The sequence below is a fragment of the Pholcus phalangioides genome, unplaced genomic scaffold, assembly GCF_987345545.1.
Source record: "Pholcus phalangioides strain wild (caught in Gottingen) unplaced genomic scaffold, Ppha-v1.0 ptg000003l_1, whole genome shotgun sequence".
NCBI classification, from domain to species: domain Eukaryota; kingdom Metazoa; phylum Arthropoda; class Arachnida; order Araneae; family Pholcidae; genus Pholcus; species Pholcus phalangioides.
In genome coordinates, this window is record NW_028301596.1 from 12,553,869 (window position 1) to 12,658,985 (window position 105,117).

A 105,117-nucleotide genomic window follows, 5' to 3' on the forward strand; every position below is an offset into this window, starting at 1 on the left:
TCACAATGGAGATCACATTCCAATACAAAAAACTTGGTGTTGACATTTATATTTTCGAAATTTTCTCACTGTAACCGTAACTGTTAGAGTGACACTGTTGTTTTCCATATCATTCTTGAGCGCATACTTCAAAATACCTTATGCCAAAATTTCATTCAGTTTCTGTGAATGGTATGCCCATATGTCGGGATAGTTTTTTTATAATCACCCTGTGTGTGTGTGTGTGTGTGTGTGTGTGTGTGTGTGAGAGAGAGAGAGAGAGAGAGATATATATATATATATATTTATTTATTTATTTATTTATTATTTAAAACTGCTTATAATTTTGTAGCTAGGGAACTGAAATTGAAAATCATAAACACTAAAAACGAATATTATAGAAAACAATTTATTAAATGCAATACAAACCATCAGAAATGGAAATTCATTAATAATACCATCAATCATAAAAATCAAAGTCCAATTTTTTCTAACAGCTTGGAACTAGCAAATCGATTCAACGCCCATTTTAAAGATATCAACAATGGTAATCTAGCCTTTAACGATATTAATGAATTCAAAAATTATTTATATCCAACTGTAAATTCTTTTGTTTTGTTTGATGTAGATAACACTGAGGTCCTAAATAATCTAAACAGCTTCTTATATATCTTATTAAAGAATTTGCACGAAATAATGTTGAATTTCTAACAAAATTTATTAATACTTCTTTTTATTCAGCCACATTTCCTGAGTCCTTAAAGCGAGCAACTATCACTCCGATCCACAAATCAGGAGAGAAGAATTCCCTTCTCAATAACAGACCTATATCGATTCTCCCAATTTTTTCCAGAGTTATAGAAAAATTTTTATCATCTACAATTTATAAATTCCTTAACCTAACAAATTTCTTTGCTGAAAATCAATATGGTTACATAAAAAGACGTGGTACCAAAAACGCTATATTAATCTTCTCTAAATTTGTTTATGACAGTATTGACAGCTGCAAATTTACCCTGACCATATTTTCGGACATCTCAAAAGCTTATGACAATGTAAACCACTCAATTCTGCTGGAATCAGAGGTAATACATTGAACTGGTTCACTTCATACCAAACCAATCGTAAACAAAGAGTTAAAATTAAAAACACTTTAAGTGACTATATCACTATACAGAGAGGAGTCCCCCAGGGATCAAATTTAGCCCCCTTACTTTTTATAATATTAATAAACGACTTATGTAAGCTAAATATTCATGGTACCATGATTACTTACGCCGATGATTCAGTTCTTATACGTTCTTCTAACGATTTTAATACACTAACTAAAATAAATCAAGACCTGTGCTTAATCAGAAAATGGTTTCTAGCTAATGATTTAACCCTTAATATTTCAAAAACTAAAGTCTTTCATTTCAACTTAATTTATTCCGAAATTGATTTTAATCTAAAATCCCATAGTCCAATATGTCTGATGAACCTCGACTGTTCCTACCAAAAAATTCAACAGGTGCAAAATATCAAATATCTTGGACTAAATAATAGCAGCAATTTAAAATGGAAACTTCATGCACTAGTAATATCTAAAAAACTATGTTTTATCGTATATAAATCCTATTATCTGAAACAAAAGGTAACGGCAGAATTTCTGAGAGAAATTCGCTATGCGTGGTTTTATTCGATTGTCAATTATGGTATCATCATCTGGGGAGGCGATTACAAGACAAATCTACAACCTATTTGTTCTATTCAAAACAGATGTTTCAAAACTATTTACAGTGCTCGCTCTCAAATCTCAATTCATAGAAATTTAAATCTACTTCCCATAAGACATAACGCCGTCTACCGAATCATAATACTCTAAATATATCGTAATAAATCAATATGCATGCACTCAAAGAGAGTTCATATCACTGAGAAGACCAAACGAAATTTACTGCATACCCTCATTTAGAAAAAAAATATTTCGCAAACATTTTTACTACCTTGCTCATAAACTATTTAATGCTTTACCGTACGTTATACAGAATTTATCTACGTTTGCATCATTTAAAAAACCACTTTTTGAATTTCTAATAGCAATAGACGACATACCATTTTTTATTGTATCAAGTGCTACTGTTTTGGGTAAAGTATTTTCAATATTAATTGTTACAAAAATTTATCCAAAATGATTTATTATTTTTTATTATAACTTCTGTGTTATATATATATATATAGATATAAAAACTATTGTCGTAGCAGTTTTACAATCTCCTCAAAAAATATCGTTATAGACGACGAGATATAGGGCAACGAGATAGCGGTGTCGAACGCACGGTTTTTTTCTTAGCTCCCGCCATTTAATGGTTCTATTCCCCCCCCCCCCCCCATTTTTTTTTTTTTTTTTTTTTTTTTTTTTGCTGTTTTTAATTTTTCTTGTGTTTTCGGGCCCGCAAGATCCCTCGACACATAATGTTAGTACCATGTTTTGTATTGCTTTTTTGTGTTACTACAATGCTAATAGTGAGAAACGATCGATCAATGCAAAAAACGTATTTCTCGAACTTAAATCAATCGTGTGTTGATCAGTGTCTAGTCTCCTTTCATCTTTCGATGCGTGGTTCTGGGTTGCGGCATTCATCTGGATATATGATCGTGAGAAATGTGATGAAAAATTCGTTTATACGGAGATGTGGTTCACTACCTGGAGGTCTCATTTTCCTACTACTGCTTATTGGTGGAGTCGAACAAAATCCAGGACCACCAAAGAAGGTCATGAATCAAAGTTCGATTGAAAATTATACCCAAGTTTTTTCACCGAAATCTTCACTCCAGCGCTCACCGATCGAGCAACCTACAGATAATTTGAAACGGGCAAGACAATACTCGCCTGAGGTGACAGATTTGGAATCTTACGAGGTGGCGGAAGCAATGGAATACGCTGCTGACCCTGAGGGTGATGTGAAAGATGGAATCAATTTATTGATCAAATTGCATGTTTCAACCACACAAAAACTGGAGCGAAATTTATCTCTGCTCACAGAGAGAATGGAAAAATTCGATGCATGGGCCGAAAATATTGATAAGAAAATTACTGAGTTCGATGAAAGGCTCTCTGCATTCGAACGTCTGGAGCATTCTGGAATAATTGAATCAACGGCTCACCCCACACCTAATGTATACAATGACTTAATATTAAAAATTGATGAATTAGAAAATCGTAATAGACGTAATAATCTATTATTCTTTGGAGTCCCTGAAGCTGATGAGACATCATGGAGTGATACCGAACATACACTCACAGAATTTTGTAAAAAATATCTACTTCTTGAAAACATACTTTTCGAACGTGTGCATAGACTGGGAGGAGTACGTGCGGATCGCCCAAGGCCAATTATCTGTCGTATCCTGAACTTCAAGGATAAGGAAATTGTAAAAAAATCTGCTTCGAAGCTGAAAGGATCCGGATTTTCGATATCAGATGACTTTAGTGTCCGTGTGCGTACAATAAGAAAAAAACTTTGGGCTTTCGGACAAGAAATTAAATTACCTGGACAGAAACCACGCCTCTACTTCGACAAACTTAAAGTGAATGGCAAAACATTTGTATATGTCGCAAACTCCGATTCAATCGAGGAACTGAAAATTGAAAGTTCGAATTTAAACTGAAATCGGTCCCCGTGGGCGGCAATATTCTCCCACCGATGACACCCTCAAGATCTGATGAAACAGTAAGTTATCTAGGAATTTTATTTTACAATGTCGCGGGTATTTTTAGTAAATTTTTATTTCCCGATTTTTCGAGACTTTTATTATCGCATGATATATTCTGTCTTGCTGAAACTTGGAGTATAAATCATTTCCTTCTCCCTAATGTATTATCCGCATATTCAACCGTTCAAGTTGATGGTGTCAAAACTTCAAACACAGGCAGGGCGAGCGGAGGAATCATATTGGGTTATAGAGCCGATAAAATCAAAAATTTAAAAATTGTAGCGAAAACTAGATTTTCTATTATTGCCGAATTTTCTTTGACAAGTGATCTAAAATGTTTAACGGTTTTTGGCTATTTCCCTCCTGGCAAAGAATATACCACTAATTTTAGACAGTTTTTATCAGACCTGTCTGAACTGATTTGTAACTTCGATAATGTTATAATTGCTGGGGACTTTAACGCTAGATTAGGTGATAAGACATATTTTCCTATTATGCATGATGAAAGTGATACTGTTACTAGAGCTTCAATGGATAGGATAAATAACGAGCGAGGTCGTTGCTTATATGATTTTTTCTTAACTAATAACTTGATCTTATTGAATGGGTATTCAAGGGGAGATACACATGGCGCGTTCACATATTATTCCTACAATGGTGCTAGCACGGTTGATTTATTTGCTATCTCATATGATTTATACATACAATTTTTTCATGACTTTGAAATTTTGGATGATTGTTTCTCCGATCATTTTCCAATTAGTGCTAAATTTGTCTCAGCTACTGTCCCTCAAAACAAAAGATTTTTAACAAGCTATAAAAAATCATTCTGGAATACTGATTGCTCAGATGAGTTTGACACGAAAGTTAATCATTCCTTCTCTGGGATTCCCGATTTAGAAATAACTCCAAACATATTCGTTGAGACTCTCTTTAATGTTGCTACTGAATTGAATCTTATTCGTACCGTACACAATCGCGACTTTTCCCATAACAGATCAACATGGTTTGTTGAGGACTGCCGTAATTTTAAAAAAAATATTCATAGAACTCTTCGTTCTCTCAGAAAATCTCACTCTCAAGAAGTTTTTTTAACTTTTCGAGCTCTAAAATTAAGGTATAAAAAACTTTGTAAAACGAAAAAAAATGATTTTTTTTTCAAACCAAAATAGATTGTTGATTTCTGCGATAAATTCTTCTGAATTTTGGAAAATAATTAATAATTTTAAACCTAGACGTTCGAATCTCAATAATGTTCCTACAGCAACATGGTACCAGTTTTATTCAAATCTGTTTTCCCCGACTGATAACAATCAAGTACACATTTTTCCCTTCAGTTTTGAGCCTGCTCTTGCACATACGGATCCTATTTTGGACAACCCGTTTTCTTTGGAAGAACTTTTGTTTGCCCTCAAGAATATGAAAAGTGGAAAGGCTCATGGAGGTGATCTCATAAAACCTGAATATTTAAAGAGTTTGAGACCTCAGAATCTTTCAAGGCTTCTAAAAATCTTCAATGATATCTTTGAAAAATCATGTTTTCCAGTTTCCTGGATCGAGGTACAAGTCAATCCTATGTATAAAAAAGGTGACCCCACCCAACCCGAGAACTACAGACCCATTTCTTTGATCTCAGTCGCGACCAAGTTATTTACCTCCATCTTGAATAATCGATTAAATACCTGGCTAAATGAGAAAGACATTATTCCAAGGGAACAGGCTGGATTTCGTTCTAATTTTTCAACCACTGATCAAATTTTTGTTTTGAATAATCTCATACAGAAGTATAGTTTTAAACCTAGGGGTAAACTCTATGCTGTTTTTATCGATTTCAAGAAGGCTTTCGATAGTGTTGACCATTCCCTACTCTGGCGTGTTCTGAGATCCATAGGTATCAGTGATAAATTTATCAAGATACTCTCTGACATGTATGCTAAAGCAAAAGTGAGAATTAGAACTCGCGATGGGCTAACTGCTGCAATAAATATTACTAAAGGGGTTTTGCAGGGTGAAGTTTTATCTCCCTCACTTTTCTCTATTTTTATTAAAGAACTCACAGACCGTCTAAATTCCTCTAGTATTTCACCAGTTTTTATAAATCATGCCACTGGTATACATGCACTTCTGTACGCGGATGATGCCGTAATTTTATCAGATTCCCCAAAAAACCTGCAAAGAAAAATAGATATTCTCCAGGGTTTTTGTGACGACTTTTTGATTGACCTTAATATTAATAAAACCCAAGTTATTGTATTCAAAAAATCAGGTAAATTGTCAAAATATGATAAATGGTACTTTAGTGGTCAACAATTATCTACCACTTCGACTTACATGTACTTGGGGGTCCCTTTTTCAAGTTCAGGCAAATTTTATACAGCATACTTACACTTTTTGGCAAAGTCCAAAACAGCTATACTACCAGTAATAAATATACTTAGAGGAGCTCATAATAATTCCTTGGTCACTGCTTTAAAACTTTTTGATTCCCTCTTGCTTTCAACAGCCTCATATGCATCTCCCATTTGGGTGTTACAATTTATTGATAAAATGGATCAAATATTTAGTATTTTCGCTAAGAGGCTATTGATAGTTTCTAGAAATACCCCTGGGTACGCTCTGAGAGCTGAACTTGGCCGCCCAAGCCTCAGTGTTTCGTTTAAAAAATATATTTTAAAATTCTGGATACGTTTGCTTGAAATGAAACAATCTCGTTTGACAAGAATAAGTTATGACCAACTATTTCAATCTTGTAATTTGTCCATTAATAATAAAAATAATTGGGCATTTCACGTTAAAAATATTCTTGACAATGCTGGCTTCGGTTTTATTTGGGTTCAACAAAATCCAAGTCTTGTAAAAGCTTATCTTCCACTGATTATCGAGAGCATAAAAAACCAGAGTATCCAAAATGATTTCTCCCGTATTGTAAATAGTAAAAATTTTTCTCACTATAAAGATATAAAAACAACTTTCCTGATGGAAGACTATTTTTTCCTCCCTTTTCATATCTCAGTCAAAAGGGTTTTTGCCCAACTCAGATTTAATCAGACATCAATTTTTGTTAATGGTAAAAACTTTTCTATAGATCCCATCAGCAATTGTACGTATTGCAACCTTTTGGTATTTGAGGATTGGAATCATGTAATTTTTCACTGCCCATTTTACTCTAACCCCAGATCCAAATATATAAATCTCTCTTCAGGTCCCGCTAATATTGCTCAATTACTTTCGATCACTGATAACTTATACTCAATATATCTATTTATCTTATCATGTATTCGCCTACGCTCGCTCTGTTTGGACTGAAGTCCATATTTTTCTATTGTTATTAATTTACTTTTTCTTTTATTACTTGCTTTTTGTCCGCTCTGTATGTATATTACCTATTATTATTTGTCGGTATATTATAATGTTTATTCTGTGTCTGCTTATCATTCATTCATTATTTCCCCTTACCTTATATTAACTGTTCTGACACCAACATATGTGCTCCATTATATTCCCAATGTATGGTATATTTTGTAAATATGACTGTAAAATGTGGCAACAATGAATTGCCACTCATTGAAGGACCTACTGGTCAAATCAATAAATTTATTATTATTATTATTATATATATATATATATATATATATATATATTTTTTTTTTTTTTTTTTGTTTCTTTCGTCTTTACTTTTTGATTAGTTGTTCTGTACAGGCTTAGGCCTCTAGACGAGAAACATCGAGATTTGACTGTTTTATGTGTTACTTAACTTTGGAACCAAATAAATAAAATTTGAATTTGAAAAAAAAAATTGTCTTGTGCTTCATTCGAACACATTAATTTAGGCAAAACCTTGGCCTTTAGCCAAAGCGCAAATTCAGCCGCGTGCAGCGCTCTTTTTTGCGGCCAACGGAAATCAAAAGGACAGCGCAAATTGAGACACGAGGTGACACTACGCTAATCGCGTTTACGCGCGCACTCGTAGGCGCTGCTAGACCAGACCAGAATTGAATTTTGAGCCGATTCCCAGCCCGTGAGGGCCAACTGCCGGCATAAAAACTGGCCAAGAGGGCCTGTGAAGAAGAAAATGTGTCCATGTTTGTAGATAGATATGTGTTTGCATGAATGTGTAGTGTATGTAAAAAGAACTGGTCAAATTGGTTAAAAGTCATGATCTGGCTATAAACAGGCAAATGCCACCACAGTTCACAGAAGCAGGTCACACAATCTGCAGTTAGCAACATCTATTCGAAGTTGAATGGGGGAAAAAGCATCACATGGGAGTCGTGACCCCCCAGCAATAACACCAAAAATGCAATACAGGTAACAAAGTTCTGTTTCAACTCAGTGCATCAGAAATTAATGGGGATTTACTATTGACAAATTTTATGTAAGCAAAACAATCCAAAGTTCAAAAACAGTCTTCTCGCTCTCTCTTTCTTTCTCTTTTTTTTTTTTTTTTACAGCTTTTTCACATGTACATCATATGCAGGTCAAAGTTCAATTGGGGAAATATGTGTATATACAAAATTCAATAATGAGAAGATACAGAGTATGTAAGTAATGTGAGATTATACAATTGAATGAGAGAATTTATGTATTAAAATACATAATAAGAAAATACATAAAAATAGTATAAAATGCATAATACATATCAGAAATTAATGGGGATTTACTATTGATAAATTTTATGTAAGCAAAACAATCCAAAGTTCAAAAAGTTCGTAGTCGCTGCTGTTGAGCCGCAGAATTTCGTGTTGCATGTGCACGATTCTTTGTATTCGGTAGGGGCTTTTTAAAAATTAAACCGTTATTTTGATAGAGTTCGTATTCTCTTATGAAAAATGTTTAATATCAAAGTTATTTACATAAACACGGTATTATCAATTGTTTCTTTAATTGATTCCTGAATTATTTAATTTCTTTCTGAATTTTTATTAAATATTATTGTTCTTTCCAAGGCTTTGAATTTCTCCAGTAGGTCTAAATTGATTGATTGATTAATTAATTAAATTGATTAAGTTAGCTGATTGATTGATTGATTGGTTGATTGATTGATTTGGCTTTAATTCTGAATATTCATTAATTGTGATATTTGACGTGTAATTATGACGTGCAGTATTTGGCCCGTGAGCCGGAGGTTGTGTATCCTTGATTTACACGAATGTATCTACCATGCAGCATAAGAATTTTGAAGTGAGCATTCACGTGATCAGGTGATCGAATTGCGTCACAGACATCGATCGATAGAGGAATAATTTTTCATTGGATATGAAATTTAATTATTAATTTCACTAATTCTGGTGTTTCATTAGCCTAGTTGTTTTTCATTAAATATGAATTTTCTGCAGTTATAGAATTATTTATTAATTTTAAATTGTGATCAATCCTTTCATTTGTTTTAACATTTCACAAGTTCCAAATTTTCATTCATTATGGGATTAATATCGGAAATTAATTTTGGGAAAATTCCATTAATTTCGGAATTTATATTCATTCCAATTTCTGTTAATTATATAATAATCTTAATTTAATTTTATTAATTGTGTGATTCATTCTAAATTTTGAATTTTCTTACATTCTAAATTTTTATGTATGTGAATCCTGAATTTTCATTAATTTTTATCCATCCTAAATTTGCGTTAATTTTTATCCATTTTCAATTTTGATTAATTTATGTAAATAAATTAACGACTAGAAGGGTGGGTCGCAATGAATTTCTTGAAAGATAAATTTTGAGTTCTTACCCTTTAAATAGCATTGAAATTAACAGAAATCCATTATAATAACATATGAAGGCATTTTCTTGCGAAATTTTAATTTCTTTTTAATGTTTTTACATCTAAAAAAAAAAAAAATTCGTCTGGGGGGGGGGGGAGGCGCACGAGCTTCCCATGCCTCCCCCCTCCCGCGTACATTTCTGATCCCACCAATATGTGTTAGGAGGTAGGGGGCAGTGCTGACGAAATTTTGCTGATAAGGGGGGTCAGAGTTTAGCTTACTTTTGCTGACGGGGGGGTGAGGGTCAAAAATGGCTAAAAATTTGCTGACGTAATACTTGAACGGCCCCTTATGTGTTACTTTAACCAATTTCTGTTAATTCTGATGCTTTTTGAAGGGTGATAACTCAAAATTTCTCGCGAAGACAATTTTTGTACCATTTTTTCGTGAAAAGGTCGATCCTGCGTACGCCCCTGATTAAGAGGTGGTGAGGAAGTCCTCTTTCAATTTGCCCTGGAGCCATGAGGCTGTTGAGACGGCAGAAAGGATAAATTTTTTTTGGAAAAATATTGAAAAATTTGTTCTGTAGAACAGCCTCGTTATGACCAGTACCTGATTTCAACGATAGGGTACTTTAAAAGTTCGTCAGAGCTGGGCAGATGCCCGAAATGGGCATAAAACTGCCGGGAAACAATGGTTTCTCGGCCTCAACAATGACTTCGGGATGTTTACTTTGGTTGCCATGGTTCCCAAACAATATCTTTCACACGTGGGTATGTCTTTACAATGGTTTGTCACTTCTTCAATTTTGCCAAGTATGTAGAGAAAACCCGGACACACACAGCGCAGGATATTATAGCAGTCTCTCATATACTTTTTTTTTGTGAATTACAGTTTTGCCAATACAAATCATTCATCATTGAATACATCATTCTCCGCTGTTGACGATTTTCAGCAATTTTAGAGATAGTTATCAACTTGCATTTGATAATTTTTTGGCTGCAATTGGCAACTTTACTTGCATTTAATAATTTTTTGACTTGGAATGGCAACTTCCCCTGCCTTGATTAGGCGATATCCCGTATTTCTTGAAATAAATATAGTCAGCTTAGGCATGGTATTTATCATGTTGTGTGTAAGTATTGATACTTTTCAACCGGAACAACTTTCACGGGCCGGATGAAACCCCCTTGACGTGCAGTATTTGGCCCGTGAGCCGGAGGTTGTGTATCCTTGATTTACACGAATGTATCTACCATGCAGCATAAGAATTTTGAAGTGAGCATTCACGTGATCAGGTGATCGAATTGCGTCACAGACATTTCAATTTCAGAGATAACACAATAAAGATTTGGAAATACATTAAAAATGACTCTATAACGCCTTGGCTTTTTAAAAGATTTCAAAGATAAATTTTTCTTTTAGATTTTGTAGGGTAAAAAGTCCCTTTAATCAAGTTATAACCAAAATTCTTATACCACAAAAACTTTCGAACTCTCCACGTAAAAATTTTCGGGGATCCGATTTCCGCTAAATTAAAATTAAGTTATGGTAAAATTATTCAAATTAAGTTAAGTATTAACCTTTTTATAATTCTATTAATGTATTAATAGGTCCCTCAAGTGCCGTGAAATGATGCGAAGGGGGATTTCGTGTATCTTGAACTTTTTCGCATTCAGACAAGTTTGTGCTGTAACACCAGAGAAGAAGGAAATCGACGACGAATACGCCAAGGTATGTTATATATTGCTTATTTTTTTTTTCAAAGAAACTACAATGAAAGTTTTATGTGATTGACGTGTTTGTAAGATTCTCCGATTGAATTGCTGATTTCGGCGCGGTGTGCCATGGTGGCCATCTTCTAGTTGGACCATTGCGAACTTTTATGATTCAGCTTAGGCCAATGTCGATTGATTGTAATATGTGTCATTTTTATAGTGATCGTCGCTCTGCATTTCTGTTTATAACTTAATTTACGAAAATCGGGTTGATTAATCTCATATCTGTACGAAATTCTGCCATTACTCGAATTTCGATTTATATAGTGCAAATCAGGGCCTCCTCGTCATTGGAGCCATATTATTATTAATCAAAAGGCCTCCTCTTATCCTAAGAGTTCCATTTAACGGCTTTGAAGGCTCGAGCTAGAAAGCTTCGAGTATTGCTTACGGCCTCTTCATTGCATATGTGCCTCAGCCTTGGAGTAATAAATCAAGAATAAGATATCTTTATATTGGCTTGAAACGCAAGAGCCTATTGAAATATTATTTATTATTGAATCGATTTTCTTAAATCAAAGTCAAATCCAGTCATATATTCAGGAATGAGCTGCAAGGGACCAGCGAAACCTAATAAGGCATTATGGCATACAGTGCTGGACTAATGCATTCGTGACATGTGTGGTATCAGTGATGCGTTTTAGCAAATTCCGTAAAATAATGCAAGGCAAAGTGATGAGGACAGCGGACAAAATACCACTTTATGATCAAACCTCTAACCGTCGAGTTAATGCAATCGACCCATCCCGGCCACAAGAAGACGCCAGAGGCTAAAGGAACGCCGATTCAGCGCCAAAAGAAGCTGGACTCGCAGCGAGAAGATGTTCAGAAATACAAGGAACTGTTCTACAAATCAAACCATACGAATAAACACCGCCGTCCTGTCCCCAGTGGGCATAGAACATACAGTGAGGTATAGATGGCTTTTTTCCTCAGCCAGAGATATCAAGGAAACATTTATTTTCCGGATATTATGCTGAGGTGAGCTCGGAAAGAAAAGTCATCACGTCTCCGCCGGGACTCGAACCCAGGCCCTCTTGCATACCGGGCAAGCATGCTACCATCTACACCACTGGAGACACATGAATCTGCCTTCCTAATTTCACGCACTGTGTCGTGAGGCGCTGAAGTAGAGGCATTAGTAGCCTCTCTTAACTTCAGGAAATGGCCCCCGGGTGGGACGGTTTAGAGAGATATAGATGGCTTTTTACATTTATGTTTCCTTGATATCTCTGGCTGAGAAAAAAGCCATCTATATCTCTCTAAACCGTCCCATCCCCTAGATGCGGTCCTGTAGACCCCCGAAGGCAAGGGGGTCTGATGCCCTGAACGCTGGGCCAGGAACGACGTCAAGTTTATTCTTTTTTTCCGTTTTCCGTTCAAAATCACGGAGAGGGGTACGCCAAAATGAATACTGTGCCCCCCCCCCTTTCCTACGAAGTTAATTTTTGTTTTCCAGTTGCGGCACTGACTGAATATGACTGCTTCCTCTCCATTCATAGCTGAAGGTGCCTGCCTTCCCTCAGGCGCGGATCCAGAGGAGGGGAGCGATCGCCCCTCTTTGTCTAGAGTAATTTAATAATATGGAAACAATTTGTCTGTCCTGTAAAATGCGGGAAGAAGGTACATACCTAAGTCCAACTAACAAAAAGTCGCCCCTCCCGACACATCACCCTGGATCTGTTCCAGGTCAACTAATGCATTGAGGGAATAAGGTATCCTAATTGAAGGTGACTTTTTAGAGAGGTTTTACTGTATTTAACTTAAGCATTACAAACGGATGGTTCGTAAATCAGAGTGGGGGGGGGGGCGAACTTCCCTTGAATCTTGCCGATTTAAGCACAGTGATAACAATTGAAAAATTAATCTGATATGAATCATATTTCTTCTCATTTCCAAACCAGAACCAGGAGACAGACTCAACAGACGCACAATCACCTTTGGCTGTGGCAAATGAATTCCCATCTTCCACTGTGGCCACCGAACCTCCATCAGCCAATGTGACATCTGAACAGCAGCAAACACGACTAGATGGCTCGGATCAGCTGAACTGCAACAACAAGTTATATGTGAGTATTGAATATTCATGTTATTATGCTTTTCCGTATATATTTCTAAATATTGCTCCACTCGTTTTTATCTTTTTCTTTTTGTAGTTTGTTGTACTTGTGTTTTTGTATTTCTCTTCTCTTGTCCATCTCTGTAATTGGGCAATCCTTGCCTGTTGAGACGTAAAGGATCTACCTAAAATGAAAAGTAATCTCGATGACGTCTTGAATGAATTTAGGTTTTGCTATGCCATCTTTCCATCTTGACATATCTAGGGGTGACCAGATTTCAATCAGTCGAAACCGGACTTTTAGTAAATTCTGGTCAATTAGTGTGTATTTACAATGTGAGTCCCCGTTAAAAAGTCTCACAACAGAGAGCAACAGTCCTTACAACGGTATAAATATTCAATCATCACACTTCAGTCATGGTTCGAAACATAGATCAAGACAGCAGTTGTATATATAACACGCATTCCACAGAAGCAAACTTCACGTTAGTTTGACAACATGGACGTGCACATTCCAACATATACGTACCAATTCGTTAGAAGTTCCACAGAAAAATATGGACGAGGTGCATGTATGGCAGTTTGTGTTAGTGTGTATTTAAAATTTTTAAATGCGACCAATTCACAGGATTTGCATCAAGGGTTCTCAAATTTTCCATAAGATACTCGCCTAATATACCAAAGGATGTTACAGGTGTCGCGAGTTCGATACCCGGTTCGTTCTTGTCAGAAACTTTACTGGCACATGGGCATAACAGAAACGGCGACGTGACCACCGAAAAAAATTGCTACCGCAGGGAGTCTCACATAGAGGGGTTAGCGCACCAACCTCTCAGTGAGTATAAAAAAGGCTGCCTCTCGGAATCGGCAATATATTGCAGGTCCCGGTATAATTAGTCCTTGTATGCAGAAAATGACCCTGGTACGACAAAAATGATCAATCAGTGATTAAAAGAGTGACCTAGAGGTGTGTGTGAACATGGGAATAGCCAAAAGTGTTGTCTACCCGAACAGAAAGCTCTCAATTTCTTTCTTCTAGCCTATAGAAGAGCACCTCGGGTTTCTACTGGGTATAGTCCAGCATCCTTATTTTTGAAAAGGGAATTGCACACGAAATTGGACTTATCACGGCCTGACATAGAGAAATAGAGGCAAAGACCAGAAAGAGAGTTGCATTTCTTGATCATGTTTACGAGGTGGGACAAAAAGCGGCTGTAAGAGACTACAGATCTCCATATAAAAAGTGGGTTTTTGGTGCTATTGTTTCCAGACACTGGGAACTACAGTATACTGTATCGTGTTATATCGAACCACTGGAAGAATATATATATATATATGTAATTATCTAGATTAACCCAGGCTCCTAGTGGTCCAATATACATTTAGAATAAAACGATGACTCATGAAAGAAAGAATCAGTTAAATTTCAATAGCAATTAATATTTAATCAAATGATCATATGAAAAGAACGAGTTATATTTACACAAATAAAAAGTCAATAAAAAAAAACCATTTCCACGATACCAAATTCTGCATAATACATAGACAGAATACTATATGTTCAATTATAATAATTTTAACTTGATGTTGGAATAACTCTCTTTTAATCACTCTTTACACCTAATTTCGCCATCTGCCCCCTGTTAATTCCTCATAATTTAGGTTTTAATTAAACCTCCTTAATTTACAAAAAAATGTGGTAAGAATTTCTTTCCTGCCTTTCCTCCATCCCTTTTGTCACGGATGATCGCCGCTCCTGATCGAATTTGTGTCTAAAAACAAAAATCTAACTACATCTTTTTCTCAACTTGATTTCTAGCTTGCACTAATCAATCTACTTCAATTTTTTCAAAGATTCCAAAAAGTAAAGTTTTGAGGGGTACCAACCCCCTATTTCTAATTGGTAGTCCGGTTTCAAAGAAAGATCCTTCCATTGGGTGATGAGGATTACGTAGATACAAATTAGTATTAATATTGACATCATTGGTCAAGGTTCACCCCTTACGATCTTTCGAAGCATATGGGAGGAAGACGTTTTCTGTGGGGGGGGGGGGGGGGCCGTGTACAAAAAAAGAAGGAAAAGAAAAGTAGAGAGGAGGCAAAGAAAGTCAGCCAAAGTCAATTGCCTGCAGGTGGTCAAGAGGCTTCACCATTCTGGTGAGCCAGAATGGTGGCCATGGCCAGCCAATGGTCAAGAGGCTTCATGGTATATAGGGGAGAGAGAGAGAAAAGAAGAATGCGGAGCGGCTATTACGCAAACTTTGAAGGGGCCCTTTAGACGATCCTTGAACATTTGAAGGAAAAAAAATTATATAAAGCCCTGACCATGGCCTCCACATCCTATAGCGGGGCCCTTAGGCTAAAACCTCTAGTGGGTTCCCAGACCAGACTTTTCACGGGCCCCTTTATCATTAATTTATAGCTTAAAACAACAAAAAAGATGATGAGAATCGTCCCCGGCCCTGTCAGCTAAACCCTTGGGAGCATGAACTTGACGCACAACAACAAAGTAGTTATCAAATAAATAGGTACTACGCACACACAATGACAGCCCCCTTACTCGTAACGGGTCGTACTGAGCTTGTTTGAGCGCTCAAACTTTAAATTACTGCATGCTTTAAGATAAAAAGCTGAACCTATGCGGCGCAGCTTTTGTCCTCTCATATGTAAGGTCCGTGATAAGGCAGTTTCCGTTTCAGTATAAAACAGGGTAGATGTTTTCCCTTTTCAGACTTTGAATGCCGGTGATGGGATCGGCCAAATGAGCTTTGTTTACATCAGTTATTCCAGGTGACCCTCTGTGGTCTGTCTCGTTCGATAGAGAATTCTATCTATTTGCCGGCAGATCCATGTGGGGCCCTCAATTGGCTCTGCTTGTCTCGTACTAATTCATATCAGCTCAGTACTCCCCACTCGGCACTGGACCCGACCAAAGGGACTTTGTTTCCATCCGTGGGGTCCCTAAGATGGTCCCTCTTGTTTCGCTCAATACCTTGTTTAGTATTTACTCATGATCTGCTTGGCGTATGCACTGAAAAGGTTCGGAACCACTGCTGGAAACTCAAGCATCCAAAGCCGAGATACGCTCACTACAGCAACTTTTCGTGTTCACGTATACGCTTCGAGGACTTGGCGATTGGTATAGGGAACATTAAGCAGTCTTCTTTCAGTTACTCATGTTCTAGACAGTTAATTTGTCTTCCTGTGAACAATTTTATAGCACACCGAACTTGTATCCTCTTTTAAAATGAAAATAAGTACTACACACAGTAAAACACCCATTTATGACATGTCTGTATTTACAAATAATACCTTTAACTTCCTCATTTACCTCTTATAATTTTCAAACGAGACGACAAAATTAAAAAAATTACAAATTTCCAGCTTTGTATACCCGATTTATGAAAATTTTTTGCGTCTGAAACCCATCTTTGTCTTCAAATAAAGTTTCCCATACTACTACGTATAGAGTCAGACTTTCAATAATCTCTCCAGTAATCCGTTGTTTTTAGGCCGGTTTTCTCCGAGCATAGAAGAGGAAAACATAGAGCGCACATGTTTATGAGCAGAAATTTGTTATTTAAATGGACTTTTTCAATCAATTTGCAGTAATTCGGCGATTTCGTTAACCCAGTACACCCTGGTGTGATATGTGCCAGATTATCGAGTCTACTGTACTAATAATTTATATCTCTATTAGTTCTAAAAAAATTCAGTTCCATCAGCCTTTTTTTTTTTTTTTTGCTGGTAATTTTTCAGTTTTTCCCCTCAATGTTTTTTTGCAACTGATTTTAACCATCCTCATGCCCCGCTACTGAAGACAATGCCTTATTTACAGGAGAACTATGTGGGCTATAGCCCAAGGCGGCAAGTTCAGAAGGTCGGCAAATTTGAGGATTGAGTAGCCAAGAAAATTAGCAAAATGGGAGAAGGGCGGTGAAATTTTTATAACCCTCAAATAAACCCACCTCTGCCCAGACAGCAAGTGCCGGGTCAATGAGTGACCTAGAGAGTTTGCGAGCACGTGAATGAGCAAAAGCGTGACCTAGAGCGTGAGTAAGAATGTGAATGAACAAATGAGTGAGATAAAGAGTGAGGGACCAGTTCAGTGAGTGGCCTAGAGTCAGCCGTCAGAAGCGTATACTGGGCCCTCCGAAAAAGTAATTTTTTTCTGAGCCCCCTACCTGGCGAGATATGTTTACTTTTAAAATTTTAAACCAGAGGCCTCTCTGCATTTGAGGCCCCCGCCCGCGGAGAATGCGTTAAGACAGTATTGTCTAGAGCGCGTGCAAGTAACGAAAAAATTACCAAAACCAGCGTCAAACACGTGTGTGACCAAAACAGGGTGCAAACATGTAAATGACTAAAAGGTCCGTCCCACGAGAGAGCTGGGTAAGATAATTAAAGTTAATAAAAGTCTAAAGATAATAAAAGTCTTTGTTGGACCTGCAAAAACCACAGCCGGCGTGAAGTAATCCGTACTTGTTCGGTCATTCACAAAGGAAGACGCTTGTTCCTCTGCCTTTGTATTGAAAACCATAAAAATTATTGCTTCCCCGAGGCCCGAGACGACCGCGGATCCTGACAAAGACTTTTATTATCTTTAACTTTAATTATCTTACCCAACGTTCCCTAGCAAACTCTCGTGGGACGGACCTTTAAAAGAGTGACTTTAACACAGGTGTACTTGCAGGAGTGGGAGGGGGGCTATAACATGGGATAGAAAATTCGTGGATAGAGTAGTCAAGAAAATTAGACTAGAGTGGAAGAAGGGCGGTGAAATTTGTGTAGCCTACAGGCGGCAAAACCGTAAATGCGCTTCTGACTGAACATCAAAATTATTTTCAATCTCCTAACCTGAATCTCTGGTTCGGTTTCAAATAAACAACTCATAAAGGATGAAAACTTTAATTTGGAACCACCTTAGCACGAGTTTCAGAGAATTACTAATCAGGAAATATAAAATCTTGGAAACACAAATACACGAAATACTAAATGGTAAACCTTGCTTATTCGAATAGGACGTCAAGATAAAATATGAAAATGTTTTTAAATATGAAAATATAGCATTGAAAAGTTATTGAAACAAGTATGGACTGTTTTCGATAACAAGAAATAATGGACGCATATTTCAATAAAATATGTGGGTACTAATTTGTCTGCATAATTAAGAAAAATTTAAGAGTATATTTAGTGTCAAAAACCTATTCAAAAACAGTTTTTCGCTACAGATACGTTAAATAGCAAAAGCTTATTTTCATGCTAATTGGAATGATTTTCATTAATATTTAATTATGATTATCAAGTGCACAATATTAATTTTCAGATTTTTTGTCTGAAATTTAAATTTCAGAGATTTAGATTTTTTGTGGTCAAATTTAATTCCCACAGAACATCCGACACCACACAATCAATTTTATGTAGTGGATTCTACTTATTCGTACGTTGTTACACGTTCCTCAAGGCCGAAACTTGGGAAGAGGAGGTAGGTATGGTGCCCCGGGTGCTGGACCAGAGGGGGGGGGGCGAATTTCAACCTTTTACCTGCCTTTTAACATTACAAAGGACACCAAGATGCTGACCAAGCATCAGGTTGCGGCACTGCTCTAAGAACCTTTTCCCGCTTAGTGCGATTCATTTTCGTGGTCCCATCTTCGACTTTTCGGTCCCGACTTTTATGGCGGATTTTGGAAAAGCGTTATACGCAGGATCCACTTATAACGTTTAATCCAGGTACTTATTTCAAATTATAAAGGTTTTAACTATTAGATGGGGCCGAGGCCTATATTTTCATAGATATTATAGAGAAGCTATGTGTGTGTGTTCAAATGCTCACCTTCTGCAGCAGGGCTTTTGAGCTACGTTTTTGAGGGTGGGGGGAGGGGCTTTGCTGAGATTTTTCGTACTTTCAGGCCCCAGTATAATGAATTTGTAGAGTGAAAATCAAAAAATGATGAGAATCGTCCTGAGCCTTGTTAGCCTAACCCTGTGGGGAACTCCCCGTTAATGTCATTATCAGTGAATCCGTAAGCGAATGTATCTTCATTCTCTGGGGAAAATCCCAGATGTGCTACAAAAGTAATAGAATTAATTTTCTTAGCACCCATTTATTTTAAAATTTTTACATACCGAAAACAGTTTTTTTTCGAAGATATGGCCATTTTTTGATCCACGTCAAGCTTGCGTGTTTCAGGACTGAATTTAAGAAAAAAAGATAACAAGGGCTAGAAAACGATGATTCATCTTATTGGATGGCTTGTGCCGGATGGCGTTACCAAGAAAACTGAAGGGTATACATTTTTTAGCCTCTCTGCACGAGCCCTTAGATGCTAGGGGTATGTTGCAGCGAAAAGGCAGCGTGACGGCCGAATCGCATGGAATCCCTGTAGAATCTTGGTGGGAATACAATTGACCCTCCTCCAGCTATGACTTCTTTATTTTTTCGACCTTACCAGCAGAAGAAATCTCAAGGTGGAACTTCTTCGAGTGCACAAATTTTAGGGAAAGGAACTTTGAGGAAAAAAAAGGAAATTAATTTAAAAAATTAAGGGTTAATAAAGAAAAAAAGTGAGGTAACTGGAGTTATGTTTGCTTGAAGGCTCTTGGGAGGGGCGATCGCCCCTTCACCTATTGTTTAAAGGCTCTTGGGGGGGGGAAGATCGCCCCCCCCCCGGATCCGCCACTTACTCCGCCGATAATACCAACATCACACACCATCACATGAGGGAGGGGGGGGATCGCGCCCCCCCCCGGATCCGCCACTGACTCCGCCGATAATATCAACATCACACACCATCACATGAGGGAACTCCTGAACCAGTGCAATCACTTCAAGACACTGATGTTCCATCACCAGAGGTGGAAAGTTCAACCACGACACAACCAACTCCTGTTAAAGGACATGATCCTGTGTTGAAGTCCCCAGACACACCATTAGCTTTGCGACGAACCCGAAGAAGTATAAAACCTCCAGATAGGCTCAATTTGTAAAGGGGGGAGGAATATGATATATCTCTATTATGATATATCGATTATGTAGTTCATCATCATTATTATTTACTATTATTTAATTTCAAGTGTGTGGCAACACAATGTTTTGTTTACATTTGGTAGAGTAAAGATGTTCAGTTGGAAAGCCAAAAACCCTGCTAAAACAGAACCCTTGATTGATCAGTTGGAGAAACGGCCGCGCGGCATGTCTTGAGTCTGTCTCATTGCCTCATGCCCCCCCCCCCACAAGGCGGGGGGCTGACATGGCTCTAGCCCTGGGGCCCGGGATAGTTCTCATCATGTTTTTTCACGCTATAAATTAACTACAGAAGGGGGGGTCATGCATTGCCCATATATTTGTCATTATTCTTTGTTTCCAAATCCAAATATACCACAGCCGGCCTACTCAAGGACTATGATTCATCAGCCCTTTCGGTCATGCACCGTCAACCTTTTTCGGTCGGGAGTTCACAGTCACTTTCTTGTTCCCGGATTCACCGACCAGCTCAAGGACAATGTTTTCTCCCGTTTGACTTCGTTCCCAAAGACCATCTCCAAGACGGTCGTCCCCTTCTCTCATAACCGCAAGTGTTTAAAAACAAAAATCATTTGTTTAATGTTTTTAAACCCCCCACCTAAATTAGGACATGAATTTTGATCAAAACTCTTTGTCTCTCGGAAGTAATGCTTTCAGTTTGCCGTACACTGTTCTAATTTCATTGTTCCTTTGTTAATTCGTGTAATATTTGTAATGGAATATTTTTTGATTTTGTTTCTCTTTCTTAAGTGGGGGGGGGGGGGGCTTTAAGATTGCTGAAAAATTAAGTCTGGATCTATGATAACAAAAAATGGAATGTCTAGCTTGGTTCTCTGTCTTGTTTATTTGTTGAAAATGTTTGTCTTTTCAGGAATGGTAAGTTCAAACCTGGGTTTATGTGATAGTATAAGTGTAAATGGTATTTGATAGTAATGGAAAATCCACTTCTCTTCAAGGCTGTCCCTAGTCAAATTCTTAAATTCCTAAAATGTTTAAACTTTAATAGTTAATCAAAATAAACAACATAACACCAAGCAAAAACACAGAAATAACTTTTACCCATGTATAAAGAAAAAGGGTTTTTTTTGCAGTGTTATCATTAAGTGACAAGAATGACAATAAATAAATTGCACTTTGAAATCTAGAAAAGGTGAAACTGTCTTAGAACTTCTTTTGTTCAATTGTGATTCTAGGTCAGAGTTTCTGTCCTGCAAGCAGAGAAAAAAGCTCTGGGAAATCAGCAAGCTGATCAATTGCCCATCAAGGAATCGAGGTCAATAGCAGCGGGTCCGTGTGAGTTCATCGAATATCACACCGAGAATAAATGCTTGCCCAATTGCCTTTACGACACAGATGATAGCAAAAATTTGTCATTATTGAAATCAAGGAGCTCAGAAGAAATTGCCACAGTTCGTCTAAGTGACCCTCAGCTGGTATCACTCGTACTGCAAACCCAAATTAGCAAAGACTCGAAAGCGAAAGATTTTCAATGGCGAATGAGTCAAGACGTAACAACGAACACAGAGAATCCATGCTTCCAGAGAATGCATAATGTCACGACGAATATCCAATGCAAAAACAACGATCACAACCCTGGTGACAACAGATTTTCTTTTACAGATGATGAGTTTTCAGGTATTGCAGACAAGCTACAAAAATGTTGCCTGAAAGGGAAGTCACTGGTAAGGTAAGTGAACCTAAATAGAATGCTTTCTCATTATTTTCTTTAAGAATAAAAAGTTTTATATTTTATTAAGTAAATGTTCAAGTATTTTAAAGGGGGTGACTTGGGTGCAGATTTTGGAATTTTTTTTCTATTATCTCACTTGTTTGAATCAACATTTTCTTGCTAAAAGTTTCACCACTTGTGTGTGTGTGGAAGTCTAAGTAATTTGTGTATGCAAGGATAATTGTGTTTTGTAACTAATTACAATGGAGAAAAATTGAATGTAAAGTTGTACCCAAGTCATTTCGAGCATTGCCACCCCAACAGACCAGACATGACCCGGGCTCTGTCCCACCCGGGATATAAGCCTTTTACCTGTGTGGGTTGGATCATATTGCCACCCCCCCCCCCAGTGTCAATGCCGACTGAACTAATGCATAGGCATATATATATATATATATATGAATTATCATCATCATCATGACTCCCCCACCCTTTAATGTCTATCACCTCTTAGGGACCAGGGCTGCAACTACACTGCTCAAAACAATTAGGGAAGCACATGGTTTTAACAAAATTACGCAAAGATGTATACCGATAAGTAACATAAAATGAATCATCCATAATTTAAAGCCTAGCAAGAAACGGAAGAAGAAAACTTCATATGCAAATCAAAGTTCATGACATCAAAAACCAGAAAAAGGAGATAAGGGCAGAAATCGGGATGTTGCAGAAACGTCTGTTTTACTGCAGTAACTGTGAAATTCGATTGCGCAGTATTTTTTTTTGAGACAAGGTGACTTGAGGATGTCTCAACAACGTGATTTACCGGAATCCATGGCATGGCGTGTTATAGGCAGACTGGAATCTGGGCAAACACAACGTAGTGTCGCGGACGCTGTTGGAGTCGCCAGAAGTGTTGTTGCAAGGCTGTGAAATCGATTCCAAGAAACAGGAAATGTTAGACGTCGACCAGGGCAAGGTCGGCCACACGCCACTACAGCAACTGATGACCTGTATATACGGTTAACAGCCTGTCGAAACAGAACAGGGAATGCTACGCAGCTGCAAAGACAGTTGCTCTTGGCAACAGGACGAAGGGTGTCCAGCCAAACAGTACGTAATCGGCTTCATGAGGGAGGGCTCTATGCACGTAGGCCAATGGTCTGCATTCCATTGACCCCACGCCACCGTGCGGCCCGAAGAAGATGGGCTGCTGAACATCGAGATCGGGAGCAACATGATTGGAGCCAAGTGCTGTTTACAGACGAGTCCCGATTCAGTCTGGAGTGTGAAACCCGACGTGTTCTGGTATGGAAGGACAGGGGCACTCGAAATAACCCTGCATTCGTTCGTGAAAGGTCACAATACAGACGAGCTGGTTGGATGGTATGGGGTGGAATCAGCATAGGCGAACGTACGGACCTGCATATCATTCGGAATGGCACTTTTACGGCCTGAAGGTACGCAGACGAGATACTGCGACCTCATGTCATCCCTTACGCTGGAGCCATTGGAGATTCCTTTGTTTTCCAGGATGATAATGCCTGACCGCATAGAGCTCGTCTGGTGGAGAACATGCTTGAAGCTGAAACAATACAGCGTATGGAATGGCCAGCGCGCTATCCTGACCTGAATCCAATCGAGCATGTTCTCGGACGACGCATTGCTGCGCAACCAAGGCCGCCTGTTACTGTCCGAGACTTGCAGATTGCACTTCTTGAGGAGTGGAACAGTATTCCCCAAAGTCTGATCGATAACCTCATCGCATCCATGGCAAACAGGTGTGCAGTAGTCTTAGCTGTTCGAGGAGACCACACGCCCTATTAAAACTCATGCATCATGTCTAAACAGTACTTTTTATCGTTTACATGTAACCAAATTGTTGCCCTAAATCATCTTTTCATGTTTTTTCCATATTTTCAAAGAATTAAAGCTTAATTCCAAATTTTTTTACGGCTTTTTTCTGTATTGCGCATTGATACGCGTGTACTATCCATTGTATGCCAATACGTGGCTGTCTCGCACGGTTTTCTTCACTTTTTTGCTTGCTCCCCTACTTGTTTTGAGCAGTGTAGATACTTTGTAGGCTGGTGCAAGCACACATTTTGGCACCCCGTTTAATGTAGAAGAAGCAGTTAAAGGGTGAATTTGGCACCCCATCTGGTTCAGCACCCGGGGCATCAGATCCGCCTGGTTTCCCCCCCCCCCCCAGTCACAGCGCCGAGGGTGACTACTGCCTTGGTATTTTACTTTTCGAAGTGTGTATTTTCATCTCACACACATGGAAATAATTAGGGACAAATAAAAAATTATATATTTTGTTTTAATACAAATATAAACACATGGAATTATTATTTAATGTCTACAACCTAAATCTGTCTAGTCAAAGGTGCAGTTTCAGTGTTAATCTCTTAAATTAATTAAAAAGTTAATTTAATCTGTGTAATTTTGATAGGGCCGTGAGTCTAACATTTTCTTATATGTTCGTGATATCTGTACAACTGTGTATGCCTGTGTGAAACAACCAGTATTTGACAAACTGATTTAATTATATCAGTTACCCTCCACACTTAAAACAATAAATATACTTCCTAAAGCAAACTTCTATCAAGACTGTAAGATGTAAGCACTAAACACTGCAAACAAAGTTTTGCAATGTTTTCATACAATCTTAAAAATACAAACACAGGTTACGATAAAAATAGGCGGGATAATTATAAGAAATTTGTGCACCATTTTTGATCATAGAGATCCTAGAGACTCACTCTGGTGGCTAGAGTTGGAATCGAATCTATTTCATTTACAGTTGCTGTGGCAACTGTGTCATCTAAAATAAGAAATTACAGTATGTACCAAATTCACTTCAGTTTACAGTACGTATATCATGCCATCTATGTACTTTGTCGTTTTAAAAAAATCATGATTCATACAATTTTTTGCAGACGGAGCAAAACCATGACAAGTTTGGTAGAATATCCAAATGAAAGAAGCCACTCACATGCTAAAGAAAAAGTTCACGAAAGGAGCAGAATGACAGAAAGACCAAACTCTGGTTCCTCTCCTTCCACCAGACCCAAATTACCCTGCAGTTATGAAGACAAGCTGCCATCAACCACTAAGACAAGAGTCAGCAGAAACCAAAAACTCTCATCTGTGAGAATCCATGATCCAAACAACAGCAGTAGCTCTGATGTATCATTTGATAACTATGCGATGACACAGAAACTGCTATCATATGCACATGATTCAAACGGAAAGCTCAAAACTAAGAAACAAAAAAATAAGGTTGCTCCAGTCATAAGTTCGTCTGAATTCTTTCACCAGCTGGCGGAAGTCGTAAAAAAACTGCACATGGATGAAACAAAAGGCAGAACTGAATCACGAGCCAAATACAAGTAAGATGGTTTGTTTCGCTGATCGCGAAAGATAAATTCTTATTCGATAAGCCTATTGCTCTAAATCTGAACTTGAACACCGCATTTCTCTAATTGAATACCGTAATTACAAAAAAAAAACATCAATCATTTTTAGACACTGTTATAATAATTGTCATTTTAATTCATTATGCATGCGTCGTCTTTACGAAATTTTACTGACGAAATGTACTGTACTTCCCTGCATTAGCTGGCACTCCATGATACTCGAGTGCCACTGGTTTTTGATTTGGGGGAGTTTGCTCCTTGTTCCCGGCATGCTAGGGAAAAAAACAGGTTTAATGAGGATCACAGTATGCATTCAGTAAATTCAATGGATTTTTAGAATAGACGTATTAAAGAATCTGACTCTGCATGTTGGGTCTCCCTTGCTGTTTTTCAGATTGCTAATTAATGCTGGGAATACAATATTTTTATTGAATGCAATATTATGGTTTAAAACTGGAAGAAAAATATATTTCACTACTATATGCTTTTAGTTGCTTGACATTTATTTTGGACATAAGATTTTAAAAAAATTCAGCCGACTACCACTGTTTGTCAGCGGGGTTCAAACCTGGATCCTCAAGTTGAGAGTCCAGCACGATGCCCACATGACCGCACAGTGGCAGTCTACAGAGACTAAGTGTAAATGATAAATAGCAAGCATTGCAAAAAAAAGGTAAATTTCAATACTAAAATAAATTAATGCATTGAAAGATTGAGTTCATATTACATGTGAAAAATAAAATGAAACTGAAAGAAGGATTGAAAAAAAAGTTAAACATACATTTGTGGTTCGATTCTTACTGTTCTTGATTCCAAAGATAATGAATATAATTGCTTGAAAAAAAGCAAAACCATAAAGTGCTGCCAAACCGTCCTTGCACATTTCCATTGGATCCATTGTAAAAGTTTATCCTTGTGATGCAATTTTTTTTTCTTCAAGTATATCAGTTTATTCATAATATGACTTCATCCTCTTAGATATGTCAGTGAAGAATTCCAAACTTCATGCAAAACTGTGATCATATATTTGCTGAACTTGAATAAGCTTCGAGATGATACTTTGGTGAGTTTCATTTCCTCATATGAATAAAGTTAAACTGATATTAGTATCCAATTTTTTTATGTTTTTAACCTTTGATTCTTTCCATTGTCTTACTGCTCTTAATTCTAGAGTAATTATGGAAGTAATGTAGTAATATTACATTGCTTAAAACAGAGGAAAAATAACAAGTCATCCGATTTTAAATTTCTTGTAACCAGGGTGCTTCTTGCTCACTGGAGCAGTACTAAGAGCGATGCAACGAGCAACTCAACACAGATTGGCTATACAACCTGAAATTCAGGTTTTTTTTTATCAATCCGTGTCGAGTTACAGGTTGCATCACTTATCAGTGAAATGCATCTTACAGTTGTTTTTTGTAGCAAGTTTCTTAAGCACAAGTGAAGAAAACTGACAAATATACGGTTCCATAAAAAGAATTTGAAATAATATTGCGTTCATACAGTCAGGGCCACAATTGGGGGACGGGATCGGTGCAAAGGCACTGGATCAGGAAGGATGCTAAATTTACAGTTTTTTTTTCATTCACAATTACAGGAAGGGGGTGCCAAAACGAACACTGGCTCCCAGATTATAAAGTAAATTTTAATTTCTGGTCGTCGCTTTGCTTACAATGAATCAGTGGCAGTGTCGAAAGTTTCAAACAATACAAATTCAAAAAAACAATAAAAACATTGAAGTTAAAAATCGAAGATAAATTTTATGAAACACTGGGAGATATCAAAATATGGGACAATCCTGTATGTATAATATGCCTGGCAACACTTGATGAGAGAGATAAATGAGTGGCACACATAAAATTTTTTATGATAGGGAGTGGAACAGACTAGAAAAAAGTTGACCACCACTGCTTGAGGTGCAGAAAATGACTATAGCATGATCTAGAACATGAATGAATGAACGCCAGAACTTTGCCACTGGACTTATCCCCTTGTATAGATCTCTTCCAGCCCAGCTTCGTGGCAGAGTCTGGAACACTTTATTTTGTGTCAAAAAATAGAACTTTTTTACAACATATTTTCGCTGGACAATTGGGTACTGTCGCGATTAACAAATTTTGTGGTGATTACAGACAAGATGGGATTAGGAGTTGGAGAAGTTTCGGGGTTTAGTTAAGATGAATGTACACATATTAGGATGGAGGTATGTTTTAAAAGCAATTGAGCGCCCCCCCCCCCCATGCCATCTCATCTGTTATCTTACACTTGCCATATTATATACACAGGATACAAAAAGAAAAAGAAATGAGAATGTTATTGTGAAGTAATATATATATATATATATATATATATATATATATATATATAATCCATCGGAGCGAGTCATCTCGCTTAACACCTTATTGGTGAGCAAATGGGTTTGATAACTTGCGACTAGGAGCCAGCATCAGTTCATGATCTAGAACAGGGTGTCCCACAACTCTACCACCAAAATAAGAGGGGTGATATTCATGTCCAAACAAACAATTTTTTCGGGGGGACCTAGGGTCGGAAATGCCTTTTATTACAATATTTTCCCCTATTCTTAACTGTCTGTGGCTGGAAGGAAGGATTCCCCTCGCACCGTGCATGCAATTTCTATGTTGCTCTTTGAGATAAGAGCAAAGTTGTCATATTTTGGCAACTTCTGAGTTGGATCATCACCCGTATCTCCTGAATAAATAGATTTTGATCCTGGAGTCCATTGCAAAAATTGACGTATACTATCACCCTCTCATTTTAGCAGTAGAGTTGTGGAACACTATTAACAGAGGAAGATTTAAAAAAAAATTTCTATATGGAATTTTTTTCATACAACAAATATAATTTAATATTCATCACTTTTCACAATTAGTTCATTTAATAATGATGTGATAGAATAATGATAAGCCGAGTAGGTAAATGATCAAACAACAGTTCACAAGTTTGAATTATACAATTACAGTATTTAAGATAGAACACAAACTATTTGCATTTATTTTATCAAACATAGAAAAAATCTGCACGAGAAATGAAACAGAGGTGGTTTGATTTTTTCAAAGAGATGTCGCCAAAGATGACCAGATGGATTATCAACAGTATCGATGATAGTGTAAGTCTGAAGTAATTCTGTATTTTTTGGTAATATGCTTTTCAGCATGGTAAAAAAATGTTTACTAACACAGTGAAATCTGATTTTGTTGAATCTGAAAAGTTCTGATTTTCACATGGAAGTACTTTGATAAAAAGTGAAATACGCATGCTATACCATTTATCATGATATTCAGTGCCTCCAAAATTGGGATAGAGTGCAATCTTTCTACAACAAAACTCGATATAACAATAAATCCCTCTAGAACAAGAAAAAATATCATAATAAAGAGATTATCGTTGCATCAAGAAGCAGCAGTTTAACATTAGACTATAGGTATTTCTAAATAAGATGTGAAAAAATATTTTTGTAGAGGGATTTATCATTATATTGAGTTTTGTTGTAGCAAGATTTCACTGTATCCCAATTTTGGAAGAACTGAACATCATGATGAATGGTATAGCATGTGCATATCAAAGTACTTCCATGTGAAAATCAGAAAGACATTTCGATATGGAAAAAAATATCATGTAAAAGGCAGCAAAGGTGATGGACAATGCAACCGCAGTTTTCTGCATTGCAGAATTCTGAACTATGGTTGAAAAATCTACATTTTTTCTGTATGAAGTTCTTTTAAATCAATAAACTAGTGAATCTCATCATCTATCAATTGAATTACAGAAGTAGGCAGACCTTCAACAAGGCCCGCAACTAGGCTGGGGCAACAGGAGTGTACTGCCCCCCCCCCCCACAAAATGTACACTTATTTTTCATAATAATAACCCTTCCAAGGGGCCCCCAAGAAAAAGTCTACCCTGTGGTCCTGAGAAAGCACACTATGGCCCTGCCTTTAACATGAACTTATATAACATGAAAATTCATAACAAAAAGCATTTACCATCTTCACTTCAAAATATGGAAGACATATGGCAGTACAGCAAAACAGCAGCTATGTGTTCATGTGGGTATTGTCATGGACTCGCATCACAAGAATCCCTGGTTCAAACCTCACTGACAGCTTAGTGGTGGTTGGCTGAAGTAGGTTTACTGTGATTTTCCAACTTTGAGGTGTGAATGTGAGACAATCTCCCATTTTAAAAAGTCTCCACAGAGAGCAATAAGGCCTACAACATAAAAAAAAATTCACGTATGACACAAGCCAATTTGTCTGCTTCTGAATTTAGAAGGCAGGTGGCAGCGTTCAACAAGCAACACATAACAACTACTCTACAGAAAAAAAAAAAACTTGCTTTAGGTTCACAACACACACATATTCTAACATGTACCCATTCATTAGACAGTTCTGTAGCAGAATATGAACTAGACGTTTGGGCGGTTTAGTAGTAGCACAGCAGGAACATGAAACGAGCACAATTCCAGCAGCATTAAAAAAATGTTGGGGGGGCCCATAAATTACTGCTTTTACCAATTCATTAGACGTTCTTCCACAGAGATGTGTACAAGGTGCATTCACGGGTAAGTAGTTGAATGATAGAATTGAATTAACAGATGGGCCAAGAAAAGTTATTTATCTCAGGCATTCACTTCAGATAACTTCCGAAGTTTTCATGAAAGTTATTATGGATATCACAATCAATTCAACAATTTATTCAATGTCATCAGTTGGAGGCATTAAAATGTCTGGAATTCAAGCTTGCAAAAATTGGATACTATTTGAATACTATATGTATTTCATTATGCTGAATATTTTTAAATTAATGTACACTGCTGGCCACCGTAAATGCAACACCCTGAAGGAAGCATGCAAATAATATGAAATTTACAACATGCATTAGCGGAGGTGAGATATGCAAATGATTAGAATTTCAGCGCAGACGCACATCACGCTCGCCTGTGGCGCCACTTCAAAGCGCTATTTAAGGCTTGGAGATTTCGACGATTTGAAGTACGGCAATTGTGTTTTTCTTGTGGTTTTTTCAAAAAAACGATCAATTATGCCTCGTAGAAAACAGCGATCATCTTTTGATCAAGTATCCGAGTTCGACAGAGGAAGGATAGTGGCCTACCGAGATTGTGGATTATCTTTCAGGGAAATCTGTAGTCATGTTGGACGAAACCAAACAACTGTAATGCGGATATGTGATCGTTGGATGCAGGAGTGTACGACGGACCGATGCGTTCGATCGCATCCACCTCAGTGCACCACTTCACGTGATGACAGGCGTATTGTGCGTATGGCAGTGACGGATCGCTCAGCCATATCACGAACCATAGCACAGCACATTCAGTCTGTACCGCATCATCCAGTGTCTGCTCGTACCATTCGACGCCGTTTACAGCAGAGTGGTCTGTCCGCAAGACGTCCATTGCTTCGTCTACCCTTGACGCAGAACCTCAGACGTCTCCGCCGCCAATGGTGCGATGAAAGAAGGATGTGGACGGCACAATAGAATGAAATTGTCTTTACTGACGAGTCACGCTTCTGTCTGCAACACCACGATGGTCGGATTCGAGTCTGGAGACACCGTCGAGAGAGGATGCTGAACAGCTGCGTTATGCACCGCCACACTGGTCCTGCACCGGGTATTATGGTATGGGGCGGTATTGGATATCACTCTCACACTCCTCTAGTACGCATTGCCGGTACTTTAAAAAGCCAGCGCTACATCTCCGAGGTGTTGGAGCCAGTTGTTCTTCCTTACCTTCAGGGCTTGCCCACAGCCATATTTCAACAGAATAATGCGCGACCACACGTGGCACGCATTGTCCAAAGGTTCTTCGTCAATCGCCAAATTGAATTGCTTCTCTGGCCAGCTCGCTCTCCGGATCTTTCGCCGATAGAAAACATGTGGGTCCATGGTTGCTCAACGATTGACCCAGATTGCATCCCCAGCTGCCACACCAGATCAACTTTGGCAACGCGTGGAAGCTGCTTGGTCTGCTGTACCCCAAGAACACATCCAAAGTCTCTTTGAATCAATGCCGAGGCATGTGGCAGCGGTGATCTCCAAAAATGGCGGCTACTCTGGCTACTGATTTTGGCAGGAACCACACTTCACAGAAGTCTATAAATTTAATCATTTGATGCTTGGTCAACATGTTATCTACAAAATAAATATTGTTGCGATATCTCTTGTCTTTCTTGGTGTTGCAATTTGGGTGGCCAGCAGTGTATATGAAAAAGTTGAATAAGTTTTGAATCCTGAGTCATTTTCTCTTTGTAATATATATATATATGTATTTTCTCTTGAAAGGCAAACACAGTTCTAAACTTTGCTCTGACGAATAATCTCATCATTGTTTCGGTTATTTTAGACACTGGTGCCTACGATCTCAATTGGCCAAATAAGGTAACGAAAGCTTTCAAGTATTTTTCGAGAATCGCACTGTTTTTCATTAGCTAAACCTGCTCAGTTTAATTGTATAAATATCATAAGTTCAGTTTAAAGAAATCTATCATGAATTTCGTATAATCAGAAACATAAAACAAAAAAACCATGTGTTACTAATCTCTAAGTGATTGAAGGGCTTGCAGCAAGAAAAGAGGTCAGCTCCATTTTTCTTCCATCAGGCCTAAAAGGAGTCTGCCCTTTTCTTTTTTCACTTCTTTCTTGCCCCAGTGTTACTATAGCTATATATATGTATATAGCTATAGTAGACATATAGTAGTATATATCTATTAAGACACACAGGAACTAGCTGCTGGAGTTACCTTCACCCAGCACCAAATGAAGGAAATTTAATTTTTTAACAAGAAAGAGTAGGTTCACTCAAAATTGCCGAAAATGGAGCCAACAATTTTTTGCTGCAAACCCTTTAATTTTTGTTATATTTGACGAAGTAAGAGTAGTATTTAATTTACAACAAAATTTTTGTTTTCTTATTAAAATATTTCAACAGGCTGGATACACAACTCTCCACCTTTGCTCAATGGTCTCTGTGATTTCAGAAGAACACAACACGATTAAAAAATTGATTTCGAATGGAAGTGTGAATACATCTTTGAAGGTGAATATCATATTGCTGAATGTTGCGACTAAATTTTGAACATTCTGTAATAGTTATGTTAGTTACACCTATATATTTTTCATTTGAGTAAAATTTATTAACATTAGAGGGCTGGATATAAAAATTTCATCTATGTTATTGACTTAGTAATTGAAGAGCTTGCAGCAGGGGGGGGGGGGGGGGGTCAGCTTCATTTTTCTTCCAATAGGGCCCTAAAGGGCATGAGTATAAAAAGTATCATAGATGTTATTTACTGATCACATAATTTTTATCAATCAATTTTATTAGAATCAGTGGAAATACACGAAAAAAAATTCTTAGAATTTCACAAGTTATTCAGTTCTGTTCATCCCCCTCTTTTATAAGCCAATGATTATGACATAATCGAGAGGGTGTTTACTGATATTGGGAGTGTCTTTGATTTTAAATATAGAGAAGGAAAATCTAGAGGAAGCTAGAGTTAGCTAACTAGAACTGGCTTGCCCATGGCGATAGATCAGAGTTGTGCTTGGTTTGGAAGAAAAACCAAGTGAACTGGCAGCACCTTACTACATGATATAGAAAGTTTTCTGCTACTGAAAATTCAGTTTAGTTTGTACCGTGAAATGACGTACGATAGAAAACTTATTGCTCTTTCTGAAGAGAAATACTCACATTCAAAAATCTAAGAAGTTGAAAGAAACATGTTTCATAATTTTGCCGCATAAAATGAGCAATATAATTAATTTATTACAAAAATACTCATGCTGGGGTAAAAAAAAAAACACCAAATGAAGTACATGACATAATATGATATGTATAATATCAATGTCCAATATCAAACAATATCTTTGTCATTTTCAATCGCATCCTCTTATATAGGCCCCAGGGCCAATAATATTGTACAAATAAATAAATAATATAACATAACATAATTTTACTAATATTTCTAAAGTGCTGCCTCTCAATGGTTAAAAACTTCAAAGAACTATCACAAAATCTTTGCTCATATCTGCATAAACTGTGGGTATAATAAATGTGTATTTTTCATCGCCTTTTTTAAAAATAAAAATTTTGGAACCATTTTTTAAAGTAAACTTAGCTGTAGGCTTGCCTGTGTGTGTGTGTGTGTGTATTTTCAAAAACGGGTGTTTGGAAAGTACTTATATTTTTCAGTTTAGCAGTGAATGAATAGCAATAAGGAGCAGGTTAACAATGACTAGGACAAGGCAACCTTAAGTAAAAAAAGTTAGAGAGCCACTGGCTTTTTCTGAATTTTACATAAATACACACTTGTAAAATTATACTTCTGTTTATAAATTTGTTTCGCATGATCCAATTTATATCTAGCACTGGTGACCTACATTGTTCATATTTTTTATGATTCTATACAGTCTTCATTGTCAAAAATTTGTGTCAGTTCTCCATGGAAATGTTTGAAATGACTTATGCCCCACCCTGTTACAGTAAACCTAAAATTCAAAAAGCTTCGCAAAGTGTCTAGTGTCCAAGTCTGAATGATATGTAAAATAGCTGACCACTTTGCAGAGTGACTAGCACCTATACTTCTGGTGGGCACCTTTCCAAAATCAAATTATTTTGGGAGATAAAAAAATAAATAAGTTCAGTACATCTTTTTCTCTCACTTACATGACTACAGTACGGGCAAACTCCTCTCATGATGGCAGTCAGCTATGGGAATATCGATGTAGTCCGCCTCCTGATAGAAGCTTGTGCAGATGTGAACATCCATGATAATGATAGATCAACTACTCTTGTGTGTGCTGCTACACAAAGCCATAAAGATTGCGCAAAATATCTCCTGGAAGAAACCAATTGCGATGCAACGATTAGAGACAAGGTAATATGATGCATTTCAAGCAAAATGTATGAAAATTGTATGAAATAATGTTGAAAAATTATTTTTTAAACATTGAGTATTTTTGAATAGTTACTACAAATAGTGGAAATAACGATACTGAAATAACTATGACCTTTGAGAAACTAATTACAGAAATATAATGCAGCTGCCAGTCTCAGTTATACTTTTTCCTTACATATGGTCCATTGCAGGTGAATCAAATTTGTGTTGTCTTATTAAGGCATTATAAAAAAAAATGGACAGGTCCACTATAAAATACAGAACGTTAATTTTATATATATGTTATGTTAATTGAGATAAATTTGGTTATAATGCATATCTGGTTACTATGCATGATCACCAACACTTTCGGTAATTTTGATCACTTTACCTTAGCTTATAACTTTTACTAGCAATTATGCATAATACCCAAGTGTTATTGCTAAAATAAAGCATACTAAATTTATCTCATTTTTGCCAGCTACGCATAATTGCATTTTGTATTGGTAAATATGATGAATTAGCCCCCATTGCTGTGATAAGATTTGTTATTTAGATGGCCATGTTTGTGAGCCTGAGTCTGAACCGCATATAAGGAACTCTTGATTTAGCAAATTTTTTTGAACATCCCCAAAATAACTCATATAATTAACTCCAATTTGGCAAGTTCTAAAATCAGACCTTGATGTAACAAACTCCTATTTGAACTCCTGATATAATGAACGCTCATTTAGCAATCTTAACTACAACAGCTATTGTCAATGAAATGATGCATGGGTAGTAGAGAAAATCACCGGTTAACGTGATAATTTTCTTAGTATTTATCAAATTTCCTAACTATGCTTGGGGGGGGGGGATATTATGCGTAGATGCTGGTAAAAAGGGATAAATGTATTAAAATTATCATGGTGTTTATACATTGTATCTATTTATACATGAAAGTAGAATCTGTACTCATTCGAAGTATGAAAGCCTGAATAACCAAGCAGAGATCAAGATGTATTTCGGAAAGAAAATTCACATTCCTCTGTGGGGAATTGAACCAACAATTTCTCACTGTCCAAGCGAGTGTTCTAACCATTGAACTACAGAGGACAGACATTTTCATTCCTTAGAGCATATGTATGAATGCTGAACGGGACTGTGCATGGACAGCCTCCTAGCTCAACTAATAGCTCTTACTACGTTAGCCCCCAGATGGCGACATATAGAGAGAAACGATGTCACTCTCCATTGTTCATATGAAGTACAAAAGCCTGGATAACCAAGCGAGATCGAGATGTAGTTCGGAAAGAAAATTCACATTCCTCTGTGGAGAATCGAACCACTGATCTCTCCATCTGGGGGCTAACGTCGTTTGAGCTATTAGTTGAGCTAGGAGGCTGTCCATGCACAGTCCCATTCAGCATTCATACTTGTGCATATGCTCTAAGGAAAGAAAATGTCTGTCCTGTGTAGTTCAATGGTTAGAACACTCGCCCAGACAGTGAAAGATTGGTGGTTCGATTCCCCACAGAGGAATGTGAATTTTCTTTCCGAACCACATCTCGATCTCCGCTTGGTGTTATCCAGGCTTTCATACTTCATATGAACAGCAGACCTGCCAACTCTCCAGATTGGGTCTGGCAATGCCAGATATTTTAAACGGTTACAGGGTTTTTGGATTTTAATTACGTATTGCTGGAATTGATGAAGAGGGGAAAAATTGAAGAAAAATAAAAATAAAATTATTTTTTGTGTTAAATCGAAATTCTTATTAAATAATCAAAATATTTTTCGATAAACAGATCTGCAAACGCGGTTGTTTTTTTTTTCCACAAGAATCTTCATTATTCGAACTTCAATTCCAATACCAGAATAGGGGTGCTCACAAAATGTCATACAATCCATACTCTAGGGTTAGCTATGCTCCAGGGTACCTACTAAAGCTTTATTTTAAATACAGCTTTGGTACCTTCATGGTGATATTTTTCTGTATGATGATAAAATTTTGAAGTGTGGTCAAAGCCGTTCAAACCTTCTAACATAAACAGCATGCCTTAGAAGCGTGCAGTCAATAGCCCTGGATAACTCAATTACAATTGTTTTTTGGTTTTTTTTATGTGTGAAGCCTGGTTTTCCTAGGAATAGGTTTTTTGCACCACATTGAATTGGACCATTCTGCGTTGGCAGAAACGTGTTGCATAATCATGCTACACGTTTGTGTTTTCCCTAGCTCGGCGCATCAGCTCAGTGGGGCTATATAGTATATGGCCCTGGTATCGGCTACTCTGTTGTCTGCATGCTCCGGTTTGAGGGGGAAGGAAAACACAACGAAAATGAAGAGACAAGATTCATTGAAAGACTGGTTATTTGTGGAGATGAAGATTATGAGGAATGGTCCATGCACGGAGCCTTTCAACATATATATACACTCCAAGGTTGAAATATTCTATCTGCTTCCGTAGCTTAGATGGTAGAGCAGTCATCCAGCAAGCGAGAGACTGGGGTTCGAGTCCCCGTGGGGGCAGTGATGAATTTTCTTCCTCTCATCACACATCACATTGCGCGCGGCTCCTAGGTAAACCCGGCTTTAGAGCTCACAATGATTGTCGAAAATATCAGTGCATTTTAAAGAAATGTTTCACGGTAGATTATCCTTGCATAATCAAATGAAGGAAGACCAGTAGTTTGCCCTCTGCTCCATTTGTAGATGCGATTTTTCTATAGCACACCAAGGCGAAGCAGATGTCGTATAAAACGCATTCATACACAGAAGCACGTGGACTGGGGTAAGATCACAGAAAGTAACAAAAAATTAAATTTGCTCAAAGCAGTTCCGCTTCTGATGCTGTTATAAATGCAGAGTGTTTATTTACTTTATTTATTGTGGAACATAACTTATCGTTACCTTGTGCGGAACATGCCAATGTGCTTTTTAAAAAAATGTTTCCAGACAGTGAAATTGCCAAAAAATATGCATGTTCAAGAACGGAAGTACATAGCTGCAATAAGTTGCACATTGTCATTTCGCTACTTTAAAGTATTGAAAAATTAGAATAAAAAAATGTCCTGTAATCTGCTGAGTAAATTTTATTCCCCCTTTAGTGAAATCTTGAGAAATTCAGGGAAAGTGTTTGTGATTTTGAGAGAAAATGTTGTTTCTACCAAATGTTGCATCCATACAGTCTGTTATTTTATAAAAACATATATACATATTTTTTGCTAAGTTTACATTTAATTCTTTATTTTGACTTGTACTCCATGGATTATGCTCAGGAAATTATACGGCAGGCTTGCAAGATTTTTGGGAAAAATTGCGGGATTTTTTGCAGGAAATTGCAGGATTTTTCTAAGAAAATTACAAGAATGTTGTGTTTTCAAGATTGGCAGGTCTGGAACAGCGGAGAGTGACATCACTTCTCTCTATCTGTACTCATTGTTTGACCTAGGACTGCACTTACAATTGACGCATCGAGTGGAGCATGAGAATCTTTCCTTTGAACTCCATTTTGCATTCAATGGCATTGGTCATAAATTGTTTTGTTACAATGTGGCTCGAGCTGTACAGTTGAAAATTAGCCAATGTTTTAGCAAAGTGTCATGGAACAAATCACAATGTTTTGAGAACATAATCTGTTACTAAAGTGGTGATGATCATAGGCATGGGCGCACACATTTTCAGTCTGCGGTCAACTTTGGCTCAGAAATAAATTTGCTGGCTTTATGAGAGAATGAATTATGCTTCATTTTAACATGGCTCAAGCTGTACTGTTAAAAATTAGCCAATGTTTTAGCTATATGACATAGAAATCACGATTTTTTTTGTTAACGTAATCTATTAATCAAAGTGGTATTTGCCTCTGAGGCATGGGTACACGATTTTGACTCAGAAATACTTCTGCTTTCTTCATGAGCTGAATTACTCCTTTATAGGCCAAATATAGAATTGGAAACATCAATGGAGTCAAATTAAACATATTTGCATAGATTAGTGCAAAGATCATTGTGTTAATCAATATTTGTAGTTTTTTCTAATTCAATTTCGTTTTTACTGTACAGTCGAATTCTATTATAATGAACCTCCAGAGACTGATGAAATCAATTTGTTATAACGGAATTTCGGTATAAAAGAATTCCAGGTGTCTGCAGTGTTCCTATGTTAACTTATCAGGGGGATTAGAAAAGTGTTCATTAAAATGAGATTTTCACACTATAACAGTATTCGTTAAAACGAGGTTCGACTGTATATAACTTCATATTATACCTCATATTTTGTAATACCGAAACATTTCTTGAATTGCTTTGTGGGCCAGATCAGCCCACGGACCAGAGTTCATACACCCATGCTTTCAGGCAAATATAGTCAATCACTGTGTTATGTTGAATTGTCAAAATTCATCATAACATTGCATTAACTTAATCTTAAAATAGTTTTAATTGTAGAGAAAAGAAAAGATTATTATATTGAATAGATTTTGCCTTATGTTGTATTTGTACAGTGGAATCTTACATAATTAATCATTTGATTATACCTATATTTAATTGTATATATTATGGTACATATAATAATAATAATAGTTGAAAGCAAAATCTATTCTATAGAAAGTTTAGGCCTTAAGATACAGTTGTACACGGTACTGCTGCTTTGGGGCCCCAGATGAGAAACACGGGTCGAATTACAAAGGGTTGTAAGAGAGTGAAAGAGATGGTCATCGAGCCATATAAGGTAATGTTTGTTTTTCAGGGGGTGTGATTAAGGGTCCTTGGCGAGAAGAATTTCTCCGAAGGTCTTAACAGTCCCCTTAAGATTTCCCCCTTTCTCTGCTGTACCTCAATTCCCCCTCTCTCTCCCTTCTTCGCCAACGGTAAATTAAAACACCGAATAGTTCCCTTCAGGACCTGTACTCAGTACAATTTCATATAGTTTTGGATCGCCAAGGGGCCTTTTTAACATACCCTCTGGGAAAATTCGCTGGCAGTCTGAGGAGATAATTTTTCAACGCGACTGTCGGAGGAGAGTTTTTGCTCTCGCTTGTAATTGAAGCTTGCGCGAGTTATATATGTTCGCTCGCTGGTGATTTGAATTTACTATGTGCCTCGTTGAAAATAATTACGCTACCCGAAATGTAGCATTCACGCTCCTGTGTTCTCGAGTAAATCGCGTGCGTCTACCGCTATGTGATTAATAACGATGGCACGAAAGAGCAGAAATCATATGGATGGAGGGTCTGGATCAATGGTCATTCCAGCAATTACTATGATAGAGGAAAAAGAACGGCTTCGCCTTCCAAAAGGCCGATAGTAGCCAGCTAGCGATAGTAGCCAGTCGGTGAGTGCCCCTACCAACCTGTTCCTGAGAGGTGCTCTTAACAACAGGAGTGCTCCTACGAACCTGCTCCTGAAAGGTGTTCCTAACAACAGGAAGGATTCCTAGTCGCCAGTGACCTGCAGAATATGCGGGAAAATAAATTCCGTCTTCATTATGGACAAACCTCCATGTTCAACTTTTCGAGCGTCAACCGTAGTTTGCATAAATAAGACAGAACGATAATATGTAAGTTTTTTTTATTTAAATCATTGTAAAGCGATGTTGTTTTTTTTTGTCTCGGAAAATCTAATCTTCATTTGGTAGATGTTTGCATTTATCTGTATAACCTTTTTAATTGTTAAAAGGTAGCTACCTACACCATTATTTTCTATTGTTAAAAATTAAATATCTTCTTTTCCTTAAAATTTGACTCTGATTTACTTGCTCATGAAAGTGTTGTGTTGTTTTCTTTCATCTTATGGATTGCTAAACCCCTTGTCTTGATCCTACAATATTTATTCGAACCTGGGTGAATGGATTCCAATTTTGAATCAAAGAAAAATATAAATTAAAGAAAAAAGGATCAAGACAACTGTTTCCAGATTGTATATGTTACGGTAAAAGCCCAAAGACTGGTAAGACCTGGGTTTTACCAAAGCGAGTTGGCAAAATCCTGAAAAACATTTGTTAACGTTTAAATTTCAGACTTTTACTAAGCACTTCAGTAAATGCTGACAAAATGTGATTTTTTGAATTTTCTCAAGTTTGAAAACTTGTCATTTATTAATCACAACAATCCTGATGCTTAATAAATAATACATATCTGACAAACTGTCAAAATATCACCAACTTTGCTTGCACCAGACATATTTAGAGAAAGATTATCAATTTCAAAAATGTTAATCATAATATATTCATTTTAAATTAATATACAATGACAATAAACATTCTATTTATCTAAATAATGTACTAGTTTAACGCATAACAAAACAAAAAAAGCTTTAGAGGAAATGAAATTGTGCTAATCCTCTATCAGTGGGACACTTCGGGGGAACAAAATATCCAATTAATAAATATTAATACAAAAAAGGAAAAGAAATTTAACTCACCTGTGAAAGGTAATCTTGTCTCCTTTAATAAATGATACATTGTGCAACCAAAAGCACAGCAACATTTCAGCATATCCATCGATTTCTAGGGCCGGACTTAGAGGGGTGTGAAAGGTGTGGCCACAAAATTTCAGGGGCCGCAATTCTTCCAAAAGAAACCCTTTTCTTTCTCAGCAAATATTTTGGAAATTTTTAATTAAAATTTAATTTTCCCCCCATCAAACTATTATTGATTGTGAAAGAATGCTTTCAGTTAGAAGCCCCTATAATATCATTTTTAGTGTTATTGTTATTAGGTATGGCATTAGCTTATTTCAAACAGGAAAATAGTGTATGCAGATGGTTCATTCTTTACTCCTGAAAAAGTCTGGCTTTTCTTTCTGTCATTAAAGATATAACGGCTCATCAACCAAAAAAAAACATGCTTGGGGCATCAAACAAAAAGGACACCACAAAAGAAATCTAGTAATTTTTTCCCATGACAACCTCCCCCTCTCCTTGGAGTTAACATCTGGTCTGAAGGTACCAATAGTGCACACAATGTGTAGTTTCATCAGGTGGTGCTTCCATTAGCCATAGTAGCCTGTGGTATGGACATTTCTAGATGACAATTGCCCCGGAGTGAGACAACTTTGACTCTCTCTCGAAGTTGCATACCTTCCTGGCAGGGTTGGGTTTTTGACGTCAAAAACTGGTTTAAACTGTCAAAAACTGGTTTAAACCATCAAAAACTGTCAAAAACCGAAATGAATGCTTTGGGATGTTTCGAATAGAATAGGTATATAACTTAATGATGAGGCATTTTGATATTACAATGTTTCATTTTCAAACACTAATTTATTTAAATTGAAACAAAATATTAATTATAATTTGTGATTTTGAATTTGAGGTACAAAATGTCTAGAATAGATATATAATTAATAGTACGGTTCATTTTTACCACGTAGCATCCAATAACATGTAACTAATTTTGCGCATTTTTCTACACCTAAACGATTTCTAAGTTTTGAATGGACAAATCCAAAGTTAGAAAATACTCTTTCAATGGAGGCTGAGCTGGCGGGACTGGACAGCAAAAGCATTGCTAGTTTTATGAGTTCAGATGCAGGCTCAGCTGAAAAAGCATTACATTTAGAAAGTCCTTTCCACCAAATCACAGGGTTTGTCATTCTTCCTGCTGCACTGAAATAAGAAGGTGGAAAAGGAGTTTCTTCCGCTTCATATGAAATTAGCAATGGCAGACAACCGTTAATTTTCTCTGTTGCTCATGTGCGAGCCAAATCACTTTGCACATCAGTCAGTCCTTCACCTTTATATTTTGGGTGCAAATTATATGCCAAATAATGAAATGGTCTCAGAATCTAGTTCATCCTGTTTTGTATCTTTTCAATGTGAGGCTGAAGAGCACTTTCTTTGAGAAGGCTTAGTCAAACACGGCATGAGTCAGCTATTGTAGCTGTATCTGTTTGAAGAATATCCAATGCAACACTTATTGGCTTGAGTTGGAATGAAAGATCTGAACACTGTTTGTATAAATTATAATTGTTGATTAAAATAACAATTCCTTTGTCAATGTCATTTTCGTGATCTACTATTTTCTGAAAAAATGGCCTATTGTGTAAAAATGTTTCAAGACAAGTAAGTGTACTCTTCCATCGAGTATCACCAGGTAATTGGGGTTTTATTGACCCCATATGTTCATTAAGCCATCCCGAAGGCAAATAATGGTTTCTAAAGTATTTTTGTATTTCAACCACCTGTTTGAGCACAGCTTCAGGTGTTAGATCTTGTCCGAGTAAATTGAGTCAATGAGAAGAGCATTACCCATATGCTATCAAATTTTGGTCAATCTCATTAAGCAAAAATTGCCTGGCTTTCTCCATTACTTTCGCATTATCAGTTACAACTGCCTTTACTTCACAAGAATATTTATCGTGGGCCAAACGTATGGAATTGTCAATTATTTGCTTGTGGTAATCTGCATTTTTCATAATAGCACCACACTCAACAGCTTCAAGAAAATAGGATTTACCTTCAGAATGTATATATACATGTAGCTATGACTGGATCGTTATGAATATTGCTCCATCCATCTTCAATTAAAGTTACAGCTTTTCCACTGAGATTGTCTTTTGCAGTTTTCTCAACCTCTCTTGTAACTTCATCAATCAATGACTGAGCCAAAGCTTTTCTACTTGGGGTATTATAACCAGGTCCCAAAGCAGAAACTAGATCTTTGAAACTTGAATGTTCAACAACACTGAATGAGATATTATTGGCATAAAAAAACTTTACCACTAATAAATCAATTTTTTTAGTTGTAGCAGAATTTGATTTCACAATGAAGTCATCAGTTTTTTGCTTCTTTTTTTGAGTGAAAATTTCGGGTTCTGTTGATTCCAACGAAATAATAGGCTGTGAAGCAGGGAACTCTGTAGATGTTGATGTAGTTGCTTTTTGTACATCAGGTATTTCTTCAACATCATTGCCCCTTCCAATACACTGAGCTATATGGCTCTTCATCCTGTCCACACGATTACATCGCATAACTTTACAGTTAATGCATTTTGCATATATCTTTCCATTTTTCTCTACTTTATCAAAATTTTGCCAGGCTATATGCTGTGGCCTTCCACCACGATTCATTATATTTTAAACTAATAATAGACTAAATATTTATGATTTCTTAGAAATTGGTTTCACTAAACATAAAAAAATATCAAATGAAATTTCTGAAATTGGTTTCCATATTAATCCTCACTACTTTACAATTCAAACAATAAATAGCAAAGTTGGACTTTTCTCTAGTACACTGGTCTTTGTCCTCTAAGGGCAGCTGGTGTCTTTATTGGATTATAAGACCATCTGCCCCTAGCATGATAATGCAGTCACTACTGTTGCTGCTTCTTGGTGAAGGAAAAAGAAAAACAAAACCCTGTGAGATATATAATATACCACTATATTTAGATCTGTGATGTAATCCCCATTCATGAATTTTCTAAAAATAGAACGTCAGAATGCATAGCCCAAGGTTAGAAAATGTACGAATTAGCAATTTTGATATTGTAATATAACTTAACCTTTTAACGGCCAATGTTCCCAATTGGGAACATACTTTTGATTAATTCAAAAAAAATATTTCTCTTTAACGAAAATAGCTGATTTTTTTTCCCTGAACATATAAGGTTCTGAACTTAATTTAGAAAAGAAAAAAGTTATTCGATTCAGCTCTTATCATATCAATTTATTATTCTAAAATCACCCATTTTCAAGGGAAATTATCTGTAAGTTTATGTTTTAATTATTAAAATAGTTTTTGTAAACATACATGCATCTCAATTTTTTTTTAATTGTAGAATATTGCCAAGAATGATAAGAAATGCTCAATGAGAGAGAAAAAAAATTTGTTTGAGTTCCAGGGAACTTTTCCTACGATTGTTCCCAATTGGGAACATTGGCCACTACTGACTATTCTAAAGTGCAATGCAGAGGAGTGGCATTCCGAAAAAACAATTTATTGCTTTTTCCCTTCTCTCTGGTGTGTCTCAAAAGGAAGGAAAAGTATCAAATTTCACATTCCGATGTTTACATGCAGCACCCCCTTTTTTATGTGACTCACTTTGCCCCCCCCCCCCTCTTCAACCTTCCCTCTACGTTTTGAGTAATTTTGTTGGTACGTTGGTCTTTCAGCTTTCAGTTCTCAGTTGATATCTGGTCTTGTGACTTTCTACACTTCTTTTTCCCATCTTTTTTGTTATACTAGTAGCTTATTAGACTGAGTTTGAGAGATTCTGATATATCACATCTCTCCGATGAAGAATTCGAAATGTGCCAGCTACTGCCTGATGAAAATGAGCGGGCTACAGATGAGGAAGATATCGATGACAACATACTTGGCCGGTCGTTCCTGCAGATGTTTGTGGATATCTGTGTTTTAAGATCACCACGTAGTTCATTTGTGGGTGAATTTGTAGATCCTATCAACATGCCTTCTACTTCAAAATTGCCTTTCAGAGATCAGATAATTACCCAGTCAAAAAATAAGAAAACATCATGTGTCAAGTGCCAAAAGACTAAAATTCATGCAACCAAAGTGGAAAAAAAGTACTACATTCGACAAAAATATAAGTGAACCTACTGAAACAATCAGTCATAAGTTTGCTGAGCTAAGTGCAAGCCGACTCGATTGATATTTTTTTCAAATTTTTACCGCAAGAGTACCTCAGTTACTTGGCTGAGATGACAAATATTTATGTCGCACAACATGGATCGAATTTGAAAATTGAGTGGAAAAAAATCGCAAAGTTTTTTGGATTGGTTTTGCTAAGTGGGTATCACAGAATACCAAGTGAAAATGATTACTGGGGTACTTTCAGTAGACACAGCAGTACCGATTGTCCCCACTGTTATGCTGAGAAATAACTTTAGAGACATAAAAAATAACTTCCATTTGATGGATAACTCTTTCTTACAACCCGGTGATAAGTTGGCTATCTATGATGAATTAAATGAAAAATTTACACACATTCGGTTTGGGTTGTTCCATGATAAACTAAGCATCGATGAATCAATAGTACCGTATTACGCTCATCATTCAAGTAAGATGTTTATATGGGGAAAACCGATTCGCTTTGGATTTAAAATTTGGATGATTTGCTCAAACAATGTGGTTTCCCATATAAAATGGAAGTATATTCTAGTAAGCAGTCATCGGATCCTGTGCCTTTAGGTACCAGAGTTGTAAATAATATTTTCTCTCTCTTTATATTTTTAAATAATATCTTTTAACTTACCAAGGGATCCATACAAAAACCTAAACCCATATGTATGTATTCTTTTGTGAATTTTAGACCAGCATTTCAGCTCATCATAAGCTCTTTATTATAATCCAGATATACATGTCTTTTGAGTGTATTCGAGAGAAATTAATTTCCATCATTTTTAAAATTCTATATGTATATTCTTTAATTTTTAAAATAAATTTATTAAATTATGACGAATTTTGTATCATCCTGTAAGATGGCTTCACTGCGAAAATTATGTTTAGTCAGATCCGGCCAATGTTCCCAATTGGGAACATTCAAGAAAACGCATAGGGAAATTTTTTTTCTTCAATTTCTCGATTGATATCTCTTAACTAAAAAATCAGAAGGAGAAATTAACAAAAAAAAATAATGAAAATCACTTGGAATCTGAATTCGGCCGGTAAAAGGTTAAGTAACTAAGATACTTTATGTAAAAAATATGTATATTCAGGCTACTTTTATAAGGTCTTTTTGAAGGGAAAAAAACACTTATCATTTAAAAATATACCACCAAATGTAACCCAAGAATAGAAACTGTGGTAACAATGAAAAATTTTGACTAATAATGAACTAATTTTCTAGGGTTTAGAGGATTTACTATTGAGGAATTAACTATTTTTCAGGGGAAAAATTATTTTAGGATAATTTAGTATTTTGATTGCTGGATATATATATTCTAATGTTATGCACAATAAGAATATTGTTTTAAATATCTGGGATTGTCTAGATAATATAATAACAGAAATCAACATTATATATAGCAAGCATGAAAGAACTTTTTAAACATGTATCTGTTGTAAAAAAAAAAGTAGAGCAGATGTTGATATGCAAATATATATATATATATATTCATATATAAATAAACAGTTGAAGAAATTTTAGAAGGTTGAAACTATCTTGAAGACATTACATATCCTTCCGTAGTTTTATGCTATGCTCTACTCAAATTCTATATTTTACAAGTATATATACATGTATATAATTGTCCAAAATAATTATGTGGGGGGGGGGGGGAAGATTATTTTAAAATCGCACATTATGTATTGCAGCATAGTCACTTTAAGCATTACTTGCAATCACTGTGCGTATTTTCAGTGGGAATTTATATGTTGAAAAGCAGTATTTGAGGTTTTTGACGGAGGGTTTTTGACATGAAAGTTTAAACCGTCAAAAACTGACATGTGTCAAAAAACCTGCCTACCCTGCTTCCTGGGAACTGTCATGTTTCCCTAAGGAGCCTGACCGTAGTGTGCCTTTCCGGGCAGACCTCTCCTTGGAGCCCTTCTTGAAAGGGTTTCTGTTGAGCCAAAAAGTGTAAATTTTTTGGATTCCCTCCTCACCCATATTCTGCAGTGCCCAGTGCCGACTTAACATATGGGTCCACCTGGACACTGCCCAAGGGCTTCACGAGGAGAAGGGACTCAGAAAGATGGGAAGTAAAATTTTTCAAGAATTTCTAAGGTGGGGCCTTAGAAAAATCACTTGGCCCGGAGCCTATGTTACTCTTAAGATGACCCTGGCAGTGCCCTGGTTGCCCCAGGCCCTACTAGGGAGACTATGGGTGTTAGATGGCACAACCATCTGAGACTCATTCTCTTGTACATTTCGGAAGACAAATATTCAATGTATGAATTCTAAATTTTTACAATTTTTAGAACTGAACATTTGAAAAAAAAAGTAAGATATCTCTGATTTTTTTTCTTAATCTAATTACTCATTTATTGCAGTGTCGACATTAAAGATATTTTGTTTCATTAACATAGAGTTCATGCATAAAAATATTTAAGAGCACAAAGGTCCGAAAATTTAGGATGTAGGCTATGTTGCTTGCAGCCTGATAGTTCATTCTCTGATAAGAAAATGTGTTTACTAACTATTAAATAAATTATATCTGAAGTGTAGACTGATTGCAGCTAGTATTACTAATATTCGACAACCTATACAAGAACATCTTTTTGAATTTCAAGTTTGAATATTCAAATATTGAGATTAGAATCCTGGAAATTATTTGTGGCAAGAAACTCTTGGTTTTAAACTATAACACTGGAGTGCTCATGTATAATGAATCCCACTTAAAGAGTTTTTCAAAAACTTGTCATGGAAACGATGTAGGCGGGAAAATGCTTTAAGCTGGAAATTTCAAGTGTTAATAAAAATTAAAATTACGAAAATAAGTTGTACTCAACAAGAACTTACCAAGTGGGAACATTAAATGGAATATATTTTATTTTTGTGAATCCCAGTGCTTGATTCCTTTACTACTATTATTTACATTAGTTGAGCAAAAACAAATATAAGATTTAAAAAATGATCAAAGTTATCGAATTATAAGATATCTTTGATAAAAGATGATGAAACACTTTAAAAGTATGTCAAAAATGTATGTCTGTTCAATATGATTTGAGCCACGATGAAGTGTAAGCAGGTAGACCATGTTTTATTATTATTCATTTATAAATTTGTCAAATTAAAGCGCAATTTCTTCTCAATATATCGTGTTTGATTATGATCTCAACCATCAACGCATTCCTGAAACAATGAAATGGGAAAAAAAAAATTTAATAAAATGGGTTCCTCTTGAAAAAAACTTGGAGGGGCTGCAAAATTTTTTCTTGCACCAAGCCGCAAAATTCCTAAGCCCAACCCTGTCGATTTCTTAAACACTCACGGTACCCACCCAAGGAGTGGCCATTGGAGTAACAAGGAATTTCTTCTTAGGGGTCATTCGAGTATTACGTCAGCATCGATGGAACGGGGAGTTCTGATTCGCTGACTTTTGATGACAAGAGGGGTTCAGATGATGCTTACATCATCAACCACCCTCTTTAAAAATATGGAATATTCTTAACGGCATCATACTCGTACTCGGTGCACCAAAACCAAGAATACCTTTCACTAGTTTGTCTAATAAACTATTATTAAACTGTCTATTAAGTCTATTAAGAAGTCGCCAACGAATAAGGCAAATACACGAGAAATACAAAAACGCCTAATGCATTTCGACACACAGTGGGTGTTGTCTTCAGAGGAAAAAAATATTTAACACGCTGACCGAGGATCCCACTTGGGTTGAATACCAAATCTTAACTCTCGGTTGTTCGGCGGAAAAAGTATATCTGTCACTTCAAACGTCATGGTCAGAATGAAGCTAAGAGACTGCATGTGTTACTCATTAGAGTACCACTTTGCGATTCGTGATGCAAAAGATTTTTCTCAAGACAATGACATACTTACCATCTTGTCATGTTCATTATATTTTCTAGGTCAATGAAAGGGAGCCAAATATGGTCCAGAACTTTGACAAAATACGACAGGATTGCCTAAGGAAAGGAGTAATGTATGAAGATTCAGAGTTCAATGTTAACCAATCATTGCATTATTCCACCCAGTCATCACCCTCGTTGATCGAGTGGAAGCGACCAAGAGTAAGTAATATACGATACAACTTAAACTATAAAAGATACGTTTACACAAGGGTCCCGATAATCTAAAGCCTAAATCAGACAGGTGATAACAAAAACAGATTTAATGTTTAGCTGCCTGTGAGCTAGACGAATTTTGCCACTCTTTCACTAGTCTAATTATCTGGTCATTCCATTTCAAATCACCCGGCAAAATGCCAAAATGACACCCATAGTCTCAGATTTCAATGATTTTTTTTTTATTTGTTGCATTTACCATCCTTATTAACCGTGTGAAATATTATTTGCATATCTCTAAAACTTTTTGAGAAAAAAAATGTTGAAATTTATCAAAAGCTGATGCAGATGACTTTTCCGAGGCTCAATTTTTAAGCGGCATTGTTTGAGAAAATAAATCATAACTTTTTCAATTTTCAATATATTCAAGTGAAATTTTCACTAAAGTGTTCACAAAAGCATACAGAATACGAATAAAAATAATTCATACACTTACATTTGAAATTTACATGCAAAAAAATTATGTAAACTTTGTTTTTGTGGAATTTTTCGTTAGAAAAAATATAATTTTTCAAACGTAACCAGAGGTAGAGTATTAGATTAGTATTAGAGTATTAGACCAGAGGTACAGCAGTTACCAAAACAACTTTTATTTTAAATTTCTCCTAAATATATGAAGTAAAATACTGGAGAAAAAAAATAATGGTTTTTTGACCGTTAATATGTTTATTCTGGCTCGCAACGCAAAATTCATCGAAATAAGACTGGATCGTTCCGATTTCAAATCATTCAACTAGATACTGAAATGCAACCCATCATCCCGGATTCCAATTATTATTTTTTATTAATTGCTTCTACCATGCTTGTTGACCATGCAAAGTTTCATGTACATATCTCAAAAACTTTTTGAGAAAAAAAATGTTTTCTAACCTCACGAATGACGTCTCTTAGGCTAACCCCATTCAAGCAATATTATTTGTGAAAATATATCATAACTTTGCAGATTTTCAATATATTCAAATGAAATTTCCACTAAAATGCTCACAAAAAATGTAGATTATGACTAGGAAAGAAAATTTAAACCTTTGCATTAAAAAATTAGATTGCAAAAAAATCGGTGAAATTTAATTTTTGATTCTTTTTATAATAAAAACACAATGGCTCCCCTTTGCTTTTTCATTTACAAAAGCTCTCCTGCACAGCATATTCAGTGACATTGAACTCTTCAGATTTTTTTCCTTGTTCCACTTTCTTAAAGCAAGGGCCAGAGTTAAAATTTACAGTTTTCCCCTTGTTGTGATGGTTAAATTGAATCTTATTTCTAATTAACTTTATCAAAATAATCATATTTGCTTTCTGTTTCATATCTTCATTAAGTGTGCTTTGAGATTCATTTTCTGGTAATTCTTCAAAAACTTTACAAACATTTGATTTTAATGTGTTGCAAACAGATTCAACTTTTCTTTTGGCATTGTTTGACTGGCACTGTGGAGCTACTCTATGAAGTTTAATTGGTGACTCTGCTATGTTCTGTAGAGATGAATTTATTTCTTCAAGTGCTTCTTGTTTAATAATTGGCCTTTTTTCAAGTTACTTCTCTACATTACTATTACAGTTCATCTCTTCACAGTATTCAGTTTCTTCACCTAATTTATTGTTGTTTATATTCACTGTTCCTACAGGCATGGCATATTTTTAGCCCTGGAATTATTGATTTTGTACAACCATTTATTTCATTTATACATGAAAAATACAAGTTTACTATCCTTAAACCTTTTGTTATTTTTTTCTTATGACATTTTAAAGGATTAAAGCATGCTTTCAGATATATTTCATACTTTGAGAAAAAAGCTCTGACACACAGTAGATAAATGTTCAGAACTTGCTCCACTCCTCAATATTGATGTCTGATGGGTCCAATGATGTAATGGGTAACAGATTTTACACTTTTGCATAACACTTTTTATGACAGTCAGATCCAGTTTTTTTCTCAACACTATAAATTTCAGTGTCTTTTCTGACATTTTACTTTGAATTCCAAAATATTTAGCTCAAATGGAAATTGTGTTATCATAAGAAAAATTTGCTAACCCTGGAGTAGGCTACTTTATGAAGCACATTTTCTGTCTTCAGCAAGATCATAATTGACACTTGCATCATTTGATCCAGGGGGGGGGGCAGGCAGTTTAGTTCTAACACTTTTGTTTTAGTCTTCCCAATGAAACAGCAGCAATTACTCTATCACCTGATGCTGGGATGATAAAGTCTTATAATTAAATAAGACACCAGCTGCCCTCTGAAGGACAAAAACCAGTGTGCCATAGTTTATATCTTCACAGAAGCTATTATTATTTTTTACAATCGTCATCACAACAAGAAACATCACATCTTATACATCACCACCAGGCATTACATACATTAGGTTTTCAATTCTACTCTCTTCCATCTGCCTCAACTTCCATCTTCCATCTACTCTCTTCCAACAATTAGGTTGTAGCTGATAATTATTTCATTCTTTGTGATTTAATGCCTCGTATTCTGGCTTTTTATCAGCAATTTTAAATTATTTCTTGGGAAAAATATATATAGACTTGTGTTAAATATTATAATGTAGATTTTTTTTTCTTACAAGTATAACCATTTCATATTTATCATATACATTAAATATATGTTTATTAAAATATCTGCTGTAAAAATCAAAGTAATTAAAAAAAATTTAACACTGTTGTGGTGAAATAACTTTATAATTAAGCATGTTGAAAAACTTCAAAAATACATCTATGTATATATATATATGATTAATATTATCTGGGTTTATCAAATACAAAATAATTCTTTATGCAAAAATATATCAGATTGCAAAAGTTTGTCTTTGTTGCATCATAAGAAATATTTATACATCAATTAAAAGTGAAATTAATTATTTGGAATTTGAACACTTCTAAGAATCTGAACATGAAGGTTTAATTTGAAAAATTATTTTATTCACCCAAAACCTTTTTTTTTCACCAACTCCCATTTGACACATTACATTAACATTTCTAATTATTTCATGAATTCATTTAATCCTAGAATTTTAAAATTTATTAATTGTTTTGAATTATTGCATTAACTACTCATGAAACTTAATTTAGTGAATACTGTAATAAATGTATAAGCGTACATGAAAAATAAAATATAAATTTCTTTTTACTAAGCATGAATCATATTAAGTCAAAATGTACAAATATAATTAATATAGGCATATAAGTACATTGTGTTTTGTTACTCAAATGTATTAACTGTCAAAATAATGTTTACTTTTCTACAGTCTTCTTAATATATTAATAGGATTAAATTTAAAAAAAAATTGAAAATTCATGCTGTGCATCCAAAAAAAGTGTTTAAAAAATTGTGTTAAAAATAAAAAAAATAATAAAAATGACTTTTTATAAATTTAAATGACTTTTTTCCTCTAAGGTTTACATTTTGTCTATTCATAATCTGCATTTTTTGTGAGCATTTTAGTGGAAATTTCATTTGAATATATTGAAAATCTGCAAAGTTATGATATATTTTCACAAATAATATTGCTTGAATGGGGTTAGCCTAAGAGACGTCATTCGTGAGGTTAGAAAACATTTTTTTTCTCAAAAAGTTTTTGAGATATGTACATGAAACTTTGCATGGTCAACAAGCATGGTAGAAGCAATTAATAAAAAATAATAATTGGAATCCGGGATGATGGGTTGCATTTCAGTATCTAGTTGAATGATTTGAAATCGGAACGATCCAGTCTTATTTCGACTATGGGTGTCATGGCTGGGTGATTTGACATGGAATGACCCTATCTTGACCATTCATTCCACAAATTTCCCGGCCTGCTTAACTCCTGCCCCTGTAAAATTTCTTCCCTGCCCCTGTTTCTAAGTCACTCTCATAGTTGCATACTTTCTTGGTCATTCTTTTCATCTTTGATCTCTAGTCACCTTGTTCTCTAGGTAACTCTTTTGGCCATTCACATGCTTGCACACACTAAGTTTCTCCCAAACTCACACACTCTCTAGGTCGCTGTTTTGGTGACACCTAGACCCTCGCTCTCTAGGTCAGTTTTTTTTGTCATTCCCATGCTTATAGCCATTGTTTTGGTCACACACCAGCTTAATCCTTGGCTCTCCGAGTCACTCCTACTCTCACACACTCTTTGGGTCACTCTTTATGTTACTCACATGCTCTATCCAGGTTACTGTTTTAGTCGCTTACCGACCTAGTCCTTCGTTCTCTAGATCTCTCTTCTAGTCACATGCCTGCACACTCTCTAGGTGATTCTTTTTGCTATTTACATGCTTGTAAACTCTCAAAGTCCCTCTTTTAGTCACTTACTCCTTGTTTAGTCGACCTAGTCCCTTGTTTTCCAGGTTTGCACTCTGCTGTTGATGTTATTTTTGCAATTTTTTAAGAACAAATGTGACAGATGAATGTGAACAAATGAACAGATGCAAATGTTACTTAAATGTTTGGAATAATACTGTGTTTCCCCGAAAATAATCCCTAGCTAAAATTGTCAATGAGACCCATTTAGTATGCCGTTGCAACACATGACGGATATATTGAACTACATAAAATGGTATAATGGTATATTATTTATTATCAAATAAAAATATAAATAAATGATATCATTGAAATTTATTGAAATAAGTTCTAATGTAAACAAAAATTAAATTTTTATTAACGCCCATTCAGGCAGGTCCTTGGACAAGAGGTGAATGCTGACGTAAACAGATAAATTTGAGACTGACTTTTATCAAAGAAAATGAAGAAAAAATTTCTACTCGCAGCATTTCTAGTAAAAATAAAAAACAGCATATATTACCAGCATCACACACACTATGAAGTATTTAGAAAAATTCTTTCATAAAACTTCAACATTCAACCAATAAGTTATTAAGTTATATTCGAGCAGATGTAACAGAATAGGCATATGGGTTGTTTTCAAGTTTTATAAAAGAACTTTTCTAAAACATATATATAGTGTAATCCTGGCCTATGGCACATTCCAGCTACCCATTGAATGCTGTTGCCATAGGCCGGGATTGCACTGTAAAAGTTTTGTAAAGCTCTCTGAGATAAAACTTGAAAATGCAATCAATAAGTGTATTGGTTACGTTCAAGCCAAATGACAAATAGGCTTATTGATTGTTTTTGTTTTCAAGTTTTACTAAAGATCTTTTACTAAACTTTTATAGTGTAATCCCGGCCATAAGTAAACAACCGGTACCATTTGATGCTGAGGACTGAATGAAGAGACGAGACGAGTATTTCTGGAGGATGAACACATCGCCTCGTTTAGTCCCGAAAATCTAAACAGAACTTCCTAAACAAACAGCGACACCCAAAAGGAATGTGTTATGAAGTTGGAATTTTCTGTTCATTTTTGTGTAACCATCATTCAAAAATGCCTTCAGTAAGATAGGTTTATTCTACCAAAAGATGAGAATGCATGATTTTTCAGGATGCTCCTAATATAAGCCCTACCCCGAAAATAAGCGCTAATGCATTTTTTGAAACAAAAATTAATATAAGACCAGGTCTTATTTTCGGGGAAACACAGTAAAAGTATTAATATTGATTAAAAATATTTTTTTTATTAGCTTTATGTTCACCTTAGCTGTATATTTTCACAGGAACTAAGTTGACTTTGGAGAGTTGATTATGTCATGTTAGTAATTAACTTAGAAAAAAACACATAATTTATCCTACATTCCTTACTTAGCTGACTTTGTTCAGTAATGCCCCGACACGTGGGGCAATTCCAAACAGTGTAAGCTCTTACACAAAAAACATTTCTATGAAAATTTGAACTATAAAGTCAAATGTGTGTTTTGTGGTTTTTTAGTAGGTAATGAGAGCCGCTGTGCGGTCGTCGTGCTGGACTCTTGTCCTGAGGATCCAGATTCGAACCCTGTTGATGGCACAGTGGTGGTCAGCCGAAGTTGGTTTTCTGTGGTTTTCCAGCTTAGAGGTGTGAATGCAAGTCGGTCTCCCATTTGAAAAAGTCTCTCCGGAGAGAGCAATCAGACCTACAACACGATACTGACATAACATGAAAACACAAGCATTTCCATCTTTACTTCAGAAAATGGAAGACAGATGGCAGCATGAATGATAAACAAGCGCAACTCGACAACATAAATATGTTAGGGGCCAAACAAATACTCAAAACACACATTCCAGCATGTGCAGATTTGTTCGAAATTCCACAGAGGAATGTGTATGACGTGTATGTACAGTTTAGTAGTGTTAGGCAGAGATGCCATTGATGCTCTATAATGCATCAAATACCTGAAATTTCGGGAAAGGACGCATAAAAATTTGGTCCACGCATCCTTCACGATTAAAAACGAGTAGAGAGAGAGAACACCCCCCCCCCCCAATATTTTCCCCTTTTTTTTTCTTTTCAGTCTTCTCACGATCGCTCGCGACCTTGAAAAAGTGGTTTTACAACTTTGTATACTGTATTATATTGATATACACGCGGGTTGTTGAAGATATTTAGTTTCCAATGAGGGCCATATACAGAATTTTCAAAAAGAATTTTGGAGTTTTTACTCCCCTACAGATTTTATCCCCTTCGGTCGGTTACATATTGGAAATTATGCTACTTTCGCGGCTATCTGCCAGCATTCAAAGACAGCGTTCTATATGGCGTAAATTCGCCTTGTTCTTACAAAATTGTGAATGCACATTTTTTAAAAATCGTTAAGGATTTGGAACGCCTGTTCAAAGTGGGCAACATTTTCCGAGATCGTTAAAAAAAACGAATTTGTAAAACTCTACCTTGAATATTCAGTTTTTTCGTCTAGCTGCTATGTAATAGTTGCCGTTTCACATCGCAAAAACAAAACCTGGTGTGTATGCAGAATCGGGTTTAGGAGGGGCAGAAGGATTTCTTCCACAGATTACTTGTGAATCATTAACGCTCAAAAAGAATTTTAAATTAGCGTAGTAAAAAATACTGTATTTTTCCAATATTTTAATTTTGTACAGAAATATTTTTCATTTACCATACCCTCCCCTAGATTTTGCCTTTGGTGAAAATCCGGGTCTTGAACCCATGATTGCGTGGTGGTAATTGGTTAAAAATACGCTTTTCTAAGGTTTCTAATTTTGAGTTAGCTATTCCTTTGAAAAAACCTCTGGTCGCCACGAAAATCACAGAAAACACACAAAAAAATTCATAGAGATACCAGTGAATTATGGGGAAGGGCGTACTTTTTTCCAAGATAATTTTTTTCGAAAGGAACCCAGAATTTTTGAATACCCTGGGTCCCGTGACCCAGGTAAATGAAAGTACAGTGGCATCTCTGGGTAGGTAATTAGAGAGAGACAAACAGACAGGGATATCTACTTACAGTAAATGTATTAATGAACTATTACAAATAATGGAGTACTTAGAAATTTCCTTTAAGTGTTCGGTGTTTCTGACCTCAGCCACTCACTGAACTGGTTCTCTAGAACACTTTTTTTGGTGTCTCTCACACACTCTGCAGATCACTGTTTTGGCGACTTACTAACGTGGTCTCTCACTCTCTAGGTCACCCTTTTGGTTATTCACATGCTTGTACACTTTCATGGTCCTTTTAGTCACTTGCTCACCTGATTAATCACGCTCTCTAGGTCACTCACTTGGTCTCTAGAGGATCTGGTTCCTTGCTCTTTAAGTTGCTCTTTCCAACATTCACTAACTTGCTACCTTGCTTTTCAGGTTACTATAATTTTTCATTTAGTCATTCACATGCTTGTAAATTTTCTAGGGCACTCACGTGCTTGGCATTCCCAAAGGCACTTTTTTTTTTCCTTGTTCACTGACCTGGTACCTTGCTGTATAGGTCCCTCTTTTGGTCCTGTATAGGTCCCTCTTTTGGTCCATCGCATGCTTTTGAAACTCTCTAGGTCCTTCTTTTGGTCACTCGCATGCTTGCAATATCTCTAGTTTGGTCATTGACTGACCTAGTCCCTCTTTTTATGGTTTTACCTCCCGTAGGCTATGAAAATTCTGCCTCCCTTCTCCCATTCTAGTCTTATTTTCCTGCCCACTCATTCCTCAAATTTGATGCTCCTTGAAACTTCCCAAGCGTGGGAAATTTATCCACTCTGTAGCTCACTAATGACAATTCCCCCTCCTCCGTAAATACGTCTCTAGATGATAAATGTATGATAATAGTGTTTCTCTCGTGCAACACTAAAAATGAATTTTTATCTAGGAAATCTGTGAAGATCCAAGGCTAATCATGGAAGAAGCCACTCGATTCGATGTCGTGCAAGGAGAGCTCGGTGAGTAAATTTTGCACGTGTCACTTTATGTACAAAGCGGCAGCTAGAAATGTACAGGGTGTCCTGCAAGTGCTAGCACAGCCTTTATCCCATCAACCTCCAGTTGTAGAGGTATGATCCTGATTTAAAAAATGCTCAACAGGCATTCAAAAAGTACCCTGTGCCAGTTTTAAGAGTGAAAATATAGTGTTTATCAAAATGAAAAATCTAAATTTTTTGCATGGTTCCCCAATGCCTTAACTTTCAATTAGAAAGTTGTGGCCCTGCATCTCCTGATGCCAACAAAAAAAATTCCATGTTTCCAAGTGCAATATTCGCAGCGATATTCGAATTTGAAAAATGGAGGAAATTTGATAAAGAATAGCGTTAAATGTGAAAAAACCATTTTACCCACATTTAACGCTGGATACAGAGTAATTTTTGAATGCCTGTTTAACAAATACCATTATAAGGAAAATCTCATTTTAATGAACCTTTTCTAATCTCCCATATAGGTTTACATAAGAATAATGCAAATACCTAGAATTCCTTTGTAACAAAATTCTGTTATAACAAAATGATTTCTCTGGTCTGTTGGGGTTTGTTATAACAGGATTCGACTGAACTAGTTTTCCTATGCAGTGCCGTCTTAACGCATGGGCCCACCCAGTCATGGCTCGGGGGCCTCACAAAAATTAGATTTGGTTGAAATTTTTTAGAATTTACTTGATAGGGTCTAAAAAACCACTTGGCCCGGGGGTCCATGATGCTCTTAAGATGGTCCTGTCCCTATGTTTGCAATGTATACCTTAGAATTTAGTCACACGAAAATAGCAACAATAAAATACGAAGAAAACACCATCACAAATATAATGAGCATAGATACAAATAAAAAATGCAGAAATAAATGATGAAACAACCACTTTTTTAAATTTGCTCACCAATAATAATGCTGCAATTTTTTCTTTTGATGAACTTTCTATGTAGATTTTGTTATCTCTTCTACCCAAAAGTTAAGTTCACCACAGGAAAAATTTGCGCCGTTATCATTGGTAAGCAAATTTAAAAGTGGTTGTTTCATTTATTTCTGGATTTTTTATTTGTATCTTACAAAGTGTTCGTTAAAACGAGATTTTCACTATAACGGTATTTGTTAAAACAAGACTCGACTGAACTTTCGTTTAGGCTTAAAGCCAAAGTTCTATCAGAAACGTTTGCAAATTTCGGCCAGTCTCTACAACATAAATACGTTAGGGCCACACGTTCACTCAGAACACACATTCCGGCATGTGCCGATTCATTAGAAATTCCGTAAAGGAATGTGTACGAGGTGCATGTACGGTTAAGTAGTAGTCTCTACCCAGAGATGGCTTTGTCAATATTCAAGTCGTCAATTTATTTTCATTTTGAAATTTTCATCTTGGAATTTCAATTTCTGTTGACTTCTCTCAACATAAAGCTAAGTTGATTTTTTGAATTTATTCCATGGATTATATACAGGGTGCATAGCAAATAAGGAGTATGACATTTTACTGGTGAACCGCTGATCCTAGAAGCATACTTCCAGTTAGAAAAAGCTTCCAAATAACTTTAGGTACTCAGCTATGGCATTCATGTTGCAAGGGATTGTGTTGTTATTAAAATAGAAAAATTAAATTTTCGTACTGAAACTGTGCTCAAGAATGAATTTAGACTTAGACTTAAGGGTGGGGGGGTTTCATATAACCTAGCACTGCGACCAGAGGTCTATTGTACTATCCCCAAAAGAAAAAGTCTTTAATAGAGACCTGTAGCTGAAGCAAAGTTCAGCTAATATCTAATAGGAATGTCTTGAAGCTCCCATCATTCAATCAAATGATGACCCAAGTGCTCAAACCTGTGTGCAGAGTACATTTCACATTCACAAAAAAAGTGAGCAGCTGTCTTCCTTATATAAATCTCTGCAGGTTGAGTCACTACTAACTCCTATGACATTAAGATGCCTTTTAAGAGTACAGTGGCCAGTAAGTAGACCAACAGCTCTACGAATACCATTTTTGCTGAGCTTTATCAGTTCCTTTTGCCTAAAACTAGGGCAGTCACAATTTATCTCTTTTGCCTGTCACTGACAGTCAGTGTTCAGCCAATCTTGGTACTGTTTTCTCCTGAATGAGTTGAAAACAGTATTTCTGATCAATTCCCGTGAAATGCCTAAAGCTAGCTCAGGACCAATAAATGTAGTCCCAGAACCCCTTCTAGCCAGCTTGTCAGCCAATTCATTACCTGAGCTCCCTGAATGACCTGGTACCCAGCAAAGCTTGACTCTGTTGTTGTTAGATAAATTACAGAGTGCAGTGTAACACTCCCAGACCACATGAGAGGTGATTTCAGATTTCTGAAGAGCCATCAGTGCAGCCTGACTATCAGAACATATAAAAATTCTTCTTCTACTAAAACCTCTATCTATGCAAATTTTACAACACATGAGAATTGCAAATATTTCATCCTGAAAAACAGTGGTGTAGCCACCTAAAGGATATGATAACTGTGTACGATCTCCAGGAGAGCCTACTCCAGCTCCAGTACTGTTTCCAAGCTTAGAGCGATCAGTATAAGATTTTGATCACTGTGAGTGGGAGCAATGCCCCAGTCTTCCCTAGAAGGGAACTGAGCCATATAATGCTTATTAAATGCAAATTTGGAAAACTTGCCATCACTTGGCATGTTGAGATAGGGACGTTGTGTAACATTTACATCAAGACCACCCTATGAGAAGTACTGTGAGTACTGTTTCCAATGACCCAAATTCTTGAATCTTTTCATACAGATGATTGCTTCAGCCTCTATGTGCATGTGTAGAGGATACATCCCGAGTAAAAGTGTGAGTGCTTCAGTAGGAGAGGTTTTCATACTGCCAGAGATGGCCATGCAAACCATTCTTTGTAGATTAGCCAAGTCTGACTTAACCGTATTGTACCTTGTTCTGGACCATCAGACAACAGAACCGTAAGTAATAGTAGGAGATATGACCATTGAGTAGATCCAGTGGATGACTCTGGGATTTAATCCCCATGTCCTTCCAATAGCATTTCTGCAGGCCCAAAAAACTCTCTTAGCTTTGTTCAGACAAAACTCTAGGTGCTTCTTCCAGGTCAGTTTCTAATCTAGGTACACACCTAGAAATTTAACCTCACTGGCATATTCAAGAGTTTGACCAAAGAACTTGATGTTCTTCAAAGAAAGGTCTTTTTTCCGGTAAAAGAGACCATGGTAGTCTTTTTTAAGTTAAAAGAAAGTCCTTCACTGTCCCACCACTTTTCAATTTTCCTAAGGGCATCAGACATAATACTAGCTACAGTATCAATGTACTTGCCCTTAGCGACAATTACATCATCAGCATAGCCCCCAATGCAAGCCATTCCAGATTTATCCATTTTCTCCAGAAGAGAGTCCACCTCCCTGCGGGCATCCAGCTTGTGCATGAATTGTCATGTTATCTCCACATAGAGATGCATTTATGCACCTGAAGGATAACAAATTATTGATCCAGTAATAATTGTCTTATTAACACTTCTGTCAAAGAATGAAATTTATACATTCGTTACCCTGTCTCTCCTGATGCGGAAAAAAAATCAGCATTTCTAATTCACTGAGATATTCGAATTCAAAAACGGAGGGAAGTTATGGGGGAGCATTAAATGTGGGCAAAATGGTTTATCCGCATTTAAAGCTTTTTTTCCTAACTTCCCTCCTCTTTCGAATTCGAATATCTCAGTGAGTGAGAGCAACTTAGAACAATAATTGCACTTTGAAACGTGGAATTCCTACTGTTGGCATCAGGAGAGACAGGGCAACAACTTTGTAATTGGGTTCTTAAGCACAGTTTCTGTACAATTTTTTTTTATTTTAATAACTATACAACCCCTTGCGACATGAATGACATATTTGAGTGCTACACATACTCGTAATTTGGATGCTTTTTTCTAATTGGAAGTAGGCCTCTAGGATCAACGGTTTGCCATCAGAATACCATACACTGTATACCCTGTTACCTATACACCCTGTATATATAGATTATAGATGTTTTGAAGCATTTGCGAATCCCGGGTGATGCGCTTGAAGGAGTCCTTGATCGGAGTGGCTGTTGTGCCACCGCTCCGCCAAAGGAGTGTCAAATCCGAGTGGAAAATGTGAAAAGTTATTGTTGACCAAAAAAAAAAAACATGGGCAGGGTTTTGTCAAAAATATACCTGCAGAGTAGGGATTTATTTCTGAGTTGCCTGCCCCCCCCCCCCCCCCCCCGATTGTGTAGGTTCGTAGAATCATTCTACATTTTACGGAACAGATAGATTCCCCCCCCCCCATAGTATCCAGTTTTTGAGAGGGGGCGATCAGCCTATCGCCTCACTCTGGATCCGCGAGTGTTTTTTAGTGGTTTATATATATAGTGATTCTTTACACTGTTCTGGGGAATTCCCGGAACCAAACAGCATGACTGCTGCTAGTGACAAAAGTTTAAGAATCACTGCATGTATGGAGTGGAATTTGTATAAAGCTGACATTGCTAATACGGTCATGCAGCCTGGACATTTCTCTGTGGGTTTGCCGTATAGACAATGTTTAATTTGTTTTCTCCTAGGTGACTGCTGGATGCTAGCAGCTTTAGCTAGCTTGACCATGCAAAAGAGACTATTCAATCACGTTGTACCAAATGATCAATCATTCAAGCATAAGTATGCCGGTATCTTCCACTTCCGCTTCTGGCAATATAATCACTGGACGGACGTAGTGATCGACGACCGGTTGCCGACCCGCGATGGACGTCTCCTTTACGCACACGCAAGCAATCCAAATGTTTTCTGGAGCGCCCTGCTCGAAAAGGCCTATGCGAAGTGAGTTTCTCTAATACTCTTTCCCCCCCCCCTCTTTTTTGGTTATATATGCTTGCACACCCTTCTATAACACTCTTGTAGTCACTCATTGACTTGGCCTCTCTTTTGGGGGTTGCTCACATACTTTCACACCCTTAGGCCACTCTTTTCGTTCCTCACTCACTAAATCTCTCCTATGCTTACACACTCTCTGGGTCACTCCTATGTTTATATACTCCCAAGGTAAATATTTTTGTTACTGACCTGGTTTCTGTTTGGCCACTCAAATGCTTACACACTGTTTTGGTCACTCACATACTTGCTTGCACACCCTCCAGGTCACTGTTTTGGCTGCTTACTGACCTGATCCCTCACTTTCTAGGCATGTTTTCTACCTCCCTTCTTACATGTTACTCTAATTTTCTTGGCCCATTCATTAATGAGGTTGGCCACGCGTATAAAGTTTCTGCCCTTGACTATAGTCCACTTGCTCCCCCTGTAAATACGCCTCTGATTATGGCAATTTTGTATTCTAAATAATACAATAATTTTGTATTCTAAATAATACAATAATTTTGTATTCTAAATAATACAATAATTTTGTATTCTAAATAATACAATAATTTTGTATTCTAAATAATACAATAATTTTGTATTCTAAATAATACAATAATTTTGTATTCTAAATAATACAATAATTTTGTATTCTAAATAATACAATAATTTTGTATTCTAAATAATACAATAATTTTGTATTCTAAATAATACAATAATTTTGTATTCTAAATAATACAATAATTTTGTATTCTAAATAATACAATAATTTTGTATTCTAAATAATACAATAATTTTGTATTCTAAATAATACAATAATTTTGTATTCTAAATAAGTGAATAGTATAATTGTGTTGTATTTTGTCTCTGTGAAGGCTGAAAGGCTCGTACAAATTATTGAACGGAGGAAACCCGTCAAAGGCTATGGAGGACATGACGGGAGGCCTTGCACAATTATTTGAAGTCAAAGGTGCTTCCAGAAATTTTGATCAAATCATTCAGGAAGCAAATGGAAAATCATTAATAACCTGCTCTTTCGAGGTAACATGCCATTCAGTTTAATAATATTGTGTATCACAGCCAATGACCAAAGTACTCATATTCTATGTCACACAGAAGCGACTAATTGTGTTGGTCAGGGGTTCTCAAACCTTTTCCACCCACTGCATCCCTTTCCCTAATCAACACTTATCCGCTACTCCCCAGAGCAGTTTAACACAAAAAAACCTCTTAAAAAACATTTGTCAAGGAGGCAAATGTTGGAGGGGCACCAGGGGGTCGCGAGTGACAATTTGAGAATCCATGGTGTGGGTGCATTGGATCATCCCTTATTTTATGGTACAGACAAATTTTCCCTTTATAAAATGCCACTTGTGGGGGGGGGCAATCATTCCCTCCTAGATTCATGCCTTTTTTCTGTATCAAGGAGAAGTACCCGTACTTGTTCCAATATGAGAACTCACCCTACCATAGAGTACGAAGTAATAGTACGTTATACTTCATAACTAGTACTTCATCTTTAATAGTGCCTTAACCATTAAAGCAACAATTAGAAATCATTTAACCCCTTCCCCAAAAGGCCCTATCTTTTTTTTTAATAAAGTAGATTTTATTAAGATTTTCAGCTGGTGCAGACTAAGGAATACAGGGAAAAGTTTTCCATTGAGAAATCAACTGACTGTAAAAAATACTTTGGCTTGTTAATGCTAAAATAAGAGGCTTTTATGGAGGCCTACAGGAAATATCATGTGAATGTGTGTGCCGCTTAAAGAGTTGAAGTCTTTTAATAGTGATGCATGACTTATATGAGTACTATAGGAAAAAATATTTTTCTAATATCCCGATCAATGATAATATACATTCCTTTCTAACATACAGACATAAAAAATACCACCAAATCGTAAACTTTCTCCTGTTTATCCTAAAACTAAGAAATTTCATTTTAGAAGAGAGCGAGGTCATATATATAGATGTTCTGAAGGATTCCCGATAAAAGTAGAGTCAATGAACACTTTCTGCTATTTTCTTCTCCCTCCCCCCCCCCATCCCACTTTCTATTGTTGATTTTTCCCCCTTGAATAAATTTGTTTGCTTTTTTTAGCGTTGAAGGAGAAATCTGAGAATAAAATCTGCACCCCCCCCCCCCCCGGTCCAGGGCATGAGGCCCGCCTGCTCCCTTCTGGTTGCGGCCCTGTGTACATATATACAAGGGGTGATCAAATGAAAAAGTACGAAACGACACGGTGGGTACAAATGTCGACTTTATTCAAAATATACACCATAGGCCTGAGCACAATGATACCACTGATGAAAAAGCTGCAGGATTCCTTGTTCCCAGAATTCCTGTGGCCGTGACGAGCCTGCGATTTCCATGTGTTTGGTCCACTGAAGAAACACCTGAAAGGGAAGCGCTTCAACTCGGACGACGTACTCAAGGACGCTGTGAAGGACTGGGTCTCATCACGGCCACAGGAATTCTGGGAACAAGGAATCCTGCGGCTTGTTCATCAGTGGGATCGTTGTGCTCAGGCCTATGGTGTATATTTTGAATAAAGTCTACATTTGTACCCACCGTGTCGTTTCGTACCTTTTCATTTGATCACCCCTTATGTGTGTGTGTGTGTGTGTGTATTCATTTATATGCACAACTTTCCATTTCTGACTTGTGTATTGTTTCTTTCTAATCTTTAATATATATTTCTTTTAATTTAGTCGAATGTATAATCATGCATGCTTCTCACCTGTTTATCATTTTATTTTATTTTTCTTTTTGTTTGCATGTGTGGGTGTGTGTGTATATATATATATAAAATTAAAGATAGAATGAGAAGACAAAAAATTAGAAGAAATTGAAAATTGGAAAAATATGGATCAATGAGGAAGTTGTTCTCAAGGGGGAAACCCCCCACATTGCTCCAAACTGTAAAAATTTTTCTAATGATGATAAGCCTTATAGGCATAATTTTACCATCAGTTCCTCCGACATTTTTGCGATAAACAACTTTTGGAAGAATATGAGAGAATACACAATTATAACCAAAAAAAACCACGAAAATCACATGAGTAACACAGTATAAAAATATATTTACACAAAGGTGTGTTTAAAAATTGAAAAATATAAAAATTTAAAATATAAAATTGAAGAATGAAGTAAAACATACCAAGAATTTTTGACTTTGTAAAACATGGGGAGGTTTGAAACCCATAAAAGAAGATGGACAACCGTTGCCACTCAAGATATTTAAAAATTCAGAATATGCTTCTAAAAAATCCTTAGCATTATTACAAGTTTTTTTAATTCTTGATAGTTGTCCAAAAAATTTACTTCATTCTTCAATTTTATATTTTCAATTTTTAAACACACTTTTGTGTAAATATCTTTTTATACTGTGCTACTCACACGATTTTGTAGTGTTTTGTTTTTTTTTTTGGTTATATTTGTGTATTCTTTTATATTTGCTTTTTGACTTCCAAAGCTTGTTTATCGCAAAAATGTCGGGGGAACTGATGGTAAATTTATGCCTATTAGGCTTACCATCATTAAAAACATTTTTGCAGTTTGGAGCAATGTGGGGGGGGGGGGAAGTCGCCCCTGGAGAAAGACCTCCTCATTGATCCATATTTTTCCAATTTTTCAATTTCTTCTAATTTTTCGTCTTCTCATTTTATCTCTGATTTTATAATTTCGATCTGGTAATCGATATGGTTTTATAATTTCGATCTGGTAATCGATATGGTTTTATAATTTAAATCTGGTTTGTCAGTTGCTCTTTTAATGCATGCTATATATATATTTTCCATGCATGTATTTCATATAAAACAAAAATTTAACTGTTCACCTTGTTTCCTTGTAACGGAGCAATTGGCCCAAAACAATAAAGATTATTATTAATAGTGATGCATTATAAATGCATGTATGTGTATTTATTGTAATTACGATACACATCATAGTTATTGTCTTTTTCGCTCTCTTCCAGCAAAATGCAGATTTTGGCAGGAGTGGATTGTATAGTCACCATACCTATACGATAACTGAAATAAAGACGGTGAGCATTCATGTGCATCTCTCTCACAGAAATAGGCAAATGAAATATGTTCACATTTGAATATTTACATGATTTGAAAAAAAGTTATCCTAGTCAGTTGAACTTGGTTGTAACGCCATCTTGGTTACAACGTCAATAATAGTTATTCTTACTTATTCCCATAGAGAATAATGTTACCAAACCTTGCTTATAAGGTCAATGAAATATGGCAAAATCAAAATTCCGTTTTACTGTATTACAAATTTTGTAAATGCGGATTTGCTCTAATAAACCCCATTCGGTGCTGAATTTTGTACAGGTAGAAATTTCAACACCGGGAGAGACTAAGAAGATCACACTATTGAGGATCCGGAACCCATGGGGGAATGAAAGGAAATGGAACGGGCCGTGGAGTGACGGGTATCATAATTATTATGTTTTTCGAGAGTGTGAATTCATTTTATTAAGCAGTGGAACATTATCATATAAAATCCTGTTATTATTAAATATTAAGTAAAATATTGTTGTTATTAAAGGTCTCCGGAGTGGAGCTTTATTACCAAGAAGGATCGTGAGATTGTCCAAAAGAAGTTCAATGCAAATGGAGAATTTTGGTGAGTTTTTGAAGGGGTCTAAACTGCATCCTACCCATATATTTTCACACTTTATGTTTTTGCTCAATTTTAAAATTTATTTAAAAAATAATAATAAAGATATCAAGTTATATTTGAAATGAAAAATCACACTTCATATCTTATGAAATGTGATTACCAAGTTTCAGATATATTGGTTGTTAAATAATATTTCAATGTAATTTCTAATAAAGCATACTTTTGGGGTAAAATTGCCATGTTAAAGGGTATAAGACCCCTTAAATTATCCAGTCCTTACACAGGGAGGTAGAATTATACAGAATATCTCTCCAAAAACTGACGGGCCTATTTGAGAAATGAATTAAAAAAAAACAAAACGGAAAGCAATAGAAATGCACTGCTTGCTGCATTGCAATTGGGAAAAGCGGTCAATTTTCATTCAGACAGAATTTCGAAATTTTTTATAAATTTTTGCAATATTGGAGAAAATGAAATAAAAGATTGTTTCAAAATAACTTCCACTTGAAGCAACAACCAGTGTAGTCTCAAAGCAAAATTTGCAAAAACCGGTGCAAATGTCTCGGCCAGGAATTTTGAAAATAGCATGTTATAGTTTTCAGACTATGGCCAACATTTTGAAAACACCATATTTATATTATTTCTTAAGATTTTTGTTTCATTGTTGAAGCATTTCGCACATTCTGCAGAATTTTTAACAAATCAATGTATGCCGGAATGTGTGTTCTGAGAGCACGTGTGGTCTCACACGTATTCATGTTGTCCGAATTGCGATTATTTCCTGCTCTGCTGATGCCATCTTTTTCCCATATTTTAAAGTGAAGATTTGAATATTTGAAATTCGGTTTTTCAGATTGCAGCGCCATCTGTTAATGAACTCTCATTTCGAAATTTGCCTGTATTCAATTCAGGCCTTCCCAGCTGAAAACGTTTGCACCATTGTTTTTTTTTTCTGCAAATTTTGTTCTGAGACTACATTATATTGTTGCTGCAAATGGTGGATATTTTAAAGATATCGTATTTTGATTTTTTCAGAGACCACGATGCCATCTGCTGCAAAAAATTTATAACTAATTTTAAAATTCTGTCTTCCTGAAAATTTGTTTTTCTTAAGCACAATGTATTTTATATTCTTTTATTAATCATTTCTCAAATGTGTGTGTCAATTTTAGGACAACATGTATGATCATATTTTCTGAGAGAATAAAAAAAAGCACACACACACACACACCCAGGGCCGCAACTAGCAGAAAAAACTAGAGTTTTCGTATCTAGTTGTGGCCTAGCGCACACCTCAAGTTTCTGTTATACATAGCAATGTACAAGTGTATATGTTACTGACAAAGCCCAAAGTTGGCCAATTTGCAACGGGCCAGCTCAATTGACCCTGCCAATGTCCAAAATTCATGCTTTCGCAAGACTTTGGTCAGCAATTATATATCGATCCCCATATATGGATCACTATCTTATCGATATTCAGATTCCTTTGCTCATTAGGGTTGCCATAGCTAACCATAATCATTATGGTTAACTAGGGGTAATTAGAAATGGCCATAATCATCACAAAAAAATATGCCCCAGGGGCAATGACCCCGAATCATAGCAACCTATATAGGGATTGGCCAAAGCCTGAATTTCGGGCATTGGCCGAGTCAACTGGGCTGGCCCCGTCATGAATTGGCCAACTTCAGGCTTTGGCAGTGACATATGTTCTCATTACTTGTATCTGACCAGGGTTGGTAAAAAACCTGTCTTTTTGGTTTAAACCGGTTTTTTGGTTTAAATAGCATTAACACATTACATTAAATAGCATTAACACATTACATTAAATAGCATTAACACATTACATTAAATAGCATTAACACATTACATTAAATAGCATTAACACATTAAAAACAATAAAATTTCTGAAAAATCATTCAGACTTCTAATAATTAATTAAAATAAAATGTTTATTAATGCAATTAACCTATTCCCATATTAATTAATCTATAAATATTTCCTACATTTTAACAAAAATCCACTTTTGCAATTTAGTTATTTTTTCCTTAACTCTATGAATTACTTTGTGTTTGAAAATTCATAATGTTATTATTAACCGTATAATATAAATGTTTTTCTCCAGTTACTTTCAGTATGCTTAATTAAGAAGCTATTTTGCAAAAACTCCTATAAAAATTATTTGAATATAATGTATTTAATGAAGCATAAATAATGCAGATTAATTGGAGATGATTTACGATATACTATTAGGTTATAACTAAAGTTCTGATTTCAAAGCACTTTAAAAAAAGAATCATCGTCAGAATGACTTCAAAATTTACATGAATATTCATGAAGCAATGGAATTTTAAATGGCAAAGGGGAAAAATTTTTAAAAATTTTAAATTAACGACACTGTACTCATTCAACACATGGGAAATTTGCTCACAGAATGGAAATGATAGCCAGTCAGGGCAAAATGATAACTTAATTAGTATTGCACGATTTCATAATTCATGGAAATATTACAAAAATGAAGTAATTGAACAAATAAAACTACAACTTAAAAAAAGGTTAAATATGTTGTCCACAGTGTTCTGGCTATGAGGTGAAAGCACAAAAATGCTTGTTTAACAACAGATAAGAGTATGCCATGGTCATGATCTGGATGTGCTTGCAATTCACCAGAGTTTGCATTCGACCACTGTTCATAACATTTTGAGGTACCCCCTTCCCCCCACAGCCAGAAGTTGCAAGGATTAAGGTCAATTGCAGGTGTCGTGGCATGCTGTTATTGTCAAAATGGTTCTTCAGCCGCTGCTTTGCTGGCATAGGCGGATATAGACTTGGAAGTCTGGGAAGGGGGGGGCACGATGATGATGTCAATCCATCTATACATATATGCATTAGATCAGTCGACTTCACCTTTGATGCTGGGAGGGCAATGCCCCTCACATTACCCGTTTCTCCGCCCATGTTTGCTGGTATTGCAATGTGCATCTTGATAAAAGTTGTACTATCCACACACTGATGTTGCTGAAGTGCCGAAATGATGTGGTTACACAAAATGGTATTATCCTGCTGGCCAAGTACAGCATCATCTACTTGCACATTTTGCACTTCTTTTCTTTTGCCAAAGAAATTTTCATTGCTTCAGGAGTATCCATGCAAATTTTCAAGTCATTCTGACCAGTAGTTCTTATTGTACAGTTTTGGAATCAAAACTTTAATTATAATCACCTTGTATATAGCTGATTATTTTTCAAAAATCTGTTACTACTATACAGTAGAACCTTGATTAACTGGGCTTAACAGTGAAGGTATTAAAAAAAACAAATATTGAATATTAAGACTGGGAGATGTACTACTTATGGGAAAGAAAATGAAAATGTCTGTGAGGTAATGTAGCTACTAGTACACTGGTCTTTGTCCTTTAGGGACAGCTGCCCCCAGCATGATGGTGTCACTACTGTTGCTACTTCTTTGTGAAGGAAAAACAAAAAAAAAAACCAGTGTGAGATAATACACCATTACATTTAGATGTGTGAGGCAATCCTTATATGAATTTGCAAAAGATATAGAGCTACAGAATGTAGCCAAAAGTTAGAAAATGTGGTAAGAATGAGAAATTTTGGCTTCTGTATATAACTAAATGTTAAAGATAACTAAGATACTTTTTATGAAAAAAATATGTAAATTCAGGCCACTTTTATAAGACTTTTTGGGAAAAAAAACCACTTATACCACCTAAAGATATAGCATCAGAATGTCCCGAAGAACATAAAATGTGTTAAGAATGAAAATTTTTTTTTGGGTAATAATGTGTGAACCAATGTGATATTTTTCAAAGAAAAAAATTATATTTAGACCACTTCTGTTTGATTTTTGAAAAAAACCACTTGGTTAAAACCAAACAACCCTGTATTGTATCTGACCATACATGAATTTTGTAAACATCAATCTGGGGAATTTTTAACAAACCGGTACTCACAGGAACGTTTTGTGTGTGTATATACATGCACTTGCATGACCACAAATTATTTGTTACCAGAGTTATATGCTTGTTTCGTATTATACGGGTGCTTCCATTTTCCTTCCACATTTTAAGTTATGGCAAATGCCTGGATTTTTGTTTCATAATTATCGTGTTGGTGGTTTGTCTATTCAGTGCTGTCTGGATTTTTTCCGCCACCCCGTTGGGCATTTTGCCTGTTCTAGCTTTTGTATTCGTATTTAATGCATGGGCCTGGCCCGGGGTCCTCTAGTGAAGGGGGGATTAAGTTTTTCAATATTTTGCTTGTAACTTAGTAAGCAGGCATTTCTAGTTGGGCATAGAGCCTCAGATAAATCATATTTGCCCATGATGCTTTTGAGACGGCCCTGTGCCTACTCTCTGCAGAAAGACTTTGGATACTGACTTTGAGACACTATGTACTACTACAGTGAAACCTCTTTTTTTTTTTCTCAGGATGAAGTATGATGACTTCGTAAAGGAGTTTTCTCGCTTGGAAGTCTGCCATGTCCAGAAGAAGGAGGAGAGGGGCGAACGCAACGGCAACGCCACTAGATCGAAAAACATCATGGGTGAGTTCTGTATATGTCACTATAGTTCGCCAGAGCAATAAGTGCTCTGAAACTGTGCCGCGTGTCACTCAAGTCACGTGGTAATATGATGTGGACTGCTTGAGTGGTTTTAAATTGTGCTGTTGGTAACTTGATTGATGTGGAATTGTGCCAGAGGCTGATTAAATGCTCTGGAACTGTACCACATGTCACTTAAGTGATCTGTAAATATCTGGCGGGAAACTTAATAGATCTTTATATGTGCCGCAGGCCACTTAAGAGGTGTGGAACTGTACCACAAGCGACTTAAATGCTCTGAAACTGCATCACGGGTCACTCAGTGATCTGTAAATATGTATGTTGTGGGTATCTTAAGTGATCTGCGTGCATGCCGTGGGCCACTTAAGTGACCTGTAAATATGCCGCGAGCCATTTGAGTGATGTGAAACTGCACCAAATCCACTCAAGTGCTTTTAAACAGTGTTGCATGTCACTCTAATGTACCGCGGGTTACTTAAGTGATCAATAAATGTGAACAGGCACTTGTGGGAGTGACCTTCAAATCTGCCGCTTATTTAAGTTCATTTTTACAATACCCCTAAGCCCCCCCCCCTAATGGGAGATGGAATGGTCCGGGAGGGGAACAATAAAAGCTACGGATTTAACAAAGGATTCTATGGGTTCACTTGAGTTGGGAGGCGATGAGAGAAAATATTTTCAGATGGAGGGGCGAGGAAACGATAAGTTTGGGAAACTATGGATTAGAAGGTGAAATTTGCTCCCCATTTGGTCACCCGCCGACCCCCTCCCGGTTGAGGCCTTAGTTGTACCATGATGCTTTTTTTTATATCTGAGATATTCTGCAATCGATGTGTTTCTGATTCCAATAACTACCCTCATTGTTTTCAGATATGGTGCCGGTGCCAACAATGCTTGATCGACTCAAGGAAGATCTCCTTGAATACCACCGGCACCCAGTTGCCGATGTGTCCGTGTGCCCAGATCCTAGTGATGTGCGGATTCTGTAAGACATTTCCTTCAATTTCATTCTTTAATCAGTATTTGAATGTCTTTCCAGAAGGTTGCGAAACTTCCTGATCTTATAGCAATCCTAATGAATTTCATAAATGGGTACTTTTTGATGCGTTTTTTCCCTGCCACATGCTTACTATGTTTGATACAAGTAAACAGCATGGATTGACCAATCCCAAGTACCATGGCGACCCAAAAATTGATACCAGGACCTAAAATTTAAAAAATGAACGATGAAATATCAGCTTGGCTGACATCTATTTTTTTTCGACTTGTCATTCGAGCATATTTGTTCTCACAAATTAGATAAACTTGTTGGAAAAACTAGTGCATAGATATACAGGGTGCATAGCAAGCAAGGTGTATGAAATTTCACTGGCGGACCGTTGATCATAAAGCCATACTTCCAATTAGAAAAAGTTTCCAAATAACGTGTAGTACTCGCATGTGCCATTCATGTTGCAAGGGACTGTGTGATTATTAAAATGAAAATGGTAACTTTTATACAGACACGTGTGCTCAAGAACCCAGTTACAAAGTTGTTGCTCTGTCTCTTTGAATGCAACGAAAAAAATCCCTGTTTCTTAGTGCAATATCCACTGAGATATTCAAATTCGAAAAAAGGAGGACACTAGTGAAAAAAACTGTTAAATACGAGTAAAACTATGTTTCTGCATTTAGTGCTCCCCCCCCCCCTCAACTTTTCTCTGTTTTTTGAATTTGAATATCTCAGCGAATATCGCAGTTAAAAACATGGAATTTCATCAGTTGGCATCAGGAGAGACAGAGCAACCACTTTCTAATCAGATTTTGGGGCACACAGGGACTATATAAAAAGTTAATTTTTATATTTCAGTAATTATATAGCTCCTTGCAACATGGGGGCATGACATATCTCAGTGCTACACATTATTTCGATACTTTTTCTAATTGGAAGTATGCCTCTAAGATCAACAGTTTGCCAGTGAAATGCTGTTAGCCATGCACACTGTATATTTGCTATAGAGAGAAAGAAGTCTGAAAATTCCTGGCTTGGGGAAGGAGAGCTTGCCGAAATATCCTAGCCTTTACATCGGGCATCTTAAACCTGTTGCTCGCGAGCACCCAGATTGTTTGATGCTTGTGTCCGGTTTCGTGCTCACGAGCATTTTATCAACGTCCCAATTAAATTCCTTGTACAAATTTAATTAAGGAATTAAAATTATTTTTTCATGTATATGTATGTCAATGTTGCCGTAAGGGTGCTCTTCTTTTGGTGAAGGGTACATGCAGTGCTCACAACTAGAAAAAAATGGAAGACCTGTGCTTTAGATCCATTTGCAGGATGTGAGTACTGTACTTTACTTACCTTTGACAACTTTTATATGACAACTTTACTTGCTTCTGACAATTTTCCACAATTCCGTGTAACTCTATGACTTGCTTGGGCACTGATAATGGTTTGGGAATTTGAATATACACCACTGTGTTCATGAACATATTTTAGTGTTCAACTCCACAAACCCTAAGAATTAATATCTTCTGATGTTTGAGGGTTAAATGCATGAACCATGAAATAATCAAATTAAATACAGTAAAAACCCCTGTTAGTCCAACCCCTCCCCCCTTTTTATGGCCAAATAATAATTTCCCCTTGTATACTAAATGTAAGCTTTCAAACAGTCAACGGTCACACCTCTTTTATGGATGAATTTTTTCCATCCCACCAGTGTGCGAAAAAAGAGAGGCTTTTCTGTATTTTCTTGTAGGCATAATCGAACACACTTGCGTGTGACCATACATTCTTTTCATCAGTTGTTCGTCTATTTCTTTTCAGATACTTCATCCTTAAAGGCACTAAGAAAACTCCATATGAAGGTGAGAAACAAAAAAGTAGCTATTTGTCTCGTATTCTATGTATGTATATTGCAGGTTTCACGCTGTGGCAATCAGGGTTGTCAAAAATTTGCTCTCCGGGTAGATACCCATTTTCCCCTAAAAACCCCGGGTTTTATAAGTTTTATACAGGTACATCAGACTTTCATAACTGAAATATCAAGAAACAAAAATAGCGTTATCTCATAAGAAAAAGAAAATAACATTGTGGGATTCTTGAATTGTACATTGGTAACAAACATTTTCAAGTGAAACAGAACAAAAAGTTTTCTTACGAAAATAACACCTTGTGGCGGAGTTTTGCCAACGCTTGGCGTTAAAAGTGACTACGCAGATTACACGCGCCAAGCGAGCAGAAGAAACAAAGATATACAGTTGTTGCATGTCAGTGTAAATAACATGTTGATTTTTTTTTTTGTGTGTGAATTTTTGTGAATAAATTAATTTGGTGATTGTTGACAAGTCGTCTTATAATCAGATCAGAGTGGAGTCAGATGTGCGTTATTAAATTAACTCGATCGACTTTCCAAACCTGGTGACGCAGTGTGGAATTACGCAAGAACATTAATTGGCACGTGGCTGAATAAAGGTAGGCCATATTCTTATGTTCACTTATTTGTGTGTCCTCTGGGGTGTTGACAGTGCAATTCCGTTCGTATTGGTATTGAAGCTAACACGCTCATAATGATGGATCCGAAACCTGGAAATTCAGGAGATGAGAAAGTTGAGTAACAATGTGGTCGTGTGTCTGTCAAAGTACCAAATTTATGGCCAAACAATGTGAAACTATTTTTTGTTCAACTAGAGTCCAGTTTCAGGGTGTCTGGTATTACTGTTGAGCAGACAAAATTCGACACATTAGTTGCTTCGTTAGACCCTGAAACACTGTCATGTGTTACTGCGTAGTTTGTGACCCCCCCCCCCCCCCCCCTTCAGATCGGCCTTATCCTCAGCTACAAGCCCGCTTGCTTTCAGAATTTGAAATTTCTCACACGAAAAAAATTCAAACATTACTTGAGGATGTTGATGTGCAATTATTATGTGACTTGTGTCACTCTTAGTGTGATAATTCGTGAGTCCATCGTGATCGTTGGCACCCAGGTTCAAGTAGGGCTAAAAGGAAAGCTGCTACAAAGAAATATTAAGGGACTCAAAAACAATGAATGGCCGAAAGACAGGCAGATTAAATTTTTTTTAAAAATTTGAATGTTTAATTCATTATAACTTAAGTTGCTGTTGACAAATCAAAGATCATTTTTTATACTTAGAATTAGGTATAGTCTGTCATTCACATATCTTGTATATAAATGTGAAAGTATGTATGTATGTATGTTCTTTATACAAATCTACAGTTTTAGACCGATCGTCGCCAGATTTTGCATATATACCAAACAGGTCCGGGATTGAACCATAGGCTACTTTGAAAGTTCGTCAGAGCTGGGCAAATGCCCGAAATGGGCAAAAAATCTGTCGGGCAACAATTGTATTGAGGCCTCAACAATTACTTTCGGAACGTTTACTTTGGTTACCGTGGTTTCTAACAATGCGTTTCAGACGTGAATATATACCTTTACAATGGTTTGTCACACCTTTAATTCTGTTATTATAACAGTTTATTCCTTTATAACGGTTTGTCACTTTTCCAATCCTCCCAGTAATTGAAGAAAACCCGGGAAGCGCCGGGTATTTCTGCTAACCTATATACACGGTGTCCTGTAAGTGATAATGCGACCTTTATCTCATCAATCGCCCATTGTATAGGTATAGTTTAAATTTAAAAAATGCTCAAAAGGCGTTTGAATAATATTCTCTGCACAAGTTGGACGTATGATGTCGCTAACAACCATAGGCGTACGCAGAATTTTTTCGAGGAGGTTTCAGATTTTTTTTCCATCTGTGGGGGGGGGGGGGTATGTTTTTTCCTGCAAAACAACACTGTAATCTTGGTTCAAGGGGGGAGGGAGTTAGAGCCCCCCGCCGTACGGCTATGCTAGCAACAGAGAACAACAACTACGACGACAAAACTAAGAATAAAAATGTTCAATGCCAGCTGATGAACTCAATGCTTGCCTCAAATCAAAACACTCTGGCACGAAGTTAAAAAATTTTCATTATCCACGAACATGCGAGTTCAACTGCAAAATGACTCAGCACTGCTATCATTTTCACGTCAATTGATCAAACTTGGCAATGGAAGAATTCCCGTAGAGACCCAAGCACTGGACTCATTACGTACCCAAATAGATTTTGCGAATTGTTAAACTCAGTTCCAGAACTTGCAGACAATGTCTTCCCAAACATTCAACAAAATCACCGAAACCATGAGTGGCTTTGTGAGAGCGATTCTGGCACCGAAAAATGACAGTGTGAACAAGATCAACGAAAAAATCCTAAAAATTATTCCGGGACATCTTACAAATCGGTTGACACTTTGACAGACACAACGCAGACAGTTCTGTATCCTGCGGAATTTCTGAACTCTTTGGATATTACGGGTGTGCCACCACACAACTTGACCCCCAAAGTCAGAGCACCAGTAATTCTTTTAAGGAATTTGGAGACACAGAGACTCTGCAATGGCAGCAGACTCTACGTGAAGAAATTGCACGAAGCACCGATTCTAACTGGATGTGCCAAAGGAGAGACGTCTTCATTCCACGTAAATCCCAATTATCACTGAAGAAATGCCATTCACTTTCAAGTGATTACAGTTTCCGATTCATTTAGCTTTTGCCATGACAATCAACAAAGCGCAAGACCAGTTATTAGCACTGGCAGGTATCAACCTACTTGAGCCCTGTTTTTCACACGGACAGCTTTACGTCGCGTGTTGGTAATCCCAAAAATTTGGCATCTACACACCAGATGGAAAAACAAGAAATATTGTGTATTCACAAGCGACTGCCTGAAGTTTTTAATTAAAATATCTTAAAATAAACGTAATTTTTTCTTACTTGATGCAGAATTTTTTTTGATTAAGAAATAATTAATAAGCTATACATATATACATTTTTTTTACGGGGCAGGCAACGTCGCCGGGTATCAGCTAGTCAAAATATAAACCTGAAACATTAGGTGCACCTTTAGATAATTTTTAAAATGTATGATCATTTAAAATTTTACTTTTTTTTTTTTTTTTATACTGTTGGGACCCCCAACCAAAAAAAAAAACAATCCAAAGTTTTGAACTTATCTAGCTGCCGCTGAATTCATGAGGCTGGCATTGACTCTGAAGTGGCCTTGGTGTTCATACTCGCCATGAGAAAAGTTTAGTCCATACTTGTAGAGGGGAAGAGGTGAGGAGTTGGTCTATCTTTCTTGCGATGTAGTCCATTTCTTTCCTGAAGTGAAGTTTCGATCTTGCCTTTTTTTTTTGTGAGAAGAATTCGGGTGATGATGATGCGGGCGCACATAGGAGAATCACCTATTCCATCGCATGTTGAGCCGCCATGAACATCTTCGGACCCTCCCGGAGCAACCACCGGAAACATTTTTTGTACGTCTTATCAGATTGAAATCACATCTCTCTTTTCAAAACTCAGTATCTTTCAGTATTCTGTCTTGCTAGCACATGGCTCGGGACCTGTGATTGGCTGAACGTAGCGGATCACGCGCTCTCTCCCCCAGTATCTGCTGTACATTATCACGTGTCCGGTTTAGAAGCGTCAGCTAGATGATGGCACATTCTTCCCACGTTTGAAATTTCATGATTGTGCATGTCGAGAATTCTGCACATACCGGATGCACAACGGGGTGTGTGTGGTACTAATCAATACCATAATATTTTCAATTTCGTTTATTTTTTACAATTAATTTCAGCAGATATTATTGATGTTTCAATTCTTAAACAAAATATTACAATTTTAATTCAACACACATTAAAATCTTCAAATATATACATTTCAATTTTTATGACCTGTGTGTGAGCCGCCCCGCGGTACTGCACATTGAGTTAGGGGATCGCTCACCCTTAATGTTGTTAAGGCAAATAAGAGATCTCAGCGAAGGTCACGTTGATGATAATTTTTTGAGAAATTTCTGGTTAGATTGCCGATCACAGTGCAAACCGTCCTGGCCATTAGTTCTGAAAATGGCACAGATGGCAGATAAAATTTGCAAATGCACTGCTGTCTCGGTTGCTTCCGTAAATGCCTCTCATTTGATTGCTGGTAGGAATCAATTGCTGGTAGGAATCAATTGCTGGTAGGATTGCTGAATGTAAAAGTAGGAATCAGCTTCTTAAAGAAAACTTGGGTAGATAGAATTAGGCCCCAAATTTCTTGCCACTGTGGTGGTCGAGTGGTCATAATACGGACTCGCATCGCGGGGACCCGGGTTCGAGCCCCACTGCCACCACAGTGGTGGTCGGCTGAAGTTGGTTTTCTGTGGTTCCCAACTTCAAGGCGCAAATGCGAGCCGATCTCCCCGTTAAAAAGTCTCGCCACAGAGAGAGCAACAGTCCTACAAACAGTACAAATATTCAGTCATTACACTACACTCACTTCACTTCTGAGATGTAGATGGCAGCACTAAAAAATCATACACAACACTAAATACACACTCAGATAGGTACACATACTTACACTTCCGGCACAACTCACTAGGTAGTAAATTGCCCATGGCGATAGACCTGAGTTGTGCTCGGCTTCAAAAAAAGAAAAAGATTGCTGGTAAAAGTGATTAAAGTGCAACACTAGTTGATCTCAAACATCAGGTTAATGAATTAACAAAACAAGTAGACAATTTGACAGAGTTGAATCAGTGTCGATCTAATGATAATCGAGGTCGATATCGCTCTGATTCTAGAAATCGTAATGCAGTAAAAAAAGAAAATTGGCTTTGGTGGTACCATTTTCGATTTTTAAGAAAATGCAACTAAGTATGTTTTGCCCTGTTCCTATGGGTCAACAAACGAGTTAAGCCATCAGAAGTAGCTGCGGCTTCTGGGAATTTGGTTTTAAGTCGCAGGCTTTATGTGAAAGATCGCTTAAATAAGTCTGAATATTCTGAATATTTGGTAGATACAGGTAGTGATGTTTCTTGTTATCCCAGATCATTTATGAGTAAAGAAACTGCTGTGTTAGCACATTTAATCTCTATGCTGCGAATGGGACATGTATAAAAACATATGGTGTCAAATTGCTTACTTTAGATTTGGGATTACGCCGAACGTTGCAGTGGTCATTTATCGTTGCCGATGTCAGCAAACCTATTATAGGTGCTGATTTTTCACAGCATTTTGGTTTGCTTGTTGACATTAAAAAATGCAACTTAATTAACCCCTTGACAAATCTTGTGTCTCATGGTTGTGCTGGTTTATCTGACATTCAGGCAGTAAAAACAATTTTTAGACAAATCTGTGTATGCCGATCTTTTGCTCAAGTATAAGGAGATCCCGCAGTTAAATGCTGCACCTCAAAATACTGTAAAGCATAACACATTACATTTTATACCTACCGTAGGCCCTCCTGTTTCAGCCAAAGCATGCAGATTAAATCCTGCGCAGTTGAATATAGCCAGGCGAGAATTCGATTATATGCTAGATAAGGGTATTTGCAGGCCTTCAAAAAGTAACTGGGCCAGCTCTTCACACATGGTTCCCAAGGGTTCATCTGACTGGCAACCCACGGGTGACTACAGAGCTCTGAACCGCATTACTGTACCAGATAAGTACCCTGTACCACACATTCATGATTTCTCGCATATGCTCAATGGAAAGTGCATATTTTCTAAAATTGATTTGGTTCGCGCCTACCACCAAATTCCAGTTAATCCACCTGATATACCCAAGACTGCCATAATAACACCATTTTGGGTTATTTGAATTTCCATTTCTGAATTTTGGCCTCTGTTCAGCAGCACAAACTTTCCAAAGATTTATCAATGAGGTTATGCATGGCTTAGACTGTTTTTCATACATTGACAATATTTTGGTTGCTAGTGAGAATCCAGAGCAGCATAGGCTGCATTTGGAAGAAATTTTTAAACGTTTTTTGGAATACGGTATTGTCATTAACGAATCTAAATGTGAATTTGGCAAAGAGCAAATTGAATTTTCAGGTCACATAATCAAAATGGTTGTTGTCCTAATAAAGAAAGAGTTGATGCAATCTTGAATTTTCCCAAACCTAGTGATATTAGCCAACTTAGACGATTTTTGGGGATGATAAATTTCTATCACCGTTTCATTCCAGACAGTGCGGTCATTCTTGCACCCTTAAATAAGTTGTTGGTTGGGGCAAAAAAGAATGACAAACGGAAAATCGAATGGAATTTGGACTTAGACACAAGTTTCGAAAAAGCAAAAAATGCCATGGCTGAAGCAACTTTATTGTATCATGCTTCAACAAATGTTAAAATGGCTTTGGTCACTGATTGCAGTGGTTTTTCGATGGGTGCTGTATTACATGAAGTAACACCTGATGGCCCAAAACCTCTTAGTTATTTTTCAAAAAAGTTGTCACCTACACAATCCAATTATTCAGCTTATGATAGGGAATTGCTTGCTGTATATTCAGCAATTCAGTATTTTAGGTATTTGTTAGAGGCTAGGCCCTTTACTTTATTTGTGGATCATAAACCTCTCATATTTGCGTTTGAGCAAACACAGGATAAATGCTCACCTTGTAGGCTTAGGCAGCTTGACTTCATTTCGCAGATTACCACAGATATTCAGTATTTACCAGGTAAAAGTAATATTGTAGCTGATAGTTATTATCCCCCGTTTGTGAAATCCTTTCTCCTCATTAGCAGACATGGAGCAAAATGCAATCTGAAGATGAGGAAATGAAAAATATCCTGGATGGTAATATTGATTGTAGTGTAGAATTAACGAAACTGAGGATGCCTGCTTCCGATATTCATCTGTATTGTGATAGTTCTACTGGAGAAAATAGATTTTATGTCCCTCAAACCTTAAAAAAAAAAGTTTTCAAACAGGTGCATGGCTTATCTCATGCTGGCATCAAGGCCACTAAACAATTAATCAATATCCATTATTTTTGGCTTAATCAAAACAAGGACATAACTGTTTGGTGTAGAGCATGTGTGCTGTGTCAGAAAACCAAGGTGCATAAGCATACAAAATCACCTTTAACAAAATTCTTAGTCCCAGATGAACGTTTTTCACATGTTAGTTAGTTTTTCAAAAGTGGTCCTAGATAGGACCACTTCCTCTATGTCATGGTTTGCGTTACTGTCTAACGATGGTAGATAGATTCACAAGATGGCCCGAGGTAGTGCCACTATCCGATATGACAGCTGAAAGTGTCGCCAGAGCGTTGGTATATGGGTGGATTGCATGATTTGGTACACCTCATAGGGTAACATGCGACAGGGTTGGACAATTTGAATCTGGTCTTTTTCAGGCTCATTTCCCGAATGCTTGGCATCCAAATTGCAAGGACGGCTGCATATACTCCACAGTGCAATGCAATGGTGGAAAGGTTCCATAGGCCACTCAAGCAAGCATTGATGTGTCATATGCTAAAACAAGTCCTGGAAGGCCTCGACTCAGACTGGTATGAAGCTCTCCCATTGGTTCTTCTTGGGTTAAGGTCAGCATACAAGAGTGACCTTGATGCCTCAACAGCCCAGCTGACTTATGGTTCCTCACTTCGTCTTCCTGGTCAGCTGTATGATGATCAGCCATTGTCTAACCCTTTCGACTACATTGCCCGATTGCAGAGGATCATCAGCTCTCTGAAAGCAACGAATCCTGTGCGGCATGGACTTCCAAAGATCTACGTTCCGAAGGAGCTCACCACCTGCACTCATTTCTTCATCCGCTGCAGTCCCTTCAAGAAGTCTCTCCAGTTCCCGTATGAAGGTCCATTCCGTGTTGTGCGTAGATTGACCAAGGACTTCATGGAGGAAGTAAATGACAAAGAAAAGGTGGTCAACATCGACAGATTAAATCGGGCATTTTTGCTGTTGGATGAAGCCGTTCAGGATGACTCATCACGTTCCAGTGATAAGAACAAAACTTACATCGCCAGAAACGGTCGCAAAGTTTGGTTTCGTGTTTAATGGTAATTCAAGTTATTCTGCAGTTTTAAGTTCCCAAAAATGGCTAATTTGGACCAGTGGAAAGCACCTCCAGAGTTATGAATCCTCAGAATGACTGCTATCTCCTCCTCTTAGCCAGATAATTTTTTAATTATTACTGCTCCTTTAAAAATATTTCAGAATTTAATTTAATGAAGCTGGGAATATTCTTGTAAGGAATTCAAGAAAAAGAGAAGCATGAGACTTTAGCTCCTGAAAGTTTGAGTTCGATTTAAAAAAAAAAAAAATTATTGTTCTGGTTACATAGCTAAATGTTTTATTTTTGACATATCAGGACACTTTTGGATACATTTTCTGCAGGGTTTGAAAAATTTGGAGAAAAAAATTCAGGCATCATTCTGATTTCTCAGAATTTTCATTATCCAAATTCATTTATTTTACCACAATCTTCTTGCTACAGTTCTGCATACAAATCAAGGTTCAGATACAATTACACAAAAGTTGGTGTGTTTGAGTGTGAACAATTATTCCCTTATAGTATTGTCAATTTTATTGATCAGTTACATAGTTTAACATACACCACAAATGTATATTTAGACTCAATATAAGATGTACACTAGGGTGGGTAGAAAAGTTTTCTTAATTTTCAAATTGCTATAATGCAGAAAAGCAGCCTCCTTTAATAAAAAGAAAAATGACAGAGAAAAAATTTAAAATCAGTTGACATCTTGTGGTCATGCATCGTACTTGAAGTTTATGAAAATTGACGAAATTGAACATTTTTCTTAATTTTTTAATATTACTTTAAATTCAATGATTGACACGCAAAAATTTGTTATGCTTATTTTATGGTTCAATAATATTGATATAAAAATAAATGAAAACATCATTAATATTTCAATGTTTATCAGTGGCGCAATGTGTTCGAAAAATGGAATTGACCAAATTTTTGCAAGTTTCATTGTGCAGCTCTTCGCATGCTTTGTCAGAACAAAATAACCCAGAATTTACAACATTGAGGTGGCTGCACATTGAGTTTCACCAACACTCCCCATAGATAAGAAAGCGTCCATACTGGAGTCGTGATGTCACGGAGTAGAGGCTGATCGTGGGGACGATAGTTTTTCTTCCTTCATAATCTTGCCTTTCAAGCCAACGGAATCCATTTTCATTTACAGATATCTGAAGTTCATGATATAAACAAACTATGAAATCGGTTGCTTGCACTGATTTTTTTTAATTAAAAAAAGTATTTGCTATTAATTCCAACTTACTACCTTAATCATGAAGAAAAAAATTAAACTTTTGCAATATATCTTCTCCTCTCTTGTTCTGTTCAGAAAAATATTTTAAAAATAAATTCTCAAAATAATTATTTGCAAAGCTAGACAAAAATTAATATGAATCAGTATAAGATGAAATATAAACATCACTTTTTCTACAGCTCTCATAGTTGAACTGATAACTTCAAAATAAAACAAGGAAGCAAAGAAAACACACAACTTCAAATTATAAAAATTTTGATATTTTTTTTAAAAAAATGATAAAATTTGTGGAGAACTGCCACAAACATTACATTAGAAATAATTTTCGCACAGAAAGTAGTAAAACTTATAAAAATTCCCATTTAATGTATGGAAGTTAGTGCATGACAATATTTGATTGTGTTGCTTGATTCATCATACAATTTTCTCAATGTTGAAACTGAAACACATTTTTGAGATTTAGAGAGAAATGGTTATCTAGGCTTTTGTACTTCATACATTTGAGATTCTTCGATGCTCTCTCCTCGAAATATGGATAATATAAAGAAATTGCACAATTTTTCTGGTTGATTCAGTTATTTCAGGCACAGTTCAAAATATGTGCACTCTCGTAGCACCCCACCCCTCTAAAATCAAGGAATGGTTTGAGATTAATTTCACCCATTAGAAGCTTCACTTTTTGTCTGATTCATTCAAGTAATAAACTTCTACATGCAGTAGTAATTGGTCATCAGATTGTTCTGCACTAGGATTGACGATATTATCAGTAAATTATTGTTCGAATAATTTGTGTATGAGGAATTACTGCAGGTTAACTATTAATAAATATCTGTATGCATAGGAACATATTGAGTGAAGAAGTGAACACACACACAATTATAAAATATGTAGAACGGCTAGGTACAGTTCAAGTATATTTAATCAAATGGATTTGCTCTTTTACAAAAGCTATTGTTTTTGTTTGTCTTCAACATAAACTAGCAATTCATTTGAAATATCCTCACATACATTGAATAAGTGATTAAGACTGTCAATATCGGATTCTTTTACATTTAAAGCGCATTTCAAATTGCCTTCGAGATCATGTATGTAAATGAAAAATGACAATGTAAACTTGCCAAGTTTTGTTAGTTTGACATTTTCATGAAAGCATTTCATTAAAGTTTTTGTATATGTATATATTTTTCATATTAATCATGAAATGTCATCAACTTTATTTAGATAAAAACAGACTAGATATAAGAGTGTACCAAACAATCTATGATATTCTATTACAGGGCGAAACAAATCCCAGGTGCCAGGTTGTGACTAAAAAATGCCAATACCAATTTTTTAGTCACCATGGTGACTAAAAAATTGGTATTGGCACCTAAAATTTTTTGTGTAGTTATTAAATTGCAGGTTGAGTGCAGCATGAAATTTTGGAATCTATAGCGGTATATCTGCCAACATGAAAGAGGGTCACTATGTCCTGAAAAAGTAAAAAAAAACCATTATTTTGGACCTTTTTCTTTGGGTAAAATTTTTTTTAGCAACTAAATAATTGTTGGGGGTGCCTAGATTTGTTCGCAATTCGTCCAGCCCTGTCCTATTATTTGATAGTATAAATTATTTTCTTATTTATTTGATAACAGTTTGCAAACAGGTGATAGAAATTTTTCTGTGTGTAGATTCTTCTACATTTACCATATATTTTAAAATAATTGAGATGATTTATGTGGGAAAGATGGCGCCACATGCCGGGATCGAGTTGGTGACTGTGTGTGGTGCGCGTGCGCAGAGAGTGAACGAGGAGAACGATTGACGACACGGTGGACGGAAGACGTATGGGAATGATGTCTGTAGCTGTATATGTAAATAATGATTATCGTTTATGATTAAATCTCACATTTATATTACTGACTTGAAAACTTACCCAGTTTTGAATGACAAAAACACTCAACATTAAGTTAGCTTTCAAATATCGTCAACATTTTTGTGTGTGATGATAACATGAATGAAAAAAAAGTTCATCTTGGTCATGTCTTTCAATTTTCCCTTACACTGACATCATATCCAAAGACGAAAAATAGAACTTTTCCTTGTAGGCTGCTCTCGTTAGGGGTTGAAACTTTTAACTCTATAGCTGTAGAAATGCACTCTCCATCAAAAATAACACACTAGTAAAGAATAGTTTAGTCTCCACAAGAATCTGCAGGCAGTTGTATACTGGAGTGAGAACAAAATCCTGTAAGAAAATATAGTAAAAAATATTACTCTTACATAGGATTACATATTTTTATACTTCATTACATATTTTTCAGTTATCTGCATGACTAAACACTAATTCACTAAATAAGTTCTTCCCTTTATTAGATTAAAAGCAATTAATCTCACCCTAGTCCTTGGGTATAAAGATAGTAATTGTTTAGTATAAGTTGACGAAAGCCAAAAATTAAAAAAAATCAATACAATATTCAACACTGTTGCCAAGTGACTTTTCTTTCTCGTCAACTTACCCAAATTTTACATGCAATTTACTTTAGAATCGAAGTAGTTGTTTTGAAAAATTAATTAGTGAAATGTTGTTACAACGATTCTCAATATAATGATGAATTCCTCTACAACAATGTTTTTCGTCTTGTTTGGAAATGTTTATACCGAGTGCTAAACTGATGCCTCTCGATATAATGATAATCCCTCTACAACGATATATGTAAATGTTTTTGGTTCATAGATTATCGTTTTTTAGGGTCTCATCATATTTTAAAACAAATAATTATTTTATGCTGCATGAATGTACTTTTTCCTGGATAGATTTAGGTAAAATTTACACACAAATATACGGTATAGTCCTATTCCGAAAATTAAAATACCACAATATTTCAACTATTTAAAACATAGATATAAATTCTTTTATTTTATTCATTGTAAAGAATGTCATAATTTTCACTGCTAATGACAAAAATAAATCTTACTAAGATACTTACTCAAACTTTCGGCACTGATGTCCTTCCTTGATTATAGAAGAAAGCCTTTGATGATCGATCGATCGTATTCTTCAGTAAATTAAAATAAGAGAAGCTTCTCTATCTCTTGGCATCCACGAGGGATGATTAATTAAAATTAAAAAGGAATATAACACAAAAATAAATTTTAAAATGTCGTCTAACAAATTGAAAAACACGTGCAAATAGGGTTGATCGTTCACTCCTTCGTCTTCCTTCAGCCTCCACCTGGCTACGTCACTAGTTATGACGTCAGCAGTGTGGAGGCTTTCTTATCTATAGGGGGTGTTGGTTTCACCCACACCCTATCCAATCAACCATCCAAGGTAGGGAAGTGTGTGTAATTTACATTATAGTTACTAAAATTGACTAGGATTTAGGGGTTTAAAATTTCTTCTAGTTTTTTTACGAAGTGTTCGCATTTAAAGTCCTAACTTTTGGAGAAATTAGGTATGACTAATTTTAATAACAGCCTAGATATGGTGTAGCAATCTCTGTAGCTTCATCTCCACATACTTTAGTTGAGGATGCTGTAACAAGCTAGGCACATCTCTCGATTGCCTGAGTGGGACTGGAGCACATGTGAATTGCATGTGGGAAGACCACTACAGTGGATTGTGTGTCTACTCCATTTCAATGAACTTCCTTTCCGTCATATTTTTCAGCATATAGATGGTGCACCCACAAGACCAAAATCTTTTTTCTGAGCCCATTGGATAACTACTGAGTTTGAAAAGCTCACTGCGGTGGAGCATGAATCATAAGATTATTTGATTCTAGAAGTAGCCAGAAAGATGCTGTGCAAAGACTAGTAGTACTTTTTTAATGGGCATCTTTTTCTCAGCCATCTTGTTGGGCGTTTTGCCTGTTGTGGTGTTGTTTTTGTATTTTTATTTATTAGACATATCCAAAGCAATAAAGTCGAGACATTGTCCAGAGGATTTTCCAATTCGAGATCCTGGTCCTTTATCGCAGTTTGACATCAAAGATAAAAAGTATTATAGTGACGTGCTAATCATGTTTTTCCAGCAATTCAAACATTGCTGTATTTATTTTACGACTTACTGCAAGTAAGTTAATCCAATAATTGAACACAATGTGTTCTTTTCACACCCTGAAAATTTACTATTGGCTATGATCATTGATGACAGAGAACACATTCGAGAGAGATTGGGTATAGAAGAATTTAAAAAGCAAGATAATCTGCCTCTGAATTAAGAACTATTGACCACTTCATTCTACGCTTAATTCAATAGCCTAGCTTAATTGTTATCATTTTCTGTTACATTTTTATTTTTCTCACTTTCTTTTCTTCTGATCCCTTGATTAACCGGCCGGACTACCAACTGCTTTTTCAGGCACGACTGCGCCCTTCTGGGCACTGAGCTTACATCTCTAATGTGACAGAACCTGGTTGTGCTCGGTTTTTTCTGTTCAGTTCAGACACTTCATGCTACCTCAAGATTAACTTTAAAGCTACCGATTACCTTCAGATTATTTACTGGAATATTGGCCTGTCATATGTCCCAATGCTACGGGAAGTATGTAATATGTATAATAATGATGATATATTCATCAATTCCGACACTAACATCAGAGCCATCAAAAAGTTTCCCTGTCACACTCAGACAGTCCAGAGATGTGTAAAACTTGTTACAGAGGCCTCAACTAAAGTATGTAGACATGAAGCTAGAGATGGCTACATCAGATCTACACTATTATCAAGATAAGTTATATGACGTGAATGTCGCTTTCCACTTGTTAATACAAGATATACAGAAGACTGGATGTTGTGAAGATATTTATTATTTGAGATGTTAATTTTTTAAGGAAGGAAAAAACTCATCTCTGCCTCTACCGGGAGTCGAACCCAGGTCCCTTGATTGCTGGACGAGTGCTCTGACCACTAAGCTACAGAGGAGATAGAGATTTCCCTTCGCTAGAGCGTATATATGCCGAACGGAACCGTGCAATGGACGGTGAAACCGATCAGCTAATAGCTCATGGACGACGAGCCACCAGGTGGCTATATATATGACGTGAATGTCGCTCTTTACTTAATACAAGATATACAGAAGACTGGATGTTACAGAGCACTCGTCCGGCAATCGAGGGACCCGGGTTCGACTCCTGGTAGAGGCAGAGATGAGTTTTTTCCTTCCTTAAAAAATTAACATCTCAAATAATAAATATCTTCACAACATCCAATCTTCTGTATATCTTGTAAGATAAGTTATGCCTGATTTCTCCTAATCGTCAAATTTTGAACGTGTCTATTTTGGTAAATAGTTTTTAAATATATTGTCAATTACACACACTCTCCTATTTTGGATGGTTGATTGGATAGGGTGTGGCTGAAACTCAATGTGCAGCCACCTCAACATGGTAAATTCTGGGTCATTTTGTTCTGACAAAGCATGCGAAGAGCTGCACAATGAAACTTGCAATAATTTGGTCAATTCCGTTTTCCGAACACTTTGCATGACTGATGAACATTGAAATATTAATGATGTTTTAATTTTACTTTATTGAACCATAAAATAAGCACAACAAACTTTTGTGTGTCGATTGGTGAATTTTAAGTAATATTAAAAAAATTAAGAAAAATGTTCAATTTTGTCAGTTTCCATAAACTTCAAGTACTATGCGCGACCGAAAGATATCAACAGATTTTAAAAAATTTTATGTTGTTTTTCTTTTTATTAAAGGAGGCAACTGTTTTCCACACTATAGCAAGTTGAAAATAAAAACTTCAATTTTTTCAACCCACCCTAAGGGGCCGTTCAAGTATTATGTAAGGAAATTTTTAGCCATTTTTTACCCCCTCCCCCCCACCCCTCACTTGTCAGCAAAATTTCACCATCAGCTCTGCCCCTTTGAAACCTAAGGCATATTGGTGGGGTCAAAGACATACACGAGGGGGGCTCTCTCATGCCCCCTTCCCACGATCAAAAATTTATTTTTTTTATGCAAAAAAATATTTTCTTTTTAATTGAAATTTCGGAAGAAAATACCTTTATATGTTATTATAATCAATTTCTGTTAATTTCAATGTTATTTGAAGGCTATGAACTCAAAATTTATCTTTAATAAATTCATTGCGACCCACCCTCTTAGCCATATAATGATAAATCACATAAAGTTATTTGGCCCGTGGACCAAATATGGCCTTGGGGGTTACTTTATGCGGCCTGCCCTCTTCAAACCTAATGAATTGTAAAAATGAACTAAGCTGCACATTTACAGATCGCTTAAGTGTCCCGTGGTACAATTCCAGAACATTTAAGTGGCCCGTGGCATATTTTCAGATCACTTAAATGACCCGAGACACAGTTCCAGAACACTTAAGCGATCCGTGACACATTTAGAGATCCCTTGAGTGACATGTGACATAGTTCTAGAGCACTTAAGTGGCCCCCAGTGCGGTTATACATCACTCAAATTACCGATGACACATTCTCAGATTATTTAAGTGATGTGTGGCACAGTTCCAGGGTACTTAAGCAGCCCGGGCACATTTCCAGAGCACCTGGATCAGCGAAACGTGGCTCTGTAGGGCACTTATCAATAGGGGGATGTTACTTAAAGTGCCCGCAAACTATCAAAAGGTTTTTCTTGTTTTTTGGCACACCGATTAAGATGCCATTAAATATATTTCATATTTTCATAAAAGGTGGTTGTTGACGTAAGCATTATCCAAACCACCCCTCCCCCCTTGTCATCAAAAGTCAGCAAATCGGAAACCCCCTTCTCCCCCCCTCCCCCATTGATGATAACGTAATACTTGAACGGCCCCTAATGTGCATACATGTTTAAGTTACATATTTTGAAGTTGTGGGAAAAACAGATTAGAATTTTCCTCCCATTTTGCTCAAAAATCCCGCCAGGGCTGTAAGTGAACAATTATTCCCTTATTGTATGGTCAATTTTATTAATCAAATACATAGTTTAATATGCACTAAAAATATATATTTAGACATAATGTAAGATGTACACATACGTGGTCGAGTGGTTATAGTGACGGACTTGCGATGCGAGCATCCGGGTTCAAACCCCACAGTGGTGGTCGGCTGAAGTTGGTTTTCTGTGGTTCCCAACTTCAAGACGCAAATGCGAGCCGATCTCCCCGTTAAAAAGTCTCGCCACAGAGAGCAACAGTCCTACAACAATAAATCATTCAATCATAACACTTCACTCATAGTTAGAAAAACTAGTGGCAGGTGGCAGCACTACACATAACAAGCATTACAGAGAAACAACAAAACTTCACGCCAGGTTTCACTACACGTACACGCACATTCCCACATGTACCGATTCGTTGGGGGGTTCCGGGGGGGGTGTGGGCGGGGCACATGTGTGGTGTAGTAGTAGTAGGTAGGGCCTCCAAAAAATGGCTCGGGGATCCATGATGTTCTTAAGTCAGCCACCTCGTTGGGCAATTTGCCTGTTGTGGCGTTGTATTTGTATTTGTATTAAGAATATACATACATTAGATATTTTGTGGTTGTGGGAAAAGGAAATTCAATTTTCCCCATTTCACCCAAAAAACCTGCCCAGCTGGGTTTTTTACAACCCTGGTTGCAATATGGCAAGTGCTGCCAGAGCTGTCTTGAGACTATTATGGGCCACCTGCTTAAGTGATTTTTCTGAGGCCCTACCTGGCCAATTCTCCAAAAATTCAACTACGTAATACTAACGTTAAGTTTGTTCCTGTATAATTCTTGTTATGTGTAGTGTTGACACCTGTTATTAATCTTTTTTTCTATGAGTGAAGTGTAATGATTGGATAATTATACCATGTTATAGACCTGTTGTCAAATCGATACTTGAGCTCAGCTGACCCTTCAGCTAGAATATTGCAGCATATGACACTGGGGAAGCCCTGTTAATTTATTTCAATAAGTGCTTTTTGTTTTCTTTGCAGGAGGCATATATCTTGGTAGTATTCGTTTCACAGAATACTACCCATTCAGACAGCCGGATGTACGTATGCTCACACCTACGGCCCAGTTCGTGGTTGGGCACAGAATCTGTCTTGGGAGAACATGGTCCCCAAACTGGTCGATATCGTCAATTATTGTGGCCATCCAAAGCTTAATGGTGAGAGTTATGAATTTTAAATTGGCAAAATGCACACAGAGAATGACATACATTCAAGAATAATGCTACCACTATTAAACCCACACATACATCTTGTCCATATTCTTCTACGGAATTTCTAACGAATGGGTACATGTCGAAATGTGCACGAATGAGTTGCAAACCTAACGTGAAGTTTGTTTCTGTGAAATGCATGTTATAGATAAGGTTTGCTTGTCGAGTGCTGCCACCTCTCTAGGTAGTGGAAGAGAAAAATTGACGCAAAACTTGATGAGCATTTCACAGATGCAAATTTTCTGTTAGGTTCACAACTCATTCATGCATATTCCGACATGTCCCCATTCGTTAGAAAATCCATAATGATTTTGTATTTATCCTCTGGCCCAAAGATGGGCAAACTTTTTTATGAGTAGGTCAAAAGTAAATATTTTGGCCGGCCAGACATATTCGGTCATTTATTCATAATTTTTATGTTTTGGAGATAAGTGGCGGGATGTGTTGTATACCGTGAAGACTGTCACAGTTTCATTGCAAAGAGGAGACAATGGCTTATCAACTGTGAAAAAATAAACATAAGTACATACTGCATATTTATATTGCATATTATGTTAAATTTTTTTTTCATATGCAGATGTTTTTAAATTGATTTCTATTTAAAATTCTCACAACTATATTTTCTATATGCAAAAAATGAAACCCCTTGAATGAATTTTTTTGGAAACAATTAATTGAATGTTTTGGAAATTTAAAACTTCTATACTGTTATTTTGGAATCTGAGCCGGGCCGGATATAACCTCTAAGCGGGCCATAGTTTGCCCATCACTAATCTAGTCCATATAAAATTGTCTGTGCCAAATTTCCCAAAGCAAAAAAAAATCACACATTTCATTTTTTTATTTCACGATTTCTTCTTCCATTTGAAGTTTTTTCATCCAAATGTTTAATGATTTGATTCTAATATTTTTGTTATCAACTTTATTACAGGAAGAACACGATCATTTCCCAGCTAAAGTGATGGCCACAGATGACCAGGTATGTTAAAAATTTATTGTTGATTTAATTTTACAAAACGTATACTTTCAATTTTGTACGATCGTTTTTAATAAGACTTTCATAAAACGAGTAGAACAATGATGGCGTAGTATACACAGAGAGCTATCGAGACATTTCATTTGAAAGAGAGTTCACGCATGACTTTGATTGTGAGTCTCTATGTTACATTTTATAGGGACGATTCATTAAAAGGTATCCTGCTACGTTCGAGAGCACTTTTTTATAAAATGGTACTGGGGAATAAATAAAATAAACTGGGGAGTGAGCGTTAATTACATATTTTGATTTTAAAAAGTGTCCCAAAATGGTGAAAACAAAAATAAATTTTGGACTGTTTATGTCATTTTCTATGAAAAAGTTTTGTCAATTTGTAAGAAAAATTCATGTAAAATATTCAAAACATGAGTGCAAAAAATTATATGAATGTAATGTTTTGTTATTTTCACAGTACATTCAGATAGTGATGACCAAAATTTAAAGGATTGTAAGATATGCTCATAAGTTACTCTCAAATCTGTTAATGTACGTGTAAAACGTTTGAAATTTCATTCTGCATTTCGTTTACAAAACACGGTAGTTAAACAAGTATATGTGATAGACCTTAGATTTTGGTTTATAACCTTTACAATATATAGTAGAGTATCATATTCAAATTTTGAAATGGTACAATGAATAGATTTTTGTTAATCATGTTTTAAACAGAAGTAAAATTTCAAAAATAGCATTCTTTGTGAAACATGTTTAAATTTTTTATTCACGGATTACTTGTATGTAAAAACTCAACACTAAATTGGACATAACTTTGGTTCTGAGTGTTATACAGTCAAACCTCGTTAATGAGTCACTCTTGGGAGAGCAAAAATATGATTTAGTAAGAGGAGTGACGCGTTAAACAGAGTAAGCCATAGCTGTGCACAATTCCTGCCTGAGGACAATTGGGACTTCCAAAAAGTGACCCGTTAAGCGGAGTGATAATGTTTTAACCAGGTGACGCACTAACAAGGTTTGACTGTACATTGAACTTTGAAGGACCGGACACACCCCGCTTCCCATCTCAAAGAGATGTCAAAGCTTAATACAAGCGTATATCGAAGCGTATGAGTGTTATACAAACAAAACAAGGCCTGTTTTGTAATCCCAAAAAATAAGGCTTTCATAAAAAATAAAAATTGATATTTCCTTCTAAAATGCCTTTTTCAACTTCACATGTTAAGATTATGAAACAAAATCTAAAGTCTATCATGTGTATTTGCATTTTTTTCCTTTTTCAGAAGAAGGCTTTTGCTCAGCAAAGCCTCCAGCTGACCCTGAACATGCCAGCTTTTCAACTGTTCCCACAACTCGTGGAGGTAATTAATATTTTAATTAAGGTGTTATTAAATTTCATACTCTTATCTATTTTTAATATTTGTTTTTGTATTTTATTATTCCCATAGTGTGGTTTTAAAAATGTATTAGTATATTTATTAAGACGCTGTCGTGGTCATAGTGACGGACTCGCATCGAGAGGTCCCGGGTTCGAACCCGGCTGAAGTTGGCTTAATGAAATCTCATTCATTAGTATATAAAATTCATTCATATAAGAATGGATTCACAGACATGGCAAACATTCTTTAACATGAAACCAATGAACGTATTCATATGTATCGTATATACAGAGGAAATTTGGCATTTTACTGGCAAACCGCTGATCTTCGAGGTATACATTCAGTTAGAAAAAGTATTCAAATAACATGTAGTACTCAGATATGTCATTCATGTTACAAGGGGTTGTATAGTTATTAAAATAAAAGAATTAGATTTTTATACAGTCCCCATGTGCCCCCCAAAACCCAATTAGAAAGTTGTTGCCCTGTCTCTCCTGATTCCAACAAAAAATTTCCATATTTCTAAAGTTCATTATTGACCCAGAAATTTGAATTCGAAAAACACAGAAAATATGGGAGGAAACACTGTTAAATGTGGGTGAAACTGTTTTTTCGCAGGTAACACTGTTCTTTCCCAAATTTCCTCAGTTTTTTGAATTCAAAATCTCAGCAAATATTGCACTTAGAAACGTGGAATTTTTTCTTTTTTGGTGTGGAATACCCTGTATGAGCAGGGCACAGCCCACGTTACAGAATGTTTGCCATGTCTGACCAACATCCTACAGAACAAGGCCTCCACACGAAGCTCGTGACGTCACTGGAGAAAGCCATTTCACCTATTGCCATTGGATATAGCAGGCAGACGCTTGCGATATCTTTACCTTTTTTTGCAATATATCCAATGGCAATGGAAAAATGGTTGTCTTCATTGACATCACAAGCTTCATGCGGAGGCCTTGTTCTGTAGATGGTGGTGGTCTGACACGACACAGTGAGTGTCTGTAGATGTGAATCTACTGTAAACCTGTTAATATGAGATGTAGTGTCAATAGCGTGATTTCTTTCTTTTTTTCCGTTAAGGACACCAAACAAAGAGTTGCCACCATTCAGGGTGAGCCTTTGGGCGAGCTGTCGTGGAAGTTCAGAGTAGCGGAATGCCTCATCTTCAGTGTCATGTCGGTCTTAGGGACTTACGCTATAATAAAATTCATGATGTGAATTTTTTTGTGAGTGTACATGTAGATTTGAAGCCAAGTCTCGAGATTCTTTAACCATAAGAAGTTGTGATATCGGAAAAAAGGGAAAAAGATGGCCAAATCCATTGTTCTGTCACTTTGGCATAGCTGCCAAGTCTCCCGAATTTTTCGGGAATCTCCCGAATTTTAGCTTCATCGCTCGACCTCCCGAAAAGTTCTTAAATCTCCCGAATTTTTACGAAAATCACAAAAATCCCTAATTGTCCCTAAAAATTACCAACTTCATTAAAAAAATCCCCGCTTATGAAAACAGTCCCTAAGGAATTTCTTGTGGGGCATAAAGCCCTTTTTTTTTCCCCTTTCGAAATGACGTCACACTTCGTAAATGGGGAAATTCCCTTTTTAAGAAGTTTTACAAACCCTCTGATGGTAACAAGAAAGTTGTTTGTCTTATCGTGCAGGGAAATGGCTTAGCAGCCAATAGTCCTGGATAATCGAAGATTATAGTGACGCGCATATGGTCAAAATTTCTTTTGTTGAAGTTACGTACGTGCGATATAACAAAGCATGAATAATGATAAGCAAAAACATATTTAATCAATTTTAAAGATACTTATTCCGATGAATTTCCTTTCATCAAACGTTCCAGAAGAGGGCCGACTTTTCCTTTTTGTACAAGTTGTGTTACGGACATAAACATCGACCATGGTGGAAAGACTGCCATCATCACTCGTGAAATGAAAAAAAAAAACATCAAGCAAGTGTCACAAAAAGTCAGTGTTCTTCAAAAATTGACGGTGTTTTCCTTCATCTTCCGATGATTTTGGGGTCATTCGCGCAGAATGTTTGTTCACAGCGTTTCTGATTGAACGCTATATTTATTTTTACATCATTGAAGTTTTGGCCTCCAATTTCACTTGTTTTTTGCATAGGAATTTTATTCCCAAGGGTTTAACTTTTATGTTTGGAAAATCCCTATTTTATTTGGAAAAATCCCTATTGTATTTATTAGGGAATGGTTTAAGCATAAAATACGGGTTTGTGCGAAAATCTCCCGATTTTTCATTTTCAAAAGTTGGCAGCTATGCTTTGGTCAAACCCCCCCCCCCCCCGAACGAAATTTCTGGCTACGCCCCTGGTGCACATACATTTGCGAATTTTGACCTTTTTCAGTGTTAATGCACACAAATGTATGAAATTGAAGAATTCCAGAATAAGTGCATATTTTTGAAGTTCAATGAAAGTTCAATCACATTTTTATATTTTTTCGTATGAGTATATTGCTTTTAAAAATGCACATGAATAATAAGCAATTGGCAAGTGTTCGTAGAGAGAGAATTTTTCAGTGAATTACCCCAAAGAGAAGTGTGTGTATGTGTGTTTGCTACCTTTGATGGTATCCGTTGATCACGGCGGATTTAGAAAAAAGCAAGGAGGAAATTTGTATATTTTTTTTTAGGATAGAGCGAGTATTAAAATTTTCCACAGGTTTTTTTCAAAAAATGTAGTACGAACCAATTGCACTGTAAAGATGAATTATATTATAGTGAGAACATCACTCAGGACCGCAACTAGGAGGGGGGGAACTATGCAGAAGGGTGCGCCGAATGCATCCTTTAACTGCTTCTACATGTGCTTGCCAAAATGCGTGCTTTCCAAAATCTAGTTGCGGCTCTGGCAACTAGGGTAACTAATTCACCCATTAGTAGAAACTAGAAATTTTCAAATATAAAACGTCTAGAAATAATTTGTATGAGAAATTTTTTTTTATAATGGGGAGTACCTATAACACACTGAGAAATTGAAATAAAAATTTTAAAAACATATTTGCTTCTTTGAGGGTATTTAATTTTCAAAGGCATGCATGTTTTTCGGTTTTAGTACATATTTTGGGATTTTTAACCACTTTTTTTGGGGGAGGGAGTTGGAGCATATTTTGTGATTTTTTTTAGTGTTTATTTGCATAATTTTGGAGCATATCTCGCCATTTTTAATGCATGTATTCTGGGCACTATTCAAAACTGTTAAAACGAACAAACATAAAAATATTACAATTTCATAGCTAAAATATCTAAAAATTAAAAACATGGGTTTTTTTTTACGTTTTCATTCCCATCATGCCGAAGAAAGGAAGTGTATATTCACAGTTAAAAAAACTCAGTTAAAGATATATCTGTCTTCTGCAGAGCAGAATACACGACTTGTTGCCCAGTAACGCTGTTTCGATAAGGTTGTTAATTTTAATGTTAGTTTTTATCACATTTATCAACATTTTTAAACACAGGCAAAATCACTGATCGAATCCATCATCCTCCGGTAAATTTAGATAATTTAGTGACGATTTATCATATTTACCTATACGAGCTGGGGACTACACATAATCAGGGGCGTAGCCAGAAATTTTGTTCGGGCGGAGACCAAAATGATAGAATAATAGATTAGGCCATCTTTTTTCGGTCATTTTCTCACATTTCGGGGAGGGGGGGCAGACCCCCAAGTCCACCCCCCGCTACACCCTTGCACATAATCACTGATAAATATGGAAAACAAGATTTATAAACTCATGGGCGGAGATACGGTGGGGAGGGGGGGGGCATTGCCACCCAGCGTCAAAGGTAGAGTCGACTGATCTAATGTATAAATGAATTGACATCATGCCCCCACCCCCCCACACTTCCAAGTCTATCCCCGCCTATGTCTATTCTAAACTTATAAACATGGCTGGTAACTGTGCATAATAGCCAGTGATTATGCATAACAACCGGATTTATTAAATTTTCGTAACATAAATAGCAATTCTGTTGGGAAAAATTACTGTAGAGGGGTCATTCAAGTACTACGTCAGTATCGAAAAGGGAAGGGCATTTCAGATTTGCTGATTTTTGATGATGATGGGGGGGTTGAAGACTTAGAGGAGAAATAAGAGGAAAATTAACTTATATTTCTTCTCGATGGTTGAAGGTCGCTTACGTCATCAACCACCCTTTTTGAAGAAATGAAAAATAGACGTGCTGTCATGTATTATTGAACAAGTAAACGTAAAACTATGAACTAGTGCTATATCTGAATCATAGGTGGCAGCAAATTCATGATAATAGAATTTTTTTGTCATTGGTCAAAGCCGTTTTATGTCAACAATAGGCTGACCATATTTCCTCGAAAGAAATACGGGACATTGGGATTTCAAATACGGAAATATACAAGACATCGCCAAACACGACGCCAAAATCAAAGTTGCCAAATATTGCTGAAATTACGGGAAAATCACAATGGCGGGAAATGATGCATTACTGCAAATTGCAGTGGATCAAAATGTATTCCACGAAAAAAAAAACGTTCACCAAGGCGAATGTGGGAGATTAATATTCTCATATATAGTTGTAATTATCATAAAATAATTTATGAGTTGAAAAATAATGTCAATCTTTGACTTCAATAAAGAATAAAAATTCAAGTAGGCTTCGTGTAAAATACGGGAAAAACCGGGACGCTTTTGCCAAAAAAACAGGAAATACGGGACGTATGGTCACCTTAGTCAACAAGCGTAGTGGCCCACGAAATTGAGCCGGACCCTGATCAACACCACCTAGAGCTTTAGAAGGTGATGCGCAGACGAGCCGTTAAACCCCAAAACGGCTCCGTGATATGATTGGCGCAAGTTCACCATATCTACAGACAAAATGTTCGAGAGTCCAGATTCTGCGCCCTGATTGGACGAAACAAAGGTTGCAGGAGCGCTGTCTGTTTGGCTACTTTCTCTTTGCTTGGCCATGTCGTGTCATTCTTTAATTGATGTGATGGTAACTCATGGGAAATTTCCCATATTCGTTGGAAAAATTGGCCAAAATTTGGTCAAGTGGGAAATTTCTTAGCATTTGTGGGAAAATTTGAGAGTTCATCAAGCAAAAGAATTTTTTGAATAAAAATAAAAAATATTAATTCTGTGTGATACTTTTCTATTGTAAAATGCTTGACTAATTTTAACCGGCAGATGGCAGCACATTTTTTGGAATGCGTCGGAAAAATTTAGTCAAAAGGGAAATTTTTTGCGGGAAATTTTGCTAGGAGAGGTTACCATCACGTTCTTTATACATTTCTCTCGGCAAATTTTCTCGCTTTGGCTTCAGTGTGTGGTCCGTGATCATTTTCTGAAAATAGTTGAAATCATTGAAAAATGATTTATTCCAGAGAAGTAATTAAAGAAATAATTTCGAAATCAATGAAAAAAGTAATTTCAGAATTTATGCAAGAAGAAATAAATACTGTAATTTCGGAATTTATAAAAGAAATAATTCTAGAATAAATGAAGGAAATTATTCTAGGAATGAATGAAAGAAATCTAAAATTTAGTTGAAAAACTATTCCAAAACTAATCGAGAATTCAGAATTAATGATAGAGATAATTCCGAAATTGATGAGAATCCTGAATTATTATTAGAATAAATAATTCCAGAATCGATTCAGAAATTAAAAATTTCCTATGTGAAGCTCAAGACAATCACCCACAGGATTGAAACACTTCTGGCACCATGGAGAAGTGATCAACCCAGTTTCCCAAACTTAAAATTTTTTCCTCGTTGTCAACCAATAACTTCTGAGGGAGTATGAAATGATCCAGAGGAGCGAAGGCTGTAACGAGATGCCTTTGAATTTCCCTATAGATTAATGATTTAAAACTCATCTCGCCTATTGCTTGCTAGCACCCACGAGTGCTGTTCAACAGCCCAATTGGAAACCACTTCAAGAATTAACATTATGCTGAGTGTAGTCAAAGCAAGGTCATTGAAAGGGGTAAATTTCTCTCCCCGCAGAAAAAATTTCTGGCTATGTAAGAGAACTTCAGATCTTAAACAGCTACCTGACACGCAGGTGGATGTCTGGCCAAGATTTTTTCTGAGGTCCTACCTGAATAAAAATGGTCTGCCCATGAATTTACATGTATACTAAAGAAAATTTGAAGACTATCCCGCCAGGCTCGGGTGAGTTTGTGTTAAGATGACACTGTTCTACCCGTGTAAGGCATACATAGAGAAGTTCTGGGGGAAGGGCACGATGATATGCAATATATAATGGTCGCCATGGCCCCGCAAGGTTAGGTAGGGCCCGGGATAATCATTTCTTTTCATGCTACAAATTCACTGTTGAAGGAAGGGCCCATGAAAAGTTTGGTCTGTGGGCCCACAAAATATCGCAGCCTAGGGGCCTTGCTTCAGGCTGTGGGGGCCATTATGGTCCATAATAACCGGATTAATTACATTTACGGTAGCTTACACAAAATATGTATAGGTTGCCCCACATCCTTCAGCTGGGATCTTTATCGTCCCATCCCCCACAATAAATTTGTTCTGTGAAAAATATAAAAAAGTTAAAAGAATCGTCCTGAGCTCTGTCAGACCCGTAATTGTGGGTGGACATGGTCAACCAGCATAGGCGGAGACAGACTTGAACATCTGGGGGAACACGATGACGTCAATTCATATATTATATATATATGCCTACGGCTGGGATCTCAGGGCCGCAACCACGGCCCCCACATGGGCGAGGCTGGCAGGGCTCTAGCTCTGGGGCCCGAGACAATTCTCATAATTTTTTGCTTTTTCACGCTATAAATTAACTATAGAAGGACCCGTGGAAAGTCTGACTGAGGAGGCCCGTAAAAGATCCCAGCCTAGGGGCCCTGCTCCAGGATGTGGGGGCCATGGCCACAACTAGAGGGGCAGGTGGGTCTGGTGCCCCGGGCGTTGAACCAGAAGGGGGCGCCGAATTCACCTTTTAACTGTTTCTTCTACATCAAGGGGCGCCAAAATGCCGGCTTGCCCCGGATGACAAAGTATCTAGTTGCGGCCCTGCTCGGGGTATACACCTTAGGAACCAACTTTTGCAAGGGACTCTGGGCATGGCCCGCACGAGAGTGGGGATGACAGATCTCCACCCCTGGGGGCCCAGGAATATGGACGAGATGGCCTGGGACGCTTCTCAGTATTTTTCACGTTATAAATCCATAATATAGGGGCCCGTGAAAGATCCCAGCCTAGGGAGCCCTGCTCCAGGATGTGAGGACCATGGCCTTGGGCAAAGCAGACATTAAATAACCCCCACCCGTCAACTCTTGGGGGAGGGAATTTTTTTTCATTATATAATCTGCATTTATAAATCCGCGTGAACTGAATAGGACCATTTCTGGTCGGCAGAAACGTAAAAAAACTTAATTATGCTAGGTGTTTATATTTTCCTAGTTTGGCGCATCTGTTCCATCGTTTGCATATCCACATATTTTTGCCTGTTTACATAATAAAGAAGGAAGAGAAAAAGCGATGAAATGAAAAAAAAAATGATTATTTCTTGAAATTAATATTCATATCACAAAAAATCCAATGAAAAGGGGGGGGGGCTTTTCTTTTCAATATTTGCTATTCCTAGGGATACGTAAATTTCGCAAAAAAAAAAAAAATTGAAATCAGAAATAATTACATATATTTCGCATTTATTCACAATAACGAATTCCAAATGAAAAAAATTTCACTTTCGTTCACACACACACGCGAAGAACCACTCGAATAAATGAAACGGTTTAAATCAAAAATTGCGCATTTAAAAAAATATATATATATTTTCTATTAATTTAACCTTATTTTTTAAATGCTTTTTATAGCATCATTTTCCGAAATTCAAAAAAGTTGCATATACAGTCGGGTACACTTATAACATAACCAGTGGATAAAAAATACGGTTGTGAAATCCTTAAAATGTAGACCATTCGCGTCTATAGATTTTTATCTCTGTTATAACATACCCTGCTTAAAACATACACTGTGGATATAACAAACCAAAAAAAAAAATAATAATCCAGATATAATACTGCAAAAAAAAAAAAAAAACCAAAATTATATGGTCAAAAACATAGCCCCTCCCCCCCCCCCTTTATGTTCTATTATATAGTCAAAAACACAGCCTTTTATGGACAACATTCATTGTATACGGGTGATATCTTAGACCTAAATTTTTTCAATAAACGCGAAAATACATGGACGGAATAGTTATACTTCCTAACCAACAGATAGCACTGAATACTATAATTGGAAAACTTTAGCGCCATCTGTCGATAATAAATGTAACTATTTTGGCAGTAAAATTTTGACATTTCATAATATCCTATCTTGCTGTGCAGAACTTTATCGTCTATGCTTTTCGAATTATATGGAATTTTTACTTGTTTTTATAACTTTGTGATCTTTTTTTTATTCGTGGTCTCAATTCAAGTTGAAATCGGTGGCTAATTCAAGTGTATTATTAATTGGGGAATTCATGAACATCACAGAGTGGGATTATTTTTTCTGAATTTTTTTATTGTACAATACTGTCAACTTCAAAGAGAAAAACCATTAGCATAAACTCAAAAAAATCTCTCTCTCATTAACATTTCAAAAAATATCTGCATGTTGTTGTATATATACTATCTCGTTTTCTAAATAAATTTCCAGGTACCAATCAAAAACTATATATTCATGCTATATTATAGTTCAATTATGTGAGGTATAATGAGGTATAAGCTTATTTTTTCCACGACAATCTCAATAATGCATATATATCATTGCTACGTAATCTAATTTCAACACCTCTCTATAACATACACGTCGGTTATTACATACACTTCTCGAATCACATAGCGCTATGTTGTAACCGAACTTGACTGTATTTACATCTAACACAACGACAAAGAGGGGAAAAAGTGATGCTTGTAGTTTCCCTTTCAAGCACGCTCACAAGTACTGAGCAAAATTACGATTTTCCACTTCAAAAAGTGTAAATTACCTAGATTTCGCGAAAAAGTAGTAAAAAAATCAATTTCAGCATTTATTCGTCAAAGTTAGCAAATTTCGTATTTGCCGCATTTATTTCGTAAATTTCGCATTTATCGCGGTTATTTCTTAAATACGAAATTTACGTATCCCTAGCTATTATGCTTCAAGTATTTTTTTCCCGTGGTATTTATGTCAGGATATTTGCTAACGTTATTTTGTCGCCAACGATAAATGGCCACGCCTGACCACCCTCTACTAAATTAACCAATCAGGGAACAGAATACGGGCTTCCGAACATTTTGTCTGTAGATATCGTGAACATGCATGATTGGCTGATGAGGGAGTGACGTCAGTATAAACGTACTAACGTGGTTTCATTAGTTTATCATATTTGGCAAGAAATTGTACTTTTCAATCTTAGAAACAAGTCGCCAAGATGACCTTATGTTGCCATCTTTCAAAACAGAACTGTATCTGGAAATCTCATGACCATGTAATCTGTATTTTACGGGACAAAATTACGTAGAACTCAGAAAATTGCAAAATTTTCCCCGCTATCACGTCATTTCTAGTAAAAATACGCATTTTGTGGATTTTCGTCTTCGAGAGAAAAAAGTTTTTTTCAAACCGTGAATTTTTAATTCTAATGAAAATTTCCCATCCATGAAATTTCTCGTTTTGAGATATTGGTTGCATTCAATACTACTGTGCTGTTGTTTCATACATGCTCGAACCGTGGCCAACTGTGGTCCTCGGACTTATCTGATGTGCCTGCGACCTCAAACTTAATTTTGTAAACATTTTCAGATCACTTGAGTGACCGCCGCACAGTTCCAGAGCACACTTAAACGGCCCGTGGCACATTTGCAGAGAACTTGAATGGCTCTTGGAACAGTTTAACATCAATCACTCAAGTGACCCGCGACATATACACAGATCACTTACCTGCGTCATGGTCTAGAACACTTGAGCGAACCCGACACATTTCCAGATCATTTTAGTGATCCGCGGCACATTTTAGATCATTTAAGGGGCCTTTGGAACAGTTCACATCGCTCAAGTGGCCCGCGACACATTTACAAATCAGTCAAGTGACCCACGACATAATTACAGATCACTTAAGTGATGTGCGGCACAGTTCCAGAGCACGTAAGCGGCCTGCGGTGCAGTTCCACATATTACTCGTGGCTCAGCTCCAGATCACTCAAGTGACCCGTGCCACATTTTCAAATCAACGAAGAAGTGGCCCGCGCTCTCCTAAAGATTGAGTATCCTTGCATTACAGTAATGTTGAAATGAAAGGTCAATGGTAAGATTCCGGTTGGTCCGTGTAATCACACGGACTAAACTTTTTTCACTCCCAAGCTTATAAGCGAAAAAAGTTTCGTCATGATTCTTATCAGTATAGTGTTTTAACAATAAGAGAGCCACTAGATCAAATGGACCCCAGGACCAGGGCAGCAAACAGATTTGGTGCCCCGGACCAGAGGGGGCGCAAATATAATTTATTAACCCCACCTTCAATATTAGGAGGACGAGGCACCAAAATGCGTGCTTGCATCGGCTAACTAAGCATCTATAATTGCGGCCCTGTCCAGAAATTTATTTTTGAGGGGAGGGGACAGAGTAATAGAGAGCAAACGGTTATAACATATATCTCTGTCATTTTCTTAGGTTTTGAGGGGATGGACCCCCCCCCCCCCTCTCGGCACTGATGGACAATGGAAGGCTTTTACTGATTATCAAAATTTTTTTCAAAAATGCAATTTTATAATTGTCATAAATTTTCAATTGCGTATTTCTTTCATTTATTCTAAATTTTCAACAATGGGGTTATAATTAACTCTCACATTAGATTTTAATAATGTATCTCTTACAATTCTAAATTTTCATAATTTTTTATATGTTCATATTTTTAATTAGTTTTCATCATTATATATATACTGAGTATGCTGTACTAATGTGCAACATACTGAAAAAAGAAGTGCAGAACCGCTGACGTACGCAAGATGGGGTTCAAAACCCCGAAGCAGAAGCCTACGCGTGGGGGGGGGGGGTGCTCAGGGAACCTATATGCCCTCCCCAAGCTATCAGTGGTTTTTTTTTTGTGGTGAAAAAAAATGAGCACCTCTCCTTAAGAAAATCCTGCGTACGCTACTGAGCAGAGACCAACGGGGA

General features: G+C 36.6%; 1 protein-coding gene, 1 long non-coding RNA gene and 1 other non-coding gene across 6 annotated transcripts; 1 reads left to right on the forward strand and 2 right to left on the reverse strand.

Moving 5' to 3' along the window:
* Positions 1-10,840: 10,840 nt before the first annotated feature.
* Positions 10,841-95,160, forward strand: LOC149088100 (uncharacterized). Of its 4 annotated transcripts, XM_089244336.1 has the most exons (23): positions 10,841-11,115; positions 13,064-13,228; positions 21,439-21,932; positions 24,857-25,309; positions 26,315-26,399; positions 28,368-28,466; positions 31,661-31,756; positions 32,307-32,414; positions 34,054-34,254; positions 48,722-48,883; positions 57,121-57,190; positions 61,788-62,040; positions 62,949-63,114; positions 66,051-66,119; positions 66,418-66,518; positions 66,635-66,712; positions 71,160-71,275; positions 72,164-72,278; positions 74,103-74,143; positions 91,345-91,520; positions 92,506-92,553; positions 93,846-93,923; positions 95,022-95,160. In XM_089244336.1, exons 1-23 carry the CDS (start codon positions 11,014-11,016, stop codon positions 95,157-95,159), a joined length of 3,414 nt encoding a protein of 1,137 aa, XP_089100462.1. In that variant the 5' UTR covers positions 10,841-11,013; the 3' UTR covers position 95,160. The 4 variants fall into 4 exon arrangements, with proteins under 4 accessions (XP_089100462.1, XP_089100479.1, XP_089100470.1 ...); XM_089244353.1 differs by lacking the exons at positions 10,841-11,115; positions 13,064-13,228 and adding an exon at positions 20,313-20,889; XM_089244344.1 differs by lacking the exons at positions 10,841-11,115; positions 13,064-13,228 and adding an exon at positions 20,364-21,121.
* Positions 12,166-12,239, reverse strand: TRNAT-GGU (transfer RNA threonine (anticodon GGU)). The gene has a single exon. It is a non-coding gene; the product is annotated as a tRNA-Thr (tRNA).
* Positions 34,076-65,278, reverse strand: LOC149088102 (uncharacterized). The gene is made up of 3 exons (XR_016194091.1): positions 65,235-65,278; positions 48,693-48,778; positions 34,076-34,215 (listed from the first exon to the last, which is right to left on the reverse strand). It is a non-coding gene; the product is annotated as an uncharacterized LOC149088102 (long non-coding RNA).
* Positions 95,161-105,117: the final 9,957 nt, after the last annotated feature.

Bases quoted from the DNA above. Each gene is read 5' to 3' on its own strand.
- LOC149088100 (XM_089244336.1), top strand. From the start codon at position 11,014: ATGATGCGAAGGGGGATTTCGTGTATCTTGAACTTTTTCGCATTCAGA. The intron at 48,884-57,120 runs GTAAGTAATATA...ATTTTTATCTAG, and splicing joins TCGAGTGGAAGCGACCAAGA to GAAATCTGTGAAGATCCAAG. The intron at 92,554-93,845 runs GTATGTTAAAAA...TTCCTTTTTCAG, and splicing joins TGATGGCCACAGATGACCAG to AAGAAGGCTTTTGCTCAGCA.